Raw genomic sequence first — 124,419 nt, 5'->3', positions numbered from 1 at the left:
TGTATTAAGTAAATGCCACGATTTTATATCTGTGGTGACCAGTCCACAATCTCTGATTACTGAGAGAAAATACTGTACAAAATATATTTAAAGGTCGTGATTCATTTCACTGAAAGCGCCTGAAAAAAAAAAAGGGGGGGGGGGTTTAGTTTACTTATATATTTCTTCATCAGAGTGTATGTTGTCTACGTCTTGAGAGTTTAAATAAAATTATAGTGTCTACCTTATAATTACGAATTGTGAAATCTTTAGTCTCTGAATTTCATATGTTAAATCACACACATTATTCACAAGCACATTATTGAGTCTATGGATTTTTCACAAACCTGAATTTTTTGATGAATGTTCTACCATATGTTGATTCTGCGGTACTTAGAAATTTATTTTCTTTGTTTTCAATTCAGAGTTTAAAATTCGAGGGAATTGCTCTTGATTTTTAAAATCTTGTACATTTCAGGCGTTAAATATTCAGAGAATGATGACGAGAGGCTACCCAACGGCTGTATCTGTTCGTGGTTACATGTAAACATTTTATAGGAGCACGTGTAATCAGATTTATAATTGCACAAGTTTACTGCGCTCCTGATTACTATTTTCTTTTCTCCATGCCACTAACATTCATCTACCAGTTAAAAATCTGACAGTTTCCAGCTGAAACAAAAAGCCAGCGTGTACAGCTAAACAAATCTGACGCGTTATCACATCAGATTTTATGCTTATCATTCACTTATACACTTCATCTTTCAACACACTCTCTCAAACAAACTCTTACGCGTTTTCTCTCTGCAATTCAAATCTTCTCTTACACACTTCTCAAACACCTTCCTTCCTTTACACACTCTGCCTCTAATGGCCACTTCAGCTTTTACCTCTGCCGGTTGGACATTTGTACCAACCAACAGCAAGCCATTTCTTGACACCACTGATGTCCACTGGCTTTATCATCCCATCCAGCAAATTCTTGGCACGCGTACCTGGCTACTGCCTTACAGCTCCTCCAGGACTCTCTGGAAGCCAAATCATCACTTTCATGGAGGAACAGGGGCATTCTGACACGGTGGTGAGCCTGGATCACCATCCATGTATTCCTCTCCTTGAGTAGCCGGAGCGGAGTATGCTGTCACTCCGCCACGTCCGCGCCGCACTCAACTGTTAGGACAATCAATAATTTTTGTGATAACCTAACATTCTGTTGTAACATGTCTTACTTAGAATCTTATCAAATTTCAGTTGTAATGTTACATTTCTGTCTTTGGGAATTTCAACGGATGGGTAGAATAGGATGGCTAATTGTAATATTCCAATGCCATGTAATTTTATCTAAGTGAGGATATTCAACTGATGAGATGTAACTGTTCAACTGATAAGACTGGATGATGTTTCACTGATGAAAATCAAGCATTCAACTGAAGACAAAGTGTTCAACGGATATGCTGAGGAATTCAACTGATAAGACTGGAACAGCATTCAACTGATGGAGTTGTATTCATTCAACTGATGAGCCAGGCATTCAACTGTAAAGTCAATAGCAGTTGAAAGCAACGCAACCTTCAACTGATGAAGCAAAGAGCAATTGAAAGTGACTAGAGCTTAAGTCTGACAAAATCACATGGATCGAATTACACTAAAATAGACATGGAAGCCTAATTAGGAAAATAAAGAAGAAGCAGAAACATACTTATCATGCAGCGCAATCTGGATCAAATCAAGATGATGGTCAAAGATGAGACATCTCAGAAAGCATGCTAAGACAAAGTTGTGCCGCATTGTTTTAGATTAGAGTGCATTTTGTAATCTAGCTAAAGCTTGTAAAACTTGGAGTATATAACCATTAGTAGCATCAGTTGAACTTGTTCAATTACTTGAGAGAAAAATTGAGGTTAGAACTTGTTTTGAGTGATGAACCAGCAGCTGTGCGAATTGTAAAACAATCCACAGATTCTTCTATATAAAATCTCACGGGTGGATCATTCAATCCACCCGTATTTTTAATACTGGTGTTTTTCTGTTTATTGTGTTCTTAGTGTATTGTTCTTGAATCTTTTAACTTTGTAAAAGATTGTATTCAACCCCCCCTTCTACAATCTTCTCATAGTTGTGTTAAATAACAATTGCTATCAGGCCAGGTTCCCAACAAACAGGGAAAAAGATCAACACTTCTAGAGAAAGATGGGAAAGCGGATGCTGGAGTGAAGATTCCTGTTTTACAAAGACACTCTTTTCACTGGCAAGTGGACTGCATCTGATCTGTTGTCCATTGATGAAAGCTAGTGAACTGCATTGAAAAACGGGCCCCTCATGTCCCCATGAAATGTCTGCACAAGTATGGAGTGATGGTGAAGACATGGTAGGTAAGATGATTCCAAAACCTATCATGATATTCTCAAGAAGATAACTGACGACGTGCACAAGGACAAGAAAACCATGAACCTTGTTCACTGGTTTGTATCAAGAAATGATGATAGTGTTATTAGCTGCACACGTGCCAAAGAAGTCTGGGCCCACCCTCAGACCATCTGTTGAAGGGCATGAGAACGAGTAGGAGAGAACAAAATGAGCTGCTTATTCAACAATATGAGTCATTCCCATTTCAAGGCTGGTGAAAGTTTGAGTGATACATTTACACAGATTTCAAAAACTGTTAACTGGTCTAACGCTCTTTGGAAAGAGTATATCAGTTAAGGATTCAAACTTGAAATTCTAAGAGCTCTTCCCAACAGACGGAAGGCCCAGACGTCTCTCTCAGAAATACACACGCGTTTAAAGACTTACTCTAGAGAGACTGTATGGACACCTAAAGACTTATAGCTGAAATGGAACAGATGAAGAGAGTTGAGAAAGCCAAAAGAAAGGGCATTAGAAAGGGCATTCATCTGTGCTCTAGTTGCTCTCTGCGCGGATGGTTACTGTCAAGGACAAGGGAACGTCTTCAAAGTGAAGAAACTGAGAAGTTGGTCAAAGAGGAGAGCTCAGAGTCAAGCAAAGTCAGAAGAAGAAAGGAGAAAAGAAGTAGCTGATTCTGGGAAGACAGTGATTGGACTTGATGAACATCTAGCCTTTCCTGTCAAGAGAGTCTCCCAACACTGCAATTCAAAAAGAATTTTATTCTGCAAACTCTTTTAAAGGCAATTCCAAAGTCTGATCAGACGCATGGTAGACAGATCAAAAATTCAAGTGCTCAAACTGTGGGACATGCATGTCACTTTGAAATGATGCAGACAGCTAAAGTTGAGAAGAAGTCAAGTGAAAACATTTTGACTACCAAAGACATATTATGAACTTCTCAAACAAAAGAAAAAGAGCATTTCATCAAAGGATGATTGCGGCCAGCTGGCGATGCTTATATGAGCGGAGGAGTTTGTCAATCTATCTCTAATTGCCAACCTCACGATCAAGAAGACAACACTGGGAAGCAGTAGTCGGTATTCACTACAAACCTAGTGAGTTAACCTAAAGATGAAGCACTGCCTACTATTAATGAAATGTCTACAGAATTGTATCACTTGCATGTTTCTTTTAAAATTCTCCACTAAGGACAATAGTAGGATTACTGAAGCTAACACCTTTCTTAGTGTCGCAACAGGGTCTTAGAAGCTCAATTTATGAGTGTGAGAAGCTGCAAATTGAGTGTCAGACAGCCAAGGATGATCTCTGGTTGTTCTGAAAAGAGCAGAGATCATAAGAAAGCATCTTGATAAGAACAAGAGATTCTTGCCAAATGGAATCTGGAGGGATGTTTCCACCAATATCATCCACATGCAAGGGGTTTTTTTAGAGAGACCTTTGTAGAGAAAGAAGTGGAAGAGAATAAGAAAGTGCTTAAGCTATCCTGAGAACAGTTCAGTTGATGAGATACTGATGATGATCATCAGTTGAAGAGCAAGTTTTCAAATGATGAGAGTCATCAGTGAACCAAAAATCCTCAGTTGCCAAGAATGTTCTCCCGACGCTTAACAAGACAAATATGTCCTGTTAAAAAGATTTTGTTAAGGGAAGAAATAGTTCTTCTGAGACCAGTGCATAGTGTTAATAACACTCCTCATTCCAGTAACAAAAGAACAAGAAAAATTTGGGATAACTTCTGAGCATAAATCTGAGGAGACTCAAAAGAAGAACGGAAATAGACATGGAAAAATAGGAGTTAACAAGAACACCAATTACACTCCCAATGCTAGTGCTCTTAGGAAAACCTGCAGTAGTAAAGTGTGGTAGTGTAAATCATTTATCTCTACTTGTAAAACTTTGGTGCTCCTAATTTTATCCTTGCCTCTTTCCTATGACATCTGCTCCTCACATGAATTATCTGCCCTGACTCTGATGCCTGGTTTATTGGCCTACCATCCTTATTCTCAGGCCTGCCTAACCTGCCATATAGTTAATCCTTATTTCATGCCTTTTAACATGCCTCAATTCATTCAAATTTGCATGGAATGACCAATTATGCATGTCTCAAAGGCCTGTTTTGGAAAACAGAGTGATATTCCAATTTCTCAACCAAAAACCAGATTGAACCAATTCAATCCACGGAAAAGGTTGAGAAGTGGAAAAGGCTGTAAGACTAACCAAATCTGGACCCAAAGCAATTTGGGTCAAAAATCAACTTGATTGTTTGTGACCATGTTTGCAGGTAAACACAAGAAAGAAATCTGTGTTACTTGGAATTAGGTGGATGCTCCAGGCACTGACTGTGATTCCTCCCTGCTCACAAAGTTTGTGGAGAAAAGCTGGCCCTAGCATTAACTTTGGAGCTGACAGCAACGGATATACTATGGGATATATGGCTTGATTTCCAAAAGAGAATGTCATCATTGTGACGTTGCGTGGTGTCTGGTTAAGCACAACTTGCTTAGCATCAGTTCAGCTCTGTGACAAAAGGTTACAAAGTCCATTTCACTTCTGCAGCCTGTGTGTCACCAAAGGAGGATGCAAACAATGTGGTTCTGATTGGAAAAAGGAAAGGAAGGAAATGTGTATGTAGCTGACTTCAATTCTGTAAAGTCTGAATCTATCACTTGCCTTCTCAGCAAAGCAAGCTCAGATGACAGTTGGCTATGGCATAAGAGATTGTCTCATCTAAATTTCAAAACCTTGAATGAGTTAGTAAAGAAGGACTGGTAAGAGGTCTTCCAAAGCTGGAATTCTCAAAAAATGGACTTTGTGGAGCTTGTCAGCTAGGAAAGCAAAAGAGAAGCTCTTTCAAAAGCAAGACTATTTCATCAATTGTGAAGCCCCTTCAGCTCTTGCATATGGATTTATTTGGACCAGTCAACATAATGTCCATTTCAAAGAAGAAATATTGCTTAGTGATTGTTGATGATTTTTCAAAATTTACTTGGACTTTCTTCCTACATTCTAAGGATGAAGCTGGGAAATCATCATCAATCATATCAAGGCATTAAACAACAATCCAGATGTCAAAGTTGGAAGGATAAGAAGTGACAATGGAACAGAATTCAAGAATTCTGTGATGAAAGAATTTTGTGAAGAAGAGGGAATTATTCATGAGTTCTCTGCACCAAGAACTCCACAACAAAATGGTGTTGTTGAAAGGAAGAATAGAACTCTTATTGAGGCTGCAAGAACCATGATTAATGAAGCTCAACTTCCAACCTATTTTTGGGCTGAAGCTGTGAACACTGCTTGATTCACTCAAAACATTTCACTAATTACCAACCTCATAATCTAACTCCCTTCAACTCTTCAAAGGAAAGAAGCCAACAATTAGCTTTCTTCATGTATTTGGATGCAAGTGTTATGTTCTAAAGAATCAAGGTGAAAATCTTGGGAAATTTGAGGCCAAGGCAGATGAGGCTATTTTGTTGGATACTCTGATGGAAAATCATTTAGAGTGTATAATCTGAGAACCAACATTGTTATGGAATCAATCCATGTGGTTTTTGATGATAAGAAGATTCAAGGATTCTCAGATGAAGGATTTCATGATAATCTCAGATTTGAGAATGAAGGTGAAGGTGATCTGTATGACAGTGATGATGATGATGACATTATTCAAAATGTTGGAATTAATCCTGGAATTAATATTCCAACTGATGACTCTCTGGTGCAAGGAACAACTGCTATTGGAAACTCAACTGAAGCATCAGTTGAAACTACATTGGAAGGATCAGTTGAAACATCTCAAGGATCATCAGTTGAAAGAATGTCTCAAAGTTTTAATCAGTCTAGAAATAATGAGATGTCAAATTTAGGGGGAGCTTTCCAACATGGAAACCTGAACTTCAATAATGAAGTCACATCATCAAGACAATCACTTCCACCACAAAGAAAGTGGACAAGGGATCATCCTTTTGAGCTAATTATTGGAGATGCAAATGCATCTGTACAAACAAGAAGAGCAACTCAAGATGAGTGTTTGTATAGTGCATTCCTTTCACAGGATGAACCTAAAGTCATAGAAGATGCTCTCAAAGATGCTGATTGGGTTCTTGCTATGCAAGAAGAATTAAATCAATTTGAGAGAAACAATGTATGGAAGCTGGTACCCAAACCTAAAAACAGAACTATTGTAGGAACAAGGTGGGTATTCAGAAACAAGGTGGATGAGAATGGAGTTGTCACCAGAAACAAGGCAAGGCTTGTTGCTAAAGGGTACTCTCAATCTGAAGGAATTGATTTTGATGAGACCTTTGCACCAGTTGCAAGACTGGAAGCAATAAGAATCTTCCTGGCCTATGCTGCTCATGCAAACTTTAAAGTTTATCAAATGGATGTCAAGAGTGCTTTTCTAAATGGTGAACTGGAAGAGGAGGTATATGTCAGTCAGCCTCCTGGTTTTGAAGATCCAGAATTTCCAGAGTATGTTTACTTTTTATTAAAAGCACTCTATGGACTAAAGCAAGCGCCAAGGGCATGGTATGACACTCTGTCTCAATTCTTGTTAGATAATCTTTTTTCTAGAGGAACTGTGGATAAAACACTATTTTACAGAAATGTAAATGGTGCCTTTATTCTGGTTCAAATTTATGTAGATGATATAATTTTTGGTTCTACAGATGAGAAACTTTGCAAAAAGTTTGCTAATCTAATGAAAAGTCAGTATGAAATGAGCATGATGGGAGAGCTCACCTACTTTCTTGGTTTACAAGTTAAACAAGTAAAGGAAGGTATATTCATAAATCAAACTAAGTACATTTATGATCTACTTAAAAAGTTTGATTTATTGGATTGCAAAGAAGCTAAGACTCCCATGCCAACAGCCACTAAATTAGAATTAAGTCCTAATGAGAAATCTGTGGACATCTCTAATTATAGAGGCATGGTTGGTTCTCTTTTATATTTGACAGCTAGTAGACCAGATATTATGTTTTCTACATGTCTCTGTGCTAGATTTCAATCTGATCCTAAAGAATCACATCTTATTGCTATAAAAAGAATATTCAGATATCTTAAGGGAACACCAAATCTTGGTATTTGGTACCCTAAAGACTCTGGATTTGATCTAATTGGATATTCAGATGCTGATTTTGCAGGATGCAAAATTGATAGAAAAAGTACAACTGGCACCTGTCAATTTCTTGGTGACAGATTGATTTCTTGGTTTAGCAAAAAGCAAAATTCTGTATCAACCTCTACAGCTGAGGCTGAGTACATTGCAGCTGGAAGCTGTTGTGCACAATTATTGTGGATGAGAAATCAATTACTTGATTATGGATTAAATCTCTCAAAAATCCCAATATTTTGTGACAACACCAGTGCTATTGCTATAACTGAAAATCCAGTACAACACTCAAGAACCAAGCACATTGACATCAAATACCACTTCATAAGAGAACATGTGATGGCTGGTACTGTTGAAATGCATTTTGTTCCAAGTGAAGAACAGATTGCAGATATTTTCACAAAGCCTCTTGATGAATCCACATTCACAAGGTTGGTAAGTAAATTAGGTATGTTAAATTTCTCCTAATTTAGAGTGAATTTTTCTGTAATTTGGCAGCCAGAATTTGATTAATTTTGATTTATCAAAATTGAATTAATTATAATTCTGGATAAAGTCTATAATATTTCAACTGATGAACTAGTGAAATTGTTTCAACTGATGCTTGAAACAATATCCTCTTGCGTTGTTTTTCATTCAACTGATGACACCAGTTGAAGACGCCTTCAACTGATCTTCATCAGTTGAATAGGAAGTTTAAAGAGGCGCTTATTTCATCCGTTGAAAGTATTATCAGATCTGAGCCGTTGAAACTTCTTTTGTCTCTCACCTACTTTATACACACGATCGTGTGTGTAATTTTTGTAGAGATAAATAAGAGTAATTTCTTCTCAACGGTAATTTCTCAGCCAATCACAGCAATTTTCTGAGAAAGTATTTAAGTGTTTTAATTTATTTTCACTTCCTTTCATCTCACTCTTTCGAATTCTTCAAGTTCTCTTCTCTCTCTGTGCAAAAGCAAACTCTAATTTTTCCTCAAGCTTTCTCTGTAACTACAATGGCACCAATGAAGAAGTATACTGCTCCAAGTGGGTTTATTTATGAGAAGAACAACTTCGCGTCATTTGTGGATACCAAGGCTGTGGAGGAGAAGGAGTATCACAGGATGATGGAGTTCATCAAGTCAAGCCAGCTCTCTTATGCTATGCTTGAAGCTCCTATCATCTACCATGAAATAGTAGAAGAGATGTGGACCTCTGCAGAGTTCAATAGTGAGCATGAAACTCTAACTTTCTCTGTCAATAATAAAACTCACTCTGTCAATGCTGATGTTATGAAAGCATGCTTTAAGATTCCTGAAGATACTGTTTTATCTTTGCCTAGTGATAATCAGTTGGTTAATTTACTTTATGCCATGAATTATGTTTTGCCAACTGATGCCTTAGGTAAAATAGAAAGGAGGGGTCTTAGGAGAGAATGGAGTTATTTATGTGATGCTTTTATTAAGGCATTTTCTGGTAAGATTAGTAATTTCAATGCTCTCACTTCCCAGATTTTACAAATGCTTTACATGTACCTGACTAATGAATATTTCAACTTTGGTGGTTTGATGATCCAAGAAATTGGGGAGAAACTAGGTGATAAAATTGATAGACCTAGGAATATTTATTATGTCAGATTTCTCATGATGCTAGCTAACCATCTCAACAAAAAGCTAGTTATTACTAACAAGGAAGCCAAGCTTCCCAGTTTTGTGCAGGAAAAGAGAGTCTTTAAAGACCTCTTTAGGATGAATTTATATCCCTCCTTGGAGGTGGTGTACCTGCCAACAATGGAGGCTGGAAAGCACAAAGAGGTACATGGATTTCCTACTACTCTTTCTCAACCCTCACCTTCTTTGCTTTCTGCCATCAGGGCTGTTGAAGAGGCCCATCAACAGTCCACACAAGTGGCAAAACCTTCTAAAAACAAGTCTTCTAAACCAACCTCAGATGCCTCCCAAAAGACATCTGTTGTAAAATCCAAGAAACACAAATCTGAGGGGAGTGTGATTGGAGGATGTGAGGGGGAGGGAAAGGGTGAACATAAAAGAAGCCCTAAGAATAAGGATGGAAAGGTGTGTGCTGACCAGCCTGGCCACTCTGCAGTCTCCCAAAAGACTGTAGAAGTTAATATGGAATTAAACTCATCCCTAGCAGCATCCTCCCAAAAGGATGTTGCTATTGAAAATAGTCCTCAACCAGGGACACAGTTAAAAAGGGGGAGGGACACCACTTCTTCACCAATAAAAGCTTATGGGAGAAAGAAGCTAAGAAGTGAAAAACTGAAGCACTCTGCACACACACAGGCATCCATTCTGGATTTTATGCCTTTAACTTCTCAAAGTCAGATTGATGTGACTCCAATAAATGTGGAGTCACAGCCCCCTTCTTCATCTCAACCAATCACCCATATTTATGATCTTACCATCTCTACTACTCAAACACAATCCCCAACCTCTTCTGTGGATGTGGAACTAATTCACACCACACTTGTAAATTCTCCATCTTTGAATTTCATGGAGAAGCCCCCATCTGAGATTGATCATCATCATTTTGATGATTTGTTGGATCTTTCTCTTCCATTTCCTTCCTCTGTGACAGTGTGTTCTGTGGATTTTCCTTTAAAATCAATCACTACAGACTCAACTGTCACAGCCTCTAAACCTATTTCTTCATCTTCTTCAACTGATCTCCCTCATCAGTTGACAAGTGTTTGTCCTTCAACTGATATGCTTAACAGCTCTCATCAGTTGAATGCATCCTCTACTCATGTTTCAACTGATGTCCCTCATCAGTTGACAACTGCTGCTACTTCAATTAATTTACCTTTTTCTACAGCAGTTGATCACATGGTAGCACAAACACTTCTAGGATTGAGTGGAGTGAGCTATGGAGTGGAGAGGCAGCCTAGTGAGCTGGCAAAAGGAGAGGGTGTGGAGAGTCTGGCATTTTCTTCAAGCCAGGAAAAAGGAGAGGATAAGAGTGACCCTTTAATAAGGGTAAGTGAGGGAGAGGTGAGTGGTGTGGTGAGCCAAGGGGAGCCCTTGATGCAAGAAAAGAGAGAAATTGAGAGAAATGCAGGTGTCAATGAAGGGTTTAGTGAACAAGAGTTTCAAGCTGAATACAGATCCATATTGGATGGTGTTTCACTAGACCCTGAGACTTTTACTCATGGGATGTCTTCCATTCAAGATTTTGCCAGATTGGACAATCAAGCAGCTGAGAGGCACCTCAATCTGATTCACACTACATCTTCCATGCTTAGAGCAAAGGAGGCATTCACAGCTCTGCCTGCCAATGCTGGAGATGATTTTCATTATGATGATAGTGATGAAGACCTCAATGATGCTCTTGAGGAATCCCTTGTTGAACAACCTACAACTTCTCTACCTTCATGGCTCTCCATGCAGTCTGCCAATGCAACTGTTGTTAGCATGGAGCTGGAAAGGCAAGCCTCCACCATTCTTCAATCACAACCTGGAAGCTCATCCTCCCCTCCAGCCATTTCTGCCACTCTTGCCAGTCAAGCTCTGGACAATCTCAAGCTTCACAAGTTTCAATCTCTCCATTTTCAGCATGAGATAGAGCATCTCAATTTTCTCATTGCCTCTGTTAAGACTGACTTGACCAAACAAATTGATGAAAAGCTTCTAGCTCAGGTTAAATCAGCTCTTTCTGAATCTGCACAAAAACAACTCCAATTGGAAAAGCAAGTGGAAGCTCTGGAAGGAAATGTCTATACCTTAAACTCTAGAATGGATGAGATGTTGCAGCATCAAAGAATTCAGACTGGACTGCTTCAACATCTTCTTCTTGCCTCTGGTGTTTCACTTCCCAGTTCATCCCCTACACTTGCTGCTAACAAAAAGGGGGAGAAAGAATTACCAACTCCTGCAGAATTGATCAGTCAAATTCCTCCCCCTTTCCACACTGAAAGGGAAAAGCAGAAGACTGCAAGGATGAAAGAATTGGACTCCATTGCAAAGAGAGTGGCTCAACTGGGCAAGAAATCTCCTACAGCCACCACAGCTCAAATCTCTTTTCCAACCACAACCACAATTCTCAGGGTGATTACACCTGAGATTGTCATCCCTTCCAAGACAGAAAAGGGTGAGCCATCAATTGTGAATGAATTCAAGCCCATTCTGTTTCCAAACAATTGTGGTTACTCCAAGCCTGGGAAAGACTCAAGCTCAATCTACTTTCCACTAGCCAGGCCTGACAAAAATGAGTACAAGCTTTTGGGCCAAGAAATCAAAAGTTATAAAGACTGTGCAGATGTGGCCTTAAAGGCTCATTTTGCCATCATCTACAGAGAAGGCCAGAAGCTGTTTATTGGAACTGGCCATCCTCACTACTCATTTGCAAAAGCTGAAGAGGTGGCCAGAGAATGTGAAAAAGAGGAGTTTGAATCCCAACTCTCTTTGAACCAAATAGAGGTGGATGAAAGGTATGCTATTGAGCTGGAAGAGGAGTTGGCAGCTGAGCTTTTAAATGACAAAGGATTGCCTCTTGAATCTTCTCCAAAGAAAAAGAGAGTCAAATCTAAAACTAAGATGCCTGAGGCAGCCAAGAGAAGAGAAGAAGTGCCAGAAAAGCCTATCTCAAAGCCTTCTTCTCCAATCAAGGATACCACAGTAGTACATCCAGATGTCAACTTCCATGATGAGCCAATAATGCCAAAGGAGGAGCCAATTGACTTGGAAGATATTCCAATTCCAGCTTTTCTTGTCCAAGAATCTTCCAAGCCAAAGAAGAAAGTCAAGTCTGTGGCTAAGAGGATGGCTAACCCTCCTAAACCTCCAAAAGAACCTGAGAACCCTGATGACTATCTCATCATTGCTAACATTGAAGAAATTTCTGAGTTGGATCTGGAGCTGGATGATCTTCAAGAAGTAAGAGGAATAGAAGCAACTTCAAAGTTACCTGAAAGATTGGTATTCTCTTACAAAAACAAGGGTGATGTCATCTGGCCTCTTCACAGAGTTCTGAATTCTGAGGGATTCAGTTCTCTAACAAAAATATATGGATCTATGAAGAGGACTGGAGGATTTACACCACCTGCAAAGCAAATGGTACTAAAGAGAATCCTTGAGATCAGGAAAGAATGGAATTCAGATGCTAGTCTACAAAGAAGGCTGAAAATTCCCTACACTGGAAAGAAAATTCATCATGAACCTACTCCAGTCATGGAGTTTAGGGACAATCAAGGTGTTAGGAGATTTTTCAGACCTAAAGATCAACTCAAGGTTGCTAGCTTGAATACTCTGAAGACTCTCCAATCCAAGCTCAACAGACAAGATAGTGATGAAGAATGGTTCTACAGGATCTTTCAGAAGCAGATTAATATTCTTGAAGAAAAACTTAAGTCCAGAAGAAGAAGATCTTCTAGGAACAAGTAACTGCTCAGTCTAGAGGAGCATAATCATCTGTAATCTTTTCTAACTCTTGTATTTAAATTCTGCATTTTATTTTATTAATGTTTTGTTATCATCAAGTGTAGAATTTATGTCTGCATCTTCTCCAGTCATAAATTGGGGGAGATTGTTAGGAATCAATAATTTTTGATGATAACATAAACATTTCTGTAACATGTCTTACTTAGAATCTTATCAAATTTCAGTTGTAATTGTTACATTTCTTGTCTTTGGGAATTATCAACGGATGGGTAGAATAGGATGGCTAATTGTAAATATCCAATGCCATGTAATTTTATCTAAGTGAAGGATATTCAACTGATGAGATGTAACTGTTCAACTGATAAAGACTGGATGATGTTTCAACTGATGAAAATCAAGCATTCAACTGAAGACAAAGTGTTCAACGGATAATGCTGAGGAATTCAACTGATAAGACTGGAACAGCATTCAACTGATGGAGTTTGTAATTCATTCAACTGATGAGCCAGGCATTCAACTGATAAAGTCAATAGCAGTTGAAAGCAACCAGAACCTTCAACTGATGAAGCAAAGAGCAATTGAAAGTGACTAGAGCTTAAGTCTGACAAATCACATGGATCGAATTACACTAAAATAGACATGGAAGCCTAATTAGGAAAATAAAGAAGAAGCAGAAACATACTTATCTCATGCAGCGCAATCTGGATCAAATCAAGATGATGGTCAAAGATGAAGACATCTCAGAAAGCATGCATAAGACAAAGTTGTGCAGCATTGTTTTTAGATTAGAGTGCATTTTGTAATCTAGCTAAAAGCTTTGTAAAACTTGGAGTATATAACCAAGTTAGTAGCATCAGTTGAACTTGTTCAATTACTTGAGAGAAAAATTTGAGAGTTAGAACTTGTTTTGAGTGATGAACCAGCAGCTGTGCGAATTGTAAAACAATCCACAGATTCTTCTATATAAAATCTCACGGGTGGATCATTCAATCCACCCGTATTTTTAATACTTGGTGTTTTTCTGTTTATTGTGTTCTTAGTGTATTGTTCTTGAATCTTTTAACTTTGTAAAAGATTGTATTCAACCCCCCCTTCTACAATCTTTCTCATAGTTGGTGTAAAATAACACAACCTACCAGAGAGTGCTGCTTACATTACTAATGGAGATGCAAATCTCAGAACCATGATGACTGATTTGGGCTACTACGAATCTCTTGATAAATTGGGTCAATTAAAGCGTCCAGGACTCAGGAAGGAGTGGAGCTTTTTCTTCGACTGCATCACCAGGGCCTTCCAGAAGAAATCTACAAACTGGGATGCCATACCCATGGATATGCTGCAAATTGGGTATTCTCTGATCTATTCTACTAATTTCGATTTTGGTAGATTAGTTATTAGAAATATTGGTGAAAGAATGCATGAAAATCGTCAGATTATATATTTTTCACGCTTTTGCCAATTGCTGTTTAATGCCACTGTTGGAGAAGTGGCTTTTGATGCTGCAGATGAGATCAAACCTTTTAAGCTTCATAAAAGGGTTTTCAAAGATCTCATATCTAAAGATGAAAAGAGGCCAGTTCTCAGGCCATTACAAATTCCAGCTCCATTAAGAGCTAGGCTGAATCTGCCTCAAGCACCACAACAACAGCCTCAAAACCAACCACAACATCCAGTCTCTCCTACAGCCACCAGACAACCCAGATCATCAACACCAAAAACATCAAGGGCTACAAAGTCTGATGCAGCCCCTTCCACTAAGAAGACCAGAACCTCTGTTGCTACACAAGTTCTGACGACAAACTCTGATGTGCCAGCAAACTCTGACACAGTTCCTCATGTAAACTCTGATACAGTCTCTAAGACTTTAAACACTGAAGCTGCTTCTCCACCAAAGCAGAAAAGAAGGAGACTTGTTGCAGCTTATGATTATGAAGATCTGGAAGCCCCTCCTGCAACAAACTCTGAACCTACTCAGGCTAGCCCAAAGTCAAAAACAGTAAGATTTAAAGCAAGGGCAAACAAGCCTAAGAGGGCAAAGGTACCAATTACTGAAATCACAGATTTCACTCTTGAGGAAGAGCAAGCACCATCCACTTCACTTACTGATTTATCTCAAGCTCTGATGGTACATCATCTTCAAGCTGTTCCACTCTCAACAACTGCTACAGCATCTTCTACTTCATCTGAAGTAGATGAGGAAATAATTTGCAAGGAACAAGCCACAGCTGAAGCTGAGACAACAGTGTCTGATTCTCACATTCCAATATCTGATCATGGACCCTCCACTCCAATTCCTCATTCTCCATTGAAATTTCCTGAGGGTGCCATTATTCATGATACAGCTCCAGAAAACTACAAGTCAGCTGCTGTAATTGAAGAATCTGACAAGGTAGCATTGGAAGCATTGCAGTCCCTTGCTAAGGCTGGTGAAGAGCCTAGCAACTCAAAATCTGAAGATCAAGAAAAATCTGTTCCAGATGTTGTTAAAAATGCTGTTGATCCTGCATCTGATGATGATGAGGATGATGAAAGTGAAGATGATGACAATGAGGATGAAGTCCCCATGTCTCTTCAACAACAGAAATGGGAGTCTACCAGCCAATATAATGCCAGGCTACAAACTCTGAAGCCAAACTCTGAGCCTCCTCCCAGGGATCTTCAGGTTGATCCACCAAATGAAGTATGGGATAAACTCTGGCTGAGCCACCAGCATTCTCTGGAGCCAGCAAAGGCTGAAGAATTCTTATCCATGGCAGAGAATAAGATTACAAACTCTGATGTTATGTCAAGCCTCAAAGCCACAGTTCTATATCTGAAGACATTTCATACTGCTCATGCTCAGACATCTAAGTTAGTAGATGGTCTCAGAACAGAGGTAGCCAATTTTAAGGAAACTCAGAATATGGACAAGAAAAGGCACTTGCTACCTCTGAAGGAAGATATGAAGAAGCTGGTGTCTGCCAATCAATCTCTGGAACAGAGGATGTCAAATATTGAGTCCACTCAAGAGGCAATGTCCAAACAGCTTGAAGCCATCCAATCTTCACTTTCTCTGATTACTTCAGTACTGATTCCTGATGAGGATGATGTCAAAAAGGGGGAGAGAGTAGCTAATGTCAAATGCAAGACTACTTCTCAAACTCTGAAGAGAAAGAAAAATGATGATGATGATGATGTGGATGACTTTACCAAGAACAAAAGATTTCAAGCTGCCACTGGTGGAAGACCAATGTCACATCTGGATCAAAGCTCAAAGTCTGCTCCAGTTCCAACACACAATGTCACATCTGGATCAAAGCAAAGACCAATGGCTGGATCAGATAAACCAATGACTGATGAAGAGTATGCTAGATTGTTATTTGAACAAGAAAATCCAGAAGCCAAATTGGATTTGGAGTTGATTGCTGCAGAGGAAGCAGAACTGAAGAAAGAACATGTTGAAGCTATAAACTCAGGAAAAATCCAGAAACCTGCAAAATCAACTGCCAGACCAAAGGAAAAAGGAATACTGATCAAAGAAACTACTATTGCTGATCAGAGTTTACCAATCAAAAAGGTATACTCTGAAGATGAATATACAAGCAAAGGCAAAAGCATAGTAGATGATAACCTTGAGAAAGGCTGGGTTAAGAAGAAGCCTACAACCTCTGACAAAGATCAAGTTGTAAAGGGAAAGAAATCAGAAGCTGCAATCTCTGACAAAGCTCATATTGCAGAATCACAGGAAGAGAAATTAACCTCTGACACAGCTCAAGTTAATAAGGAAGCAAAGAAAGACACAACCTCTGACAAGGCTCAAGCTGTGTTTAAACCAACAACTCCATTGCCAGGATTTGCAAAGCCAAGTCTGATGACTGAGATAAATTTTGACAAGGGCTCAATTCAACCAATCTCTCATCGAAAAGCAGGAAGAGATAAAGGAGGACTAGGATCTAAATATGAAAAATTTGATCAGAGTATAGGATCAATGTCAACAGACCCCTCATCTCTCTGTGCACCCAAGACTGGAGCATTGCAAGAAAGAATGGACAAACTGGATTCAGTCCAACTGGTGAAGAATGACAGAGGTGATAACATTCTTATCTACTTCATGTCTGATGGAACAGTGTTTAGGGTTATTGAAGCTGATCTCTATGCTAAACACTGGGAGGAATTGAGATATGTCTCACACATATTTCAAGTGAAGAACAAGTCATGTCAACACATCTCAAATCTGCTCAAAGATCAAATCAGAAGGAAGATGGGTATTACAGGAAACAAGAATGCTGGACCTTTTATTCCTAAGTACTTCAATCATCAAGGACAGCTAGTTGAGATGAAGAAGAATTCAGCAAAAATAGAAACAATAGCTGGAATCAGTACTCTTGCATTCAATGAAGAGTCTGATAAAGGTTATTACATCAGGCTGGATAAAGACATGAGAAGAAACAAGATCTATGATCTCAGAGCTGCAATCTATCAAACTGGAGTTTCAGATCCAGAGCTAAGAGAGATCAAGAGACAGATGATCACAGCACTTACAGAAGCTGAAAGAGAACTCCTCAGAGAGTACTTAAAGACAGCCAATGGTGTCTATGAAGCTAAGGAGTAAAACTATCTGTAAGGTTTAAAAGTTTTCTGTTATATAGCTAAACTCTGTTGCATTTGACTTATTTGTTTTGACATCATCAATTATCTGTTAACTTGCACATAACATATTTATGCACAAGTTGGGGGAGATTGTTAGATATAATTGATGATTACTAATGTTCTCAAAGTTTGTCTTAGAACAGGAGTGATCAGAGTTTAAGCTGGAAGCTGATCAGAGTTTAATAAAGTCTGACCAGAGTTTGATAAAGTCTGATCAGAGTTTACATAGTCAAGGCTCATCAGAGTTTACACGTGGAAAGAGCTCAGAAGCGGATATACTTCAAGGAAGGATAGAAGCGGAGGAGTGATTTGCTGACTATGGAAACTAAACAGAAAACAGTAGCAATCTTTGATTGATAGAATACATAGCTAATTTATAGGATATCAAATCAGAGATTGATTTTGTAACTGTGTCTATATAAACACAGATTAGGGTTACTCTATATGAGTTGAGTTATCGAGTATATTTTACAGAACCCTAGCAGCTCTTAGTGATAATATATAAATCACTGAGAGAGTTTTTGTAACCATTCAAGCTTTGTGAATAAGAGTTTACTGCTTTCAATCTCTTATATTGTCATACTGTGTTATTGATTGTGTTCACTATATCAACTTATATAGTGAGTTTATAGGGCCTAACACGTTACTTATCCAGGCCCTCTCCTTCCCCTATAAATATCGGTAAAAACATGGGTAAACCCACTTATTCATACTTACACACATATACACTTACGCTTGCAGTTCTCTAAAACATCTTTGAGCCACTAACTTATTCTCACGCCGGAGGTGAATCAGGGGGACAATCCCTTACATTCTTCTCTATTTCAGGTCATACAAAAGGCTTCAGTTCCGGCAGAATCTTGGCTCTAACAGTTATATTTTTAGCTTCATTAATCCGTGTCTTACCAACCATATTATTTATACAAGAGCTTGTTATTATCTTCGGTCTACTCTCTACAAAAGCTCTTCATCTCATATCTCTATTAAAAGAGATTTCTTGTTTCGAATAAATTAAATACACTAACTAAAGATTCGTGATATTCGAAATATACTAACACGAACTAAAATTTCGTGAAATATTCTAACGAACTAAAGATTCGTTATATTTGAGTTTTATTGTACAAGAACAACTTTTATATTATACGATCTAATATTCTCAAATATATATTACACAAACGAACATCGATTCGTATTATTTTGTACACGAACTAAAGCTTCGTACTACATCTCGAAAAAGAGATTTATATTTGACGACGGTCAAATCAATTACATAAAGCTTGATCAAATTCCCTACTAGGACATTGTGTTCCGTTGGGAAGGAAACGATCTAAAAAGCTATTTATTTTCTTTAACGTTTATTTAGCACTTTAACTTGTCTAATCTAACTTTCCGCGATTAACTTATTTCGTTATTTTTCTTGCTCGGTTTACGTAACGCTAGTACCATTTGAGCTTCGTGGGATTAATAACCGAATAAGCCTACTATACGTATTTATATACTTTCCGCACTTTATAGTTGTTATTATTATAAGTGTATAAATATTGTATTGTTGGTTTTGCGGAAATATTATTGGCTTGTGCTAAAGTTAAAGAAACTCTCGACTTTCTCTCTCTACGAACTACATTGATTTAATCTAGTCTCGAAAGACTACATAAAAGAGAAGAGTTATATTGAAAAGAAGTAAGGACTTTTCAATTATATTACTTCAAAAATAGACGTATTTTCATATAAAGAAGTAATTATATAAGTCTTGTGCCATCAAGCCTAAATAGACTTAAAACTCCGAATATAATTTATTCGATCTACACGGAGTTTATAAATACAAGTATAATTTGATTCTTCAAGATCGTATATTTATCAAAGAAAGAATACTTTTACTCCACACGTTTATTATCTTTTAGTTGGAGTAAGATATAACGTATACTTATCATTCGAAAGTATACAAGTTATAAATATTCTTTGTTGAATATTATTACACTCGGCCTAAACATTTCTAGTCCAAAACTCTTTTTATAAACCCAAGTTATTTGTCGTAGACATTGTTTTCTGAATTTTGTAGTGAGGAAAAGTGAAGTGAGGTGATCTTCGTTTCAAGACCCAAGTCCTAAACGGGTAACGGGGAGTTATTCGTTTTCGCACCGTGAGGAAGAGGAAAGACCCGAGACCTAAGACCTTTGTCCAAGACCCGCAAAAATTTAGAAGTTCAAAGACTACATCCGGGGTACAACGACTTTGAGGAGGTGACGAGGAGTTACGCTCCAAGACGGGTCTTGTAAGTTTACATTTATAGTGAGGAGGTAACGGGAAGTTATGCTCCAAGATATATATTTGTAAAGGCTTCTCCGCCTACTGTAAAAGAGTATCTTTATAGTAGAGAAAATCTCGAGTCCGGGGAGGAGCTCGGGGACTGGAGTAGGGGTGAGTGGACTCCTTAGGTTGAGTTAGTCACCGCGAACCAGGGTAAAATCTTGTGTGTGGTATTTACTTTCTTTGCTCTTTGCTTCCGCACGTATATACTGCTCATACTCTCGATACAAGTTTTAAAAAGGGGATAAATTTTTTATAACACCTCATAAATTTTTAAATTGGTGATTAAGTTGGTCACTGAAGTGAAGGTCATATATCACTTCTTTCATTGTTCTTTTAGAGGTATCATTTTGATCACTAAAGTCGTATAAAATATCAAATGGATACCTTTAAAAATTTGTCGAAAAAGTAAATATTTTTTTGATTAAGTTATACACATTTTTGTTCAACGCTTTTATAACCAAATGAAAAGTGTTGAATTCTAGTATTTTAGATGATACATCTAGATTTTTAAAAACATATTTACTATATATTTTTATTTAAATAAGATTAAATAATTGTAAATTTTAAAATAAATAATAAATATTTTCAAAAAAATCTAGATATATTATCTAAAATACTAGAATCATCACTTTTCATTTGGTTATAGTAGCATTGAAGAAAAATTTGTATAACTTAATAAGAAAAATCATTTACTTTCTCGACACATTTTTAGAGGTATCCATTTGATATTTTATACGACTTTAGTGATCAAAATGATACCTCTAAAAGAACAATGAAAGAAGTGATATATGGTCTTTACTTTAGTGACCAACTTGATACTTAACCCATTATTCTTATATCAGACCTAACAAATATAATATAATATAATATGAAATATATAATACTCCCTCCGTCCCAAAATACATGTCCTTTTTGACCAGTCAAATTGATTGTATCTTGATTCAAATTAATATATATATTATAATTAAAAAATATAAAAATTATACTATTAGAAAGTACATTTTGTCTATTTTAAAATATAATTTTTTTTTATTATAATACATAAATATTTTTTAATATACAGTCAAAAATTGGTCAATTTGACTTATTAAAAATCGAAATGGACATGTAAATTGAGACGGAAGGAGTATAGCTAAGAGCGAATCGAATTGTTAACAGATCAGATTTGATCATATCTGCATCCATTTTTTTATCAGACCGGGATAATATCAGATTAGATTATTAGATGATCAATTTTTTTTAATAAATGTCCATATTCATTTATTTAACTACGAATCGGATATACAAACCTACATATTAGTATATAGGATCCACTAATAAAAAAGGTTTGATCGAGTCTGTGAATGGATCTATGGACTATGCCATTGCCCGGGATCACTCTCAATGATTAACATAAAACAAGCTTAGCTAGCAGCGCCGTCTACGCGCTTCCCCAAAAATTCAAAATACATTTATTGACGGACGAAATTACCCCCGCATCTTTTACTCGCATACTGTACTATACCGGCCATTCTGTCGTCTTCTCTCTCCTCATTTCTCCTTGTCTCTCTCTCTCCTGCCGATTCGATTCTCAACCGCCTGCCCCCCCCCCCCCCCCCCCCCCCCCCCTCTCTCTCTCTCTCTCTCTCTAATTGGATTATTTGTTACACTAAGAGTAAGTATAAGCTGCTTCATTCTGTTTGAATTTCGAATTCTAATCTGATTTTAATACCTGCATTTATAGATTATACAATTCAACGGACTGGATTTCTCTTTTAATTTTTTCTTCTACCTTGTGTATATATGCAACGCTCATTTCATTGATTTTTTGTTCTACCTTGCCAATTACAAAGCCTCAATCAGGCCTTTTCGAGTTTCAATCACGGGATTTCCTCTCTCGGGGTGAGCCAGAGTCGAACCCATGACCTGGGACGACAGAGGATAAACCCTTAACCACTGGGATTTCCTCTCTCTTGTTAATTTGGTTTATTAATACTCGGGTGATTTCCCAGTCCTTGGTACCAAAAACTGTATAATTGAAGCTTCTGATAACTCTGGTATCGTCTCGCGTTATTAATGTATGAGGAGGCAGTATTGGAAAGTAGTGTTAGAAATCCGCACTTGAATTCACATTTCATTTGCTTTGGCAAGTTCTTCTTCACTGGCATTATAAGTTTGAAGCAAGTGTGTGTGTGTGTGTGTGAAAGTCATGTTTGTATCTTTGTTTTTCTACTTAGATATATATATTAGATGCTCGTATTAGTGTTTATTCAGGTTCTCGAATGATTATGAAACTATTGATTAGCTTGACCATATGCGTTCATTTCCTTTTTGTAGTACTAATTATTCACAAATTTTAGCTGTTATTTTCTGCAATCATAAACATACTTGAATTCTTTGATCAATGTTATCAGATATTTTGTGTTTGTTTTTGAAACTAATCATTGTATTTCTAGACCATTCTAGATTAAGCATGATCTAATCCAGCCTCGAGGTTGCGGGATTGTTAAAGATGTTTAAGCATAGACTTTTCTCTTATTGTTTTGTATTGTATTGTTGTCACACTACATTACATGCTTTACCCTTTTTTTTTTTTCTTCTTTTTAAAATTTTTCTAATCCTTATCAAACATGATTACAGTTTAATACATTTTACTGTATCAACAATCTTATCAGTTGTAATGATCTTTGTACATAACAGGTGTAGAGATTGCTTCCACCATTTATGTCTGACATAAAAGTTTAAATTTGAAGGAACAATCATGAAGAAGTTCTTTTTCGGATCCTCTGGATCTAGCAAAGCAAATGGAAATGCAAGTTCACAACTGTCAAGGGATAAACCAAGTCAAAGTGGGCTTAAAAATCGAGTTCCTGAAAACCAGAGTTCTGCTTCTACTCCAACTTTAAAGAAGAGCCGAACGTATTCATCTGGAACAATTCACGAGAGTGGAATAGGGCAAATGAAGTTTTCTTTCTTTAACAACAGAAGTGGGTCTCCTTCCAGGAGTGAAACTTCACAAAATCTTTCTGACAACCGGTCTACACGGTGTGAAATTTGCTCATTTCCATTTCGTTATTTCTATTTCTATTTTGTATCTGACCAACCGATAAACATACATATTTGTTTCCATAAAAACATAAGTTAACATGTTGGTTTATGAATTGGTTTGTTTTGCTATCTGATTGTAGTTGTCGTACCCCTACTCCTGAGAGGATATCTCGTGCTAGTTGGATTGAAGATGATACCATTCAAAGTTCTCATGGACCAGAAAAGCGTGAATGTTTTAATAATGCTGTTCATAGCATCGATTCATCAGAAAGCTCTTCACATTGCTCAAGTAATGCCTCAATTAAAATGGTGGACCGCTACATTGATGTGGAACAAGTGCATGCATGCAATGTATTGGAGAACCAATCTTCCCAAAGAAGTCAGGTTGTAAGTGGATATGGTGGTGGAACACGTCCTCCAAGGGTTCAGTACACATCACCAGTGTTAGGCGATGGTGTGAAACAGAAGCCAAAGTCCCAATCTTTTAGAGAACCAAGGGGATCTGATCAGTATTTTTCAACTAGAGATTGGGTAGAGAATGATTTTGAGCACGAGTCCCCACGAAAACTTGCAAAACATGTTATTGAAAGACTTTCTCAGTCCCATGTTCTTCCTAGAGTTAGATCCAAATCATGCGTTTCTGATGTTCCCATTACAATCGAGGACATATATGGTGAGCCGTCACTTGAATCCCTCAACATCGATTCGGATGGAAGTCACCAAAGCAAAGTCACGAGGTTCTTGGAACGGAGGTTATCTATAGATAATGCAGAGAATGCAGAAGACATTGATATGGAATTAATTAGTAAATCTAAAAAGGCCGAGGCAGTGGCCAGGATTCTTACAGAAGAGTTTCAAGAGCATAAATTTCTTCAGGGTGGTGGGTTCACTGTGCCAGAGTTGATTCAAATAATCAACGGCTTAGCAGAAGACAAACTTAAAATGGCATGCGAGGTTTCAGCTGTCTTAAATGATCGAGTCATTGAGAGGGCTTCAGCCAGAGAAGAGCTTAAACTAGCAAGAATAGAATTGGACTCAACAACTCGAAAATTAGAGAAAGAGAAGAGTGATTTGCAGTGGGAACTGGAGAAAGAGCTAGATAGGAGATCAAGTGAGTGGTCATTCAAACTTGAGAAGTTCCAGACAGAAGAGCATAGGCTTCGTGACAGGGTTAGGGAGCTTGCTGAGCAAAATGTTTCACTTCAAAGAGAAGTCTCTGCATTTCGTGAGAAGGATATTGATAGTAAAGGGCGCATTACATCATCAGAACAGCAGCTACAGGACCAAACTGCAAGAATGGAAGAATTGGGGGATGAAAATCAAAATCTCCAGCAACACATTATAGAAATACAAGATAAGTATAAGGCAGCTCAAGAGGACCGTAATTGCATTCAAAGGAATTATATGGAGAGGGAAAAAGAGTGTAAGGATCTACACAAGTCGGTTACTCGGATGCTAAGAACCTGTTCTGAACAGGAGAAAACAATTCTTGGGTTACGTGAAGGACTGAGAGAGGAAATCAGAAAGAAGACTTTCTTGGATAACTTTGACAGTCAGTTAGGTAAGCTGCAGATGGAACTAGTGAGACTGACAGGAACTGAACAAACTTTAAGAAATGAGGCGGAGTCTTATAGGCGTGAAGCTGATTCTTTGCGGCATGAAAATATAAACTTATTAAATCGTCTTAAGGGCACTGGGAAGGAGGACATGCCTAACATCAGGCTAGATCAGGAACTTTTGAGTCGTGTTAACTGTTTACAGAACCAGGGTCCAAAGTTGCTTAATGAGTGTATGCAGCTTTGCATGACCTTACTAGAGCACTTAAAAGAGAAAGTGGGCCAATCTGCTGATATTAACCACAGATACGAAACATTCAAAAATGGTTTAGATGGACAGTTTATTGTTGAATCTGATATGAAATTACATGGTTTTAAACGTCGTGCTGAAAACCTTATACGAAGTTTGCAAAATGTATCTTCTTTGTTGCAAGAGAAAGGGTGGATTGATACTGCAGAACCTCAATCTCATAGCTTGATAGATCAGTCAGGCCAGACAAATGATCAAAAATCAAAGGTACTTTGTGCTAATCTTAGGAGGTTATAAGCACTAAACAACTTTTCTACTGATTCCGAGTCTATACTCATTACATATATTTTGGCAAATGTAGAAATGTATACATGTTCCTAAATAGCGGCGTTCCCATATAAGATTCCACTTGCAAATTAATACTGGATATTTGGATAATCCAGTATATGACATATTGCACTGGGGCGCACCCATTAATTATATATGGCCTGTGAGTTACTAAACACAGGAAACTCACAATGAAACGAAGTGTATAAATTTAGTGCAGCAAGTGATATTATTTTAGAAGCGAGATTTGCAATAAACTGTGTATGACTCAGATATTCTGGTGTTCGATGTGAAGCCTGTTGGAGAGACTATTTCTATGCATAAAATCTCATTTTTTAAATCTGTTTCTTCAGTTATTTTCAGTTGATTGCACTAAAGCATTATTTTGAACCTTTTTTTTATTGCCAAGCGCAAAATAAATATTTAAGTTGCTAATCAGTTTGATTATAATTATTTACCCTTTCTATACACTTTAAATGATCCTCTTCACCAGTTTCTATCCCTGAAAGCTTAAGTATTTGATTTTGGTACTAATCCTTACCTAATTCAATCCTTTTTTTTTTTTTTTGCTAAATATTACCTAATTCAATCCTCTTTACAAGCAATTAGCATGTATCAAGTTCCTACCTGTAACACTTAAGCAATTAGCATGTGTCTGTGGAGATTTAATGTTTTCTGTTTATTTACGTAGGATGAGTTAATATCAGAGCTCAAAGCAGAACTGTTGCTAACAAGCTTACTACGAGACAAATTGCGCTCACAGGAGATGGATATTGAGCAACTTCAAGCTGAACTAGCAACAGCTGTTAGAGGTAATGATATTCTCAGATGTGAAGTAGAACATGCGGTAGATAACATATCCAGCATGAACCACAAGTTGAAAGACCTTGAACTTCAGGTAAGCTTTTGTAAGCTTCTTACTACTACAATATGGTTACTTCCGATATTTGCTTATCTGGATTAGTTTCTCTATCTTCCAACAACATACAATCAACATGAACTTATGTTTTTTTGACTTTCAGATATAATAAAATATATGTAAATAGTAGATTTGCCGTTAACTTACTATGCATTATTATAAGGTAGAAAGCTGATTGGCAACAAAACAGAAACTTACTCGAAAACCATATTGTGAACTCTGCAACTCTTAAATCCAATCCTCAAATCACTATTACATTGCAGATATTCACTGCTTATGGTTCTCGTGATCGCTTGTTTAATATGAGGATAATGTTGCTAATTGCTCTGTTGTCCAGATGATTAAGAAGGATGACAGTATTAGCCATCTTAGAAGTGATCTGCAAGAATGTACAAAAGAACTGACAATCGTGAAGGGAATCCTGCCTAAAGTTTCTGCAGAGAGAGATGAAATGTGGGATGAGGTGAAAAGGTACAGTGAGAAGAACATGTTGTTAAATTCAGAAGTTGCTGTACTAAAGAAAAAGGTGGAGAACCTCGATGAAGATATACTTCTTAAAGAAGGTCAAATTGCAATTCTGAAAGACAGCATGGGCAAGCATTATGAGCTTCTTGGCAGTCCACTGGATCAAGAATTTCTGCTCGAATAATTAACCTGTTGCAGAGTTTCTTGTACATCTCCCTCTTCCCTTTTTCTCCATGTAGTTAGCTTCTCACTTTTTGGCGAGATCTATACCATAGACCAAAAGATATACTTCCCTGATACTGTAATTAGTCTCAGTCTTCACAACAAATGTCGGGTTTGAGATTGTGGATGTAAAGAAATTTTTGATATATAATGCTTAATGCACCTGTGTTTTCGTGATCCTATATTTCTCCAACCCTTGTTGATACTTGATACAGGAGGATAATTAAGGACAGTTTTTATCAAATGCACACAGACTATTTAAATGATTCGACAAGAGTAGACATGTCCAAAATCTTTTGAGATGCAATAAACAGGCTCCATTGCTTCGGAACACGTACTAAATTATATTACTACGTAACAGACTCAATGAAGTTCAAATGAAGATTATGACATAGGTGACATAGGTGAAGTGAGGGAGTAAAAAAATTCAAATTAAGAATAATATTGTAGGATGATATATCAGATGACTGTTTGGCTAATCTTATTTTCCAGAAATAAAAACTTATTTCTGTAAAAAAAAAGTAAATAAAATTTTACTTTTTCCGAAACAAGCCTTTAATTTTTTGTCAAATAACAAATATGAAACAAATAACAAATATTTATATCCAAAAAAAAAATTATAAAATGATACATTTTTTAATAAAAAAAATAAGCAACTTATTTTTTTTATGGGAGTTGCCCAAACAGGCACTCTAGAGTGTCATCCTCTCCAGCTGACATTAATGAGTTTTTAACTGGTGAAGGCAAGTACGAAATGTACAAAATCACTCGATTTTCTTCTTCCAGTCTCTCATTACACTGCCACACAACTCTACTTAAGAATGAAAATTTTCAATATACTATCCAGTCACTGCTGAAATGGAACTGCAGATGTTCAACCTCTATTCGGGTCAATATAGGCATTGTGTGTAGGATCAGCTAACCACAATTTGGACAGTTTGTGATTAGAAGTTGTGCGTCGGTGAACTTCTTCCACACACCAGATGCTGATTTCAGCTTTAGAAGGATGGATAATGGTATGCAAAGGCTGATGCTCATCCTCTGATCCGATCCGCAATTGATCCCACTTTTTCAGGCATATATTAGTGAGGTAGTGTAGGGGTTGCCCATAAAACTGCTTTATGGATTTAGCTAATCCTTGCCACGTAGTACATGGAAGAACAGATGGACGGTTAATAGGAATTGGAAGTTGTTTCATATATTCTTGATACATTTCTGCCCTTTTGACAACTGTACCTGCATCATACAAAACAATCTATTCAAGAAATGGCAAGTAACTCCTATTTTTCCACATAAGAGTAAGTTCTTACAATGTCTTTAAAACCTTATAAGAAAATGAATTATCAAATAGCCCACTTATTACTCTTTAGAGTCGAACCATGCCTTTTTTACAAATCAAAACTGTAGATTCTCTGGATTCTGATTGATAGAATTAAATTGACAGTACAGTTTGCTAAAGTATTGCAAACCACAACAGTTTTTACGTCCAAGACTATTGTGATCATATATAAAATGCAGTGAATTAAACTATAAAGATAATGGGACTGTTTAACTGAAAAGAAGGGAGCAGAAAAAATGCCAATCACTTTAACATTAAGTACATGCAAATGGCATACAAACTACTAAGGGAGGAAACATGAGACCCCAGCTAAGACAGCATTATTATTCAAAAGCTCCCCATAATTGTCCATATGACTGTAACTGGCTAGTTTTAAGAAATAAGACAAACTGTAATCTGGCTTTAATTGTAGGCATTAACTGTAATATGAGAAACTTGTATACAAATCGAATTAATTCTGGATGGATCCAACAATCAACCACAACATAACACATCCAAAAAGCTAAGAAATTGCTCTTTCTATGATATATATCAAGATTATTTATATGTTTCACCAACTTCAGCAAATTTGTGAGAAAGCCCACGCATTACACTTGGAAAAAGAAACACTACACACACAAAAATAAACTAATGGGCTAAAGCATGAGATTTCCTGCAAGTCAACAATCTCAAAGTTTATATGGCATTAGTCAGGAAGGGACAGCAACTCCTTGTCATAACCATAAACTAAAATGAGTGCCCAAGTCAAGTAGATTTTTCTGAATTCAGCTATGGAAATAATAATATAGTGTTATATGTTAGTCTAGTGGACGAGATAAGCTCAAAACTTCAATCAGTCCAAAGGAAAAACAGCCAGGACACAAGGAATCTAAACTACACGACATCTCCTAAATATTACAAAACATAATACGGAAATACCTTCAAATGTTAGTTCTCGGGAAGGCTGGTCAATTGCCCCATTTGGTCTCGGCCTTTTGCTACTACGACATTCATCATCATCAGTAGCAGAACAAGAATCATCAGACGATATATCAACTGCCATTGGCGAATTCCTTGTCATGGTGTATCGATTGCAAAGCTGAAGGGAAAAGCAATCACAGATGAACCACTTTGATGGACAAATCTTCCCACCATAAGAAAGGATAAAAACAATTAAATCATCTCCAAACATAAAAGTTTGCTTGCTCTAAAATCCAATGGACCACACACACATATATAATAGACCCACATAGAAAAATCATGTTAGCGTTTGTATTGTCACAACATAGAAGACCACATTCATGACATACCTACTCAATGATGACTTACGAAAAGAAGCAAGAACAAGAAATCATACAATTATAACAATAAAAGATAGAGCTAGGCTGATTTAACTGCACAACCACCACAATCCTTAAGGGTTTCTCACAATTGTGGTTGGAAAGAATGCCCGAATATTGAGTGGTCAATTTATTATTGTCTTTGCCCTCATAAAAAGGATGGACCCCATGTATGCACATGAACACGATGAATTAAAACATGTTGTATGTCATTTGAGTATAATTATTATTGGATTTATTTGTAAGGCTTTGTACTGCTCTACTTTTGCAGTCTGCCTCGTAATAATTTCTTCGTACATGCATATCCCAATATCCCAATTTATAATTGCATTTCATTTCTGGATCTTGTGTTTTCATCACGTCAAATAGTAGATACATTGGTATACTCATATAAGTAGGCATCTGTAACGCAGAAAATGCAGTGTCATTAACTGAGATATTAACACAAGGCCAAGTGATGCAGGACAGAAGAAGAATAAAAAGTATAGAAAAGATAAATAATTGTGGATCAAGTGATTTAGCGCACAAAAACAAGCCTTATGGGGATCCAACCATAGAAGAACCAGTATCCCTAGGATTTCGATAAGAGTTTAGGTGGACCTCAATCAACCCACAGAAATTCATAAACAATTCTCAATTCAATAAAAATCAAAAGAGCACCAAGTAATATTTTAATGATAAAGAAAACAAATCCTTTTCTTACTCCCTACTGCAATGTAGAATGCTTCATCGAATAAACATAAATTTTAGATATAACGATGGTAATGAAGTTATTTGAGTTCAACTACAATAAACTCTTTCATGAAAGCGAGCAATAATAATTGTATAAAAGATATACTAGCAGAATTGATTTCAGTTACAAACTGATCGAGATCTTAGCAATTAGAACAGTTAAACAACTCAGTGGTTGATTCACGTAAAACATACAGTAGATAGAAATCCAAATTAAGGTTTTAACCCTGAATCACGTGAACATGTGCATAGTTTCGTATATACACAGACAGTTACATATATGATGAATTGAGAGAGAGAGAGAGAGGGAGAGAGAGAGAGAGAGAGAGAGAGAGAGAGAGGGAGAGAGGGAGGGAGAGAGAGAGAGAGAGAGAGAGAGAGAGAGAGAGAGAGAGATTACAGGGAGATTTGGTCTGTGAAACTTGTGAGCTGCAGCGAATGAATCTGTCTATTGAATTCACTTCTCCGCCACCTCATTTTCCGCAGTCCATCTTTACTTTATAGTCTCCTTTTTTACGAACTACTCGTAGGTCATGTTTGTTTCGCCCAATTATAATCCTTGTATGACAATACTCCCTTCACGTTTGGAATTTTGATTTTTTAGGCGTAATTTTAAGTGCTTTGATCATATAATAAATATAATATTTTTGTAATTTTTTTTGAAGAAAAATATAACATAAATATTTTTATTTAAAAATATTAATTTTAAGTATGTGGTCAGACCTCCTAAAGATATGTGTAAAAAGTCAAATGCCCTATATAATGGACCAGAAAGAGTAATTCTTTATTGTTAATGTTAGTAATACTTTTTAAAATGATTTTTCATGTGCCTCTTAATAAATTTTTTTATAAAGAATTAAACCAATTAAAATGAGTTAGATATATAAAATTTAGGGATTTAGAATGGGTTAGGAAACGCACCATATAAATCATTTTAAATATCTAATTGCATGTTTGTTTACATAAATTAAATGTGAAATGAATGATAATCTTTTAATTTTTAAAATTTATTTTGAATTAAAATAAAATTCATCAAAAATATTATTTATTCCTATAATAATATTTTCAAGTTATGTTTGATCATCAAACTAATAAATAATTTACAAAAATATATATGGCATATATCATTTCAGAGAAAATAATTCTCATTTAACTATGATGAAAAATTAGAAAAAATACCCCAGATCTCACAAAATACACAAATAATACCTAAAATAACATAGTTGGGAAAAATGGCCCAAATAACAATCGTTAATATTTTATTTTATTTTATTTTTGTCATAAAACGGTTGTATTATACCAAGATTGGAAATTACAAAATCCGGATGGACATAGTTTCCTTCATTCAAGAAGGTATATCATCTAACCGAAAGTATGTAAATACTCCGGATGCTTAGATAACATAGCCTTTCAAGTCAGAAGAGATACCCACAAAAAAAGGGCCTCGTTAAAATCCTCAAGAGTAAAACCCTGTGGGAAAAAAACTCAAGAGGGAAAAAGAGTGCCCTACAAAATTACATCATTTACAAAACAGACTAAAAATGTCTTCTTTATTCTCTGCTATCAATATTTATATCTCAAAATGTCTTGTACACAGGGTTCGCATCTTGTCGGAAGCAGCCTTCATAAGTAAATTCATAAAATCTTTTTTAATCATCCTGAAAATAAGACAAAATCGAATAAAAGAAATATGAGTAAATTTGAATTTTTTTAAAATAAAGACATAAATGAGCCAACATTATGGCACTTAAATGCCTTTATGGGCCATAAATGCCCCAATTACGGTCGCCATAAATGGTACTAAAAACCCATAATTAAGAATAATTAATATTCTTAATTAAGGCACAATTATCGCCAAATTAGCATCTTTCATCTCCGCCCGTTCTAAATCTCTCCACCACCACGGATGTTACGATCTTATTGTGCAAGAAGCTCCTGAATCCATAACAATTAACAATACCAGAACAACACAAATATATATATATATATATATATATATATATATATATATATATATATATATATATATATATATATATTCAATAGATCATACTAAACACAAATCACCGCGGTGATTGAAAATAAACCCAATCTGTAAAATAAAAATGACAAACAAAAGAGATATATACAAAATCGATCAAATAATTACAGAGCCGCAAATAATTTCAACAACCAACACGACGTCGATTCTATCCCCACAAGACCGAGAAACATCGGTACTAGCTGTTCTGTCTTCTGAAAGAAACTAAAAGAAAGATAATTGAGGATGTTAATTGTGCCTTATTTGAGGGTGTTATTTGTGTCTTAATTAAGGGCGTTAATGTTTTATTAATTGTGCCTTAATTAAGAGTTTAATTGTCTCAATTATGATTTATCATAACTGTGTGAATTTTTTATCACCACATGCATATACACGTGATTTTGTTAATAATTATTTATTGGATATATTTTTTATTTTTATAATATATATAATCTGTTATATATATCGACTTATATTCTTCTTGTTTCCTGTGTTTTATTTTCAGGACTCTTGGAAGAAGACGGATTTTCTTTTCGGACTTTAAAGTCTTATTGTCTAAATTTCCCCGGTCATCTTGCATGTCCGACGGTTAGATAATAAGTTTTCTTGAATGAAAGAATTATCACGGTGAATTGCTGGTTTATATCTGTGAGATTTATTCTCAATTTCAAAAAAAAAAAAAGATGTGATGTTTAATATTCATATATATGCTTGTAAAAACAACACACATAAAGACAAAACAAAGCGAAAGAGATTCTCCCTGATTATCTTTTTACGCCTTGGTTGAGATAATCTCATATGAACTCGGTAAAGGTAAAAGCGAGAGAGAGCGATAAAGTGCTGGATGCTCTAAAATGAGCATTAACAGACGTTCTAAAATTTAAACCTCCAAAGTCGACCACCGAAATATCCGGGTCAGATTCGGGTTAAGAAGAGATGGAAAAGCCCCAGAAAGTAAGTGATTACGAGAAGCAGAGATCGAAAAAAATGGCAGAGAATAAAGTTAGAAACGAGTAACTGACGGTGATTTCTATCTCTTCAGAGAGAGAGACGCGGGGAGAGATAGAGAGATGGCTCTGCGAGAGGAAGGAAGCCCAATCGTTAATATTGGATGACCTATTATTTTATTGTTTTCAATATTGGAGGAAAACGTCTGACCTTACAACATTTTGTTCTTTTACCCCTAAGAGAATGGTACACGATCTGATGTTTTGTTCTTTTAACCATAACAAATGTCATGTATCGTTTTTGATAAATATTAGGAATCAATAATTTTTGATGATAACATAAATATTTTGTAACATGTCTTACTTAGTATCTTTATCAAATTTCAGTTGTAATTGTTATATTTCTTGTCTTTGGGAATTATCAACGGATGGGTAGAATAGGATGGCTAATTGTAAATATCCAATGCCATGTAATTTTATCTAAGTGAAGGATATTCAACTGATGAGATGTAACTATTCAACTGATGAAGACTGGATCATGTTTCAACTGATGAAAACCAAGCATTCAACTGAAGACAAAGTATTCAACTGATGATGCTAAGGATTTCAACTGATGACACTGGAACAACATTCAACTGATGAAGTTTGTAATTCGTTCAACTGATGAGCCTAGCGCAACAGTCAACTGATGAAGTCAAGAGCAGTTGAAAGTAACCAGAACTTTCAACTGATGAAGCAAAGAGCAGTTGAAAGTGACTAGAGCTTAAGTCTGACAAATCACATGGATCGAATTACACTAAAATGGACATGAAAGCCTGATTAGGAAAATAAAGAAGAAGCAGAAACATTCTTATCTCATGCAATGCAATCTGGATCAAATCAAGATGAAAACATCTCAGGAAGCATGCATAAGACAAAGATGTGCAACATTATTTTTAGATTAGAGTGCATTTTGTAGTCTAGCTAAAAGCTTTGTAAAACTTGGAGTATATAACCAAGTTAGAAGCATCAGTTGAACTTGTTCAAATTACTTGAGAGAAAATCTGAGAGTTAGAACTTGTGTGAGTGATGAACCAGCAGCTGTGCGAATTGTAATCAATCCACAGATTCTTCTATATAAAATCTCACGAGTGGATCATTCAATCCACCCGTATTTTTAATATTTGGTGTTTTCTGTTTGCTGTGTTTAAAGTGTTTGTTCTTAAATCTTTTAAATTTGTAAAAGATTGTATTCAAGCCCCCCTTCTACAATCTTTCTTATAGCTGGTGTAAAATAACAATTGGTATCAGAGCGAGGTTCCCAACAAACAGGGAAAAAGATCAACACTGCTAAAGAAAGATGGGAAAGAAGGATGCTGGAGTGAAGATTCTTGTTCTTGACAAAGACAACTACTTTCACTGGAAAGTAAGAATGCATCTGCACTTGTTGTCTATTGATGAAAGCTATGTTAACTGCATTGAGAAAGGACCTCATGTCCTAATGATGGTCTGCACCAGTATGGGAGCTGATGGTGAGGATATGGTAGGAAAAATGGTTCCAAAACCTATCCATGAGTATTCTTAAGAGGATACTGAGGAAGTGCACAAAGACAAGAAAACCATGAACCTCTTGTTTAATGGTTTAGATCAAGAAATGATTGATAGTGTCATTAGCTGCACAAGTGCAAAAGAAGTTTGGGATACCATCAGAACCATCTGAGAAGGAAATGAGCAAGTAAGAGAAAACAAGATGCAGTTGCTGATTCAACAATATGAGTCATTTCATTTCAAGGCTGGTGAAGGTTTGAGTGACACATTTAACAGATTCCAAAAGCTGTTAAATGGTCTAAAACTCTTTGGAAGAGTATATCAAGTTAAAGACTCAAATTTGAAATTCTTAAGAGCTCTTCCTACAGAATGGAAACCTAGGACAGTCTCTCTCAGAAATACTCAAGAATTCAAAGACTATACCTTTGAGAGACTGTATGGAACTTTGAGAACTTATGAGCTTGAAATGGAACAAGATGAAGAGATTGAGAAAAGCCAAAAGAAAGGGCATTCATCTATGGCTCTAGTTGCATCTCTTGATGATACTGTCAAGGACAAGGGAAAGTCTCAAGTTGAAGAAACTGAGAAGTTTGTCAAAGAAGAGAGCTCAGAGTCAAGTAAGGGAAAAGGAAAAGAGAAAGATGTAGCTGATTCTGGTGAAGAAAGTGATGGAATAGATGAGCACCTAGCCTTCCTGTCAAGAAGATTCTCCAAACTGAAATTCAAAAAGAATTTCAATCCTGCAAAATCATTTAAAGGCAATCCCAAGTCTGATAGAAGCATGGTAGACAGATCAAAATTCAAGTGCTTCAACTGTGGGAATGCAGGCCATTTTGCTAATGAATGCAGAAAGCCAAAAGCTGAGAAGAGATCCAGTGATCACATGGATTACAAAAAGAAATATTATGAACTTCTCAAGCAAAAAGAAAGGGCATTCATTACAAAGGATGATTGGGCAGCTGGAGATGATTCTGAAGATGAGGAAGAGTTTGTCAATCTTGCTCCAATGGCCAACTCCACAGATCAAGAAGAGAACACTGGAAGCAGCAGTCAAGTATTCACTACAAACTTAGTTGAGTTAACTAAAGATGAATGCAATGCTACCATAAATGAGATGTCTACAGAGATGTATCACTTGCATGTTTCTTTAAAATCTCTCACTAAGGAAAATAGTAAAATTAAGGAAGCTAACATCTTTCTTAGTGACAGGAACAGTGCTTTAGAAGCTCAATTTATTGAGTTTTAGAAACTAAAAATTGAGTGTCAGACAACCAAAGATGATCTCTTGGTTGTTCTGAAAAGAGAAGAGATCATAATAAAACAGCTTGATAAGGAACAAAAGATTATTGCTAAATGGAAATCTGGGAGAGATGTTTCCACTAATATCATCAACATGCAAGGCATGGAAACCTTTGTGGAAAATGAATGGAAAAGGAATAAGAAAGCTCTTGAGATATCTGAGGACAGTTCAAATGATGAGAATACTGATGATGATCATCAGTTGAAAAGCAAAGTCTCAACTGATGAAAGTCATCAGTTGAATAAAAACTCACCAGTTGACAAGAAAGTTCTCAAGAAGCTCAATAAGAAATATGGTCGTGTTAAAAAGAACTTTGTTAAAGGTGATGATAATTCTTCTGAGACTAGTGAAAGTGTTAACAACACTCTTAATTCCAGTAATGAGACTAAGAAGAAGAAAGGGAATAGAAATGGTAAAATTGGAGTCAACAAGCACACTAATTACACACCCAATGCCAGTGCTCCTAGGAAAACCTGTAGTAAATGTGGTAGTGTAAATCATTTATCTGCTAATTGTAAAACTGTGATTGCTCCTAATCTATCATTGCCTATTCCTATGCCATCTGTTCCTCACATGAATTTATTTGCTATGAACATGATGCCTGGTTTATTGCCTCACAATTCATATTCTCAGCCTAGCATGCCATATATGTTCAGTCCATATTTCAATGCTTTTAACATGCCTCAATTCCATTCAAATTTGCATGGTATGAACAATGTATGCATGCCTCAAATGCCTGTGTTTAAGAACAATGTTGATGTTCCAATCTCTCAACCAAAACCAAAGATTGAACCACTTCAATCCAAGGGAAAAGTTAAGAATGAGGGAAAAGCTGTTAAGACTAACAAATCTGGACCCAAAGCAATTTGGGTACCAAAATCAACTTGATCTGTTTATGAAATGTGTGCAGGGAAACCATAAGAAGAATTTGTGGTACTTGTATAGTGGATGCTCCAGGCACATGACTGGTGATTCTTCCCTGCTCACAAAGTTTGTAGAGAAAGCTGGCCCTAGCATTACCTTTGGAGATGATAGCAAAGGATATACTATGGGATATGGCTTGATTGCAAAAGAGAATGTCATCATTGATGAAGTTGCATTGTTGTCTGGTCTTAAGCACAACCTGCTTAGCATCAGTCAACTTTGTGACAAAGGATACAAAGTAAGTTTCACTCCTGCAGCCTGTGTTGTCACCAAAGGAGATGACAACAATGTGGTACTAATTGGACAAAGAAAAGGAAATCTGTATGTAGCTGACTTCAACTCTGTAAAGTCTGAATCTATCACTTGCTTTCTCAGTAAAGCAAGCTCAGATGACAGTTGGCTATGGCACAAAAGGTTGTTTTATTTAAATTTCAAGACTTTGAATGAGTTAGTCAAAAAGGATTTGGTGAGAGGAATACCAAAGCTGGAATTCTCCAAAGATGGTTTGTGTGGAGCTTGTCAGCAAGGAAAACAAAAGAGAAGCTCTTTCAAAAGCAAATCTCTTTCATTAATTGTGAAGCCCCTTCAGCTCTTGCATATGGATTTATTTGGACCAGTCAACATAATGTCCATTTCAAAGAAGAAATATTGCCTAGTGATTGTTGATGATTTTTCAAAATTTACTTGGACTTTCTTCCTGCATTCTAAGGATGAAGCTGGGAAAATCATTATCAATCATATCAAGGCATTAGACAACAATCCAGATATCAAAGTTGGAAGGATAAGAAGTGACAATGGAACAGAATTCAAGAATTCTGTGATGAAAGAATTCTGTGAAGAAAATGGAATTATTCATGAGTTCTCTGCACCAAGAACTCCACAACAAAATGGTGTGGTTGAAAGGAAGAATAGAACTCTCATTAAGGCTGCAAGAACCATGATTAATGAAGCTCAACTTCCAACCTATTTTTGGGCTGAAGCTGTGAACACTGCTTGTTTTACTCAAAACATTTCTCTAATTACCAAACCTCACAATCTAACGCCTTTTCAACTCTTCAAAGGAAAGAAGCCAACAATTAGCTTTCTTCATGTATTTGGATGCTAGTGCTATGTTCTAAGAAATCAAGGTGAAAATCTTGGAAAATTTGAGGCCAAGGCAGATGAAGCTATTTTTGTTGGATATTCTAATGGAAAATCATTTAGAGTATACAATCTGAGAACCAACATTGTTATGAAATCAATTCATGTAGTTTTTGATGATAAAAAGATTCAAGGATTGACTGATGAATGATTTCATGATAATCTCAGATTTGAGAATGAGGGTGAATGTGATATATATGACAGTGATGATGATTGTGATGACACTGTTCAGAATGCTGGAATTAATATTCCAACTGATGAGACCTTGGTGCAAGAAACAACTGCTATTGAAAACTCAACTGAAGCATCAGTTGAAACTACATTGGAGGCATCAGTTGAAACAACTCAAGGATCATCAGTTGAAAGAATGTCTCAAAATTTCAATCAATCTAGAAATAATGAGATGTCAAATTTAGGGGGAGCTTTCCAACATGAAAATCTGAACTTCAATAGTGAAGCTACATCATCAAGGCAATCACTTCCACCTCAAAGAAAATGGACAAGGGATCATCCTTTTGAGTTGATTATTGGAGATGCAAATGCATCTGTACAAACAAGAAGAGCCACTCAAGATGAGTGTTTGCACAGTGCATTCCTTTGACAGGATGAACCTAAAGTCATAGAAGATGCTCTCAAAGATGCTGATTGGGTTCTTGCTATGCAAGAAGAATTAAATCAATTTGAGAGAAACAATGTATGGAAGCTGGTACCCAAGCCTAAGAATAGAACAATTGTAGGCAGAAGGTGGGTATTCAGAAACGAGATGGATGAGAATGGAGTTGTCACCAGAAACAAAGCAAGGCTTGTGGCTAAAGGATACTCTCAATCTGAAGGAATTGATTTTGATGAGACTTTTGCACCAGTTGCAAGATTGGAAGCCATAAGAATCTTCTTGGCCTATGCTGCTCATGCAAACTTCAAAGTTTATCAAATGGATGTCAAAAGTGCTTTTCCAAATGGTGAACTGGAAGAGGAGGTATATGTTAGTCAGCCTCCTGGTTTTGAAGATCCAAAATTTTCAGAGTATGTTTACTTTTTATTAAAAGCACTTTATGGACTAAAGCAAGCACCAAGGGCATGGTATGACACTCTATCTCAATTCTTGTTGGATAATCAGTTTTCCAGAGGAACTGTGGATAAAACACTATTTTACAGAATTGTAAATGGTGCCTTTATTCTGGTTCAAATTTATGTAGATGATATAATTTTTGGTTCTACAGATGAAAGACTTTGCAAAAAGTTTGCTAATTTAATGCGAAGTCAGTATGAAATGAGCATGATGGGAGAGCTCACCTACTCTCTTGGTTTACAAGTTAAACAAGTAAAGGAAGGTATATTCATAAATCAAACTAAGTATATCTATGATTTACTTAAAAAGTTTGATTTAATGGATTGCAAAGAAGCTAAGACTCCTATGCCAACTGCAACTAAATTGGAGTTAAGTCCTAATGAGAAATCTGTGGACATCTCTAATTATAGAGGCATGGTTGGCTCTCTTTTATATCAAACAGCTAGTAGACCAGATATTATATTTTCTACATGTCTCTGTGCTAGATTTCAATCTGATCCTAAAGAATCACATCTTATTGCTATAAAAAGAATATTCAGATATCTTAAGGGAACACCAAATCTTGGCATTTGGCACCCTAAAGACTCTGGATTTGATCTAATTGGATATTCAGATGCTGATTTTGCAGGATGCAGAATTGATAGAAAAAGTACAACAGGAACATGTCAATTTCTTGGAGATAGGCTGATTTCTTGGTTTAGCAAAAAGCAACATTCTGTATCAACCTCTACAGCTGAGGCTGAATACATTGCAGCTGGAAGTTGTTGTGCACAAATATTGTGGATGAGAAATCAATTGCTTGATTATGGTTTAAATCTCTCTAAAATCCCAATATTTTGTGACAACACCAGTGCTATTGCTATAACTGAAAATCTAGTACAACACTCAAGAACCAAGCATATTGACATCAAATATCACTTCATAAGAGAACATGTGATGGCTGGCACAGTTGAGATGCATTTTGTTCCAAGTGAAGAACAAATTGCAGATATTTTCACAAAGCCTTTTGATGAATCCACATTCACAAGGTTGGTAAGTAAATTAGGTATGTTAAATTTCTCCTAATTTATAGTGAATTTTTCTGTAATTTGGCAGCTAGAATTTGACTAATTTTAATTTATCAAAATTAAGTTAGTTATAATTCTGGATAAAATGTGTAATATTTCAACTGATGAAATAGTGAAATTGTTTCAACTGATGTCTGAAACAAATGCGCTCTTGTTTCGTTTTTCATTGAACTGATGACAATAGTTGAAAACACTTTCAACTGATCACCATCAGTTGAATAGGAAGTTTAAAGAGGCGCTTATTTCATCCGTTGAAAGTATTATCAGATCTGAGCCATTGAAATTACTTTTATCTCTGACCTGCTTTATACACACGATCGTGTGTGTAATTTTTGTAGAGTTAAATAAGAGTTATTTCTTCTCAACGGTAATTTCTCAGCCAATCACAGCAATTTTCTGAGAAAGTATTTAAGTGTTTTAATTTATTTTCATTTCTTTTCATCTCACTCTTTCGAATTCACAAACTCTCCTTCTCTCCCTGTGCAAAGAAAACTCTCTTTCTTCAAGCTTTTTAACTGCAACTACAATGGCGCCAATGAAGAAATACTCTTCTCCTACCCACTTTATCTACGAGAAGAACAACTTCGCATCTTTCGTGGACACCAAAGCTATGGAAGAGAAGGAATATCACAGGATGATGGAGTTCATCAAATCTAGTCAGTTGTCTCATGCCATGCTCTCAACTCGAACTATCTACCATAAAGTTGTGGAAGAGATTTGGACAACAGTCGAATTTAATAGTGAGGATGACACTATCTCCTTTGCTCTCAAAAATAATGTTCATGTGATTAATTGTGATGCCATCAGGGACGGAACCAGAAATATTTTTCGGGGGGGGCGAAATTTTACTAAAAAAATTTTAAAGACAAGATACTGCAAAATTATGAGTTTTGGGGGGACTAAATACTACAAATTTTGAGTTTTGGGGGACTAAATACTACAAATTATGAGTTTTGGGGGGACTATATGCTACAAATTATGAGTTTCAATCATATAAATTGATTATATATAAGGGCTTGGGGAAGGTTTTGGGGGGGCCAAGGCCACCCCTTACCCCCCCTTCCCTCCGTCCCTGGATGCCATGAATGCATGCTTTAGAATTCCTGATAATACTGTTTCTACCATGCCTTCTGATGTGCAATTAGTTAACTTACTTTATGCCATGAACTATGTATTACCAACTGATGCCTTAGGAAAGATTGAGAGGAGAGGTCTTAGGAGAGAATGGAGTTACCTCTGTGATGCTTTTGTTAAGTCATTCTCTGGTAAAATTAGTAATTTCAATGCTATTACTTCTCAAATTCTTCAAATGCTTGATATGTTTTTGACCAATGAGTACTATAATTTTGGCACTTTGATGATCCATGAAATTGGGGAGAAGCTAGGTGATAGGACTGATAGGCCTAAAAACATATATTATGTTAGATTCTTGATGATGTTAGCTAACCGTGTTAATGACAAGCTAGTCATCACTAATCAGGAAGCCAAGCTTCAAAGTTTCGTGCAGGAGAAGAGAGTCTTCAAAGACCTCTTAAGGATGAATCTCTACCCCTCCTTGGAGGTGATTTACCTGCCAATTATGGAGCCTGGGAAAGAAAAAGAGGTACATGGCTATCCTACTACTCCTTCTCAACCCTCATCTTCTTTGCTTTCTGCCATCAGGGCTGTTGAAGAGGCCCATCAATAGTCCACACAAGTGGCACAACCCTCTAAATCCAAGTCTTCTAATCCAACATCAGGTGCCTCCCAAAAGGCATCTGTTGTAAAATCCAAGAAGCACAAACCTGAGGGGAGTGTGATTGGTGGAAGTGAGGGGGAGGGAAAGGGTGATCATCAAAGAAACCCTAAGGATAAGGCTGGAGAGAAGAGTGATGCCCTGCCAAGCCACTCTGCAGAGACTGCAGAGCTTAAAATGGATTCAAGATCATCCCTAGCAGCATCCTCCCGAAAGGATGTTGTTATTGAAAATAGTCCCCATCCAGGGACACAGCAAAAGAGGGGGATGGACACTACCTCTTCACCTATAAAAGCCTATGGGGGAAAGAAGCAAAGAGGTGAGAAGGTAAAGCACACTGCACACACACAGGCATCCATCCTGGATTTTATGCCTGTATCTTCTTCTCAAAGTCAGCTTGATGTGACTCCAATAAATATGGAGTCACAGTCCCCTTCTTCTCAACCTATTGTGCATATACATGATCTTATCATATCTACTACTCAAACACAATCCCCAACCTCTTCTGTGGATGTGGAATTAATTCACACCATTCTTGTAAATTTTCCATCTTTGGATTTCATGGAGAAGCTCCCTTCTGAGATTGATCATCATCATTTTGATGATTTGTTGGATCAATCTCATCAAATTTATTCTTCTGTGACAATGTGCTCTGAGGATTTACATGCAAAATCAATCACCACAGACTCAACTGTCACAGCTTCTAAGCCTATTTCTTCATTATCTTCAACTGATCTTTTTCATCAGTTGAATAGTGTTTGTCCTTCAACTGATGTGCTTGACAGCTCTCATCAGTTGAATGCCTCCACTACTCATGTTTCAACTGATGTCCCTCATCAGTTGACAACTGCTGCTACTTCAATTAATTTACCTTTTTCCACAGCAGTTGATCACATGGTAGCACAAACACTACTAGGTTTGAGTGATGTGAGCACTGGAGTGGAGAGGCAGCCTTGGGTGCTGGCAAAAGGAGAGGGTGTGGAGAGTCTGGCAATTTCTTCTGGCAAGGAAAAAGGAGAGGTAATGAGTGACCCTTTAGCAAGGGTAAGTGAGGGAGAGGTGAGCTGTGAGGTGAGCCAAGGGGAGCCCTTGATGCAAGAACAGAGAGAAATTGAGAGAAATGCAGGTGCCAATGAAGGGTTTAGTGAGCAAGCTTATCAAGCAGAATACAGATCCTTATTGGATAGTGTGCCACTAGACCCTGAGACTTTTACTCATGGAATGTCTTCTGTCCAAGCTTTTGCAAGGATGGATAATCAAGCAGCTGAGAGGAGCCTTAATCTGATTCACACTTCATCATCTATGCTTAGAGCAAAGGAGGCACTTGCAGCTCTGCCTGCCAATGCTGGAGATGATTTTCACTATGATGACAGTGATGAAGACCTCAATGATGCTCTTGAGGATTCTCTTGGTGAAGAGCCTACAACCTCTCTTCCATCTTGGCTCTCCATTCAATCTGCAAATACAACTGCAGTTAGCCTTGAGTTGCAAAGGCAAGCCACATCTCTGCTTCAACCTCAAGCTGGAAGCTCTTCTTCTTCTCCATCCATCACTGCTACTTTTGCCAGTCAAGCTCTTGAAAATCTAAGACTGCACAAGTACCAGTCTCTCCATTTCCAGAAGGAAGCTGAACATCTAAACTCTCTCATCACATCTGTCAAATCAGACTTATCCAAAAAGATTGATGAGAAGTTTTCTACTCAAGTCCAAACTGCAATTTCTACCTCTGACAAGAAACAAGCTCAGCTAGAAAAGAAAGTGGAAGCTCTGGAAGAGAATGTACAAGTTTTAAACTCCAGAATGGAAGAGATGCTCCAACACCAAAGGGTGCAAACTGGTCTTCTCCAAGATCTTCTCTTGGCATCTGGCATTCCTCTTCCCAGTCCTTCACTTGATGCTAACAAAAAGGGGGAGAAAGAACCCTTACCTTCTCGTGCTGAGTTGGTGAGTAGAATTCCTCCTCCTTTTCATACTGCAAAGGAGCAAAAGAGGCTTGAAAGGCTTGCTGCATTGGACACAATTGAAAAGAGATTGGCTCTGCTAGATAAGAAGGCTGCTTCTGCAACTTCAAATTCTCAATCTACATCTGCAGTTCCAAATTCTTTTCCCACAACAACTACAATTCTCAGGGTAATCACACCTGAAATTGTTATTCCTTCCAAGAAAGAAAAAGGTGAGCCATCAATTATGAATGAGTTCAAGGACATCTTATTTCCAAACAACTGTGGGTACTCCAGGCCTGGAAAAGACTCAAGCTCAATCTACTTTCCACTAGCAAGGCCTGACAAGAATGAGTACAAGCTTTTGGGCCAAGAAATTAAGAGCTACAAAGATTCTACAGATGTGGCCCTAAAATCTCATTTTGCCATCATCTACAGAGAAGGCCAAAAGCTGTTTATTGGAACTGGCCATCCTCACTACTCATTTGCTAAAGCTGAAGAGGTGGCCAGAGACTGTGAAAGAAAGGAGTATGAATCTCAACTTTCTTTGAATCAAGAAATAGAGGTTGATGAAAGGTATGCTATTGAGCTAGAAGAGGAGTTGGCAGCTGAGCTACAAAGTGAGAATAGATTGGCTCTTGAAACTTCTCCAATGAAAAAGAGGGTCAAGTCTAGATTAAAGATGCCTGAGGCTGCCAAGAGAAGAGAAGAAGTGCCTGAAGAATCTGTACCTATCTCAAAGCCTTCTTCTCCAATCAAGGACACCACAGTGGTACATCCAGATGTCAACTTCCATGATGAGCCAATAATGCCAAAGGAGGAGCCAATTGACCTTGAAGATATTCCAATCCCAGCCTTTCTTGTTCAAGAAACTCCAAAGCCAAAGAAGAAAGGGAATATTGTGGCTAAGAGAATGACTAACCCTCCTAAACCTCCAAAAGAACCTGAAAATCCAGATGACTATCTTGTCATTGCCAATATTGAAGAAATTTCTGAGTTAGAGCTGGAGCTGGATAACCTTCAAGAAGTGAGAGGAATAGAATCAACTTCCAAGCTTCTTGAAAGATTGGTATTCTCTTACAAAAGCAAGGGTGATGTCACCTGGCCTCTTCACAGAGTTCTGAATTCTAAAGGATTCAGCTCTTTGACAAAGATATATGCTTCCATGAAGAGGACAGGAGGATTTACACCACCTGCAAAGCAATTGATATTAAAGAGAATCCTTGAAATCAGGAAGGAATGGTCCTCAGATGCTTGTCTGCAAAGAAGGCTGAAAATTCCCTACACTGGAAAGAAAATTCATCATGAACCTACTCCAATCATGGAGTTTAGGGACAGTCAAGGTGTTAGGAGATTTTTCAGACCTAAAGATCAACTCAAGGTTGCTAGCTTGAATACTCTGAAGACTCTCCAATCTAAGCTCAACAGGCAAGACAGTGATGAAGAATGGTTCTACAGGATTTTTCAGAAACAGATTGACATTCTTGAAGAAAAACTTAAGTCCAGAAGAAGAAGATCTTCTAAGGACAAGTAACTGCTCAGTCTAGAGGAGCATAATCATCTGTAAACCTTTCTAACTCTTGTATTTAAATTCTGCATTTTATTTTATTTATGTTTTGTTATCATCAAGTGTAGAATTTATGTCTGCATCTTCTCCAGTCATAAATTGGGGGAGATTGTTAGGAATCAATAATTTTTGATAATAACATAAACATTTTGTAACATGTCTTACTTAGTATCTTTATCAAATTTCAGTTGTAATTGTTATATTTCTTGTCTTTGGGAATTATCAACGGATGGGTAGAATAGGATGGCTAATTGTAAAATATCCAATGCCATGTAATTTTATCTAAGTGAAGGATATTCAACTGATGAGATGTAACTATTCAACTGATGAAGACTGGATCATGTTTCAACTGATGAAAACCAAGCATTCAACTGAAGACAAAATATTCAACTGATGATGCTAAGGATTTCAACTGATGAGACTGGAACAGCATTCAACTGATGAAGTTTGTAATTCGTTCAACTGATGAGCCTAGCGCAACATTCAACTGATGAAGTCAAGAGGAGTTGAAAGTAACCAGAACTTTCAACTAATGAAGCAAAGAGCAGTTGAAAGTGACTAGAGCTTAAGTCTGACAAATCACATGGATCAAAAATCACATGGATCGAATTACACTAAAATGGACATGGGAGCCTGATTAGGAAAATAAAGAAGAAGCAGAAACATTCTTATCTCATGCAATGCAATCTGGATCAAATCAAGATGATGGTCAAAGATGAAGACATCTCAGGAAGCATGCATAAGACAAAGATGTGCAGCATTATTTTTAGATTAGAGTGCATTTTGTAGTCTAGCTAAAAGCTTTGTAAAACTTGGAGTATATAACCATGTTAGAATCATCAGTTGAACTTGTTCAAATTACTTGAGAGAAAATCTGAGAGTTAGAACTTGTTTGAGTGATGAACCAGCAGCTGTGCGAATTGTAATCAATCCACATATTCTTTTATATAAAATCTCACAGGTGGATCATTCAATCCACCCGTATTTTTAATATTTGGTGTTTTCTGTTTGCTTTGTTTAAAGTGTTTGTTCTTAAATCTTTTAAATTTGTAAAAGATTGTATTCAACCCCCCCCCTTCTACAATCTTTCTTATAGATGGTGTAAAATAACAAAAAATATTCAAAACACTGCACGATACAGCACAACATTAATAAATGGTATTGAGATTCATTTTTTCGAATCGTGATATTCTAGGCATTGATGATGGATTTTGTCATAATAGGGCCCAACACCCAAAATTATAAATAAAACTTTGGATATATTTTGTTTTGAAACAAATTTGTTAATCTAACAATAAAAAGGCACACGACATCTACACCAATGATTAAGTCGAACAAACCCATACGACATCTATACCAATAATTGAGTCGAACAAACAATAAATTACAATCGCTCATTCTCATAAAGAGACAGTTAAATGATGTTTTGAAGATAATGTATATAAAAATACAAATACCTGAATCATGCATTCTCGTTGAATACTGATACCCTCGTCATCATGGCTCCCTTACCAAACTAACCAGTTTAAACATAAATTTTTTAAAACCAGCTTACATTCAACTTTTCAAAACTAACCAATCTAATTCATTTGAATTTGGGCGACCCTCAGAGGAGAGTTTGGACACCACATGGGTCGCTCTGCCATGGGCGACCTATGTGTATATGTTACTGTCGAGGTCACAAGGGACTCTGCCATGGGCGACCTATGTGTATATGTTACTGTCGAGGTTGTTAGGTCCTGAAACGATTGTAGAAGGGGGGGGGGGGTTGAATACAATCGTCACTAAAAATCGCGGCGGAATAATCTGATTTGAATTAAACTTGTTAATCAGATTTTAATTAATTAATATAACAATGTTTTAAGTCGTTATATAATTAATAAGGTTCGTTTTAATGTCCACTAAAGTTCGTAGAATAAATTCGACATGATGTATTCTAGTTTAGTGATTAAAACAACCGAGTGATCAAAGCACAGAAAACTGTGGATATAACAATTGCAAGTTACAAACAACTTGAAAGCTTTTACAATGCTTGAACACTTACAAATGAAGAAGTGAAGCCATATTTATAGGCAAATCACTTGGATCTAGGTATGACATTGAAAGGAATGACTTTCTAGCTTAGGAAAACAAAGCCATGCCAAACACTAAGAAGGAATGATATTAAAACACAAAGTCATGCTAAACAAAGGGAAGGAATGACTTTTTATGAGAAAGCCATACTGAAAAACTCGGTATGACTTAATCAGACATGGCCATCAAGGTCATTCAGTATGACATATAAAACAAAAGCCATACAGACCACTTGGTATGACTTTTCTAAGTCATAATCACTCAAGACACACTACACCATAGATTGGATATCGCAACCACTAAAAATAGTTGCCATATGACGAAAAAGCATTGCAGTAGAGTTTATTGCAACAGTTTTCAAAAAAATCACCGTTAACTTTGCTCCCGTTGGCATAGGGTACTTTATGCAATGATTTACACCTGTATTGCAACATGCTATTATCATTGCAACAACAACATATTGCAACAAAATTGTCCTATATAGCAATGGTACTTACTCATTGCAGTTGGTTGTGATTTTATTGCAACAAAGGATTGCAACACTTTCTTATAATTAAGCATTGCCATATACAACCTATGGCAACATCTTTTGTACCAAATGCATTGATATTTAAATGATTTTCAATTATAAAATTATTCTCTAATGCAACATTAAAAACATATATTGCAACAGTCTGGTTAAAAAAAATTTGACATGACCATTTTCAAAATATAGCAATCCACCAATAAAGGTTCAACAACACAATAAATCCCAAAAACAGTACTGAGACTGTTACCAACCACAACTACCACAACTCCATAACTACAAACTAAGTCCTAAACAACCACAACCAACCAAGTGCAATATCAGTACTACATCAAATTAAAAGGCCATCACAAGTCTAGAACTACTAGAAATAGTCTAAGTACGTACGTTAATTACATCAAATATTTTGACATCAAAATAGGCCAAGTCTGGAATATAGTAGCTGATTAAGAATCAGCAGCTGCATCGCTCTCATCCTCTGACTCCTCACTCTGACCACTTGCACATAGTTCATCGACATTTATATGCAGCGATGGGTTTTTCTCAGCCAAATGTTCGAGGATTGTCTTCAACTTTTTATTAAGCTTATCCTCCATTTCAGCAGCTATTTCCTTTCTCAGAATTGCTAATTCCTCAGCTTTTCTGCTTTCATGTGTTGTGATATTCCGTGTTTTGCTTGTTCTTCCGCTCCTCCCAACAAGCCAGTTTGGTCCATGAGCTGCAAAATCTATTTCAACAATTGTCTTTGCTGCTTCTTCGGCCTTACCTTCTGCATCTGCATCTGCATCTGCTTCCTCCTCATTATCATTTCCCTCGGCATTTTTAGTAGTCTACAAATAATCAAAATATGAACAATAAATAAGTGTTTACACACACATGTACAAATTCAAGATATTGATCATACGTACATTCCTAATTAACAATACTAGAAAAAATATTACTCCTGACCTTCTTTTCATGACCTTTGCGTGTTTTAGGGTAAATGTCTGCCTTTGTGGGTGTATCAGGGGTCGACTGGACCTTTTTCTGACATAAATTAACAAATAATAATTAACAAGTACAAAACATATTTAATAATGATAAAAAATGATATATAATTAATTAAGATCCAGGAGCATACCATGTCGTTCCTGATTTGTGCAAATGATGTACGGCCAGCAGTGTGCGTATCAATAACCCTTCTTCGGTTATTTGCATTTTTTGCAGCAGTAGACTTAATTTTTTCATCACCCCAATATTGTAGCAAAATCTTGAATTTCTCAAGAGGAATTGACTGCGGCCTTCTCTTCAACCTCTCCTCATCATTGTCATATTTGGTATAATATTCGGCCTTAAAACGGCTTTTGTACATCCTCCACGCATCACAAATGGTCTTTAAAACCCAATCTTTTCCCTCCTCCGGAATGACATACTTTGTCTACATATGAAACATAACAAAACAGATTATGTACCAACATTATTTTCATAAGCTGCATAATCTAAACATGTAATTTAAAGATAATTTGTAGTATGTGTGGTTTTGACCTTGACAAACTCCCACCAACCATTCTTCTCTGTTTCGGGAACTCGGCTCCAGTTGACATAATCTAGGGGTACACATTGTCTCCCTATTGTCCCCAAAAAACTGCCAAATTCTGATCTTATTTTACTATCTTCATGCACAGGTTGCAACTCATGATTTAGGATCAGATGTGGTCTTTCTTCCAATTTTCTCGTAAAAACAGAACTCATTTTCGTAGGTCCTCTACGCCTTGCAACTTTAGTTTCACCTTGATATATATATTTCAAAGTAATTAAACACCATTTTTATATAGGATTAGTCATATATATATATATATATATATATATATATATATATAATTGAAATTTCTACCACAACTTAAGGATCAAAAACATACCTTCAGCCGGAACCTTGCCATCTGTTGGTTCGTTATTTACCCCAGCATCATTGTCCTCTGCATTGCTAGCTGCTTCCTGTTCCTTTTCCTTGAGGCTTTGTCTCATCTTTACAAATGCCTCCATGGTTCCAACTCCATCATTATTGTACGCCCTCTTTATCTGCTTCAATTCTTGAAGAGTACTAGGTAGCTGGGGGGGAGGTGGTACTGCCACTTCATCATTAACCTTGCAAAAAAGTTTATAAAGTATATAAACTCAAAAAATTGTGAAATTAACCTAAATTACAGAAAATATGAAATAAATTGGGAAAAATAGAACATAAAATGGAGAAAATATGAACTTAAAATGCACAAAAAAAAAGAAAATTAAAATGCAAGAAAAATGCACCTGTTTACCCTCATCAGCAGCCTTTTGTGCTGTTTTTGAACGAGTTGTCGGTGGTTTGGTGGCAACCTTCACTGATGGAGCTTTTTTGGTCCGCTAATTAATTCAGAATCATATATTAAACTTCTATATATAATATTAATTGCAAAGCTTGAATTAATACTTGAATAAGTTATACAAACCTTCGCCGATTGCTCCTCTTCACTAGTTGGGAGGCTATCCTGTCCCGACACATACTCTCGATCAAATTCTAGGTCTGATATATTGCCAATATCTTCTTCTACTTTTTTCTTTTTTGTTTTTTGATCTTCAAGATCAGCTTTCAATTTCTTTATTCTCAGTCGTTCCAACATTTGATTGTTTTCAGCGACTCTCTTCTTTCTTTTTTCTTCAAAATCAGCAAGAATATCCTAATTAAATTACACATGATTAGTTGTTGCATGATCATATATAATATACAATAATATATGTCAGAGATGTGTTTTATCAATAAACTCGCCTTTTTGGTAAGTTTTTTCTTGCTTTTTTCGTAAACCTCAATGTGCGCAGCAGATTCCACATTCTCCTCATTAACAACCAATTCAGCAGCTTTAGTAGTTTTCTTCTTGTTGATGTCATCTCCCTCAATTTCTGGTGGAGATTGCACCTTCTCATTACCAACTAAATTCAAGTCCTCATGAGCTTCTTTTTTCTTATTCTTTTGATCTTTTTGAAGTGTATGTATTGTCACATACTGTGTCTTCACTTTATCCAGACCTACAAGAGTATTATTTACACACATGTAAATCGAGAGAAAGAAAACCAAATAACGATACCAAGACTCACACCAAAATAATTCCAAAAACTTTTGATAATTACCTTCAAAAAAACTTGTCCTTGGCCTCATGATCACATGAGGTTGCATCTGCTTCACCGGCTCTATTGCCTTGTCCACAACAGTGTCAATGTAAAAATCTAAGTGACAACCATCTAGTAAACCCTTAACAAGCTCACCCACATCTGCATCAGAAGAGACTAATTTCCAGCCACCACCTTGCTTCTTAACATAAATCCCTCCTATTTCAGTGTACCCCACGTCGTCCTTCACATATTCCATAAGCACGGAGAAGGAAAATCTGTCAACTTCAACAGCAACTGGTATCTTCATACATTTTCCACACAAGTATTTGTTCTTTACAAATTGTCCTTTGTGGTAGAACCTCAGATAAAAGTACTCTGCCATCCTGAAAATAGACATAATCCCAAGAGAAATGTTAGACCTTTGATGGACTTGTAGGATCAATAAGCTAAAAGCAATTAGGAAGCTAGTAAGAAACTAACAGAAGCAAGTAATAGGTAAAATGGTGCAAAAACTAAAAAGCAGATAAGAAATAGCAAGCTAATTAAAAACAATAAAATTACAACCTTGTTTTCACAATAATATGCCACAACACAAGGAATAGAGTTGGTACATTACAACTAACATGAACTCCTAAAATTTGACATATATTTGAAATACGATAAATTAATAAGTCTCATTCGCAGATTTCATCATTTTCTTCCATTTCAGTTGGAGTAACAGGGATTTGTCTATTCGGCACATCATCTCTGTACCAACTATCATCATCAGGTAGGGTATTTACAGGAAAAATTAGTTCTTGCTGCATTGTAGGTCCACTAACTTCTTCAAGTGGATCACTTTCGTCTTCCATATCATTGTAGTCCCTTGGCAGTTTTTTAACAACAAAATACAAGTTCTTCTCAGAACAATCTTGAATGTAGAAAACTTGTTGTACTTGTGTAGCTAAAACAAATGGGTCATCTTTTTGATAAATTCTGTTAAAGTTGACCCTTGTCAATCCATGACAGTCTTTATCCTTTTGGTACCAAATGCATCTAAACAAAACTACTGACAATGCTCCCCAATAATCAACCTCGATAATTTCTTCAATGGCTCCATAGTAACTAACATCTGCAACAATGGGGTTTTTGTCTTTAGTACTAGCAAAACTAGTAGTCTGCGCGGTCAAATAAACACCACTGTTTTGTGTCGTACACTTCCCGTCTCTTTGTTTTGTATGGAATCTAAATCCATTAATTATATAACCACTAAATTTTCTTGCTGCTCGTTGAGGCCCCTTTGACAAAGCTAATAGTTCAGGTGAGCATTCCTCCTTTTTTTGAACCTCATCCTTCAACCAGTTATAAAATTCCTTTGTGTGTTCTCTTTCCCTTTTATACAACTTTGACTTCACTTGATTGTCATATAAGGAACGGTGTTCCCTGCAGTTATGTCAAATTTCAAATATTTAAACAGGGTAGTATTATAAATTACTATATAAACTTGAGTAAAAACCAGGGGAAAGACATTACTCTATAAGTTGCTCTATTTCCATGTTGCCGCAGTTGAACAATACGTATCGATGAGCATTAATCCATATCTTTTCTGCCAAATGTATAGGTTTTCCATCCTTGTTTCGCCTTGAACCAATATGACTTCCAACATTTGACTTCATAGAGTTCAATTTGTTTTTGCTATCATCAGCTAAGAATCTAGAACAAAACGTTAGGCATTCTTCAACCATGTACCCTTCAGCTATGCAGCCTTCTGGTTTGCTCCTATTACGAACATATGACTTCAATTTACTCAAATACCTTTCAATCCCAAACATCCATCTAAGGTGCACAGGTCCTCCAAATTCAATTTCTTTACATAAATGAATTGGCAGATGAACCATAATATCAAAGAATGCCGGGGGAAAGATAGTTTCAAGCTGGCAAAGTATTTCGATGATTTCGTTTTGCAACTTCTCTACGTCATCTAACTGTATTACTTTTCCACATATGCCCCGAAAGAAGGAACCAAGTCGAATCAAAGGTATCGCGACCTCAGGTTTTAAGGTTTTGATGGCAGCAAATTGAAGTAGGTATTGAAGAAGAAAGTGTGCATCATGACTTTTATAACCAGAAATTTTTCTTTCATTCAATTGCACACACCGGCTGATATTAGACGCACATCCATATGGCAGTCTAGCATTCATCAGCACTGAACAGAAGTCTTCTTTTTCTTTTTTGGTCATGTCAAAACAAGCTGCCCTAATTTCAAAGTGATTGTTATCAGCAGATTTCACAGGATGAAGAATCTTACGAATCCCCATCTCCTGCAAATCTAGACGAGCATTTAGATGGTCCTTTGTTCTGCCCCCAATGTTTAACAAAGTTCCTAAGATTTTATCGACGATGTTTTTCTCTATATGCATCACATCTAGATTATGTCTAATTAAATGATCACTCCAATACGGTAACTCAAAGAATATCGACTTTTTTTTCCAAGGACAATCTGCATCTTTTTTCTTACCCTTCAGCTTTCCAAAATTATTCCTAAATTTACCCAGAAGTCTAACAATGAAATTTCCGGATAAAGGTTCAGGACAAAGATTTGTTTCAACTTCCCCGTTAAATCTTTTGGTGTCAAATCTAAACTTGTGATCAGGAGGTAGGAATTTTCTGTGGCTCATGTAACAAACTTTACGGCTGTGCTTCAAATAGGTTGATGATGTTTCATAGTGACATTCGGGACAACCAAGGTATCCCTTTGTGGTCCAACCTGATAAAACCCCATACCCCGGAAAATCACTTATTGTCCATAACAGGCTCGCGTGCAAGGTAAAAGTGTTGTTAAAGTGGGCATCATATGTTTCTATACCAGTTTCCCACAACTCTTTTAACTCAGCTATAAGTGGCTGCAAATACACATCTATTTCATTACCAGGCTGTGTAGGACCAGGGATCAGAGTTGAAAGAATTATATTCTCAGGTTTCATAATCAACCAAGGTGGTAAATTATAATTAACTAGCATCACAGGCCAAGTACTGTGAGATATACTCATAGTACGGTAAGGATTAAACCCATCTGCCGCTAACCCCAACCTAACATTTCGATTTTCTTGAGCAAATTTTGGATGACTTGCATCCATTGACTTCCAGCCCTTGGCATCAGCAGGATGTCTTAACTTTCCATCATTTATTCGGCCCGTTGCGTGCCAAGTCATGAGTTCAGAATATTCTTTAGACAAGAACATTCTTTGTAACCTAGGTTTCAACGGAAAGTATCTCACAACTTTGGCAGGGACTTTATATTGTTTCCTATCATCCTTCTCTAATATATCATTTTTATCATTATCTACAGCTTTCCATCTTGAAACTCCACACACTTTGCATATATTTTCATCTTTATTTTTAGCCCAATATAGCATGCAATCGTTAGGACATGCATGTATCTTCTCATAATCAAGGCCTAATTCTTTAATCATCCCCTTCGCAGCACTAAAAGAAGGAGGCAAATTTGAGTTGGGGAAGGCCTCTTTTATCAGCTCAAGTATTGCACTAAAGGCTGACTCGGTAAATCCACAAGTGCACTTCAACATGTAAAGTTTAACTACAAAACTTAAACGAGTAAAAGTTTTCGACCCCGGATACAAAGGTTGTTTGCCCTCCTCCACTAGCCTATAAAAATTAATTGCATCTTTGTTCATCTGATTTTTACCACTAGTGTCAATGTCATTTTTATATGAATTACGGATCATCTCATCAAAATCATCCCCCAAACCAAACCCCCCCTGATCACACTCCATATCATCACTAGTATCACTGATTTTCTTGAACTTAGAAGTTGAAATCTCATATATCCAGTTGACAAACTCTGGATATGGCCCCTGACATATAAGATGATCTTGAACGACATCGCGTGAGTGCCAGAACCGATTAATACATTTCTTACAAGGGCACCTAAGTTCAGTTCCTACACCAAAATTTGCAAAACCATTCGACACAAAATCTTTCACCCCTCTTATATATTCTTCACTATACTTTGGAAGTAATGCCCAATTCATCACTGAATTTCTACACAGGTGCAAAGAGAAACAAACAAAAATTTAATAAACTCCTATAAAAATAACTAAACCCCTGTAAATTAACATTTCACTGTCATGTATAAATTTTGCACTCAAATATGGATGAATATATGTTTTAGGAACTACAAGAGCATGTGAACAGCAGTAAAGTAGCCTAAACAGGACACAAATTCTAATATTTGAAAAGTAATTAAACCAATTTCAACTTAAACAAAGCAGATGAACATAAACCCAACTCTTACATATGAACCCACTTAAAAACAATAACACCAAATTAATCAAAAACCTAATTAAACCCCTAAATTAACATACACAGATTAACCCCTAAATTAACATACACACATTATTTAACCCATAAATTAAGAAGATAACCCAGAAGATACACACAAACTTAATTAACAGCAAATATACAAATTAAACACGATAAAATACATATACACATGCACTCAATCAAACAGAGTATAGGTTATTTGAGAAAAATGAGAGTATAGGGTAGTGTACCTTCTCTCTCGCCTTCTTTATATTCTCTTTCGCCTTCTTCTCGATGGATCGCCTTCTCCCTTCTCTCTCTTGCCTTCTCTTCGATGAGAGTATATGTTTGTGAGTTAGTGTTATACTGAGGTCTGAAGTAGTGTTTGGATGTATACTTTCTTTTTAGTGTATAGTTCTCTTTTGTGTGTATATTTCAATTAAACCGGCAAAATAATTTTCATTATCCCGCCACCACTATTTTCATTGGCCCGCCAATTTTTTGGCCCAAAAATTAAGATCTATTGCAACGCCAAATAATAACATTGCAATAGTTATACTCATTTCAAAATTATTAACGAAAACGGTAATCTATTGTAACGATTTTCTCGGCATTGCAATATATTGATTTTCTTTTTTCAAAGGCAACGATTTTGAGATTATTTTTTTTTGAGTGGTTGCAATAGCCAATCTATGGTGTAGTGACATACACACAATCAAGAAAGCCTGGAACAGAGACACGGTATGACATTTTAATGTCATACCAGATGAAGTCTGTTGAAAGCAAACAATATGACTTATCAAGAGAAAGTCATACCGAATGATATAATCACTCAAACAGCCTTAATATGACTTTTTCAAGTCATTCCTGAGAATGTCATTTAGCAGGTTACGGTATGACATTATTATATAATGTCATACCGAGCTATATGATGCATAAAAACAGTTTTAATAATTAAATAAATATTAGATAATTACCCACTTAATTATATTAATTATATAAATTTATAAATTAAATTAATTCGAAGGTGAATCAATTTAAGAAATAAATTATACAACTAATTTAATTATTTTGATTAGTGAGATAATTAAGTAAATACTTATAAAATTGTATATCTTCATCAGCAGAGACTTCAGGCTTGATTAGACTTTGTGGATCTTTGTCTTGATCGAACGACCACTTGTAGTTGATGCAGAACACTTAATCTGAGTAGCTGACACACAAATGTACTGTCTGGTTTATCTGTATCTAGCTGAATTAAATATTCTTTATCAAATAAACATTTGAAACGAGGCTTGTTCGTCGAGTCTATGTCTTCGTAGATCTTCTTTATAAGTAACAGTAGTATGGAATCTTCTGAATAAATAAAGTATTAAAACTTTATACCTTCTGGACTTCTGGACGTGCTACAAAAGATTATTTGTACACTGAGGCTTGAACATATTAATGAACTTCTTTCAGTGGTGTGCAGCAGCATCCTGAAATTCTTCAAACATATAATTTCAAAAATTCCTTGACGTTCTTCGTACGGATTCCTTCAACAGTACTTGCTATTTATCTTGCTTTCTTATCAGAGTTGAGTTGGTACCTCTTTAATTACAAATAGACTAAACATATGCCTTTCAATCTCCCCCTATTTGTTTGTTAACATAACATGCAAATTATCGAGAGGATAACTCAACTAACTGATAAGACAAAGGATTAAACATGAATTGTAAATAGCAAAAAGTTTCTGGTATTTCATTAAACATTCACCAGAATTCAAAAGATTACAATAGATTACAAAGGGATGTTCTTATTGAACATATATTACAAATCCCTAATGAATCTAAAGATCAACTTCTCCTTCTTCGATATCAGAAGTGTGAAGGATAGGAGTTGACGGTTCTTCCCTGGTTGGCACTTCAGATGTAGTGGATTCACCACGCTTCTTTCGTTCCTTTGCCAGAGCCAGTTGATGTAGCACTTCCAAATCCACAGGGTCTTCGCGGAAGTCTGATGGCTGAGATTTTGTAACATTTTTCATCCTTCGAAAGTACTGAGCAACATTCTTTCGAGTGCAGTGAGCAAGAATCACATCATCAGCATCAGACTTAGCTTTAGAAGCAAAGCCCTTGGTTCTTAAAAGAGTGGAGGCAAGAGCAAGTTGCTTAGCGGGATACTTTGGCAAGGCTTCTTCGTTGAGATAGACAGTGCTGAAGATCTCCTTGTGAACGAACTTTACACAGTAAGGATTCCTGACAACCTGAGGACTGTTGAATACAACACATTCCAGCAGTTTGTCACGAAGGAGTTCGTTCAGGTTGGAGCTGCGCTTTACCTTGTTCCGAAGCACCCAGAGCTCAGATACAGAGAATGATTTCAGAGATTCGACAGATAGTCTGAAAGAACCATTCCTCTGTGTATAGACAATTAGCTCCCATTCTTCTAACAGATTGTTGACTCCCACAGTCAAATAATTCAACTCCAAAGCAAAGGCATGCATAAAGACATCCTCGTCAGGGTTTACCTCTCGAAGATCATAGATCAGAGATAAGAACTTCTTGTCGTTGAAAGGTTGCCTTTGAGGTCCATTGAATATTCTCTTTGCAATGTCCCAGCTTTTTCCGACTTTCCTTTTAATATCAAGATTCTTCTGCTTGCACGCAACATCATAGATTTTCTGTTTCTCAATCTTGATTTGCTCTTCTGTGATCAACTTGTCCTCTAGAAGTTTTTGGAAATCACGAAGCTTACGCTTCCTTGCTTCATTTTCAGCTTTGAACTTCCGTACATTCTTCTCATGCTCTAGGTCAACAGGTTCTTCATCCTGAAACAAATAACCCTCATCAAATTTACCTTCTTCTTCTGCCTGACGATAGGTAGCATCGAAGATGTCATCATCATCCATATCATTTGGATAGTCATCAAAACTATCAGAGTTGAAGACATTGTCGGACTGATGTAACGGTTCTTTGCCTTTAGATTTATCAGATTCTTTGTCAGGGGCAGATCCAGAAGTGGTATTTCCCTTGTTGCTTTGATTTGAGCTATTGCCTCTATCATCCCTGTCACCTTTGTCTCTATTCTCCCCCTTAGTTGAGGGATCCTCTCCGGAGGGTTAATCATCAGACTTGTTGGAGTTCCTGAGTAGTTGATCCAATTTGCTGTCGATGGTCTCAAAATTTAGACATGTAAAGCTCATGATTGGTTCTCATCTCAACAGCTAACTCATGGATTTCCTCTTTAAGCTCATCCCTGTAAGAACTGGATGGCCTCTCCTCAGCTTTTTGTTCCAGGGTCACCAACTGTGCACCCTTGAGCTTCTCATTCTCAGCAATCATTCTGGCTAATTCAGCTCGTAACTTAGCCATTTGTTCCTCAAACAGAGCAGGATCAGTGTGTGCACTCACCTCACGTACACTCAAAGCTGTTTCACTAGCCTCACGTGCATGTGTATCGCTCGGTGTTTGCCTTACATCACTCTATTCATTCACTCTTCCTGCTGTACCTGTATATACTACCAATGTTCCCTGAGATGGGTTCAAAGGTAGTGGAGGAACAAATTGTCCTCCGGACGCCTGTGAGGGCAGATTAACTTGCACGCTGCCAAGTTCCGCCTGATCAGAAAAGAAAGTGTGATCAGCAAAGTTTTCATATATAATACATTGATTTTGAAAATCTGTGCACTCAGTAAACATAGTAACCTGTGTATCTGTTTGGGCTTGCACTAGCGTGAGTGCTAGCGCAGTGCTTGACTCTGTACAAGTTACCGCGGCCGGACGGTCAATTTCAATGGCCTCATCCTGTAGAGAGAATGGGTCCAGAGACTGTTTATCTGCCATTTCAAAATCTGAGCCTTGTTGGGAAGGCAAAGATGAGGCTACAGGTGTCTCCAAGGCTTCCACCCTTTGCTTCTTTGAGGGAGACAGAGCTGTGGGTTGACTCATTAAACTACTCGTACTCCGTTTCCTTGCAACTTTACGAACAAGTTGCATTGAAGTGTTGGTTGATTCGTTTGGAGAAACGAGAGTTTGTTGAAGTGAAACATCAGCTAGGTTATGAACCTGTGTGTTGTCAGGTTCATTGCTGGTAGGCTGGAAAACAAAATCAAGGTCACAAACAAGATCACAACCATAATCTGACGTATCAACATTAAAATTAGATGATAAGTTAGAAAGTACCTGAGCTACCTGTAGGTCCTGACGGAAGGACTGCAGCTCCTGGTTGATAGGAGAGTCATAGGGAAGGGGTTGTGAGGTAGATTGTGTTTGAGGTATGATTTGGGATTGTGTTTGGATTCTCGAAGAGATCATAGTCCAAGATTTGATCTTCAAATGAAGGGATAGATTGTTGTTGTTGATGGATATGGGAGTGATATGATGATTGGTTGGATGAATGGTGTGAAGATTGTGCTTCTTGAGATTGTTGAGGTGAATGCTGCTGTTGTTGTTGTTGTAGAAGTGGTTGTTGATGGTGTTGTGCAGGTTGTTGAATCTGCAGTGGTTGAGGTTCTTGTGGTTGCTGTTGCTGTTGCTGTTGTTGAGGTTGAGGTTGAGGTGCCACTTGAAGTTGATACGGCTGTAGTGGAGTGTTGAACATCTGTAGCATGTGAGGAGTGGTAATTAGTGGGACAGATGCAAATTTGTTCTTATTGTCCAACTGAGTCATCAACTTGGAACAGGCACGAGGAACTGGTGCCACAGGAGAGTTGGAGTAATGTTCCTTCTCAGCGTCAGTCAACTTATCATTCAGAAACAGCATGATAAACCTTGGATAAAAGCAAGAGACTTTGGCATTCTGCTCAACAGATCTGTTTCTCAGTGGTCCCAACTTTGTAAGAATGGATTGAAGTATAAGCTTACCAAAGTTGATCGGACGATTAAAAGCAATGCAGAATCCAATCTTCTGAAGCAAGGAAGTTATTACATTGAAGTTCTTGCGAGTGGTAGGAGCAAACAATCTAGCCAAAGTGTCGAAGAAAAGGTCCCACTCGGGCTTCAGATTGCCTTTCAACATCCTAGGCAAGTTTATCTCACCCTGATATAATATCGTCTGAAAGAATTGGGTGATCTCATCTTCAGTAGGGAGTTCAGCAAAATTCTCCTTCGGGAATCCCAGTATCCTATTCACATCGTCAGAGTTGATATGAATGGTACGTCCTCCATGTATATCTCCAGAAACCCGATAATTATCCAACAAAGTAGTATTCAGGGCTATCGAGTAGAAGTCCTGAATTGGCTGTATCTGGAGTTCTGCATGAGTTGTAATAGCAGTGCTGACGAGCGACTGGCTATTCAGAAAACGGACCCACGGTCTAAAACGTGCCAGACTTGCTTCCGGGTCGAAGAATCCATTCAGATTAGTCTCCTCAATAACAAAGCGACCGGCCATTTTTAAAATTAAAAAATTGAATTAAGTGAGAATTTTTCAAAAAAAATAATAATTTTCAAATTTCTCACAAATTTCAATTAATAATTAAATATCAATTAATTAATTAATTAATAATTCGATTTAAATGTGTAAAATCGAATTAAAACTTAATTAATCGGAAAATGGCTTAATCACAGTTCTAAACACGGCCTTAATCTCCACTTAACTCAAAAATACCCAATTTAAGCTATGGAAACCCTAAATTCGAAATCAAGAATAAGGGGTTTCAAATCTTTTGAATCAACACCACCACAAATCACCAGATATGGATAATCAACAGCCAAATAGTCGTAAACTCAGTCAAGACTCGTTCAAAATCGGTGCGAATCGGTCTAACTCGGCGAACTCAGTGAAACTCGGTTCGAACTCAAACAAAAATTCGGCAGCAATTCGTGACGATTTCGTGAAAGAAATGAGTAGCCAGCAAGTTTTTACACTTGAATTAAAGTAACCAGCAAGTTTTATCGCAAAAACTTGAAAAAGATTCGAGCAAGGCAAAGTCAGTTCGTGTGTGTTTATATCTGTGATGAAGAAGATGAAGTGTAGCAGGTATGACTTATGAAATGAAAGTCATAGGAGATGTAGGGGGTCGGTATGACATTCTACGGAAATGTCATACCGTGCTCTTCATACAGGCATTCTCGAGCGTTCGGTATGACATTCCTGGAATGTCATACCGATGAATACAAAGGGGGCATACAGACGCGGTATGACATTTTCAAAATGTCATGCCGGTTCAAAGAAGTGTGTATGGTAAGCCACAGCCGGTATGACTTTCTTTGGAAAAGTCATACCGAGCTATTAAAACAGAATTTTAATAAAATAAAATAGAATATTATGATTTTCGATTAATTAAAAACAATAAAACCTTTTGCACATTTAATCCAAAAATCTAATACACATAATATATAATATATTACACATATATTTTGTAAAATTCAACTTTAATTAAATATGAATACTTATGATTTTAACTTTAATTCATTAAAATGAATTAACTTAAAAACAAATATTTATGCTTAATTAATTTTGAAAAATACAAAATAAATACATATAATTATCTAAATGCATGGAGAATATTACAGGGGAGTATGAAGCACTTAGAAAATTAAAGAGAAATATATGAACATGCATAATTACACATAAAATTATCAGATAATTTACAAATAATTATATAAAATCTAATAAAATAGATATAATTACACAGAAAATTCACAAAAATATATAATAATATATAAAATACATATAAAATATATACAAAGAGAATCATGGCATATTTAACATCCCTAGCTCACAAACCAACTTAGAGAAAGTGGATTCATCAAGTGGTTTAGTGAAGATGTCTGCAATTTGATCAGCTGTGGGTACGAAATGTAACACCACAGTACCATTCATGACATGTTCTCGAATGAAATGATACCTGATATCTATGTGCTTGGTCCTGGAGTGTTGCACTGGATTGTTTGAAATGGCTATGGCACTGGTGTTGTCACAAAATATTGGAATTTTGTCGACCGAAATACCATAATCATTTAATTGATTCCTGATCCAGAGAATCTGAGCACAGCAACTTCCAGCAGCTATGTACTCAGCTTCAGCAGTAGAAGTGGACACTGAGTGTTGCTTCTTGCTGTACCAGGAAACCAACCGATGTCCTAGAAATTGACAGCTTCCAGACGTACTCTTTCGATCAATCCTGCAACCAGCATAATCAGAATCTGTATAGCCGGTTAAGTCAAAATTAGTATTCTTAGGGTACCAAATACCTAAACCAGGTGTACCCTTAAGATATCTAAAGATTCTTTTGACGGCTATAAGATGTGATTCTTTAGGATCAGCCTGAAACCTAGCACATAAACATGTTGCAAACATAATATCTGGTCTACTAGCAGTTAGATAGAGTAAAGAGCCAATCATACCTCGATAGCTTGAGATATAGACTTTCTTACCAGATTTATCCTGGTCAAGCTTAGTGGCAGTGGCCATGGGTGTCTTTGCCGGTGAACAGTCTTCTAGATTGTACTTTCTTAGAAGATCTCTGACATACTTAGACTGGCAAATAAAGATTCCATCTTCCTTTTGGCTTACTTGAAGACCAAGAAAGTAGGATAGCTCACCCATCATACTCATTTCATAATTACTCTGCATTAACTTAGCAAATCTCTTGCACAAGTTATCGTTAGTAGAACCAAATATAATATCATCAACATATATTTGAACAAATATCATATCATTATCATGCAATTTGTAAAAGAGAGTTTTGTCTATGACACCTCTAGTAAATTTATTTTCAATTAAAAATTCAGAGAGGGTGTCATACCATGTCCTTGGTGACTGCTTGAGTCCATAGACAGCTTTGAATAGGAAGTACACAAAATCAGCAAATTCTGGATTTTCAAAGCCAGGGGGTTGTTCCAGATATACTTCTTCTTCCAGCTTTCCATTCAGAAATGCACTTGTCACATCCATCTGATAAACTTTGAAGTTGGAGTGTGTAGCAAATGCAAGGAATATTCTGATGGCTTCAAGACGAGCAATTGGAGCATAGGTTTCATCATAATCAATTCCTTCTTCCTGAGAATAACCTTTTGCAACCAGTATGGCTTTGTTTCTCACAACAATTCCATCACCATCTAACTTGTTACGGAAGACCCATCTAGCTCCAATTGTAGATTTTCGTTTTGGTCTTGGAACCAGGGCCCAGACTTCTTGTCTCTCAAATTGATTGAGTTCTTCTTGCATGGCAAGAACCCAATCAGGATCAGCAAGTGCTTCATCTATTTTCTTTGGTTCTAGTTGAGATAGAAATCCAGAAAATAAACATTCGTTTGTCGTAGCACTTCTAGTCTTTACACCAACATCAGGATCACCAATAATCATATCAAAGGGATGATCTCTGCTCCAAATCCTTTCCCTTGGAAGTTGTGTCCTTGATGATTCAGCAGCATTATCATTAAGCTGATGTGTATGACTAGTTGATCCACTAGCTCCCCCTGAGCTGTTGCCAGGATGACTTGATGATCCATCACTAGCATCAGTAGAATCTCCAGCATTATTGCCATTTCCTCCACCATTGCCTGGATCATTATCATTGTTGTCATCACCTGTTGCAACCTCAGGTGGAACATCATCATCTGAATCAGAATCTGGATAGTTGTCAAACTTCAAAGATTCAGATGGATCAGCAGATTGTAAACTTGGTAGTTTAGTGTCATCAAATGTTACATTGACACTAACTTTCATTGACAGAGTATCAATTACAAAAACTCTATAAGCATTATTTGTATAACCAACAAAAATTGCTTCAGATGCCTTTGGCTCAAACTTGTTCAAGTTCTCTTCACCATCCTTGAGAACACAACACTTGGCTCCAAAGACATGAAGATGTTTGACATATGGTTTCTTGTTTTTATACAGATGAAATGGAGTTTTCATATGATCCTTGTTGATCAAAGTTCTATTCTGGGTATAGCAGGCAGTAGACACAGCTTCAGCCCAAAAGTACAATGGAAGCTTTGATTCAGCAATCATAGTCCTTGCAGCTTCAATCAATGTACGATTCTTTCTTTCGACGACTCCATTCTGCTGAGGAGTCCTTGGTGCTGAATACTGCCTTCTAATTCCCTTTTCAGAGTAAAAGTTGATTAGAGTTTGATTCTTGAAGTCCGTGCTATTATCTGACCTTACAGCTTTCACTGGCACACCTTGATCCAATTCAACTGACTTAATATGATCAATCACTGTCATCGAGGTTTCATCCTTAGAAGCTAGGAAGTAAACCCAAGTAAATTTCGAGAAGTCATCCACAATGACTAAGGCATATCTTCCTCCATCAATAGATGCAACATTCACGGGGCCAAACAAATCCATATGCAGTAAGTGAAGTGGATTTGTAATGGTATTCATGGTCTTGCCTTTGTGAGATGCTCTCTTCGCTTTTCCTTTCTGACAAGCTTCACAGAGATCATCAGTTGAGAATTCCAGGGAAGGCAAACCTCTCACTAGATCTCTCTTTACTAGAGAGTTCATGGTTTTGAAGTTGAGGTGTGAGAGCTTCTTATGCCATAACCAACTATCTTCAGCAGACACTTTGGCGTAGAAACAGTGAACTTCGTTTCCTGGTCCTGAAGACAAATCATCTACGAATATATTGCCTTTCCTTATGCCACATAGTGAAGGACGCTTATCCTTGATATGTTTAATGATACATATCTCCTTTTCAAAATGAACATAATATCCTTTGTCACAAAATTGACTGACACTCAGGAGATTATGTTGAAGTCCTTCAACTATTGCAATATCTTCTATGATGATCCTCCCAATTTTGTACTTGCCATATCCCACAGTACGACCTTTGCTATTATCAGCAAAACTGACTGTTGGGCCAGCTCCTTCTCTTATGTCTTCCAGCAGGGATCTGTTGCCAGTCATGTGCATTGACGCTCCACTGTCAAGCACCCAAGTAACTCGTACAATTCCACTGGCACCCTGCAAAAGACAACTTGATTAAACCTTCTTTGGGACCCACACTTGATTGGGTCCAGCAAACTGAAAGAATTGATTTCTATCAGGTAATACAACAGAGCCTCTTGGACTGATATTTGGTTCTGATTTGACTGAACTTACTTCCTTAATAACGGCCTTATAAACCTTGGTTTTAGGCTTTGGAACATAAGTCTCCTTCCTAACACGAGGAGGACTAGCAGTCTTTGATCTAGCATGCTTATTGTTTGTGTGTTGCCTAGGTGATGTGTTTTCATTTTTAGCATGCAAATTTTTAAAATAAGCAGACATCATATTGAAAGCACAAGTCATGCAATTATCAACACCACAACATTTATGACATGCATCAAAAACAGGAACAACAGGAATATCAGTCACCGCAGTAGGAACATCAATAGATTCCACTCTAACCTTGTTAACAGATTTAAAGTTCTCAGTAGAATGACATCTATTGTTCTTGTTCTTACTTTTCACAAAATTATTAGACTTGTTGAATTTAGTTTTCTCAGAGTTGACACCTAAACCAGCTTTAGGCAACCTAACATTGCCTTTCACTTTGATTGGTTTCAGTGATGTCAGGATCTCATCTCTCTTCTCATTACTCTCTTTCATTTTAAGGTCTTCCTGTTTAAGTTCATATTTAATGACAACAGGAGTTTCTAACAGAGGTTCAACTTCTGAGGATTTGAACAGGGGTTGAGGGGAATCTTTCAAAACAAAAGGAATTCCTCTCTCCTCAGCACTCTTCTTAAAGGGAGTAATGTTACTAGCCTTACCTACAGATTTGTTATAGTCAAAACCTATTCCAACAGTTCTCTTGATCTCTTGTTTATCATTAAGTTCTTTGACTATAGTGGAGGCATCTTTAAAGGCTTTACATTTCACTTTCTCTTCGTCTAGCTGAAGTCTTAAAGCAATCTCACCTTTCTCTAGAACTCTGACTTTAGCACATTGTAATCCTAAATCCATAGTCAGTTGTTCTATTTTAGGTTTTAATACGTTCATCTCATTCATTTTATAAGCATGAATATCTAAGACTAGTGTATCAATTTTAAGATTGGCAGCTTTCAACTTTTTAATAGCATCATCTCTTTCGAGTCCTAATTGCATAAAAAGTTTAAGGCATGTAGGATCTACCTGAAAGCTTCCAGCAGGAGGAGGTGAAGATGATCCAGCATTAACCATAAGAGCAACATTCCCAATCTGCTCTTCTTCATCACTATCTGTATCATCCCAGCTTTTCCCTTCTGCCAGATATGATTTGCTCTTGAAGCTTTGATTTCCAGAAGTACCCTGATGCTTTCTCACAAGTGCATCATACTTCTGCTTCAGCTCATCGTACGAATCTTTTCTCTTTCCTTGAACCTTGGGCTGTTTGCATTCAGTTGCAAAGTGTCCAGGTTCACCACAGTTGAAGCACTTGAACTTGCTTCTATCCACCATCCCAATCTTGTATCCTCCTTTGCTCGTAGAAGATGAATAACCCCCTTTTTGAAACCTGTTGACAGTAGGTTTGTACTTGTAGGAGGGGTTCTTTCTGAATCTCATGTTTCCAAACTTCTTGGCAAACAATGATAGAGATTGATCTTCTAACTGTTCTAGCTCTTCCATTGTAATGAACTCTTCGTCACCACTGGAAGAGGCAGTCTGACCCATCTCAGGTACAACAAATTCCTGAGTGGTTTTAGAAGGGACAACAACATCCTTCTTCTCTTCCGGTACAGGTGACTCAACAACTAGAGCTCTCGAATGGTTCAGTGTTTTACCCCAGCCATTCTCTGTTTACTTTGAACTTGCTCTAGTTCATAAATTTTCAAAATTCCGTAGAGTCTCTCCAGAGATATCTCATTCAGATCTCTGCTTTCCCTGATGGCAGTGATTCTGTGTTCCAGATGTTCAAAAAGTGTTAAGAGAAATTTCATGTTGACCTCTTTCTTGTCGTAGTATTTCCCATTTAAATTTAGATTATTAATCAGATTATTAAGTCTGATAAACACTTCTGAAATCCCTTCTCCGGGATTGGAACCAAACTGTTCATACTGAGCCATCAGTATCTCTTTCTTGTTTTCTCTAACTTCATCTGAGCCTTCATTGATGATCTCTAACGTATCCTAGATTTGCTTGGCGTTTGTACAATTAACAACAGCATTGTACATTACTGGATCTAGAGATTCTACCAGAATCAGTTGAAGAGCGTCATCTAAGTTCATCTGTTCACCCTCTTCATCTGTGTACTCATGAAGTTCTTTCGGAATGGTCTGATGAAGTATTAACACACCTTCTTCTTCGTGTGCTAATATGACTTTCATCGGAATAGAAACACCTTTGTTTAATATCCCGATATATTTTCTGTTGGCTGTGCGGAGGAATAATAACATGTGCCTCTTCCATAGGCTAAAGTGTTCCTTGCTGAACGGTGGGATTTTGATGCTACTGATTTTCTGTGTACTCATGTGTAAGGATTTGAAGTGAATAGTGTTTGGATGAGATTTGGATTTTTGAAAGAAAAATATTTTAAATCAGAATTAATTTTTGGAATAAAATTAATTCGAATAAAAAATATTTGGACGTTATAGAGTGTGTATAGGATCTGATACGAAAAAATGGTATCAACCGCTCTGATGCCAATTGTTAGGTCCTGAAACGATTGTAGAAGGGGGGGGGGGGTTGAATACAATCGTCACTAAAAATCGCGGCGGAATAATCTGATTTGAATTAAACTTGTTAATCAGATTTTAATTAATTAATATAACAATGTTTTAAGTCGTTATATAATTAATAAGGTTCGTTTTAATGTCCACTAAAGTTCGTAGAATAAATTTGACAGGATGTATTCTAGTTTAGTGATTAAAACAACCGAGTGATCAAAGTACAGAAAATTGTGGATATAACAATTGCAAGTTACAAACAACTTGAAAGCTTTTACAATGCTTGAACACTTACAAATGAAGAAGTGAAGCCATATTTATAGGCAAATCACTTGGATCTAGGTATGACATTGAAAGGAATGACTTTCTAGCTTAGGAATGACATAATAAAGCAAAGCCATGCCAAACACTAAGAAGGAATGACATTAAAACACAAAGTCATGCTAAACAAAGGGAAGGAATGACTTTTTATGAGAAAGCCATACTGAAAAACTCAGTATGACTTAATCAGACTTGGCCATCAAGGTCATTCGGTATGACATATAAAACAAAAGCCATACAGACCACTTGGTATGACTTTTCTAAGTCATAATCACTCAAGACATACACACAATCAAGAAAGCCTGGAACAGAGACACGGTATGACATTTTAATGTCATACCAGATGAAGTCTGTTGAAAGCAAACGGTATGACTTATCAAGAGAAAGTCATACCGAATGATATAATCACTCAAACAGCCTTAATATGACTTTTTCAAGTCATTCCTGAGAATGTCATTTAGCAGGGCACGGTATGACATTATTATATAATGTCATACCGAGCTATATGATGCATAAAAATAGTTTTAATAATTAAATAAATATTAGATAATTACCCACTTAATTATATTAATTATATAAATTCATAAATTAAATTAATTCGAAGGTGAATCAATTTAATAAATAAATTATACAACTAATTTAATTATTTTGATTAGTGAGATAATTAAGTAAATACTTATAAAATTGTATATCTTCATCAGCAGAGACTTCAGGCTTGATTAAACTTTGTAGATCTTTGTCTTGATCGAACAGCCACTTGTAGTTGATGCAGAACACTTAATCTGAGTAGCTGACACACAAATGTACTGTCTGGTTCATCTGTATCTAGCTGAATTAAATATTCTTTATCAAATAAACATTTGAAACGAGGCTTGTTCGTCGAGTCTATGTCTTCGTAGATCTTCTTCATAAGTAACAGTAGTATGGAATCTTCTGAATAAATAAAGTATTAAAACTTTATACCTTCTGGACTTCTGGACATGCTACAGAAAATTATTTGTACACTGAGGCTTGAACATATTAATGAACTTCTTTCAGTGGTGTGCAACAGCATCCTGAAATTCTTCAGACATATAATTTCAATAATTCACTTGACGTTCTTCGTACGGATTTCTTCAACAATACTTGCTATTTACCTTTCTTTCTTATCAGAGTTGAGTTGGTACCTCTTTAATTACAAATAGGCTAAACATATGCCTTTCAGAGGTCACAAGGGAGTTCGACATTGATGCATGAATAAATAATAACATGTAGTTTATAATTACTTTAAAAAAAAACATATAGTTTATAATTAAATATAAATATTATTTTATTAAATATTTTGTGTGTTTAATATAATTTTTTTATCATTTTTTTTATTTAAGTTATCATTTTGTGTTTTAACTTATTAGATGAATTATTTTATTAATTAGTTAATTAAGATCTAAAAGCAAAATACTTTTACTTATTTTTCAAGAAAATATAATATAATATTATAAAATATAATAATATAATTCGGATAATTCTAAATTTGTGATTTCAAATGTAATATCCAAAATTAAATATTTATTAATTCGAAATTTTACGCAATTTATCAAAATACTTTTACATTATATATTTATTTGTTTCGTACTAATATAATAACTCATTACATTATTTTTCGAATAATATCTTTTTTATTAGTTCCAAATATATTTTTTTTCCATACGAATATAAACTGTTATTAATTTTTTTTTTCAATTATTATATTTATAGTTTCGAATTATAGTCATATTATTGCATTACTTTATTTTTTTACTAATATTTTTAGTTTCGAATTATACTAATATTTTTAGTTTCGAATTATACTAATATTTTTCTTCAATTATTATATTTTTTCCAATTATTATATCTATTATATTTTTATTTTCGAATTATACTAATATTTTTTTCAATTATTATATCTATTATATTTTTAGTTTCGAATTATTATATTTTTTTATACTAATTTTTTTTAGTTTCTACATTTTTTTCATTTATTATATTTTTAGTTTCGCATTATACTAATTTTTTAGTTTAGATTTCAAATTATATTATTTTCGATTATCACTAATATTATTGCATTACTTTATATCTTTTTTACGTTATTTATTTATTTTTTCCTTTTTCTATATACCATATTACCACATATACGTAATTTATTACATTACATTATATGTATTTCGGTGCATGGATGTACTATACCGGTTGATTGAGTTTGTGGAGAAATCATATAATGAAGTGTGTATTGGTGACAGCTGTGTGGTAAGAGTAAATGCGGAAGCTTCTTATCTAACACAGGTCGCCTGAGCGAGGGGCGACCCCTTACTGCTTTTAAACAAGGAAGGTCGTCCCTGGGTAGGGAGTCTTTCTTACACTGGGGTCACCCGAGTTGTGTATAATTAGGTTGGTTAGTTTTGAAAAGTTGAACGTAGGCTGGTTAGTTTTGAAAACTTTACGTTCAAACTTGTTAGTTTGGATAGAGCTATAGTTTGAGTTATCGACTAGAACTGCGATTCCATACAAACTTTTATCACCAAATCAAGACCCTGCTTACAATGAAGAAGCGAGAAACAAAGCTCTCACCAAGGAGAGAAAGCAACCCGAATATACAAGTCAAAAATCGAAATAAAAGGAAACTGAAAAAAAAATGAAAATAAAAAACTTAATTAGATCTGACAGTCGAAACCACGAGATGAACGATGAACTCTCGTATCTGATAAGCTCCGCTTGAATCGAATAAAAAAGTAAATTGAAAGCTCCGATGATGTAGATCTAGAAAAACAAATCAAAGGAGATAAATCCTTCTTCGAAGAGGAAGATTATTGAAAGAAACAAAAGAAATAAAACAAACAAAAGAGTTTGGGGATTTCCACCGGTGAAAATCGATGGAAGCCCTTCAGATGATGAAGATGGCTACTTCAAGAATAAAAAGAGCTTCAGGCTTTAGGTTAATGGTGGAAGAGAAAAAAGTTGATATATTTTTAGTTATCTAATTGGTAATCAGAGTTTTTAATCGATGGATAAGGACCCTTTTTTACAGTTTACAAGACGAAAGAAAGATTTGAACTAACACAAAACTCATCAAATATAGCGTTTGTTCCTAAATGAAACAAATTAACTTACATGATGCTGGAATATTTTCTTACTTTTGAAATATAATATAAATTTTATTTGGGACATTTGTGTGATATTTAATGTTTTAAATGGCTATTTCTCGACAGAGAGGAAGTATGTTAATGATGTTTCGAGGCTCATCTCTATGGAGGAGCAGGGTCTGAGAAGAAAACAAGGAAAAAGAATGAAATCTTGGGATGATTGAGGTTCGTTTTGAATTGCAGGTGATTAGCTCTATTTTCTATCTAATTTTTTTCTATAAATGTTCCTATTTTGATAATGTCTTCAATTTAGAGGGGTGTTGTTTCATGTTTTATAGACTTTTATTACAAGATTATGTGATTAGCATTGTATTGATGAATGCTATGAACGCTTTTGTGATTAGCATTGTGTTCATACAATACATTCTTCTTTCTAAATACCTACCAAGTACTTGCTAATTCTTAAGTTTCGAATGTAGTGGCGGGCCTTTTTGTTACGTATCTGCATCAACACTTATATGTAAGAATCATATGACTAATATAATGAACTCTGAAACAGCAGTAACATGAATATGAGTTACATAATTGAGTACTAGTACTGTCTTTTTATGCATGTTCTGTATTTGTTTTGTGCTATATCAAGTCCCATGTAAGACATAGTACACTATTATCAGTGATCCAAGAAAGCCTTTCGATATGCTCGGTTTCCAGTCCTGCTTTAACTTTGTTTGTCTACATATATTCAATCATGTTACTTTTGTTGCTTCAGATATTAGTTATAGAATACTTTAAGTATAAAAGTAGTTCAGAAAACCATATTTGCTAAAAAGATGTTCATTTACATTAATTATACAATGTTATCTTCAATATGAATCGATGGTTAATTTGCCAAGTCCGGAAGCAGACAAAAATATCATAATGTATAAAATATACAATGTTATTTTCTACATTGACTAAATCCTAAGTCTGCCTCCTGATCACGAGTAATATCCACATAATTGAGAGAAATGATCCGAAATATCACTTATTATCATTACATATAATCCAGTATTTTGAACTTTAGAAGAAAATACTGCATAGTGTTGTATTTAGGTCTGAAAATTTCTACAAAACATATCACCATATGACTTTTTAGTGTGAAACTTACATAAAATTACATTTAAGACTAAAAAACGCTAGATCATATAACATTATCACCAGAAAACAATGATAATTACCCGACACCCGTTCACCATAGATTGCCAGCACCCGTTCACAAGTACTAGGCTTTTTGGGCATGTCAAGTGATCTTGGCTTTCTAATATAGGTACAAAGTTGCTTCGCTTATATAATTATAGATGTGAGTATGTCTATTAGAGCAACTCCAGCAGCTTCCCTATTTGGAGTCTTAAACCAAAATATGAGGAATATGGGAAAATAATCCACTCCAACAGTATCTTAGTGATTCCCTAAATCACTAAGATCCACTGGCCATGCCTTATCTTTAGGTAACCTCTCTCCTCTCCTAAATCTTATTTTTATAAATTTTGAATACAAACATGTTCTCTCTCTTCACCTATTGCAATAATGGTAACTTTTAATAATAAAATAGTATATAAGGAATGAATATAAGGAATATTGTTGGAAGTGAGAATAGCTATTATTATCTTAAGTCACTAGGATCCAATATTTTATATTATATTTAGGGAATGGGCTAAGATGCTGCTGGAGATGCTCTTAGTTAAGAGCATCTCCAACCCCAAAAATCCTTAGCTAAAATTGCATATGTGGCATCTAGGTGGCATCTAGATGGCACTTATAGAGATTATCTAAAAATTATACAACTCCAACCCTCCACTCCTTAGCAAAAAAATATAGCCAACCATGTTTGGTTGGCTATATTTGTCGAACCAAGTGAGCCCTTAGGTATAATTTTACACAAGCAAAATTATAGATAATCCCGTTGGAGCATATACATGTCCCCTTAGCAAAAAATTTACATAATTCATATAGCCAATCAATATAGCCAACCATTATACATATTGCCCTTGAAGATGCTCTAAGAGTTTATAGTCCATACCAGGTCCTGCCCGAGGAAAAAATTAAAACACCAAATGATAGGAAGCGAAATAATACTATGTTTAATTTGACAATGTAGTGGTGAAATAGTTGCTAAGTGTCAAATTTAACACGCAAAATTAAAACGCAGTAACGGAGAATTCATCAGAGAAAGAAGGAAATGCCGTTTATAACGCCCTGCTCCCGAGTTATAATTAGGAAGAAAAGTAAGTGAAAATTAAGTAAAGTTATGTAATTTTTACTTTCGTTTGTGCTCCTGAGTTTTTTAAAAAGAGGAAAACAAGTGAAAATGGATGCAAATATAATATAATTTCACTTCAAAAGTTTCACTTAAAAAATGGGATGAAAATGAAAGCACATTTACTTGTACGTGCATTCACTTGATTTCTTTCTTAAAAAACTTGGGAGCATAGCCTAAATCATGCATTGACATCATTTTATAGTATTTAGTTTGGTTTCTAACGGGCTAATAATAATTTATGAAAATAAAATAAAATTATAATAGTTTTTCTTTTCGCTCGGTGTTGGATTTGAATATAATTGATGCAGAATCTTTTAAATTTATAAGCAACAATTCAAGTTTAAAAAAAATGTGGGAAAGATTTATAAAAATATGAAATCGTTGAGGCTATAGATCATTAGAATCCAATTAATATATTTTCTAATATATTTAGATTTGTTAAATAAAAATAGATATAGATTGATAAATTATTTTGAACTTTTATTTTTTCAAATAAAAATTTAATATCAAAACTTTACACAAGAAAGAAATATTTTTTAAAAATTATGAAACTATATTTGTATGTATTTTAAAATAATATAAAAAATATAAAAATTGAAGGGAATTTGTCAAAAATACTAATTTTTTTTAAGTCTTTTTGTGATTTTACTATATTTTGAAAAAAATTACAAAAATACTAACTTTTTAGAAAATATTTGCAAAAATACGATCTGCAACTAGATGCAACTTGAGTTAATTGGCTCCGCAGGGATTGCAATATAGTTTCATTTGGTTGCAAGTGTGGTTGCCGTGTTGCATACAGTATTTTTGCAAATATTTCAAAAATTTGGTATTTTTTGTAAAATATTTAAAAAATATGTAATATTTTTACAAAAATAATTTTGGACTTGAGTATTTATGTGAAAACCCAAAAATTGAAAGGAAACAAAGAGAGTATTACGGGGGTGTATTCGATTGGGATTTTAATGCATTGTTTTTAGTCTATGGATTTTAATGAATTGTATGAGATTTTGATTTTGTGCGGATTCTTGATGAAATGTCGCGGAGTTGATAGGATTTAGGTACAATGTTTCAAAATCCCATTGAATTTGGTAGGATTTCAGAAAACTTAAAATACACGGAAGAATGCCACAAAATCTATCATTTTATGAAATGAAAAAAAATCCATCAGCATTTGAATACCATCAGATTTTAATGGATTTTAAACAATCTCAATTGAATACCATCGGATTTTAAAGCATAATTTAAAATCTCAATTGAATACCACCAGATTTTGTAGCATAATTTAAAATCTCAATTGAATACCCCAAGATTTTAATGGATTTCAAACAATCACAATCAAATACCCTCGGATTTCATGAATGCAAAAAAATGCTTTAAAATCCCAATCTAATACATCCCTCTTAATTTTTCGATTTTTCTAGGCCAAATGAAAATATAGTCGATACAAATACTTTGTGGGAAAGTACCCACCACATACGTTTAATGGCCTCCGAGTTGACTAGAAAGTATTAACACCACTAGCTCATAAAACCTAACCAAAACTCAAAGTCGGTTCCACCCAAACTAATGGCGATGATCAAAACTCTATTTCCACCGACCCTTTTCATCATCTTCTCCATCACACACACAGTACTATGTGCAGAAACATGCAACTCTACTTCATGCAGCCCTCTGGGGCCCACAGTCCGGTTCCCTTTCCGGCTCAGCAATCAACCGAGACACTGCGGATTTCCGGGTTTCGATCTTTCATGCAGCAACCAGTCTGAGCTCATGATAAATCTCAATCTCGCAGGAGATTTTCAAGTGACTGATATTGATTACATGGAACAGACTATTTACATCAAGCCCGAGTTTTGTCCACCTAATAGAATTGGTGCTTTTAATCCTCTGGACTCTCCGTTCATTATGGGTTTACGTGAAGAATACTACTTTTTCAACTGCTCATCATCTGCCTGGTTTTTTCCGGGCGTTGAGGTTGTCAAGTGTTTTCCCGGTGAGGATGGGAATAAGACTGTTGCGGCGATTCCCAGGAGATTTTTCGACGAGTTTATGAATCAGGGTTTGGGGGATTCCTGCCAATTTATCAATTTCAAGATTAGTACTTTGGTGGGGTTTGTGTGGGCTGCGCCCAATTCTTCTGCCAAGAGTAAGTTATGATGATAAATTGATAACCCTTTTTTTTTTGTTATAATTCCGTCACAGTTCTCCCTTCCTATTGTAGTTTACTATAAAGCCTAATTGATAGGGTGATCGGGTTTAATATGCCTGAATTTCTTATACGTCGGCTAAAGACTAAAGGGCGAAACGTTATGACCTTTACATATGACATGAAATTGAAGTGAATAGGCAACAAAGAGAAAGTCTTGGAGGTTGCTGATTAGATGCAGACTGGTAATTGATTAGACTAAGCTTCTGCAACTCTATATTATAGCTAATTGTGGCAAGCAATGTTTGATGTGAAAACTATAATCATTTGTTAGTGCTTAACAGTTCGTACATAATTTTTTCTTGTGAAGCGATTTTGATGTGTTTTCTTGATCAAAAGCTGGTTTCCAACTTGAAGAGAAGGGACTTGTTTGTTAAGGTTCATGAGTGTAGTTCCAAAAATTTCAGCAGAACTTCAGGATTTTTGTCAGTATATATACATAAGTTGGAGAGTAGTTTCAAAAATTTTTAGGATTTTGGTGATTGGGTCTGTATACATAAATTTGAAAGTAGTTAAAAAATTTTAGGATTTGAACTCTGAATCTCTAAATAAATATAGTAATCATCTCATACCCAATTAATTATTAAGTCTCCATAATCTCCGACTTAAATGCAAAGACTTTCACTACCCCCATTTCAAAGTTTGTTATGGTTCTTACCATGTTTGGATCTCCATTTGCAGGTCTTTCAACAGCTGCTAAGTATGGAATAGTAGTCGGGGTAGGATTGCCTGGAATTTTTCTTCTCGTTTGTCTTGCAAGGTTTGCAAGGAGAAAGATGAAAGAGCGTGCTCACATCCAGCTGCGACATAGTGTACAAAACCTCCCAACAACAAGAATATCACTAACGCCTCCTAGATATGTTATGGGACTTGACAAAGCCACCATCAACTCATATCCAATGACAGTGTTGGGGGAAAGCAAGCGACTGCCTAAGCCTAGTGATTCAACATGCGCAATATGTTTGTCCGAATACCAGCCAAATGACAAACTAAGGACTGTGCCAGAATGTAATCACTATTTTCATTCTAATTGTATAGATGAATGGCTCAAACTCAATGCCAGTTGTCCTGTATGTAGAAACTTCCCGGAGGGATCATCTGGTAGAACAGCAGCTGATCCTATGTCCTCATCATCTTCGCCTACGTCTCTATTCTCTAATTAGGTAAGATAATGTACTGAACTTTTCTGCGGGAACCTTTGAAAGTTGTACATGGTTGATATGTGTACAGGAGTTATAAAATTTTTAACTGAATCCAATAGTTCCAGTGACTGTGACATCAATATATTGCTGACCAAGTCTCCGTAATAATAATATAACCTGAAAGTTTGAATTGTTCTACCACCATCGCCTTCGCCTCTCTTTCGTGCACTGTCAGTATTCATGACAAGGACATCTTAACTAAAGTAAGAAAACAAGTTAGAAGTTTTAGACGATCGTATTTTTCATTTGACAATGTCCTGGCATTATAATAACCCAATTTCCACGCATGAATCTTACTGTAAGTCTATGACACTGTTTGCTTCCGATCCCAGCTAATCTAGAAAATTTTATATACATATTGTTCGAGTCTAGACTAATTCTGAAAGTTCAGTATAATTTTATATTAATTTATCCCAGAATGGCAGAATCTGTGTGGATCACAAAATACCTAATACACATGTTAATAGACCTTTGAATATACTCAAAGCTAAGCTTAAGTTTGGTTCCAAGAAAACAACAAAAACAATGGAAATCCTCACTTTATTCTCCCTCTTCCTTTCTATCATCTTCTCCATCACACACAGAGTACTATGTGTAGAAACATGTGAGCTTACTTCATGCAGTCCTACAGGACCAACAGTCCGGTTCCCTTTTCGTCTAGGTAGACAGCCCAGACAGTGTGGTTATCCAGGTTTCGATCTTTCTTGCAACAACCAAAGTCAACTTCTCCTAAACATACCATTTACTGGAAATCTTGTAGTCACTGATATTAATTATACATCACAAACCATATTATTTAAGCCCAAATTCTGTCCTCCCCCTAGACTTGACACTTTTAGTCCTTTTGGCTCTCCGTTTGATTTTGGTTTATTAGATGAATATTTTTTTATTAATTGTTCATCAACCTGGTATTTTCCGGGTTCTTCATCAGTTGACGTGGTAGATAAGGATTGTGTTGGTAACGTGAATGGTACAGTTGTTGCGTTTCCTGGAAGATTTTTTAATGGGTTTAAAGACGGAGGCTTGCCAGAAAACTGCACAAATATTCTATTGGCGACGGATATTCCAGTGGGGTTTCGGTGGAATGCCCCTTTTTGTGGGCGCTGCGAGCGTGACAATGGGACTTGTGGGTACAAGAATGTGGAGACCCTGGAAGTTGGTTGCTCTGTAACTTCTAAGGGTGGTAAGTCCTAATTTGTTCAATCAAATCAGTTGTGTTCTTCAATAAATTTTATATATCATATATTACCAGGACTTCTTTTCAGTATGTGAAAAACTACATGTTACTTGATAGATTTGGTCATGGAATTCTTTAATCACAGAAAATAGAACTTGTTATGCTGCAAATTAAATCATGAGTTCTTAGTATGTATAAATTTCCATATGCAGGTCTTTCAGCTGGTGCCAAGTATGGAATAACAATCGGTGCAGGATTGCCAGGACTTTTTCTTCTCGTTTGTCTCTCAATCTATGCAAGAAAGAAAATCAACGACCGTGCTCTCATCCAGCAGCGGCATCATGTGTCAGATTTTCCGACAACAATAGCCCTACAGCCTCCCAGGTTTGCAATGGGACTGGACAAGCTCACCATCGACTCCTATCCCATGACAGTGCTGGGAGAGAGCAAGCGATTGCCTAAGCCTAGTGACTCGACATGTGCAATATGTTTGTCCGAGTACCAGCCAAATGACACACTGAGGACTGTACCAGAATGTAATCACTATTTTCATTCTAATTGTATAGATGAATGGCTCAAGCTCAATGCCACTTGTCCGATATGTAGGAACTTCCCGGAGGGATCACTTGATAGAGCTGCTCCGCCTCTGTCCTCATCTTCCTCATCTACTTCGCTATTTTCTAGTTAGACAATAGTTTGTTAATCATGTTTGCAGAAACCTTTGACCTGGTTTCTGCCCTCTGTACATTGTACGATGAAAATGTAGGATACATATCCTTATTACTTCACGAAACTCAGTACTTACGAGTAATCAAAATCATATGTTTAAAAATGTCACAAAAATCATAATAATCTTTCACTGTTACTTCCCCTGCTTTGCAGCAAATGTACTTCCCCTGTTTTTTCCCTACTTGTAAACATTATTATTAACTAATGACAACCATTGACATCTTTCCTTTAAAGACCAGCAAGTTAGAAAATTTAGATCATCAGATTATGTCATAAATTTCATGTTACAAACGATGAATCTTACTGTAAGTCTGCAACACAGAATGCACAGGGATACAATGCCTGGTTCCAGCTAATTAATAAAGTAGTGTCTGAAGAGCTTTCGAGTGCTGACAAAACTTAAGCATTCGCGGAATTTTCAATTCATTGTTAAAGTAATTTATCCCAGAATCTGTTGTCTCTATGCACACAAATGTATCGTAAACTACCTAGCACTCAAGTTAAAAGTTAATACTGCTAGCATATATGAAACCAAGCTAAGCTAACATTTGGATCAAAGTTCACACCCTGAAAATGCAGATTCCCTGTATATTCTCACTCAGCCTCTTCATCATCTTGTCGATTACACATACCGTAATATGTTTAGATACGTGCGAGCCTAGTTCATGCAGTCCTATAGCACCACAGGTGAGGTTTCCTTTTCGGCTTGATCAACAACCGAGAGAGTGTGGTTATCCAGGTTTTGATCTTTCTTGCAGCAACCAAAGTGAAATTTATCGGAATCTATTATTTGGCGGAGACTATGCAGTAAGTGCTATTAATTATACATCGCAGACTATGAAATTTAAGCCAAAGTTTTGTCCACTTCCTAGAATTGACACTTTTAATTCGTTCGGCAAGCCTTTTGAGTATGCTTTCGAGCAATATACTTTTTTTAATTGTTCATCGACCTGGTTTTATCCGGGTTTTGCATCATTTGAGGTGGTGGAGTGTGTTACTGATGTGAATGGTACAGCTATTGTGGTTGCTAACAAAGATTATAATGGCTTGCTGCCACCATCTTGCACGAATATTCTTTCTACCAGAAATATTCCGGTGGGGGTACGATGGAGTGTACCATTTTGCCGGAATTGTGAGCTTCAAAATAAGACTTGCGGGTACAAGAAGGTAGAAACGCTGGAAATTGGCTGCTCTGTATCTTCTAAAAGTGGTAAGACCCGAATCTACTATATCCTCGTCTGCATAAATATACTAATGGATTTTCTAGTGTGTGCGCCCATGGACAGACACTAACAAGTCATTAATAATGATGACTTCCTGCGTGCACCAAAATCTCTATCAATCAAAATCCTTTAGTGGCCTGTTTGGGAATCTGGATTTCATTTGAAATTCTGGATTTGATCAAATAACCTGTTTGGGAATTTGGATTTGGATTTCATTTGAAATCCACACGTTCAAATATTAGTATAAATCTGAAAATTTGAAATGAAAGCTCAAATTCTGTCATTTGAAATCCATCATTTCAAATGAAATGCATGTTTCCAAACGACCTCTAAAGTAGTTGTTAATATTGGTTCACGGGGCACAGACGCATATACCAAAGATATGAGAAGTACTTATTAAGCACAATTTATCATCAAGCTTTTTATGCGAGAGTATGATATATCATGAGTTCTTAGTATGTGCGGATCTCGTTTTGTAGGTCTTTCTACAGCTGCGATGTATGGAATATCAATTGGCGCAGGATTGCCTGCACTCTTTCTTCTCATTTGTCTGGCAATTTACGCAAGAAAAAAAGTCAATGACCATGCTCAAATCCAACAGCAAAATCATGTGCCAGATATCCCCACGACAACAATAGCACAACAGCTTCCTGTGTCTGTAATGGGACTAGACAAGCTCACCATTGAGTCGTATCCGATCACAGTATTGGGCGAGAGCAAGCGATTGCCTAAGCCTAGCGATTCAACTTGTGCAATATGTTTGTCTGAATACAAGCCAAACGACACACTGAGGACAATACCAGAATGCAATCACTATTTTCATTCAGATTGCATAGATGAATGGCTCCAACTCAATGCCACTTGTCCGGTTTGTAGGAACTTGCAGGAGTCTGCAACTCCTATACCCTCATCTACTTCGTCGAATACTTGAACTTAAAGATCTGGCGGAGAATAGTATATATATACTCTGTTAAAATTAATTTGCAGAAATTCTTTTCGGTATGTGAGAAAGGGTACATGCTCTGTTAGTATAAGATTTGTTAAGAATTACATGTAGCTAAATAGATTTGGTGATGGATATTTTTTAGTTGTTAACAATATTGAACATGAAAACGAATTATGTAGCTAAGTTTGTCAGAGACTTTTTCTTCTCGTTTGCCTCTCAATTTATGCAAGAAAAAAAATAGTGACCAAGCTCTCATCCAGCAGTGCCATCATGTGTCAGATTTCAATCGACTGGACAAGCTCACCATCGACTCCTATCCCATGAACACCAAGGACTGTGCCAGAATGTAATCACTATTTTCATTCTAACTGTATAGACGAATGGCTAAAGCTCAAGGACACGTGTCTGATATGTAGGCACTTGGCGGAGGGATCACTTGATAGGGCTGCTCTGCATCTGTCCTCGTCTTCCTCATCTACTTGGTTATTTTCTAATTAGAATAGTTTGTTGATCATATTTGTGAAAATCTTTGATCTCTGTACATTGTAGGATGGGAATGCAGGATACATATATTTGTTACTTCGGTAAATAGGGTTCAGTCTCATTTCCCATGTAGAAGAATTAAGTGAAGGTGAGCGTGGAGCTGAAATAACAAAATAATCCATCTTTTTCTGGTTTATTGGTTTTGTTTCCCCTGCTTTGCAGCAAATGAACCTTCCCTGCGTTGTTCTTTTTTCTTAACATTCTTAACAAGCGGCGAAGCCAGAAAATTGGATTTTAGCTGATACATTCTTGTAGAGTTTTTGTGGTATTGAGTGTTAAAATAATTTTGTATTTAATACTCCTATGTAGTTAGTCCTCACCAGCCTCTATGTAATACGACACTTTTCTTAACTAATGATAACCATTGACGATCCTTAGCGACTCACAACTTAAAAAATTAGACAATCAAAATCTTCATAAAATTTCATATTACAACCGGATGACTATTACAGCAACTCTGCAGCACTGATTAAACACAGATACAGTGTCGAAAACTCAAAGTTATGGAACCTTGGTTGGGTTCCAGTTCCAGCTAACTTATAAAATTGTATTTACATTGTTTTCGAGTGCTGACAAAATCTAAGTATTCGTGAATTTTCAATTATGTTATGGTATTATATCCCAGAATCTGTTGTCTCTCTGCATGCAAATTTATCGTAAAATGCATAGCACTCAAGTTAAAAGAATAAAAGTTAATGCTTCTGCATATATGAAACCAAGCAAGGTTAACTTTTGAATCAAAGTTGACACCATGAAAATGCAGATTCCCTGTATATTCTCACTCTGCCTCTTCATCATCTTCTCGATCACATGTAACGTACTATGTCATTCGAGAAACACTCACAAATAAATTCCCCCTCTGCAAGTCACCGGCCACCAACTTGGCTAGAGCCCAATTACCGAACCTCTTGTTGCTTGTGTGCTTAACTTTGTCAACTTTTTAAATCTGGTGGCAAACAATATACAAGCCAAATAACAGACTAAGGATTGTGTCAGAATGTAATTAATCACTATTTTCATGCTAATTATATAAATGAATGGCTCAAGCTCAACGCCGCTTGTCTGGTATGTAGTAACTTCCGGGAGGGATCACTTGATAGTGTTGCACTACCTCTGTCCTCGTCGTCTTCATCAGTTACTTCGTTATTATGTAATTAGACAACAGTTTATTAACAATGTGTGCGGAAACCTTTGATCTCTGTACACCTAGAAAGCAGGGATACTTCACTCACCTGCCGCACCGCGCACTCGATTCTTGGGGATTCTTCGATACTCGGGGATTCTTGGAGATTCTTTGATATGATTAATTCTGTAATTAGTTGAATACTTTATCACTTAACTACCTTATAATCTAATAATTGTGTTACTAAATAAATATATTGTAAATTGTTAAAGATATTGAACTTATTTATTCAATTATTTGGTTTAAATATGAATATAACTCTTCAAATATATGTATAATATATATTTCTAATATATTAATATTTGCCGAATCCCCCCGCACCCGAATCCCCATATTTTTAAATTTGCCGAATTCCCGTATCCCCGTACCGCGCATTCCCGTACCCGCACCCGCACTCGTGCTTCCTAGCTGTACACTGTACGATGAAAATGCAGATTGCATATAGTTGTTCATGAAATTTCAGTACATATGTCTAGTGGAAATTAGATGTGAATTGATCACTCATAGTAATTATCTTGACCTTTTCCTCCCCTGATTTGTGGGGGCTAAATAAAATTCAGAAACTAATAAATTTTAAGCTCATATGTTCTTGTAGAGTTTTTGTCATATAAAGTGTTTGTACTAAATAATCCTATGTAATCAGTCCCCGCTAGCCTCTGTGTAGCTCCGCCACTGTTCTTAACTAATGACAACCATTGACATCTTTTTTTCAAGTCTCAGAGTTTAAAAAATTTACGATTAAATATTTCTCAAAAATTACATATTACAAACAGATGAGTCTTACTGTAAATCTGGCACACTGATTACACACGGATGCAGTGTCGAAGGCTCGAAGTTATGGAACCTTGATTCCAGTTCCTGCTAGTTTATAAATATGTGTCTCCATATTTTTTGAGTCATGACAAAACTTGAGCAAATGGTAAATTTTCAATTCTTTTTATACTATTTTATCCCAGAATCTGTCGTCTCTATGCACACCAATGTATCGCAAAGTGCCTAGCACTGAAGTTAAAATTATTACTACTAGCATATATGAAACCAAGCTAAAGTTTAGATTATAGTTCACAGCCTGAAAATGGAGATATTCTGTAAATTCTCACTCAGCCTCTTCATCATCTTGTCGATTACACATACCGTACTATGTTTAGATATGTGCGAGCCTAGTTCATGCAGTCCTACAGCACCACAAGTGAGGTTTCCTTTTCGGCTTGATCAACAACCGAGAGAGTGTGGTTATCCAGGTTTTGATCTTTCTTGCAGCAACCAAAGTACAGTTCTTCGAAATCTACAATTTTCCAGAGCTTTTGTAGTCACTGATATTAATTATACATCTCAGTCTATTAATTTTAAGCCACAGTTATGTCCGCTTCCTAGAATTGACGCTTTTAAGCCGCGTTTTGGTACGCCTTTTCAATCTGTTTTGGTGGAGGAATACACGTTTTTTAATTGTTCATCGATCTGGTCTTTTCTGGGACGTGCATCATATGAGGTGGTAGATTGTCTTGGTAAGGTAAACGGGACAGCTATTGCGTTTCCTAGCAAATATTATGATGGGTTTCTGCCAAGAACTTGCACGAATATTCTGTTGAAGAAGGATATTCCAGTGGGATTTCGATGGAGTGTACCGTTCTGCGGGAAGTGTGAAGTTGAAAACATGACTTGTGGCTACAAGGATGTCAGAACGCTGGAAATTGGTTGCGATGTATCTTCTAAACGCGGTAAGACTTGAATCTGCTACACTTGTTTGTGTTCTTCTACATAGTAATTATTGCAGAAACGTATGAGAACTAATAATCAGGCATGATTTAGCTAATTGTATGGTACTATTTGACAAAGTACAGACTCTGCAGGTATATCCGTAAATATAGTACTCCCTCCGTCCCTCGGAATTATATACGTTTGGATTGGACACAGAGATTAATAAAAGTGTATAAAGTAAGATAAAGTAGTGGGAAAGAGAAAGAAAAATGGGTAAAGTGGCGGGACCCATCAATATTTAATTGATAGATTTGGAGAAGTAGATGAAAGTAGTGGGTGGTTGAGACTTTTATATTATAAAAGGTTACTATTTTAGGAAAGTTTTGAGATGTATAGAATTGAGTGGGACATCTAAAAATGGAAAGTGTATAGAATTCAAAGGGACGGACGGAGTAATTAGTATTGGCTTGACTCGGTAAAAGGCCGGACATGAATTTATCTATTTGTAGAGGAGATGTTATCTGATTGAATTGACAAACGATGAAGAGATAATGTAACAAGACATAATCAACTCTTTTTTGTTAGTACTACTTGATCACACAAATTTGAATACTAGTACGATGAAGATTGCAGATTGATTAGGAAAACTACAACCGAAAGATGCCCCTAAAAAAACACAGAGCAAGCTAACACGTAGTAAAGTTGGTTTTAGAGCTTTTTATGCTAGAGTATGATATATCACGAGTTCTTAGTATGTAAGAATCTCCATCTGCAGGTCTTTCAACAACTGCAAAGTATGGTATAGCTTTTGGCGGGGGATTGCCAGCACTTTTTCTTCTCGTTTGTCTTGCAATTTACGCAAGTAAAAAAACCAATGACCATGCTCAAATCCAACAGCAAGACCATGTCCCAGATATCCCATCAGCAACAATAGCACGACTGCTTCCTAGGTCTGCAACGGGACTAGACAAGCTCACCATTGAGTCGTATCAGATGACAGTGCTAGGCGAGAGCAAGCGATTGCCTAAGCCTAGCGATTCCACATGTGCAATATGTTTGTCTGAATACAAGACGAATGACACACTGAGGACAATACCAGAATGTAATCACTATTTTCATTCAAACTGTATAGATGAATGGCTCCAACTCAATGCCACTTGTCCGTTATGTAGGAACTTGCGGGAGTGATAAATTAGAAAGGCTGCAAGTCTGCAACTCCTATGCCCTCATCTACTTTGTTGAAATACTTGAATTTAATGGTACTTGATGTTGCTTCACGAAACTCAGTACCTGAAAGCATATGACACATATCTCTGCATATATAAAATAAAGGCAGTAGTCATTTTCAGCGATAATAATTAATTAGGGAAAAGAAAGACTGTGAAAGCAGCTAGCTGTCTGGGATCATCTAGATAGTATATCAGCAACCCAGTAACAAATCAAAACAGCATAAAATATTGTCACTGACCAAGTCTTGGTGGAATATTATTTTTTACTGAGTGCTGATAAATAATGAGATCAGGGTATCTTAAGCACCCCCTCCCCCTGGCCTCCCTCTAGCTCCCGGGCCGGGTTAAACAAACAATCAAGAAAAAGAATGTTCTGAGGCTGCTGATTTAGTTAAAGATTGGTAGTTGGTTATGAAAGCCACATGCAGATTCGATATAAATAGCCCAGTTGTTTGGTAATTCTGGTTCTGTCACTGGTTTAAAGAAATGTCATCATATTTTTAAACTATAGCCTATCTGTACCAGGTTAAGTTATTAGGTTTTTCAAAAAGTTAAAACCAGTAATAAGGAAAGATCAGTGTACATAATTCAAGTTAGAAAAATCGCTTTTCATGCACTCATGCTACATCAGAGTTTTACTGTATGAATCTCCATTTGCAGGTCTGTCAGCAACTGCTAAGTATGGGATAATAATTGGGGTAGGAAAATTTTCTTTTAACTTGTAATGCAATTTATGCAAGAAAATTGTAAAACTTATTTTCACTACTATATTTGCCAATTACAGCTCGCTGCTATAATACGCAAATATATGGAGAAGATAACATTTTTGCATTTATGAATTCAAATATTTATGAATGGAGAAAAATATATTTTTAGATAATGTCAGCATATAATTTTAGGTAAAATATTAAACTTTTTATATATGTCATGATATATCAGTACGGAAGAGAAATATTCGTCAAGCTGACCTGAACTTAAGAAGCTCGAGTTTGCTGCTTATTTGAACCAGAAATTGCTGTGGAATTATTCCAAATCGCTGTATCATCTTACTATCTTGTAAATTCTGAGTTATCCCCGCTGACAGCATTTGATATATAGTATTAATTCATGAGGCCAGGTGCTTGATTTTATTTCCCCTGCATTCCTTGACCAATTATCTAGCTGCAATATCTTTTTGATCTGTTACTCATCTTCTTATTGATGAGACTGCTTGTTGCGCTCACTTGATCATATTTTCTTGTTTTTTTTAAACTTGGCGTAAATGCATCCGAGTATTCAGAGCAGTGCTTCAGACCTCTCATTTGGTGCTGTGTCAATCTAGTGAATGTCTTCTGTTAATTGTCCATGTCAAGTTCCATCTTTAGATTACTCCATTCCTGACATAGTTTTAGCAAAGCGACTGTCATAAGAATATATTTTTTTTGTAGACTCTGGTTGCTGGTGTATAGACTCCGAAAAATTTAGATGTATTTTTTTATGTTTTGTTCCCATAACTTTGCTATATGATGGTAAGCCCAGAGACTTGCAGAGGTTAATATTATGCATTGAGTTCACTTTCTTGGACCAGCAAATCACTTTCAGTATCTTGATCTGTTCCAGATCGTGTTTTATGTTGCCTGGTTGTTGTTTCTGTGATTCATTAAGCGCTTCTCTGAATTTCTTTTCTGCAATAATAATTTGTAATAAGTGAATTCCACCACAGGAAGGACCTTGTACTAGTTAGCAATATGATCGCCTAGGAGGCGACGTATCAGAGCTTGGTTAATGAGGGGTCTCGGGTTCAAATTCCTCCTCTCCTGTTTGTTACTCCCTCCGTTTCTTTTTCTTTTCCTATTTGGGATGTCGGTACTGTTCATAACATGAGACAAATTACTAATTTACATCTAATTTATAAAACTAAATATAGTCATGAGTGATTTTGTTAGATTCGTATTTAAGAGTACTTTAATACGGTAAAGTTTTTATATTTAGTGCTACTACGAAATGAAAGATATTAACGATCAAAAGTGTGTGTTGGCAAACGTGAAAAGTACAAATAGGAAAAGTATTTAGAGACGGAGGGAGTATAATTTAGCTATATGTTTGTCTGTCTTCTTTGTCTGGTTCAATTTCTAGTTGTCTGTTGCGACTGAACCAGACAACAGGACATAAACAATAAAACAAACAAACATATAAAATGTTTGAAATGATTTTACGCACAAAAAACTACACAGCAAATAAACGCCTGTACATTGATCACTCACAAAGGTATGATCTTGACTGTTACTTCCACCGCATTTAACTTACTTACAGACAGATGATTCTAACTGCAATTCTGGAACATCGATGACACACAGATACACCGTTGAAGTACGAAACTTTGGTTAAGGTTCCAGGCTCCAGCTATTTTTTAAAATTGCATCCGCATAGCTTTGGAGTTGTGACAAAATTGAAGCATTCAGTAAATTTTCGATTCAAGTTACAGTATTTAGTAAATGATTGTCTTAGTGATGTAAATAGTACAGCTATTGCGGTTCCTAGCCAATTTCATCACGTGTTGCTTCCAGTGTCATGCAGGAATATTCTTTTTACCAGAAATATTCCAGTGGGGCTTCGATGGAATGTGCCAATTTGCGGGAAATGTGAGCTTCAAAATATGACTTGCGGGCACAAGAAGGTAGAAACGCTGGAAATTGGCTGCTCTGCATCTTCTAAAAGTGGTAAGAACTGAATAAAGTGTACTTTTTTTGTTTAATTACAGAAAATACGAGACCTGATAATCAAGCCAATTTACCTGAACTTGGAAATTGTATGGTAAAATATGATAAAGCACACTATCTGGTATGTCCATTAACACACAATTGTATTGGCTGGACTCGGTAAAGGCCGGACATGAATTTACTTTTATAAACACATTTGCAGCATCTATATTCTTAGAGGAGACGTTTTCCTGAATGAATCGACAAATGATGAAGAGAAAATGTAACAAGACATCTATAAACTCTTTTAAGCAAATTTATGTACTAAACTTTAACGGACTCGACAGTCATCATACAGAATGAAGATTTCAGAAGTAACATTTGGCACTGGATTGCCTGCACTTTTTCTTCTCATCTGTCTTGCTATTTACACAAGGAAAAAAGTCAATGACCATGCTCAGATCCAACAGCAAAATCATGTGCCAGATGATATCCTAACGACGACAATAGCACAGCAGCTTCCTGTGTCTGCAATGGGACTAGACAAGCTCACCATTGAGTCTTATCCGATGACAGTATTGGGCGAGAGCAAGCGATTGCCTAAGCCTTGTGATGCCACATGTGCAATCTGTTTGTCTGAATACAAGCCGAGCGAGACACTGAGGACAATACCAGAATGCAATCACTATTTTCATTCTGATTGTATAGATGAATGGCTCCAACTCAATACCACTTGTCCAGTTTGTAGGAACCTGCAGGAGTCTACAACTCCTATACCTTCATCTACTTCGTTGAATACTTGAATTTAATGGTACTTGTTGTTACTTCACGAAAGTCAGTAATTAAAAAACACATGACGTATGTTTCTGCATAAAATGAAGTCTGACAGTCATTTTCAGCGATAACTGATTGATAAAAGGGAAAGAAAGACCTCGAAAGCAGCTGTCTGGGATCATCTAGACTAGTATGAGCAAATCGAAACAACATAAAATATTTTCACTGACCAAGTCCTGGTCGAAAAGTATATTTGGGGTTGAAGACTAATCAGCCTGAATATTCTACCAGCGCCCCTCTCTATCAAACACGTTAGTCGTTTAGTCATGAATCATGCTGCAGTGCAGATGACAGAGACTCTTGAACGTATATACTGGGACTGAAACCACAGCTATTCTAATGTCTTTGATCATCAATAATGCACAACTTTTCTGCAAAGAAATCACATTATTCAACTCATTCATAATACTATTTAAACCACTAGAGTTTTGTTCAAACTGATCGGAGACTTCAAAATAATTGCTGGAGTCAATGCAGAAAAATACCAAGATGTTGAAAGAATATTTTAAAAAATTGACTTCAATAATGAAAGAAACGAGTTTAGCACGTAACCATCATTCCAGAAACAATTCCAAGAATAAACTCCTTTCGCCAGAAATTACTTTCACATTGATGAATTATACCGAAATACAATCAACACCCTGAATAGTGAACACCAACCTCCTTTGCTTTGCAGAATTTTGAGGTCAACGCTAGGGCTGGCAATATCAGACACGACCCGAACCCGACCCAAACCCGGAACCCGATTTACTGAGACAAAACCCGAAAGTGACCCGAAAATCACCCGTTTTGACACGAAATACCAAACCTCTTCACTTTGTCAACTTTAATGATCTCGTGGAAATTAATCTACTAACATGAATTTCCACGCATGATTATTACCGCAACTGGAACACAATAACATACTTGACTTTGATTACTTGTTAATCACTTCCAGTGTGTACATAAACACTTATAAGTTGGAATTCCTACCAAACACGTTATTAGACCTTTGAAATAACTATGACAATGTATAAAAACCACTAGTACGCAGGACTTAACAAAATCAATCTGTTTCTTTCAACTCTCTGCACCAAAATATGCAGATTTTCGGGTTATTCTCTGTCACATTTATTGTGATATTCTCCGTCACACACACAGTACTATGTGACACATGCGAGCCTGTCTCGTGTGGAACTGGACCAATAGTCCAGTCCCCTTTCCGGCTTGACAAACAACCGACACAGTGTGGTTACCAGGGTTTCGAACTTTCTTGCAACAACCGAAGTCAAGTCGTGCTAAACTTCCCTTACGTCGGAGATAGTGTGGTAGATGACATTGTAGTCGATGATATTGATTATTCATCGCAAATTATATACTTGAAACCTGATTTTTGCTTAGGAAACAGAGCCCGATTTTTCAACCAATTGGACACGCCATTTAGGCCGAGTTCCCCGGTGAAATATACATTTTTTAATTGTTCACCGCCCCCCAATTTCCCCATAATAGAACCATTTGAGCGGCTGGATTGTTTGAGTAGTGTTAATAACACGGTTGTTTCAGTTCCTACTAGTTCTTTAGACGGGTTCAGATTCCAGGATTCCCCGGATTCCTGCCAGACAATAACTTATCTGATTCCGGTGGCATTCGTCTGGGATTCACCTTCTTGTGGGGGGTCGCAGGAAGCTGGTTGCTCTGTATCTTCCAATAGTGGTTAGTTCTCATCTTATTCATTTCATAGACAGCATATATCTTGTTAGTTGCTAAAGAAAGTTTACATGATGTCGAAGGCTCGAATCTTGTCAAAGATAAAACTGGTGCTTGAGTGTGTTTAATTTAATGATAAAAAAAGGTTGACGATTCAATTAATTCCAAATAAATGTATAACTACACCAATACTCCCTCCATCCCAAATTAGATGAGCTAGTTGACTTTGGGCACGTAACGTATGATTGCTGATTAGGAAGAAATTAGTACGAAAATTGATACCATGTTAAGTAATTCAGTTTCTTGAAATCTTATAAATCTAGTAAGGAAAGTTGTGTGTACTTAAGTTGCAAAAAAAATAAAATTACTAAGTTGAAGACTTCATAAAAAATTTGCAGGTCTTTCAACAACTGCCAAGTATGGGATAATAGTTGGAGTAGGATTGCCTGGACTTTTTCTTCTGGCTTGTCTCGCCATTTATGCAAGAAAAAAAGTCGTTGACCGTGCTATCATGCAGCAGCAACATCATATGCGAAATCTCCCAACAAGAATTATAACACCAGAGCCTCCTAGGTTTGTATTGGGCCTCGACAAGCTCACCATTGAGTCCTATCCAATGACAGTGCTAGGTGAGAGCAAACGATTGCCAAAGCCTAGCGATTCTACGTGTGCAATATGTTTGTCGGAATACAAGCCAAATGACACACTGAGGACTGTACCAGAATGTAATCACTACTTTCATTCACATTGTATTGATGAATGGCTCAAACTCAATGCAACTTGTCCAGTATGCAGGAACTTGCCTGAGGGATCATTTCATAGGGCTGCAACTCCTATGTCCTCGTCTTCGTCATCTGCTTCGTTATTTTCCAACTAGGCAGTAATCTATGGTCCTGTATTGTGGATTATTTTTTGTGATTGTGTTTTTGATGGGCACGCTGTGTAATATATCCTGATAGATTATCAAACTCTATGTTAAAAATTATACAAATAGTAAAAATAATGAGTGTTTAGGATATACATTTGTTTATTATATGTTTGTGTTTAAGAGAAAAAGTATATTCAAGCAATCATCAATATACTTATATAAAGGAGAAGCGAGTGACGTGTATGTGGCGCTTCTCACATCGTTGCGTTCTATTTTTCTAATTTTCTGAAATTTTTGAATGAAAAATATCAAAAATTAGAACTACCTTTTTTAGTTTTGGGTATATTAGAAGCAAGTGTCAGAATCAGATTTTGTTTCACATTATTTATGGAATATAATAGTTTGAAAATTTTAATCTAATTTTGTTTCAGATTATTTAATTATGGGAAAGAGTAGCACACAAGTGTTATGGATCAAAAATCGAGGGGTGAGCTTCGTGCTTTTTGACTGATCTCGTGAGTCGGAACTCAGACGGGTCCTCACGAGGTGCCTACGTATCCTCAGCTGTGTGAATAATCAAGTCAAAAAACGTAGTTTTATTTTGGAGGGGTAGAGCCCTTTATATAGATGTCTCAGGGTTAGAGACTGATTAGAAATAGGATCCCTGGTGATAGAGTCCTAGTAGAAATAGGTATTTGAGTCAGAGATAGGATTGAACTGATCCCTGATCCTCTCGAGCCTTGAGATTGGGCAGCCCACGTTTCCCAAACGTGGATGCCCAACGGGCTTTTTATAACCTCAATCTGCTAGTTACGAATTTTGGGTGTTAAACCCAGAATCCGGGACTTAAACTCAGGCCTTTAATCAGCCCCGGGCTCAAAATTACCCAATAATTTTTAGGGCCAATTTCAGACCCATATCATTTGCCCCCCAACTTTGGACAAGTTTCGTAGGAACTTTTCTAAAGTTTTAGAGCATTTCAGACTACTTCTCGAGCCTATTCTGAGTAAAGTCAGCCACCTAGGCCGATTCTGGACTTTCCTCAGTCGATCCGAGGCATTTTGGGGGTACATCAAGTGTTCTGGGGCGCTTTTTGAGAGTTTTCCGGGCGCTTCCAGGGCGCTAGACCTCGCCCAGGTCGATTTAGGGCGCTTGGGGCGTCCAGGTCGACGCTGACGCGCAACTCGGGCGCACCTCGGGCGCTCAGGGGCGCTCGACCTCGCCCAGGTCGATTTAGGGCGGATTGGGCGCCCAGGTCGACGTTGGCGCGCAACTCGGGCGCACCTCGGGCGCTCATGGGCACTCGACCTCGCCCAGGATGACGCTCGCGCGCACCGTGGGCGCACCTCGGGCGCTTATGGACGCTCACGGGCGTTAGGTTTTTTTTGACACCCAAGTCAGTTGTCGACCTCACCCAGGTCGATTTAGGGCGTTTTGGGTGCCCAGGTTGACGCTGGTGAGGTCCTCAGGTGCACCTCGGGCGCTCTTGGCGCTCCTGGGTCGCTCATAGGGCACTCCTGGGGCGCTTCTAGGGCTCTCACGAGCGTTGGGTGTTTTTTCACGCGCAAGTTAATTGTCGACCTCACCCAGGTCGATTTAGGGCGTTTTGGGTGCCCAGGTTGACGCTGGTGAGGTCCTCAGGCGCACCTCGGGCGCTCTTGGCGCTCCTGGGGCGCTCATAGGGCGCTCCTGGGGCGCTTCTAGGGCTCTCACGAGCGTTGGGTGTTTTTAACACCCATGTCAATTGTCGACCTCACCCAGGTCGATTTAGGGCATCCTTGGTGCCCAGGTCGACACTGTTGAGGTCCTCAGGCGCACCTCGGGCGCTCTTGGCGCTCATAGGGCTCTCCCAGGGCGCTTCTCGGACGCTCTCGGGCGTTGGGTGTTTTTAACACCCATGTCAATTGTCGACCTCACCCAGGTCGATTTAGGGCATCCTTGGTGCCCAGGTCGACGCTGTTGAGGTCCTCAGGCGCACCTCGGGCGCTCGTGGCGCTCCTGGGGCGCTCATAGGGCGGTGCTCGGGCGCTCTCGGGCGTTGGGTGTTTTTAACACCCATGTCAATTGTCGACCTCACCCAGGTCGATTTAGGGCATCCTTGGTGCCCAGGTCGACGCTGTTGAGGTCCTCAGGCGCATCTTTGGCGCTCTTGGCGCTCCTGGGGCGCTCATGGGGCGCTCCCAGGGCGCTTCTCGGGCGCTCTCGAGCGTTTTGGGACTATACATAGTTTAAACATGGATTATGCAACCATTAAGAGTAATCATGCTTGATTATGACTTGTTAATGGTATGAGATAAGATTAGGCCTTAATCAAGGTTTTAGGGGCCTTTTCTAGGCTAATCCCTTGATTAGGGTTTTATTGGGTTTTATACATATTTTATACATGAAAACATGTATAAATATTGTATTTTCATTTATTTTTAGTCTCTAGGAAAATCTAGATCCTTCTAAAACATTCTAGATTATGGGCTTTTTCTTGGGCTTGGGCTAGTTGACCTGTAATAGCAGGTCACTTAGCCTGTTGACCTGTTAGATGACCTGTTGGCCATCCTATAAATAAGTGAGCATCCTCATTTCTCACTTCTCACTTCTCACTCTACAAGTTTACAACATCTCTCTAGAATTCTCTCAGGCCTCAAGCTTTCACCACCAAGGTTCTTTCGAGCTCAAATGGCTGATCGGGAAGCATCACGCTTGGCCAAGATTTCCAAGGCCAAGGGCACCTCCTCCAAGTCCAAGAGAGGTACTCCTATAATTATAAACTCTTCTTGTTCATCTTTACTTGATTTGATCAATATTATACAGGATGAATACCCCTCCCTAGCCGAGCTAGGTTCTTATGGCTATGCTGCCGATTGTTCGCCTTCGTTGGCTAAGGTCTATCATAGATTGCTTAACTTTCCCAAGGCTTATTCCCTGGTCCGTGCCGAACCCGGGGATAGGACCTGTCATTGGGATCCTCAGCACTTCTACTAGCCGGACTTAGGTTTCCCCTGCATCCCTAAGCTCCTAGCTGATGTGGGACTCAATCCTTGCCAATTGACGCCCAATGCTTGGCGTATAATCCATTGTTTCATGGCTCAGTGCCTATCTAAAGGCCTTTCCATGTCTGTCCCATTGTTTCGTAAGATTTTCCAATTCAAGAACTACCCGACGGGCTCTACGGGTTCGGTTCTTATTAGTCATCGGCCTGACCAGCCTCATATTTTCAATAATTCCTCCATTCCGGATAACAACCCTCGTTGGAAGAAAGTGTTCTTCAAGCTACACTGGGAAGGGGGATATTGGGGAACTCTATTCAGATCCAAGTTTTGTAAGGTCGTTGATGGGAGTGTCGACTCCATCCACCTATCGGATGTCGAGAAGGCAGCCTATGCTGAATTGGTCAAAGACAATGGCCAATCCAAATGTTGGGATCTCCTTGATGAGTTCAATCTTAGAAAGCTTGGTCTTTCAAGGGTTAGTGATGAAGGTATAAACCTTTTTTTACACCTAGGACTTTTCTCGGGTCTACCCCATTATTCACGACTTAACTTATTTCTTGTTTTCCTTTTGCAGCTGCCACAAAAATCAATGAGCAGAATGCGCCTCTCCAAGAGGAGACGGGGCGGATGAAGCGGCATAGGTTGGCTAAGGACCCTCGGGTCCCTCGGGAGTTGCCCGCCTTCCTTCAACCTGATTCGGCGGAGGGCGGATCATCTAGTCAACTGATAAGTGGTATTTATACACACTTATAGGCCTTCATTTCCATTTAAATTGGTTGGTTGTACTTAAGTGTTTAGTGTCTTTTGATGTGTTTTTATTGTTTTTCTGTGCAGGTCACGAGTTGAGGTGATGAAGTGATTTTCTATCATTTTAGATTGTTTCTGGTGCATTATTTGCAAGAATGGAGAATTGTGGATTCATCAAGACTTGGGATTTTGTGGGTACATCTTCTACAAACCCTCACGAGAACACACTCGTCCACTAGAGCTATCTAGGGGTTTAAAGGGCTTGTTGCATATGCTAAATGCAACCGTGATCACCTACGGAAGTGGTACTAGGAGCGAGGAAGGACATGCACGCGAGAATGAGCTGAAAATGAAGAATCAGGGCTGCCATGACAGACAGTAGCGCGCCCGCGCTACTTGTTAGCGCGCCCGCGCTACCTACTGCTGCCACTAGCGCGCCTGCGCTAGTTTAGCGCGGCCGCGCCCAGCAGAAGTTCCCCGGGCCGATTTTTGAAGCTTTCTGATGGATTTTCGCAGCGGTCGAGGCCCGGTTGACTTGGTCAATGTATTTTAATTTCTCGTGTGTAAAACCCTAGCCTCCAAGTAGTTTTATTAGAGAACAATATCATAGTTTTAATTTTTATCGAAGCACATTATCAGTTTGTATTGGATCGTTCTTCGCGAGGAAGTGACAGTTTCGAGCGAGATCGTGAACATCAAATCTGTAACGTTGTGATCTTTATTATTAATTCAAGCATTTTTATTCCATTTAATTCTTGTCTTTATTTATCATGTTTTCACTAGAACCCATGATGTCGATTAGTTCGATTATGAACTAACCGCCTTCATGGGATTCTAATGGATTTATCGATGTAGTTTAGTAACGAATGTTAATTACTTGATTGTGTGATATACGTTGATTTCTTTGCATGAGCCGTGCTTATTCTTCTTAGGAGAGTAGCTAACTTCTAAGTTGTTTGTTAATTCTTTCTGAAGCGAGAGTGGATGATTGAATTTAGAACTATGCCATGTAAACATAGGATTATGTGAATGAAACATAATTTGTGGTAGACTTGAACTATTTTTATCACCCTGTGTAATCACAATAGACGACCTGTTATTAAACCTCTCTGCTTACACTACCGCTATAGAGATATAGGGTCTGAGCTTTGTTGGTGTCCATGAGATTTCTGTCTTAATTGCGGATTTTGATTGGTATGATATGTGTGCAACGAGAGTTGGCATGTATTACTTTCGTGTTGTCTGATTAGGATCAACAGTCGCATGTTAATCAGTAATTTCAATTCTAGATGAATTCGATAATGAAGTTAGAATCCCATGTGTTTTCCTATTCTGAATTTGATTAGTAATTTTAGTTATTAGTATAAAAGAAACCCATCCTTGTTAATTGTCTTGGCAGTGATAATTGATCATACATTGTTGAATAGGTGCGTATTCTTAATTCACCAGTCTCTGTGGGAACGAACAAATATATTACTTATGATCACGTGCGCTTGCGTGTAGATTTTTGCGAACAAGTTTTTGGCGCCGCTGCCGGGGACTCGGTGTTAATTAATTAGTTTACGTACTTGTCATCAGTGTGCATTAAAATTCACTGACTCGGATTCTTTTCTCACTTTTCTTAGTTGTTGTTGTATCTATTGTTTTTGTTTAGTTATTTATAATGTTTCCTTTGCCTCCTTGGGACTTCAGTTCCAAGTGAGGTAGCTTTTACTGCGTTCTTGGCTGTGTTTGTGCTGTTACAGGGTTACAATGGAAGGAGTCGATACCTTTGCACTTCTATCTTCCATAGTTGAGGCATATTCGTCGAAAGCTACAGAGCCGACCTTGTATCCGATGAGTGTCGATGAGATGTCACAAGTTGCCCCTACAACATACAGCTTCTGTCAAGTTTGTGGTGTTCAGAGTCACTATAGTTATGAATGCTCTTATAACCACTTCAACTCTCAGAATACTCAGTCGGGACATGGATATAATTATCAAGAAGGATATGAGTACAATCAGTATTCTAATTCTTATGATCAAGAATGGATGGATCAACCAGATTTCTCTTACATGGACAACAATTTTGGTGATTTCCCATATCATGGTCAACATCAATTTCAAGAACAAAAATTTCAGCAACAATGTTATGAAGAACCTCCAATGCAACAATATGATCAGTTTGAGCAACAGTATTATCAGCCTCAATATGAGCAACCACAATCTCAACAGTATCAATATCCTCAAGTACAAGAGCTACAGGTTCCTCAACCCACTGTAGAAGTGCTTTCTGATCAAACAAATGAGGTATATGATATGTTGGTAAACATAAACAAGACGCTTAAGGAACTCAAAGCTACACAACTGATGATGGAGGCTCGACTTGAGCGGTTAGCTAGTTCTTTTACTGTCGAACAACCCGATTCTTCTCCACTAATAGCCACCCAAGTTGAAGATGACATAAATGCTACCATTCTTACAAATGATGGAGATTGTGATAGTTTTTCGACCTGGGATGATGATGTGCCTATTAATAAAGAGGAAGATCGTGTCGCTGACGGCAAAATCGATGAAGTTGTTGTTATGGACCGTGTGGGCGATGATGAGGTGCGTGAAAAAAGCAATATCGAGTTGATCGTAGTTTCTCCTACACCAGGTGTGCTTGAATTACATTTCCTGAAGGGGATTAGCTCAATCAAGGTTGCTCCATGTTCTGATATTGAAAATTTGGCTTTCAATCCAACCTCAACCCCTATACTTGAGAGTACATGTTTTAAAGCTGACATGATGATTGTCCAAGATGATCTTACACAAAATCTGGTGGGTTATCCAGTCCAAAAGGCTCTTACACTTCAACTCTTGGAAAAAGAGGATAGCAATTTCATCTCTTTATTCAGTGACATGAAAGGCCAAGAAGTTCTTATGACTCCTGTGAAAATGAAGAGTTCTGAAAAACCACCACCCGAGCCTCCATCTTGTGTGAAAGTCGAAGGAGTTCGGTCCTTTAATGGATGTGAATTTTTTCGTTGTTTTATCACAAAGTTCTCTGAAAGTATAAATGTCGATCAATGGTTACTTCTTGAAGTGACAATTAAGTTTACCAACGTTTGTTTGGAGACTTTCTACAGGACAAAGACAATATTTGATGCTCTTGATTTTATTTGTGGTGGCGAGATTTTGTTTGAGAAAGTGGATACCCCATTTCTTAAACCTAAGCAATATCCTCCACCGGATTCACCTCCGGCAGAGGAGGGGGAGGACTCCGATTAGGTACGTGTTCGCTCTAGCCTTTTTACCGCTTTCAATGGGGACATTGAAAATTTTAAGTTTGGGGGTGGTAATCTAAGGAAGAGCATGTTATTGTAATTTTGTTTATTATTGCATGTGTTAGTTAGTTCATGTAGTTCACGTTTATTTTATTTTGCTTTGATTATTTCTCACATTTTTTTTTATTTTTCTCATTTTTTTTATTTTACATGTTTAGTGGTAATTGTCGTAGCTAGTATCACGAGCACTTGCATGAATTATGAAGTTAAGCCAAGTTAATTGCCTATGATGAGTTATGTGCGTAGTTCTTGATTAGTAATTTCAATTGCAATGCTAGGTTAGCACTTGGAAATTGCTTGTGTTGGAAATTGTAATTCACATATGTTCTTGAGATAGGATTTAGACGAAATTCCATGAACTCTAGGATTGAATTGAGCACCCTTCAGCTTAGGTCTGTAAATCTTAAGTTTGGGGGAACTAAGGAGTAGATATACCTTTCTAAAAAAAAAAGAGAAAAAAAAAGAAAAAAAAATAGTAGTAAATAAATTCACTAAAAAATAAGTGGTAGAATTAACTAGGTTGAGCTCATTAGTACTCGAGTAATTAAGTCTGAGGGGACTTTGTGCCTAACAACCTAAAGCCCTTTGTGGTTTGGGATTGTTGACCCAACGCTCGCTACATGGGTACTAGTGCATAAATCTTTAGGGATCTCAACCATTGCACGGTTAAATAAACCACTAGAATAGAGTGAATAATTGGTGTGTGAAGTCTTGTGGTGTTCGTAACGCATTTACACTGCGAAGCGCTCTGACCTTAGACCGAGCAATTAATCACCAATAAAAAGAAAAAAGAAAAAAAAATATAGTGAATAAAATAGAAGGGTGTGGACATTCTTTGGGACCTTGGCTTTTAGTTGGACTTGAGTGACGGGGTGTTAGTTTTAAACTTTTACGATTCTTGATGGGGATTCTGTGGGAGTAGTAGTTTTTGTCTTGTCTCAATAAAAGAGCATGCTTGCACACACTGGCACTCCACACTTGTAAATAGAAGGGTAATTGACTTAGTAGCGAGAGAGATGAAATTCGAGAACATTAGCACAATCTGAGGTATAAAAATTGGCAAGGCAATTACTTCATAGTTCACTCATTCATCACGTAGTTGCATTCGTGCATTGCATTGTATTATTGTATAGTGTCGTTGACGCTTGAGGACAAGCATCAGTTTAAGTTTGGGGGTGTGATAAGTGGTATTTATACACACTTATAGGCCTTCATTTCCACTTAAATTGGTTGGTTGTACTTAAGTGTTTAGTGTCTTTTGATGTGTTTTTATTGTTTTTCTGTGCAGGTCACGAGTTGAGGTGATGAAGTGATTTTCTATCATTTTAGATTGTTTCTGGTGCATTATTTGCAAGAATGGAGAATTGTGGATTCATCAAGACTTGGGATTTTGTGGGTACATCTTCTACAAACCCTCACGAGAACACACTCGTCCACTAGAGCTATCTAGGCGTTTAAAGGGCTTGTTGCATATGCTAAATGCAACCGTGATCACCTACGGAAGTGGTACTAGGAGCGAGGAAGAACATGCACGCGAGAATGAGCTGAAAACGAAGAATCAGGGCTGCCATGACAGACAGTAGCGCGCCCGCGCTACTTGTTAGCGCGCCCGCGCTACCTACTGCTGCCACTAGCGCGCCTGCGCTAGTTTAGCGCGGCCGCGCCCAGCAGAAGTTCCCCGGGCCGATTTTTGAAGCTTTCTGATGGATTTTCGCAGCGGTCGAGGCCCGGTTGACTTGGTCAATGTATTTTAATTTCTCGTGTGTAAAACCCTAGCCTCCAAGTAGTTTTATTAGAGAACAATATCATAGTTTTAATTTTTATCGAAGCACATTATCAGTTTGTATTGGATCGTTCTTCGCGAGGAAGTGACAGTTTCGAGCGAGATCGTGAACATCAAATCTGTAACGTTGTGATCTTTATTATTAATTCAAGCATTTTTATTCCATTTAATTCTTGTCTTTATTTATCATGTTTTCACTAGAACCCATGATGTCGATTAGTTCGATTATGAACTAACCGCCTTCATGGGATTCTAATGGATTTATCGATGTAGTTTAGTAACGAATGTTAATTACTTGATTGTGTGATATACGTTGATTTCTTTGCATGAGCCGTGCTTATTCTTCTTAGGAGAGTAGCTAACTTCTAAGTTGTTTGTTAATTCTTTCTGAAGCGAGAGTGGATGATTGAATTTAGAACTATGCCATGTAAACATAGGATTATGTGAATGAAACATAATTTGTGGTAGACTTGAACTATTTTTATCACCCTGTGTAATCACAATAGACGACCTGTTATTAAACCTCTCTGCTTACACTACCGCTATAGAGATATAGGGTCTGAGCTTTGTTGGTGTCCATGAGATTTCTGTCTTAATTGCGGATTTTGATTGGTATGATATGTGTGCAACGAGAGTTGGCATGTATTACTTTCGTGTTGTCTGATTAGGATCAACAGTCGCATGTTAATCAGTAATTTCAATTCTAGATGAATTCGATAATGAAGTTAGAATCCCATGTGTTTTCCTATTCTGAATTTGATTAGTAATTTTAGTTATTAGTATAAAAGAAACCCATCCTTGTTAATTGTCTTGGCAGTGATAATTGATCATACATTGTTGAATAGGTGCGTATTCTTAATTCACCAGTCTCTGTGGGAACGAACAAATATATTACTTATGATCACGTGCGCTTGCGTGTAGATTTTTGCGAACAAGTTTTTGGCGCCGCTGCCGGGGACTCGGTGTTAATTAATTAGTTTACGTACTTGTCATCAGTGTGCATTAAAATTCACTGACTCGGATTCTTTTCTCACTTTTCTTAGTTGTTGTTGTATCTATTGTTTTTGTTTAGTTATTTATAATGTTTCCTTTGCCTCCTTGGGACTTCAGTTCCAAGTGAGGTAGCTTTTACTGCGTTCTTGGCTGTGTTTGTGCTGTTACAGGGTTACAATGGAAGGAGTCGATACCTTTGCACTTCTATCTTCCATAGTTGAGGCATATTCGTCGAAAGCTACAGAGCCGACCTTGTATCCGATGAGTGTCGATGAGATGTCACAAGTTGCCCCTACAACATACAGCTTCTGTCAAGTTTGTGGTGTTCAGAGTCACTATAGTTATGAATGCTCTTATAACCACTTCAACTCTCAGAATACTCAGTCGGGACATGGATATAATTATCAAGAAGGATATGAGTACAATCAGTATTCTAATTCTTATGATCAAGAATGGATGGATCAACCAGATTTCTCTTACATGGACAACAATTTTGGTGATTTCCCATATCATGGTCAACATCAATTTCAAGAACAAAAATTTCAGCAACAATGTTATGAAGAACCTCCAATGCAACAATATGATCAGTTTGAGCAACAGTATTATCAGCCTCAATATGAGCAACCACAATCTCAACAGTATCAATATCCTCAAGTACAAGAGCTACAGGTTCCTCAACTCTATGACTCAGACTCAGAATCGTGAGCTCGAAACAGAACTCGACTCAGTCGAAAAAAAACAGATGTCGGAAACAGATGACTCGGAAAACTCGGCAAAATAAACCCAGCAAACAAAAGCATGAAAACGAACTCAGACTAGCAACTCAGCTAATTACAAATCGCACAAACAAAGAAAAACGGAGCAACCAAACAAACTAACAATGTAACACTTGACTCGGTGAAAACATGGCATAGCAAATTCAACAAGAAACAAGCAACAAACCCCAACAACTCGATACAGTTCAACCCAGTATATTGACTCGGCAAACAGAATCGAACTCAGCGCAAAGACAACTCGACTCAGGAACTGAACCCATACTAGATGATGAACTCGACATCTCAAGAACAACTATGACTCGGTTCAAAACTTACAAACTACAAAACTCAAAAACGAAGAAGAAACAAAGCAGCCAGTGAGATACTTCCAAGACCCAGCAAATTAAACAGGACAGACGTGAACAAACAGAACAGAAAATCAAATTTGTTACAAACTACAACCAGCGACTCGGCAGATTTCAGGGTTTGACTCGGTGAGGAGACTCGTGGCAATTCAAAAACTCAGTGTAAAGAAAATAAAGCGGGGGTTTGTGTTTAATCGAAAACAAACTCAAGGAATGGGTTCGTATAAAGTGAGAAACAGGGGAGAGGGGGTTCAGTAGTTAAAACAGAGCATACCAATTTAATAAAGAAAACAGAGTAAATGAATGGGATGCTAACCGAGGGTTTTAAAACTAATTTTATATAATTTTTTGTTAACTACTAATGCTTTTGGGGTTGTAACTCTAAACCCTAACACAAATTAATTTTGTGCTAGGACTTAAGTTTTTTTTTACTAAATCAAATTTATAATAAAAGATCTACACTAATCACAAGTTTAATGCCTTCTTTTTTTCCCAAAAAGCAATGAAGCATATGGTGGTACTAAGAAGCAACATTTCACTTGGAGCAAGAAAATAGAGACAATACAAGATTAAACTAAAAGAAGATTTCCATTAAAATAAAAGTGTTTACAAATGTGGTATGAAATTGAGAGAACAAAAGAAGATCTAGCACTATACTATCTACCAACTAGGAAAAGACTAGGTTAAAAAGATGATCCTTACAAGTAAAGGGGGTGGGGGTATTTATAGCTAGAAATGTAGGGTTTAGGGGTAGGGTGGCTAAATCTAATCCATCCATGTGTGATGTGTGTTGGGTAAATCATAGCCATCCATGTGCCCCCTTGCTTGCCAACTCTCTTTGATTTTCTTCTTTTCTTTTCTTTTTCTCCCTTTTTCTTGCATTTTCTCTTCTTTCTTTATTTATCTACAATTTCCTGAAATAAAATAAATAAACGATTAATACTACGAAAATAAACAAAAGATAGGCATTTAAATATGCAAAAATATGGACTAATCAAACTTCCCCATACCTATCTTTTGCTCGTTCTCGAGTAAAAGTCAAAAGAAAAAAAATAAACTAAGAAAACTAAATGCAAGTCCTAGGCTCCTTTTCGTAGGCGTGACGGGTGATTTTAGGTTCACCAACCCGTTAAACTCGTAGACGATCTCTACAAGAGGAGTTTTGTCTCCAAAGGGTTTACAGGAGATATACCCATAAAATCTGTGAGACATCCTAACAAGTGTCTACTCGACTCGACTCTACTTTCGTTGGTGTTAACAAAAAGCGTTTTTAAAGAAAATACGACTCAAAGACTCTTTTACTAATAATCAAGATACAGTTGTCTCTAATCTACTTGCATCGACACAAAGATTTACTAGAAATCCAAGGAGTGTAAGTAATTTAAGGCCTTTGATGGATCCTAATTGTCTAAGAACACTTTCTCTTTTTCAACCAATTTTGAACTGACCCAATCTCTATCGAAACAAATATCTAGCCAAACTTCACAAACTCTTATTCTTTTTTTTTTCTTTTTTTTTTTTGCATTGACTTTATTTTGTCCGTTTTCTTAGGCAAACAATGTTACCCATGTAGCGAGCTTTGGGTCAGTGACTCCCAAACCAAACGGTCTTAGGGCACTAGGTTTTGAAATCCCCCGACGGACTTAATTGCTCGAGTAACAAAGGCCACAAAACGAGACTAGCCAATCTACTTTTGCCCATTTATCTAAAGATTTTATCTATAAAGAACAATGGGTATTGAAGTAGTTATTCCTTCTTTTCTTTTTTTTCTATTTTTTTTTCTTTTTTTCTATATTTCTTTTTTTTTATTCGCAAAGGTTCGATTCGACATTGTTTCAACATGTGGGTTCTCTCTCAGGTATCGAATAATATCACTAGACAATCTCTCCATCAAAGGTCTTGTGCAAATGTGTGTGCCATCTTGGAATTTAAAGTACAAATCGGTCGATACAAGTTTCAAAAAGACAACCTTACTCAACTACGTTCAAATTATCTAAAAGAGACTACATATATATACTTTTCGAAAATATGCTAAACACCAACTACTCCTAAAGTTCGAGTGAGGGAAAGACAACTTAGCTAAATCATCTCTATTTTTGGATTTTTCTAATTTTTCAATTTTTAGGGTTTTTCATTTTTTTCTTTAAGAATTACACTAAAGCCCTCCCCATACCTAAATCATGCATTGTCCTCAATGTATGCAAAAGAGAGAATTGAAATGAGAGAGTAAAGAGGAAAAATACCTGAATAGGGGATGAAGGGGATTTTTATTAACGAACGAAGCACTAACACGACCCACACACTCACACATTTCCTTCCCCATACCTGAATTTCACGAGGGAAGGTTCGAAGGAGGAACCACTTCAGCCGATTCCAGAAGGAAATATGGGAGGAAGCTTCGAGAAAGAGTCAAAATGTGTACGAAAATTTTTAGGCACAAAGACTTTCTCTAGCATGTGACCATTGTTCACCCTTATAGGACAAGCATCACTAATGTTCTTCCTAAACCAACTTAATGCTTCTTTATTATCAAGCAAATTAGAGACTATGCAATCTTGGTCATAGGATAAATCACTAGGAATGATGTAAGAAATGATGTCATCCTTCCCTAAGGCTTTATGTGAATGATGGAACAATGAGTCAAATGTTGGTGTTTCACCACCATGACTCGCAAAATCGGGCCTAGGGTTCATACTAACAATCTCGGGTGGAGTTTCCCATTTTGAACAAATGTCGTTCAATTCACCTAATAACTCCTCCGAGGTCAAATCTTTCAAAGACTCATGATACGCTCTATTATCCTCGTGGTTGACTTTGAAATCTTCACCGAGAAGAGACTCAATCTCACTATCCTCAAAGCTAGACCATGTGACAAACTTGTTGACCACATTGACCCCTATAGGTTGCTCATAAAGCTCATTGGGTTCTTTTCCTACGTTGAAAATGTTCAAATCAATGGTCATGTTTCCAAATGTGAGCTTCATAGAACCATTCCTACAATTGATTAAGGCATTGGATGTAGCAAGAAAAGGTCGTCCTAAAATGATAGGAATTTGGTTCTTAGGATTCGAGACGGATTGAGTCTCGAGAACAACAAAGTCCACGGGAAAGATAAAATCACCTATTTTGATCAAAACGTCCTCAATAATCCCCTTTGGCATTTTAATGGAACGATCGGCAAGTTGAAGGGTCATATTGGTGGACTTGAGATCCCCTAAACCTAGGGCTTGGTAGACCGAGAAAGGAAGAAGATTCACACTCTCTCCTAAATCAAGTAAAGCTTTATCCACAAACGTATTGCCTATGACACAAGAAATTGTAGGACAACCGGGGTCCTTAAATTTCACGGGAATTTGATTCGAGAGAATCGAGCTTACTTGTGAGGTCAAAAAGGCTTTCTTAGGAACATGGGTGGTTCTCTTATGGGTACACAAATCTTTTAGACATTTGGCATAAGAAGGAACTTGTTGAATGGCATCTAAAAGAGGAATGTTTATCTTGACTTGTTTAAAAACCTCTAGAATTTGTTCCATTTGGGCCGATTGTTTAGGAGGAATGAGTCTTTGTGGGTAAGGAACCCTTGGCTTGTAAACTTCTTCGTTGGGCTTTTGAGAAACGGGCCCGGGACTAGGTTCACTCATAGACTCATGGATTCTAGAACATTCGGGCTTATCATGATTAGTGCTAGACAAAGAAGGATTTTGTTTAGGAATCGACTCCTCATTTTCATTCACGTGCTCACCTACTTTGTTATCTACTTGATTTCCCGACCTTAGAGAGATGATCGCATTGACATTCTCGTGGGGTCTTTGATTGAGAGAAAATTTCGGATTGACCTCGGGTTGACTTGGGAATTTGTTCTTCTCTCGCTCACACAATGCGCTAGCTAATTGACTCAATTGCGCCTCTAACTTAGACACGGCTTGCACATTAGAATGCAAAATTTGCCTATCTTGGGTTAGGGTTGTCATGAAAGTTTGTTGTGATTGGGTCAAATTAGTTTGCGATTTCACTAAGGCTTCCAAACTCTTTTCTAAAGAATTGAGGCGTTTATCCGAATCATTGAAACCGGGAGGATTCAAAGGAGCTTGAATTGGGTTATGGCATGAATTTGGACCTTGATTTGGGTAAGAGTTTGGGTTGGGCCTTTGTTGAAAATTTTGTTGAGGGGTTGAAAAAGAATTTGGCCCTTGATTCATTTGAAAATTGGGTTGAGGAACTTGACAATTTTGACCTTGGGTCCATGAGAAATTTGGGTGATTTCTCCAACCCGGATTCTACGTGGGTGAAAATGCATCATTCCTAGAATTTTGGAACATCGCATTTACTTGTTCAAGTTCGTGCGAAGGTTGGGTTCCGGGATTTTGAAAATTGTAATTAGGGAGCATCGACATTTGTGGGGGAGGTTTACTAGTTTCTAAAGCTTCAAGTCTCCTAGTTAGGGTAGCTAATTTGGCATCAGTTGCCACATTATTTCCTATCGAATGCAAGCCCCTAGCGTTAGATGACTGAATTGACTTTTTGTGCTCCCTAGTTGACTCCCACATCATAGTCTTTTCCGCTAAATCCTCGAAAAATTCCCACCCTTGGTTCTCATCTTTTTCCATGAATTTGCCTTGGCACATAGACTCTAACAAAGCGGTTGTTTGACTATCTAAGGCCTCGTACACAATCTTACAAAGTCTCCATTTCTCTATTCCATGGTGGGGGCATTGTGATAAAAGATTTTTGAAACGATCAAAGAATTTCCAAAAAGACTCATTTTCCCTTTGATGGAATTGATTTATTTCGTTTGTAATTCGAGTCGTTTTATGGTTTGGAAAATACTTTTTAAGAAACATTACCACAAACCCCTCCCAAGTGGAAATAGAATTGACGGGAAGACTATACAACCATTTTTTAGCATTTTCTTTTAAAGCAAAGTTGATAAGTCTAAGCCGAATGGAGTCTTCGCTCAATTGTTGGAGTTTTTGCAAACCGCAAACCTCCTCAAATTCTTGGATAAAAAGATATGGATCCTCACCATCACTCCCTAAAAACTTAGGCAACATGCTAATGTGATGTGCCTTAATCTCGAAATTGCTCCCATTAACGGGAGGAAGGGTGATACACGAAGGTTGAGCGGAACGAGAAGGGTAACAACGGTCTTTAAGAGACAACGCCATTTGTACTATCGGTTCTGGAACTTCTAGGGTTTCGGAATCGGAAGATGACGAAGAAGGAATCTCGATGATCGATCTAATTAATCTAGACGATTCGTTCCTAACCCAAGTAGTTCGCATAAACTAGATAGTAGACACGTAGCAAATAAGTGCGAAGAAATAAAACAAACAAAAGAAAGGGTGTAAAAGTGAAAGAAAAACTTAATTCTAGGGTTCCCTAATAAAAATGAACTAGACCTTGCTCCTAACGTTAAGGACCACCAAAAACTCGATAAATCCAAAATTATTCGGACCGGTCTGGCCAGTTTGGAGCAGGCATTGCCAAGAGGCCAATCTCCGCGCTTAGACACCAAACCTTAATCGGCCAGGTAAGCTTTCGCTTGCCTTAGACACCGAAAAGTCGGAATAATTAAAGATTACCTCGTCTTTTAGGTACCTTCCTAATTGAGCGCGAATTCCTAGGGGCTAACGTCTAATTCAATTTTATTAATAGGCTAGGTAATGCAAATGAAGAAATTAGGTCGTTGTGGGCCAAGGAAAGAGTGATGAAATCCCTTCCCTTATCTTATGAGTGGCTTTGCCCTTAAGATTTATTAAAAATGATGCACCACACAACGATATAATAAAAGCTATAAACAATTATGGATGCTCTACACTACGTGTTTTAATCTAAAGAAAAGAAATTAACGTACCTTTGGGTCCTCCAGCGATCACCACAATTAAAGGTACGAAAATTTAAAAACAAAAATTAAAATCTAAATGATGTGCCCTAAGTGTAAAAATGCATGATGCAACACATATGTAGTTCTAACTAATATTTTTGGCTTTTAAATTTTTAATTTGTTTGTGTTTTTCAATTTTCAAATTTGTTTGTGGTTTTCTAAATAAGAACGAAAAATAAGAGTGGAGAGATACGGGATACCAAAGCAAGCTTCCAAATCCGAGCAAAATTTGTCCACTTTACTCCATGAATCCCGAATATTCCTCCAAATTCCTCGAAATAAAGAACAAAAAATAGTAAGAAAACAAGCTAATCCGAAAGATTAAAAATAAAGGAGCGAAAAATTAATTTTAATCCCCGGCAGCGGCGCCAAAAACTTGATGTGCTCGAAAAGAGATTTTAAAAATAATCGCAAGCGCACGATCACCGTTTTAATATTTATGATTCGATCCACAGAGATTAAAATTATTTTCGCAACCTTAATTCTTAAGCTAGGCGAATTAGAACAATTGATGTGAAGAGGGTTTATTTTAAAACTAATTTTTAGTATTAGAAAATTAAATTGATAATCTAATCTAATTGACCCTAATTAATTAGGCCTTATATAAAATCAACGAATTGCTTGAATTGAATTACTAAGAGAAAAAGAAATCAAAAAGCAATACTTTAACATAATTTATTCGTACTTTTAGCTAGCCAAAACAAACCAGAATTATTACTAAATCAAAGTTTCACCCGAGACTTGGTTTACTCGCTACTGAATTGATTCGGCAAGCAACCTAATAAACTAAATACAAACACAGGACAACAAGGACCATGTAAAATAAACGAAAAGCAGTGCTGTAAATCGACAACTCAGCCAAATCAAAATCAACCATTAAAATTCAACTTAGCAGCAACTACAGAAGCGAAAGAAACGAAGCTCAGGTAAACACCTAACCTCAACAACGACTCGCGATTTAAACAAACAGAAGGGAACAAAAAGCTTGACTCGGCAAACATGACTTCTATGACTCAGACTCAGAATCGTGAGCTTGAAACAGAACTCGACTCAGTCGAAAAAAAACAGAACTCGGAAACAGATGACTCGGAAAACTCGGCAAAATAAACCCAGCAAACAAAAGCATGAAAACGAACTCAGACTAGCAACTCAGCTAATTACAAATCGCACAAACAAAGAAAAACGGAGCAACCAAACAAACTAACAATGTAACACTTGACTCGGTGAAAACATGGCATAGCAAATTCAACAAGAAACAAGCAACAAACTCCAGCAACTCGATACAGTTCAACCCAGTATATTGACTCGGCAAACAGAATCGAACTCAGCGCAAAGACAACTCGACTCAGGAACTGAACCCATACTAGATGATGAACTCGACATCTCAAGAACAACTATGACTCGGTTCAAAACTAACAAACTACAAAACTCAAAAACGAAGAAGAAACAAAGCAGCTAGTAAGATACTTCCAAGACCCAGCAAATTAAACAGGACAGACGTGAACAAACAGAACAGAAAATCAAATTTGTTACAAACTACAACCAGCAACTCGGCAGATTTCAGGGTTTGACTCGGTGAGGAGACTCGTGGCAATTCAAAAACTCAGTGTAAAGAAAATAAAGCGGGGGTTTGTGTTTAATCGAAAACAAACTCAAGGAATAGGTTCGTATAAAGTGAGAAACAGGGGAGAGGGGGTTCAGTAGTTAAAACAGAGCATACCAATTTAATAAAGAAAACAGAGTAAATGAATGGGATGCTAACCGAGGGTTTTAAAACTAATTTTATATAATTTTTTGTTAACTACTAATGCTTTTGGGGTTGTAACTCTAAACCCTAACACAAATTAATTTTGTGCTAGGACTTAAGTTTTTTTTTACTAAATCAAATTTATAATAAAAGATCTACACTAATCACAAGTTTAATGCCTTCTTTTTTTCCCAAAAAGCAATGAAGCATATGGTGGTACTAAGAAGCAACATTTCACTTGGAGCAAGAAAATAGAGACAATACAAGATTAAACTAAAAGAAGATTTGCATTAAAACAAAAGTGTTTACAAATGTGGTATGAAATTGAGAGAACAAAAGAAGAGTTAGCACTATACTATCTACCAACTAGGAAAAGACTAGGTTAAAAAGATGATCCTTACAAGTAAAGGGGGTGGGGGTATTTATAGCTAGAAATGTAGGGTTTAGGGGTAGGGTGGCTAAATCTAATCCATCCATGTGTGATGTGTGTTGGGTAAATTATAGCCATCCATGTGCCCCCTTGCTTGCCAACTCTCTTTGATTTTCTTCTTTTCTTTTCTTTTTCTCCCTTTTTCTTGCATTTTCTCTTCTTTCTTTATTTATCTACAATTTCCTGAAATAAAATAAATAAACGATTAATACTACGAAAATAAACAAAAGATAGGCATTTAAATATGCAAAAATATGGACTAATCACCTTTAAACCGGCTTGGGGTTTTCGAAGGACTGATTCGGTGCTGGGATCGACTGTTCATGCCTCTGATTGGTCCCTTCACTCTATTACCCCTGCCGACTACCATGATGTGGTGCTACAGTCGGAGATCGAGGGGATTGATGGCCTTGGCTCTTAGGCCCTTGCTAGTGTGAGTATCTTTACACACTTATTGTTCAGGTTTTTCGAGTCTTCCTTAACCCGTTTGTCTACTTGTCTCAGGCCAATGCTCGATTCCAGGCTGCCCTTCAACATGCTAAAGCTTGGAAAAAACAAGCTGAGATCCACAAGAAGGCTAAGGAATCCTTGGAAGAAAGCATGGAGGCCCTTCGAATCAAGGATATGGAAAAGGACGAGATCGTGGCTAAGACTCAATCGGAACTGGTGGAAGCTCGAAGCGAGCTAGCCGAGGCTCGAAAGGGAAAGGATGCTATCATTGACGACTATATGGACTCTGATGAGTTCAAGAAGCTGATGGAGAAGCATAATGAGATCACCTTTCCAGAGGATTACAGTATCGGGTGGAACGATGCTGTTAAGACCATTCATGAGGATCATTCGGACATGTTCCACCCTAAATGGGATTATCTCTGTCCCATGAGGATTGTTCTTGACTCTCCTAGTCATGTTGAAGAGGAAGTCGAACCTTTGGGTGTTATTGAAAGGCATCCGGTTGGGAAGTCCGACTATACAGATAGCTCGGAGGCTGATTCCGAGTCCGATGAGTAGGATTTATTAAGGACCCTGCGTGGTCTACTTATTTAGACTTATCTAGCCTTAACTTGTAGTATTGGACTTATTTAGCCTTAAGTCGTAGTATCGGACTTATCAAGCCTTAGCTTGTAATTTTAACTCAATCAATGTTAATCGTAACTTATTTGTGGTTGAATTCATGTTCCGGGTTGATCTGTTCACGGTAGGCAAACAAAAACTCAAGGAAAACATTAAAAACATGAGATATGGAGCAACCCATAAGTAATTTTATTGAAACTATAGTAGAAGAGATAAACAACTAAGATCAACTAAGTTATAAACTAACTGGCAGTGGTCTATCAGACCTTATTCAATGGTCATCTACTTGCTAAGATAAACAAATATAATAAATCTTCAAGTTGGTGGCATGCCAAGTCCTTGGAAACTCAACTCCATCCAGGGTCTGAAGCTTGTACGAGACGCGACCAATAACATCCTTCACCTGATACGGACCTTCCTAGTTTGGGGCCATCTTTCCCTTGGGACCAACTCCTAAGGCCGATTAGGTGGACCCTACATTCATTTTATTTATTTTGTTTTAGCTTTTTCCTTTTTCTTAAAAGAAAAAGATAAGTTAAAAAAAAAAAAGTAAAAAGCATCAATAAAGTGGCCGAGTACATACAGCCGAGAAAGAGGCTGTTTCTAGCCGAGTAAGCGACTGAGCGCAAGACCGGTGGGCCCCTGCCTGATTCTTGTTTTATTATTTCTGAAAAGTAAGGAAAAAAAAAATTGTCGTACAATTAAATATGAAAAATAGGTGAAAAATCCCTGAAAAGTCTGAAAATTTGGGGGACTAAATAAAATATTTTTCTCATTCGAGAAAAAATATTTTGAAAATATTTTAAGTATATACTTAGTACTCAAATAAATACCTGAAAGGTACGGAAATTCTTAAGAATGAGGAATTCCTGAGAATTGCCAAAAATACCTGGAGGTAAATGAAAAATTGTAGAAAAATATAAAAGACTCGATAAGTCATAGGCTTGATTAGTCGCATAAAAACCTCTAAAACTTTTGAAAAGTTCCTACGAAACTTATCTAAAGTTGGGGGGCAAATGATATGGGTCAGAAATAATATTTAATTATTATTAGATATTAAAAGCCCAAAAATACGAAAGCCCAATTAATTAGGGCCTGAGACACTTAAATATTAATTAATTTCGTAATTAATTAATAAGGCCCACAAGCAGGTCCACGATTGAGCTACTTGGACTGTCAAAGTCCAAGAATTGAGCTTCGAGCCCACTCGAGGCTGGACTCCAATAACCAGCCCTGTCAAGCTGGCCCGAATACACGACTCCTGTTCCGTATAAGAAACTGAATAGAAGGCTCTAGAACCTCGGCGTTCTATGAGTATTCTAACTCTTCAACGATAAACATCTAGTGTCCTAGATAAACGTTGATTTTACAATATAAGAGTCGTATCTTATCACAACACAAGAAGCCTACTTCTATGAGGTTTCAGATACATGGAATCATACTTCCATACAGTCTCTAACACCGAGACCTCTATATAAAGGGCTCTACCCCTCGAAACTAGAACTACGTTCAGACTTGATTCTTTACACAGCTAAAGATACGTAGGCATCTCGAATCCCGAGAACAGTCTTAAAAGCACGATGCTTCACCTTCGTTTTTCGATCCATTCATTTGGCGCCGTCTGTGGGAAGAAGACAACAACCATGGTCAGACCCGCGAGATTACGCTCAGAAGTCCATCCTCCGTCAACCGGAGACAACACTGCAACCCAAGATCCACCCTCCACCCATATCACCGCTGGAACCTCCACTCAGCCAATTCCGCTCTCCACCCACACGGCTGGAACCTCAAATCCAACCATCACTGCTCCCCAAAGCACATCTCCGTTGATATTCGGCACGTTGCCCCCTATAACTAGCCTCGTGGCAACAACCACCGCTGGTGGAACTCACTACTCAACAGTCATGACGACCACAAGAGGACAAACAGATGAGTATGAAATTTACACAGACAACGACTCCTCTGAAGAGTCGGAGAGGGATTATGATATTCCCCCATGTAGAAGGAGAGACGGAAACCAGGGCCGAGATTCCCAACACCATACTAGACAAAACAATCCTGAGTCCCGAGGACCTACGCATCAGGAATATGAAGCTAGAATTCGAGCCTTCGAACAGCAGATTGATCAATTAAGGAGAGACATGGCCGCCCACCAGGCAAGGCAGCAACCTCCCGAACCGAGGGTTGAAACCCCTCAGAACACAAGTATGACCCGAATCCATCTATTGCCTCCCGGTGACCCTGACAATCCTGTCCCGCCATTCACTGAGGAGATCATGGCAGCAAGAATTTCTCGGAAGTTTAAGTTGCGCACTATCAAGGCGTATGACGGAACGGGTGATCCCGCTAATCATGTACGGACCTTCATGAATGCATTGTTGTTGCAACCAGTCACAGAGGCTATCAAGTGTCGAGCTTTTCCCCAAACCTTGAGCGGGATGTCACAACACTAGTATAGTCGTCTACCCCCTAACTCGATATCTTCGTTTGCTGATTTCAGTCGAGCTTTCATAGGTCAGTTCATTGGAAGTAAGACCCACGCCAAAAGTTCAGCATCTTTGATGAACTTTCACCAGGGCAGGAATGAGTCCCTTCGAGATTACATGAACCGCTTCACCAAGGAGGCGCTCAAGGTCCCGGACTTGGACCAGAAAGTAGCAATGATTGCCCTGCAGCAAGGAACAACGGATGACAATTTCCGTCGATCACTAGCCAAGAGGGCCCCGGACAATATGAATGAGCTCCAGGAAAGAGCCGGGAAGTATATCAAAGCGGAAGAAAGTTTGAAGAAATCTCAGGTTGTACAAGGACAAGCCTCCAACCCTAAGAAACGTGGAAACGACATCGAGTACAATGCAAATAGCAAGTATTCAAAGACCGGAGATGATGACAAGTCATCCACGAAGAAGAAATCAGGATCGAGGTTCACCGAATATGCAAGGCTGAATGCCCCTAGGAGTCAAATCCTGATGGAAATTGAGAAGAAAGGAGAAGTTTGGTGGCCAAAGCCTATCGGAACTGATCCTGAGAAGAGAAACAAGGATCTATACTGCAGGTTCCACAAAGATACAGGACACAAGACCGATGATTGTCGGCTGTTGAAGGACGAGATTGAATTCCTGATCCGAAAAGGCAAGTTGTCCAGATACACCAAGGAGGGGTATAAGAATGCCCGAGGCAATGATGATCGAGGGAGAGACAATGACGATCGGAGGAATCAGCCTCGAGGACCTGTAGTTAATGTAATTTCTGGAGGACCAGCTGTTGTTGGCACATCTAGTAACTCGAGGAAGGCATATGCCCGGGAAGTGATGAGTATTGTTGGAGAACCCCCGCAGAGGGCGAGAATTGAGCTTCCTCTGACTTTTAATGATTTAGAACTTGAAGGGGTGAAGTTCCCCCATGACGATCCATTAGTAATCACACCCGTGATCGGGAATTCATCTGTGAAGAGAGTCCTTGTGGACAATGGGGCATCTGTTGATATACTCTTCCACGACGCTTATGAGAAGATGGGATATGCTGATTCACAATTAACACCTTCAGATATGCCTATATACGGTTTTAATAACGCGGAGACGAAAATTGAAGGAATGATCCAACTACCGGTAACAATGGGAGCCGAGCCTAGACAGGCCACATGTATGTTGAACTTTTTGGTCGTTAAAACCTCATCAACCTACAATGCTATCATTGGAAGAACATGGATACACGCTTTTAAAGCAATTCCATCCACTTACCACTTGAAGATCAAATTCCCGACTAGGAACGGAGTGGGAGAAGAAATAGGAGATCAAAAGATGGCTAGAAGTTGTTATGTGGGGGCTTTGAAATCCGGAGGAGTCGGGGGGCTAGTTATGCCTATTGAAGATCTAGATGTCAGGGGAGAGGAGGAACTAAAAGGCAAGCCTGCCGAGGACATGGTCCCTATCACCCTATATCCTGGTGAGCCGGAGAAGGTTACCTTCGTTGGGGTTTCACTCCCCGAGGACTTGAAGGTTGAGTTTGTTAAATTCCTGAGGAACAACCGTGATGTCTTTGCTTGGACGGCTGCTGATATGCCAGGTATTGACCCCTCCTACATGACACATAAGTTGAATGTTAATCCTGATAGGAAGCCGATACAACAGAAAAGAAACTTTGCACTTGAGAGGCAAGAAGCCATTAGACAGGAGGTTGAGAAATTGTTGGAAGCTAGGTTCATAGAGGAAATTCAGTTCCCAGAATGGTTGGCAAACCCGGTTATGGTCAAGAAAGCTAATGGGAAGTGGAGGATGTGTGTAGACTTCACGGACCTCAACGATGCTTGTCCAAAGGATTGCTTTCCTCTTCCGAGGATTGACACATTGATAGATGCCACTGCCGGCCACGAGATGTTGAGTTTCATGGATGGTTTCAGTGGATACAACCAGATCCGGATGGACAAGAATGACGTTCCTAAGGTATCATTCGTCACTGACTTTGGTGTGTTCTGTTACTTAGTTATGGCATTTGGTCTTAAGAATGCAGGAGCCACGTATCAACGTTTGGCAAACAAGATGTTTAAGCATCTGATTGGGAAGACCATGGAGGTCTATGTTGATGACATGTTAGTTGAGAGTTTGAATAAGGCTGACCACCTCAAACACCTCAGTGAGGCCTTTGAAGTCCTGAGAACTCATAAGATGATGTTAAATCCAGCCAAGTGTGCCTTCGGAGTTGGATCAGGTAAGTTTCTGGGGTTGATGGTCTCCAAACGTGGAAATCGAGGCCAACCCCGACAAGATTAAGGCTATCCTTGTTCGCACAAAATCACGCAAGCGTACGTGGTCACAAGTAGTATAGAATCAAATTCAGTTCGTTCCCACAGAGACTGGTGTATTCAGAAATATGTACTTATGCACCAATGTATGATTATTATTTGTTGTGCCATAAAATCTCCCTGGGCTTATTTTATAGCCCATCATATTATTTGGGCTTCACTTGGGCTTATTGGAATCATTTGGTTAAGGATAATGGGCTTCGCCATAGCTGGGTGAATCATTGAAGGTGTACAAGAAGGTATATGGACTTGCATTAGAAGCATAATGAAGACTCCATCAGAATGGGGTTGCACCTGAAGGCGCTTTAGGGGTTACCGCTGCTAGGGGTTACCGCTAAGTGCACCCTGGCTTGTAGTTACGGGGCTGTAGTTAGGGGATGCCGCTGGCAGGGCTTCCGCCGCCTGGGCAGAATGGCAGGCAGACTCCAAACAGGACTCTTCTTCCTTGTTTCAAGGGGGACGAATTGGAGACATATTGGGAGTGTATCAGCTATTATTTATCTACGAATTAAGAGATAAATACGTGCATTATGGAGATAATTACAATTGGGGAAGATAATTCAAGAATATTCAGATATATATATCAAAGATGAAGGCTTCAAGTGACCTACTTGGAGTGGGATACCGCTAGATAACTACTGAAAGAAGGCTGTTTTATCCTAAACTAGAGGGGATAAGAGCTTATCTCTTCAGAGTCCTAAATCGAGAACTACATGGGCTTGATCCCTATAAATATAGGGTATGTAGGCACCTTGCAAAGGGACTAGGATCATTTTCTCACGAGTTCTACACTCTAAAGAGAGGCACGTGTAACCTTTGTGACAGATATTTCCAGGCAATTGCAGGACGGAATTCCATAATTCCGGCCTCGTTGTTTGGTTCTTTGCAAGCTCAGCCCTTAAACACACTTGTTTCTCATTTGTTTTTCTTAGTTTGTGCTAACGGTAGCCCCTAAGAGCTAGCCGTGATTTTCGTAGTTGTAATAGATATCCCTATAATTGTGCTACACGGTTCTGGGGGTGTTGTATCAATTCCTCTCACAACACTTTTTGGCGCTAGAAGGAGGGGATTACTGATCTTAGAGAGGAGAGATGTCAGGAATTCCCGAAAACACTGAAAACCCCAAGACGCCGGAAGGCGCTACGCAGGATGAAAGTGATGTTCCAAGCGGGGAACTAACCCGCGAAGAGATGAAGGAAAAAATGAAGAGAATGAGTAGGAGGATTGCCTCCTTGAAAAGAAAGTCAGCAAGGTCGAAAAAGGCTAGCAAGGTGACTCCCACCAAACTAGATTTCGGTGGAGAAGGCGGCAGGAAAGAAGGTGGCAACCCTGAGAAAGAAGCTAACCCCGAAATGGATGATAGAGAGCACTCGCAGGCTGCTAGTGTGTTCGACCGCCTTGGGAGGAAACTGACTGAGCAAGACTTGCGGCACAGGCTTGGCAACAAGGCCCCTAACGGGGATGGACCTGAAGGCTCGCAACATAGGGCTCCTCCCAGTCAGCGACACGAGAAGCCCGTGTCTGAAGCTCGGTCAAAGGATAAAAACCAAAGGCCGTCAAAGGTTATCTCCAATCATGATGATGAGGAAAGCTCAGGGTCGCACAATGATAATGAAGTAAGCAAAAAGAAAGATCAGCCCCTGGATGATGACTATGAGGTTGCACTTGATGATGGGGATGATAAATGCAAGATGGAAGAACTGCTGGAAGCCCTAAAGAAGGTGAAAGCCGATAAGAAGTCGAAAGCCGAGCTTACCGTAAAGTCACCCTTTACTAAGAAGGTTAGGGAGTCACCCCTACCTCGTATCTACAGGGGGGTTGGCGACCTGCGATTTAACGGAACCACGGATCCCGTGGAGTATCTTAGCCGGTTTGACACTGAGATGGAGGTCTACCAGATTCCGGACCTCACAAAATGTCGCTTGTTGGCTGCAACCCTCAGGGATGACGTTCATCACTGGTTCAAGAGGCTTCCCGCTGATTCCATCAGCTCTTGGAGGAAAATGTGCGAACTGTTTGTGGGACAATTCAGGGCTTCCGTCACTTACGCCCCACCTGCCAACACTCTGGCTAATATTAAGCAAAAGGAACATGAGACATTGAGAGAGTATTTCAAGCGCTTCAACGCAGAGGTACCCCGGGTTAGGCCGACTTCAAAGGAAACCCTGAAGAACTTCTTGATAGCGGGGGTAAGGCCCGAAAAACATTTTGAAAGGAGTTGCAAGGGCGGGAGCCTGAAACCCTAGCTAACTTCTTTGCTAGGGCTGAACCCCATAAGGTGATCGAGGAATCCCTAGCTAAGTTGAAGAAGGAGTCAAAGTCTGAAAGCCGTAGCAGCTGGAAAAACAAGAGGGATAGGTCTTACAGCCCAGATAGGAGGAACACCTACAAGAGGAATCCCTACGTAAGGCCTACTGGTGAAAAATCCTCGAGCCGAGATGGCAAGACCTCGCCCATTACCGTGAACACAACCAGCACGCAGGGCTTCGACAAGTCAAGGTTGGCAATGAGGAAGACAAGAGAAGCGAGGTACCACGAATACACACCACTGACAGCTTCTATAGATCACATTTTTGAGGTCGGAGACAAGGCGAGACTCTTCCGGAAGCCCTTTCGAAGTGGACCCCCTGGAAAGAAAGATCAGGGAAAATATTGTGCTTTCCACGATTTGAACGGACATGACACGGCGGAATGTGTTCATCTTAAAGACCACATAGAGGATCTTATCAGAACAGGATACCTGACGGAGTTTGTAGCCCAAGAGGCCAAGAAATATAAGGAAAAGAAAGCTGAAAGGACAAATAACCAGGAAGCCAACCGTAACACCCGGGCTGGTAGTGTACGAATGATCATCGGAGGACCCTTCGTGGGAGGCCAGGGACGCAGCGCTATGAGAAGATATGTACGGGAGGCCCGAGGGCCACCCTTAACCAATGTGTGTCATCTGTCTGAAAGGCCTCCCAAGATGTTCAAAGGGGAGACCATGGACATTACCTTCACTGAGGGGGATGCACGTGCGGTACACCATCCTCATAGCGATGCCCTGGTGGTGACAGCCGTGATCGGAAATGTCAATGTACACAGGCTTCTTGTCGATAACGGAAGCTCTGTCAATATCTTGGCCTACAGTGCGTACCAAAGAATGAAAATGGCGGATAAAGATATGATGGCTTGCTATAATGAGTTGTATGGTTTCACGGGGAATGCTGTCCAGATTGTTGGAAGGGTAAGACTCCCGATCACCCTTGGAGTGGAACCCCGGGCTGCCACTCAGGTTGCAGAGTTCATGGTAGTGAACGAAGACATCTCCTATAACGGGATCCTGGGCAGACCTATCTTAAGGGACATGCGGATTGTAACCTCAATATACCACCTATCCATGAAGTTCCCAACCCCCAATGGGGTAGGATGTGTACGAGGATGTCAGGCTGACTCCCGGGAATGTTATAGCAAGGCTTTGAGATCTACAGTAAAAGCCTGTAAAGAAGCCCAGCAAATGGATGAAGACATCCCGGAGAGCTGTTACAAGCAAGTAGATATAGAAGAGGAACCCGAAACCAAGGCTCAGGGAAGGGTTTTAATAAAGTTTGTGAAAGCAACCTGCAACATGGTGATTATCGTGCAACATCCAGGGGAAGACCCTTATCTAGAAGCCTCGCATGCCGTGCGTGAAGGGCTTGCACCCACGGATGCACTCCCAATGAAGAATATTGATACAGCTGAAACCCTGGTCGAAGGGATTGTGGAAGATGTTACTGACAGTGACTTTGAAGGGGATGGTCAAAAGCAGCCCCAAAATAAAAAGCAAGAAAATGAGTGCGAGGCACCTTGTGACTTCAATAGTGCTATGGTAACCTATCAACTCGGAAACCGAACACGGCTTCCCGTCCATGAAATCCTGGGTACGCAACCCCAAGAGGGTGGCAACAAAGAGGTTACCGTTGAGATCGACCTCGACCCAAGGATGCCGGAAACCCAGGTGAAGACTGGAGCAGCTGGGGATACCCTGTCCATCTTGGTGGATGAGTCCGACCCCACTAAAGAACTAAAAATTGGGGAGCAATTGGGGCCGGACCTAAGGGAAACCCTGACCGCATTCTTAAAGAATAATCTGGACGTCTTCGCTTGGAACCATTCGGATATGATCGGGATTCACCCGGAAGTCATGTGCCACCACCTCAATATTGACCCAGACAGGAAGGGAGTCAGACAGAAGAGAAGACCAATTAGTGGGGAAAGGGCTGCCGCTCTTCAAGAAGAGGTAGACCGACTATTGAAGGCAGGCCTAGTGAAAGAAGCTTTTTACCCCACATGGCTAGCAAACCCAGTGTTGGTGAAGAAACCAAACGGAAAGTGGAGAACTTGTATAGACTTTACTGATCTGAACAAGGCTTGCCCTAAGAACAGCTTCCCGCTCCCTCGAATTGACCAATTGGTGGATTCCACTGCGGGGCATGCACTGTTAAGCTTCATGGACGCCTACTCGGGCTACAATCAGATCCCCATGTTCGAGCCAGATCAGGAACACACCTCCTTCATCACTGACAGGGGGCTTTATTGCTATATAGGCATGCCGTTTGGTTTACTAAATGCTGGGGCTACATATCAAAGGCTGGTCAATAAGATGTTTAAAGATCAGATTGGAAGAACGATGGAAGTGTATGTGGATGACATGTTAGTAAAATCAAAGGAAGCTTACGATCATGTTACACACTTATCAGAAATGTTCGACATACTGAAGGATTACAGGATGAAGTTGAATCCCCAAAAATGCGTATTCGGGGTTGAATCCGGCAAGTTCTTGGGCTTCATTGTCAATCACAGGGGAATCGAAGCTAACCCCGCAAAGATCAAGGGCTTAATTGAAATGAGGTCGCCTAGGAACGTAAAAGAGGTGCAATGCCTTACAGGCCGGGTTGCCGCCCTATACCGGTTCATCTCAAAATCCTCAGATAAATGTAGAGAATTTTTTGCAGCCATAAAAAAGGGGCAAAAATTTGAATGGACGACAGAATGTGAGGCTGCTTTCCTGAAGCTGAAGGAGCAACTTGGAAGCCCGCCACTGTTGGCCAAACCAACGGAGGGTGAAGCCTTGATCCTTTACCTAGGGGTTTCCGAGTTCTCAATTAGCGCTGTCCTGATCAAGGAGGAAGAGCAAGCCCAACAGCCAGTATACTATGTGAGCAAGAGATTACTTGATGCTGAAACCCGCTACTCAAACATGGAGAAGTTAGCCTACGCACTAATTTTGGCTTCCCGCAAATTAAGGCCTTACTTTCAGGCTCACAAGATTGAAGTACGAACATCCTTCCCTCTCAGACAGGTCTTGCACAAGCCGGAAGCCTCTGGAAGAATCATGAAATGGGCAGTCGAGCTAGGCCAGTTTGACATAGAGTACAAGCCAAGAACCGCTATGTTAGGTCCTATTAATTCACTATATAAGATGATATAGTGATCACAATCTGTAACACAGTATGACAATATAAGAGATTGAAAGCAATAAACTCTTATATTCACAAACTTTAATAGTTACAAAAACTCTCTCAGTGATTTATATTGTATCACTAAGAGCTGCTAGGGTTCTTAACAATATACTCGATAACTCAACTCCTATAGAGTAACCCTAATCTGTGTTTATATAGACACAGTTACATAATCAATCTCTGATTTGATATCCTATAAATCAGCTAATAAATCTATCAATCAAAGATTGCTTCAGTTTTCTGTTTAGTTTCCATAGTCAGCAAATCACTCCTCAGCTTCTATCCTTCCTTGAAGTATATCCGCTTCTGAGCTCTTTCCACGTGTAAACTCTGACGAGTCTTGACTATGTAAACTCTGATCAGACTTTAACAAACTCTGTCAGACTTTACTAAACTCTGATCAGCTTCCAGTTTAAACTCTGATGATTCCTGTTCTAAAACAAACTTTAAGAACATTAGTAATCATCAATTATATCTAACAATCTCCCCCAACTTGTGCATAAATATGTTATGTGCAAGTTCACAGATAATTGATGATGTCAAAACAGTTAAGTCAAATGCAACAGAGTTTAACTATATAACAGAAAACTTTTAAAACTTACAGAAACTTTACTCCCTAACTTCATAGACACCATGAGCAGTCTTTAAGTATCCTCTGAGGAGTTCTTTTTCTGCTTCTTCAAGAGCTGCTACCATCTGTCTCTTTACATCTCTTAGCTCTGGATCTGAAACTCCAGTTTGATATATTGCAGCTCTGAGATCATAGATCTTGTTCTTCTTCATGTCCTTATTCAGCATAATGTGGCCTTTGTCAGACTCTTCATTGAAACTCAGAGCACTGACTCCAGCTACTGTCTCTATTTTAGCTGAATTTTTCTTCATCTCAACCAGCTGTCCTTGACTGTTGAAGTATTTTGGAATAAAAGGTCCAGCATTTTTGTTTCCTGTAATACTCATTTTTCTTCTGATTTGATCTTTAAGCAGGTTGGAGATGTGTTGACATGACATGTTTTTCACTTGAAATATGTGTGATACATATCTCAATTCCTCCCAGTGTTTAGCATAGAGATCTGCTTCAAGTACTCTAAACACTTTTCCATCAGACATGAAGTAGATAAGAATATTATCTCCTCTGTCATTCTTCACCAACTGGACTGAATCTAATTTGTCCATTCTTTCTTGTAAAGCTCCAATCTTGGGAGCACATAGAGATGAGGGGTCATCTGGTCTTGATCCTATACTCTGATCAAATTTTTCATATTTGGATCCCAGCCCTCCTTTATCTCTTCCTGCTTTACGATGAGAGATTGGTTGAATTGGTCCTTTTTCAAAGCTTATCTCAGTCATCAGACTAGGCTTTGCAAATCCAGCTAATGGAGTAGTTGTTGGTTTGAACACAGCTTGAGCTTTGTCAGAGGTTGTGTCTTTTTTTGCATCCTTATTAACTTGAGCTATGTCAGAGGTTAATCTTTCTTTTTGAGGTTCTGCAACATGAGCTTTGTCAGAGATTGCAGCTTCTGTTTTCTTTTCCTTTACAACTTGATCCTTGTCAGAGGTTGTAGACTTCTTCTTATCCCAGCCTTTCTCCAGATGTTCATCTACTTTGCTTTTGCCCTTGGAAGTATATTCATCTTCAGAGTATACCTTTTTGGCTGGTAAACTCTGATCAGCAACAGTAGGTTCCTTGATCAATATCCCCTTCTCTTTTGGTTTGGCAGTTGATTTTGCAGGTTTCTGGATTTTTCCTGACTTTATTGCTTCAGCATGTTCTTTCTTTAGTTCTTCTTCTTCTGCAGCAATCAACTCCAAATCCAAATTGGCTTCTGGATTTTCTTGTTCAAAAATCAATCTAGCAAGCTCTTCATCAGTCATGGGTTTGTCTGATCCAGTCATTGGTCTTTGCTTAGATCCAGATGTGAAATTATGTGTTGGAGCAGACTTTGTGCTTTGCTTAGACTGTTTCTGACTGTCAGAGTTTGAAACTCTTCCACCAGTCCCTGCTTGAAATCTCTTGTGCTTTGTGAAGTCATCCACATCATCATCATCATCCTTCTTCTTTCTTTTCAGAGTTTGAGTAGTAGACTTGCATTTGACCTTAGCTACTCTCTCCCCCTTTTTGACATCATCCTCATCAGGAATCAGAATTGATGTGATCAGAGAAAGTGAAGATTGGATGGCTTCAAGCTGCTTGGACATCTTTTCTTGAGTTGATTCAATGATGGTCATCCTCTTGTCCAGAGATTCATGTGCAGACACCAGCTTCTGAACATTATCTCTCAGAGGTAGTATAGTCCTTTTCTTCTCCATCTCATTTGTCTCCTTGATATTAGCCACCTCTGTTCTTAGACCATCTATTGATTTAGATGTCTGGGCATGAGCAGGGTGAAA

General features: G+C 37.8%; 9 protein-coding genes and 1 non-coding gene across 12 annotated transcripts; 8 read left to right on the top strand and 2 right to left on the bottom strand.

Moving 5' to 3' along the window:
- The first annotated feature begins 2,813 nt into the window (after nucleotides 1–2,813).
- On the top strand, nucleotides 2,814–17,628 carry LOC135150372 (uncharacterized). The gene is made up of 5 exons (XM_064086651.1): nucleotides 2,814–3,009; nucleotides 14,654–14,877; nucleotides 15,052–15,396; nucleotides 15,988–16,181; nucleotides 17,607–17,628. The coding sequence occupies exons 1-5, from the start codon at nucleotides 2,814–2,816 to the stop codon at nucleotides 17,626–17,628; spliced, it is 981 nt and encodes a 326-aa protein (XP_063942721.1).
- A 3,743-nt stretch (nucleotides 17,629–21,371) lies between these two features.
- On the top strand, nucleotides 21,372–26,724 carry LOC108192428 (uncharacterized). Of its 3 annotated transcripts, none has more exons than XM_064086517.1 (5): nucleotides 21,372–21,432; nucleotides 22,458–22,802; nucleotides 22,946–24,878; nucleotides 25,630–25,836; nucleotides 26,195–26,724. In XM_064086517.1, exons 2-5 carry the CDS (start codon nucleotides 22,519–22,521, stop codon nucleotides 26,504–26,506), a joined length of 2,736 nt encoding a protein of 911 aa, XP_063942587.1. In that variant the 5' UTR covers nucleotides 21,372–21,432; nucleotides 22,458–22,518; the 3' UTR covers nucleotides 26,507–26,724. The 3 variants fall into 3 exon arrangements, with proteins under 3 accessions (XP_063942587.1, XP_017228328.1, XP_063942588.1); XM_017372839.2 differs by having other exon boundaries at nucleotides 21,384–21,432; nucleotides 22,511–22,802; XM_064086518.1 differs by lacking the exon at nucleotides 21,372–21,432 and adding an exon at nucleotides 21,458–21,903.
- A 437-nt stretch (nucleotides 26,725–27,161) lies between these two features.
- Nucleotides 27,162–30,500, bottom strand: LOC108192616 (uncharacterized). The gene is made up of 3 exons (XR_010288607.1): nucleotides 30,335–30,500; nucleotides 28,802–28,961; nucleotides 27,162–27,780 (listed from the first exon to the last, which is right to left on the bottom strand). It is a non-coding gene; the product is annotated as an uncharacterized LOC108192616 (transcript).
- A 21,066-nt stretch (nucleotides 30,501–51,566) lies between these two features.
- On the bottom strand, nucleotides 51,567–54,923 carry LOC108203717 (uncharacterized). Its single transcript, XM_017372841.2, has 2 exons — nucleotides 52,405–54,923; nucleotides 51,567–52,314 (listed from the first exon to the last, which is right to left on the bottom strand). Exons 1-2 carry the CDS (start codon nucleotides 54,921–54,923, stop codon nucleotides 51,567–51,569), a joined length of 3,267 nt encoding a protein of 1,088 aa, XP_017228330.2.
- Nucleotides 54,924–74,946: 20,023 nt separating this feature from the next.
- Nucleotides 74,947–76,934, top strand: LOC108192558 (RING-H2 finger protein ATL22). The gene is made up of 2 exons (XM_017372835.2): nucleotides 74,947–75,621; nucleotides 76,363–76,934. The coding sequence occupies exons 1-2, from the start codon at nucleotides 75,042–75,044 to the stop codon at nucleotides 76,842–76,844; spliced, it is 1,062 nt and encodes a 353-aa protein (XP_017228324.1). The 5' UTR covers nucleotides 74,947–75,041; the 3' UTR covers nucleotides 76,845–76,934.
- A 146-nt stretch (nucleotides 76,935–77,080) lies between these two features.
- LOC135146691 (RING-H2 finger protein ATL20-like) lies at nucleotides 77,081–78,892 on the top strand. Its single transcript, XM_064086516.1, has 2 exons — nucleotides 77,081–78,066; nucleotides 78,273–78,892. The coding sequence occupies exons 1-2, from the start codon at nucleotides 77,409–77,411 to the stop codon at nucleotides 78,746–78,748; spliced, it is 1,134 nt and encodes a 377-aa protein (XP_063942586.1). The 5' UTR covers nucleotides 77,081–77,408; the 3' UTR covers nucleotides 78,749–78,892.
- Nucleotides 78,893–79,298: 406 nt separating this feature from the next.
- Nucleotides 79,299–81,092, top strand: LOC108192433 (RING-H2 finger protein ATL20). The gene is made up of 2 exons (XM_017372840.2): nucleotides 79,299–79,999; nucleotides 80,492–81,092. The coding sequence occupies exons 1-2, from the start codon at nucleotides 79,363–79,365 to the stop codon at nucleotides 80,941–80,943; spliced, it is 1,089 nt and encodes a 362-aa protein (XP_017228329.1). The 5' UTR covers nucleotides 79,299–79,362; the 3' UTR covers nucleotides 80,944–81,092.
- Nucleotides 81,093–83,590: 2,498 nt separating this feature from the next.
- On the top strand, nucleotides 83,591–85,644 carry LOC135150275 (RING-H2 finger protein ATL22-like). The gene is made up of 2 exons (XM_064086515.1): nucleotides 83,591–84,402; nucleotides 85,158–85,644. Exons 1-2 carry the CDS (start codon nucleotides 83,760–83,762, stop codon nucleotides 85,568–85,570), a joined length of 1,056 nt encoding a protein of 351 aa, XP_063942585.1. The 5' UTR covers nucleotides 83,591–83,759; the 3' UTR covers nucleotides 85,571–85,644.
- Nucleotides 85,645–88,648: 3,004 nt separating this feature from the next.
- On the top strand, nucleotides 88,649–89,092 carry LOC135150371 (putative RING-H2 finger protein ATL69). The gene has a single exon (XM_064086650.1). The coding sequence runs from the start codon at nucleotides 88,649–88,651 to the stop codon at nucleotides 89,090–89,092; it is 444 nt and encodes a 147-aa protein (XP_063942720.1).
- A 1,019-nt stretch (nucleotides 89,093–90,111) lies between these two features.
- LOC108192389 (putative RING-H2 finger protein ATL21A) lies at nucleotides 90,112–91,842 on the top strand. The gene is made up of 2 exons (XM_017372843.2): nucleotides 90,112–90,815; nucleotides 91,208–91,842. The coding sequence occupies exons 1-2, from the start codon at nucleotides 90,203–90,205 to the stop codon at nucleotides 91,684–91,686; spliced, it is 1,092 nt and encodes a 363-aa protein (XP_017228332.1). The 5' UTR covers nucleotides 90,112–90,202; the 3' UTR covers nucleotides 91,687–91,842.
- Nucleotides 91,843–124,419: the final 32,577 nt, after the last annotated feature.

The sequence above is a fragment of the Daucus carota genome, chromosome 2 (assembly GCF_001625215.2).
Source record: "Daucus carota subsp. sativus chromosome 2, DH1 v3.0, whole genome shotgun sequence".
Lineage (NCBI taxonomy): Eukaryota > Viridiplantae > Streptophyta > Magnoliopsida > Apiales > Apiaceae > Daucus > Daucus carota.
Note: the sequence above shows the minus strand (reverse complement) of the source record. Positions and strands in the feature narration are given on the sequence as shown.

What these genes read in the sequence shown, in the direction of transcription:
- LOC135150372 (XM_064086651.1), top strand. Translation starts at nt 2,814, where the DNA reads ATGGAACAGATGAAGAGAGTTGAGAAAGCCAAAAGAAAGGGCATTAGA. An exon ending in AAGAAGAAAGGAGAAAAGAA is followed by an intron (nt 3,010 to 14,653) that starts GTAGCTGATTCT and finishes CTGATGTGCCAG; the next exon opens with CAAACTCTGACACAGTTCCT. An exon ending in AAACCAATGACTGATGAAGA is followed by an intron (nt 16,182 to 17,606) that starts GTATGCTAGATT and finishes AGTTTGTCTTAG; the next exon opens with AACAGGAGTGATCAGAGTTT.
- LOC108192428 (XM_064086517.1), top strand. Translation starts at nt 22,519, where the DNA reads ATGAAGAAGTTCTTTTTCGGATCCTCTGGATCTAGCAAAGCAAATGGA. An exon ending in CAAATGATCAAAAATCAAAG is followed by an intron (nt 24,879 to 25,629) that starts GTACTTTGTGCT and finishes TTATTTACGTAG; the next exon opens with GATGAGTTAATATCAGAGCT. An exon ending in TGAAAGACCTTGAACTTCAG is followed by an intron (nt 25,837 to 26,194) that starts GTAAGCTTTTGT and finishes TCTGTTGTCCAG; the next exon opens with ATGATTAAGAAGGATGACAG.
- LOC108203717 (XM_017372841.2), bottom strand. Translation starts at nt 54,923, where the DNA reads ATGAATTGGGCATTACTTCCAAAGTATAGTGAAGAATATATAAGAGGG. An exon ending in GAAATAGAGCAACTTATAGA is followed by an intron (nt 52,315 to 52,404) that starts GTAATGTCTTTC and finishes ACATAACTGCAG; the next exon opens with GGAACACCGTTCCTTATATG.
- LOC108192558 (XM_017372835.2), top strand. Translation starts at nt 75,042, where the DNA reads ATGGCGATGATCAAAACTCTATTTCCACCGACCCTTTTCATCATCTTC. An exon ending in GCCCAATTCTTCTGCCAAGA is followed by an intron (nt 75,622 to 76,362) that starts GTAAGTTATGAT and finishes CTCCATTTGCAG; the next exon opens with GTCTTTCAACAGCTGCTAAG.
- LOC135146691 (XM_064086516.1), top strand. Translation starts at nt 77,409, where the DNA reads ATGGAAATCCTCACTTTATTCTCCCTCTTCCTTTCTATCATCTTCTCC. An exon ending in CTCTGTAACTTCTAAGGGTG is followed by an intron (nt 78,067 to 78,272) that starts GTAAGTCCTAAT and finishes TTCCATATGCAG; the next exon opens with GTCTTTCAGCTGGTGCCAAG.
- LOC108192433 (XM_017372840.2), top strand. Translation starts at nt 79,363, where the DNA reads ATGCAGATTCCCTGTATATTCTCACTCAGCCTCTTCATCATCTTGTCG. An exon ending in CTCTGTATCTTCTAAAAGTG is followed by an intron (nt 80,000 to 80,491) that starts GTAAGACCCGAA and finishes CTCGTTTTGTAG; the next exon opens with GTCTTTCTACAGCTGCGATG.
- LOC135150275 (XM_064086515.1), top strand. Translation starts at nt 83,760, where the DNA reads ATGGAGATATTCTGTAAATTCTCACTCAGCCTCTTCATCATCTTGTCG. An exon ending in CGATGTATCTTCTAAACGCG is followed by an intron (nt 84,403 to 85,157) that starts GTAAGACTTGAA and finishes CTCCATCTGCAG; the next exon opens with GTCTTTCAACAACTGCAAAG.
- LOC135150371 (XM_064086650.1), top strand. Translation starts at nt 88,649, where the DNA reads ATGAAGATTTCAGAAGTAACATTTGGCACTGGATTGCCTGCACTTTTT.
- LOC108192389 (XM_017372843.2), top strand. Translation starts at nt 90,203, where the DNA reads ATGCAGATTTTCGGGTTATTCTCTGTCACATTTATTGTGATATTCTCC. An exon ending in CTCTGTATCTTCCAATAGTG is followed by an intron (nt 90,816 to 91,207) that starts GTTAGTTCTCAT and finishes AAAAATTTGCAG; the next exon opens with GTCTTTCAACAACTGCCAAG.